Here is a 141,243-nt window from a genome sequence, read left to right as displayed (position 1 = left end):
ATTATAATTTAACAGTACAGAAATTATTTGTTTAAAAAAATGTTAAAGATCTGAAATCTCACCCTAAAGGCAGAGCGCTTTTCTCATTTTATTTTTTTTTGTTTCTTAGGATAATGTATCTTATTTTTCAAAATATCTTAGCAAAATGACATAGCAGATAATAGAATGATTTCTTCTACTAAGGAAATGTTTTCTACCAAGATTAGAAGACAATCGTCAACCTTTTGGTAGATGAGAAAATGTTGCTTATTTTGTATCTACATTTTCTTTTTGCACAAAAACAAAATACTTAAAAGTGAGCTCAATTTTTTGCCAATAAGATTTCTTGCAGTATCTGAACTTCATTGCAAATAAAGACTATCCTAGAAATGGACAAAATGTTCTCATATCTGCCTCTTTTTTTCCCCTATTTTATGGGAACTAAAATCAGCCAGAGGGGTGAGCAAAATTTGATTGGCGAGAATCCTTAAAACACATTTAAAACTCTTGTCCATTTAAAAACCATCATGACAATATAATGAGCATGTCATAATCTGCAAATGAATGCTCACTGGGACTAACATTCAATCTGAATGTTGGATGATTCCCAGTAGCCAACATCGAATACCAAAAAGGGGGAAAAATGAGGACCGTAAATGAGAATGATGAACTAAAGCATAGGGGCACAGTCCTGAGGTCATGAGATTGATCCTTCCTGTGTGGAGTTTGCATGTTCTCCCCGGGCTCTCCGGTTTCCTCCCACATTCCCAAAAACATGCATGTCAGGTTAATTGGCCGGTCCAAATTGTCCCAAGGTGTGAATGAGCGAGCGAGTTGTCGGTCTCTGTGTGCCCTGCGACTGGATGGCAACAAGTTCAGGGTGTCCTCTGCCCACTGCCTGAAGATAGCTGGGATGGGCTCCAGAACCCCTGCGACCCTACTGAGGATAAGCGGTGCAGATAATGGATGGATGGAACTAAAGCATGCAGTATCCCTGAAATTGTTCTAAAGGGGAAGAAAACTGTAGGATCTTTCAAGTATATATTTTCGAATTTTACCAGAAAAACAAGTTGAAATAACTTTAAGGGACACTGTTTAATATATGTCACTGTAATGTGTCTTGCAACCAAAAATGGCCACTAAAACACAAGGATACAAACTCAAGAGGTCGAAGTGACCAGAACACACCATTTATCTTGTTTTTTTTGCCCACCCTTTTAAAAAGTTTTTTTATGTCACTGTAGCAGCAAGATGGCAGACAAATATGACAGCTGCCTTTTTGTAAGGTTTGTGTTATGTAAAAAAAAAAAAAGGAAAAAAATGTAATTTCTTAACCTTTGAGTATTTTAAAATATGGATGTTTATGTGATCATTATTTTTTATCATTTAGATCATTGTTGCTTTTTGTTGTTTTTTAGCACTAGGGTGTGCTAAAAGTACACAAAATTAGACTTAAAATTAGCAACGTTTTCTGCCAATTGGATAAAATGTATTTTTTTCACAGTGTATAGTATTCTCACTAACTCACCGTTTTTTTCACTTAATCCCGGGTTCTGTTTTCTCCTTTCAGCTGCTGTCCCTAGTCTAAATTTCTGTGTTTTTTCCTCCCGCCTCGACTCATCATCTTTCCTTTATTAGTACTCTGTTCCCTTGGTTCATTGCTAGTTGTTGCCTTTCCCAGCACCCCTGTCACAGTGCTTTTGTCTACCCAGTGTATGAAACCCCTGCCTGAATTCTCTTGACTTCAAATACTGCCTGATGAACTTGCTGCTTGCACTCATTGAATTCCCAAGTATTTTTCCTATATATTTGATAACGCTGGTTTGCCCCTGGTGTTCTGGACCCTTGCCTCGCTGCCTGTCTTTCCTTGTGATCCCAACAGATTTCCTGACATCATGTGCAGAGAAATGTTCTAAATGCAACTGCAAAGGACAGACCTGCAGATACCCTTTGTTTGATAAGATGTATCCAATAAACAATTTAAAATAAAACCTAAAAGAATTTCTTCCGCACAATTTGTCCATGGGAGTATAAATGACCCAAATGAGTCGAAAAAGTTTCATCTCTTTTTTAGCTAAAACAGCTTCGACATTTTATAAATAGCAGTTGGCATCACAGGAGTCAGCAGAATCTTTGATGTGTGATGCAACGTGCAGTATACCGAGTGAAACACTTGCGACAATGTTCCAAGCCTAAGAATAGACAAATCGGGAGGATCCCACTGCGCGGTAAAAACAGGAAATGGGACAGTGATGACCACTTGTACAATCAACACTTTATTAAATTAATAAACATAAATCTGCATAATGGGGAAGAAAGCAAGAGCGGTGGGTTTTCACGTTTTATTCACGTAAATTCAAAAGTGCTTCAGCTCGAACATTTACAGCAGCATTTAAGTCATTCGATGGCTTTTTTGCCAGTGACTGTATGTAGGACAAAATTATTTATACCCTGGAAATGTTCCGGGTTGGCAAAATAATATACAGTATAGGTATTGTATTTATTTTTTTTCCCTCACGATAGATTTTGTTGCTTGGAAACTAGTTTTCAGGCATTGTATTTTCTAAAACCTGTAAATAAAGTGGCAACAAGTTTTGATTAGTAATTAAAATTCGGCATGTGGTTATTCTCTGCCAATATATTGGATTATTCATATGTAACATGTTCATTCGTGTATAACGTATATATTTTACCTAAAAAGAACACAAAAGTTTGGGTCGGAAATATCGCTTAACACATTTGCAAAAACTTTATTTAGTAACATCCAAATCACTTGTGTGTATGTCTTATAATCAAGGCGATAATTCGAGTTAAGCATTGCTGTTTTCTGCAGTTACCAGTATCTCGAGTTGTAAATATTTGAATCTTCATCGTGCTTATAACAATATATTGGTACCTGTTAATGGCAACTAGGGCTGCGAAGAGGAAACATCTAGCTTTAAATTGCAGATTATGCTGAAATTCGCGGTAATCGAGCTGCTAGGAGAAAATGCATTGTACAATAGATAAATGTTAGAGAGTGGAGAAAACAAAGTTGTCTCGACGGATAGAAATAAAACCAAAAAAAGCACGACGAGGATTTCAACTTGTTGGTGTGTCTGCTAATCCATAGCACTATGAAGGCCATAAATTAATATTGAATTTGTGGGTATTGTGGTCATAGTTTATTGATTCAATTAATGATCTTTATCAGGGGTGTCAAACCCATTTTAACCCGGGGGGCCACACAATAGACAAAAAATTCTCTCAGGGGCCGAACTAGTAGATTAGAGAGAAAAACTAAATAAAAGAAAAGGGACTGGGAGGGAAAGAGAAAGTGTGGGGCAAGGAAAGAGAGAAGGCGAGAAAGAGAGAGAGAGATATAGAGAGAGAATGTGAGAAACAAAAGAGATAAAAAGAGCAATATTGAGGGAGGGGGAAAGAGAGAAACAAAGAAATCCAAAGAGAAATTGAGAGGAGAAAAAAGAGCGATAAAAAAGGGAAAGCTAAAGAGAGAGAGAAATTGAGAAAAGGAAAACAGGAAGAGAGCAAAATAATGTAAAGAGAAAAAGAGAGACATAGGGCGATAAAAAGGGAGGGAGAGAGAGAAATACAAAGACAGCGTCTTTGTAAGAGCCCCTTGGCTTTGGCAACATCAACCTGCAACTCATTTTTCTCTTGCGCTTCTTTCAGCGTTGTCTCAGGCCCCCTAAGGGATTGCATCCGGCCCGCGGGCCGCATGTTCGACACCCCTGATATATATCGTTTTTGATAAAAAATTAGGCATGCGGGTTATAGACTGGTGCGCGTTATACACGAACAAATACGTTAATTGCCGAATTAAAATCTGTAAATCATGCAAAGACAGTGAATCGTTGGTTGCATTGTGACAAGTACATGGAGGGCTGCTTTTTTTCATAATGTTGGATGCTCTGATCACACCAAGACGCCTTTAGGAGTATTCCAAAGCCTCGGCGCTGCGCCTTCCAAAATCCATCCAGCCTTCGTAATCCCTGTCCTTTATCCTGTGCTCTGCTGCCGGACCGCTGGCTCGGCTAGTGATGCCTGATCTGCTTTGGTAAGGCATGCCTAGAAGAACCCGGGAAAACGGCATCAACATCACGTGGGTTACATCATGTGACTAGCATCTACTGTACGTTGATGCTGTTTTACAACCAAGTCACACAAAAATGGCATTACAAATGTCAAAAAATGTCTTCATTCGAAAATTCTGTACAATATTAGTTGTGTTTCGTTTTCGTATTAGAAAATACGTGAATCTCAAATCCTGCATCTCTGAATCATATACATAGACTCCAGAAAATGTTTTTTTTTCCAGAAAAAGAAAAAATACGAGTTTAAAGTACGTAATACTTTTTCATTTTACACCATTTTCAATGAGTTCCGCTGGTTAAGCAAGAAAATCTCCAAAATATGCAAAATTGGTTGAATGGAAGAAGAGTTGACTTATTTTCAGGTTTTAATTCGTTTTACTTTAGTATTTTCTGTATATTTAAATTGATTTGAAAACTTTAAAAGAGTGAACTTTTTTTCAGCAAAGGGCTGCAAAATGCAGTGTTCGTAACGGAGTCATTTTTTCAAAAACGGGGTTTTCTAACTAATTACTTTTTCCTAATTACTTTTCCCGCCGTAACAACACCTTTATCGTTACTGTCAAAACAATTCCTTGGCACGCCCATGGGAGGAGCCGAGACGCCAACTTGCGGGGAGACGTGGGCAAAGAAGAAAAAGCTAAAGGACTTCAGTAGAGGGCTTCCCAGAGACTCCAACCACACTAATTCGGCCGTTTTCGATGGAGTACACTTAGTTAAATTGTTAATGGAATTAAATGTCGGCTTTCTTGTTCATCTTTTCCCTAAACAGTATATTTTGATGTTTCATTCCTAACACCACTTACTTTTACTAAAGAGTAACTTAGTGACTAACTCTGTTACTTTTTGAAAGAAGTAGTGAGTAATTGTAACTTAAGTAACATGCCCAACGCTAGTGCTACGCAAATGTTGTGACCCGTGACTCAAAAAGTTTGCCCAGCCCTAGATTAAAGCCTTCTCTCAGCCTCAACTTTGTCTAATAAAAAACAAAACATTGCTTTGCTTCCATCGTATAGCATCTATACGGCAATTGTAAACCTTTTTTATGAGTGTTTGTTCCATGTGTCGTAAAGATGTCTAGGAGAAAGGCTAGCAAATCAAGCATAAATATGAAAACATAGAAATGTCACAGTACGAGGGGAAGAAAATAAAAGCTCAAGGCAGGAGGAACAAACAATCATAAAAGCGAGAATGAGGGAGCAACTACCAGATGGAGGGACTTGCGGGACAGCATGATGGGATTTCAAAGACAATCCCTAAGAATAAAGTCCGGACTGCAAGCCGTTAGTTTTTCATGCATTTTTATTCTTTTTCTTTTTTTTTTATTGTGGTGGCACCGGAGAAAAAGGCAAGCTGCTCTTTTCCACAACGCATGCGCTCTAAACATACACCGCGGTGAACCCTGAAAACATTTATAACGCCCCTCCAGAGGAATTAGTCCACGTTTTTGCCGACATTATCGTTATAATGCACAACAGGAGCAAAACGTGAGGTAAGACGGTACATTTACAGCATGATATTTCAACTTTTACGCCCTCAAATCAAGTCCTCAATTTATAAATCAGAATTAACCAACAGATGAAATGATCCATCAAACTACACCACACTTCTCTTTCCGTATCACAGGCGTCAATATCAGGTTGCAGAGGTCTCCTTAAGTCCTCGAGGCACGATAACAAGCGAATGCAATTTGGTATATTATGGCGGCAATCAACAATGACAAGAACACAAAAAGGCACATCTGTGTTGCAATCTGGCATTATTCTCCACAGTACGGTTGCCCTGATGCTTTTATCTAGAGATAGAGGGCTCGCATTTTACGCGCCGCCGCCCTCGTTTGCGGTTTTGTTTGGGGTACAAAAGTAAATGTGTGCTGATCTTTGTAATCGCCATCTTGAATCTTTACATGATCTGAAAACATGTGATGTAATTAACAAAGCAAATTCCCCACGTTGGTTGGGCATGAATAAGTTCCTTTTATGGCTAAACAAGTTTGCGGCTTTAAATCAGTTTGTACAAATCGAAATAGTTTTGTTTTTAAATTTGAGCATTTTGGTTTTTAATCAGGTGCGTCATCTAGAATTTACAGTAAGTGCAACCACCCCCTATCCGACCACCTTCCAGTCCTCGCCAAGTTTGCAGAGCTCCAGTTTCCGCACCTTTTCTGGAGATGAACTTTAGCAGCAGCTGTCTCAATGCATTGAAAGCTTCCGTGTCGTCCGTGAGTGGATTGTTGTTGGCCTGCTGTGCCGAAGGAAGAGCCTCGACCGAGCGGGCCGGGCGGGTACGGTTATAGGCCAGGCCTCCCGGTGCTACGGCCTCACCGCCCGCTTTGTCGGGCATCATCTGGAGACGGAAGAGGGACGTCTCCAAAGTATGAGTTAAATATGCATTGTCAAAGTGTTTCAAGTCCTCTGCTGTTCTCCCATACCTGTCAACTTCAGCCAATTGCATACCTGTCAACCAAGTATATTTATTTTGCATTTTTAGACGTGTACGACGTACAAGAAAATCTGTACGGAAAAACTGCAAATTTGTCAATTATGGGTACCATCCGGTAGACACCGGCTATCACGAAACGGCAAATCAAGTCAAACGAGTTCGCCGCGAAAACCTCCATCTCGGTATGTTTTTTGTTGTTGCAAACGAAGCGAGCGGTTTGATGTAGTGAAAGGAAGTCCGTCTCTTTTTAGAGAACCGTCTTTTTCGGCTCAACTCATTAAAGAGAGCCGGCTCTCAAACGGCTCACTTGCTTTGATGCATTATATTACGAATGATTATGTTGTATAAAGAAGTTAAGAAAAAAGGGAAGTATAAAGTAAGAAAATAAAAAAAGACAGGTTTGTGGTGATCCCTTTAACCAGTATATTACCAACAATAATTTAATGCAGAAAACGTATTCATAATTTGAATAAGAAAATGTATTATTCTACTTATTTATATTTGCATGTATTTTTTCCTTCTACTGTGATAATCCAAGCTACTTAATTTTTGAACTTTTTTTTATAATAAACCTCATTTATGTCGAGCAACTCAGGATCTCACAACAAAATGTTAATGAACAATATATATGATATCACGAAACACATGTACAATATAACATGTTAAACTACATAAATAAACACGTTTGAAAAAAAAACATGGTGTAAGAGTATTTTGTATTTGGTAAGGGAAAATACGACAGTTTGTAAGGGCATGGAGCCCTGGAGCTTGACAGGTATGCAATTGCTCCCCTTATTAATGATTACATTTACCCTTATTAAGCAATACACCTTCCAGACACAAGACAGCATCTATTTATGTCGGATAAAAAAAACATAATTTGTGTAAATGAGTTTATTTTAGGGGTGGTACGGTGGATGAGTGGTTGGCTCGTTCGCGCCATAGTTATGAGGCCATAGGATCGAATCTAGCCAACCAGTAGCCTTCCTGTGCAGAGTTTGCATGTTCTCCCTGTGCTTGTGTGGGTTTCCTCCGGGCACTTCGGTCCTCCCACATTCCAAAAACATGCATGTCAGGTTAATTGGCCGGGTCCAAATTGTCCCAAGGTGTGACTGAGCGAGTGAGTTGTCTGTCTCCGGGTGCCCTGTGACTGGCTGGCAACCAGTTTAGGGTATCCCCTGCCCAACGCCTGAAGATAGCTGGGATGGGCTCCAGATCCCCTGCGACCCTACTGAGGATAAGCGGTGCAGGTAATAGATGGATAGATAAACAACACAAAAGATATTTCAACCTCTTTTTTTTAGTTCTTTCCCCACGTGCAGTCAATTTAGTGTTGCTTATTATACGCAGCAGTGTAAGATTTCACGGACCTAAACTGTTCTACAGACAGTTTTACTCTAACGGAAACGGTCACAATTTAGTATAATTTGCAACAAAGATGCCAAGGATCAATTCCCATTGTCTTCCTAAACTTAATGAAGTTTCTGTCTGCTACCTGTGACGGAAATAATCCGGATTACAACAGGAATAGGCAAGAGAGATAGACAAGAATGGTCTAACAAAACATGAGATTAAGAAAAAAAAGTGTATTTTTTTTCCTGTATGAAAATTGTTATTCAACGTACACAATTCAAAATGAAGAAGCATAAAAAATACAGGAACGGCAAATAAGTTGACAGATGGATGGACAGAGTAAAGGGAACAGTATAACCTCCAGGTTTGGTGAAAAAAAAAAGTTCAGATTTACACTTGTTGTGAAAGGATAGTGGGATTGTGGACGTGTTCTTAAGGATGGGCTGGGCACCCGTATGATGCGGCAGGGGTAAACCAGTGAAAGCTGTCGGGCCCTGCTGTTGAACAAAAGAGTGTGTTGTGTCACCCTGACCCGAGTGACATGGCCGCTTTCTGGTGTCCCATTTCATCTAGACGGACGAAAGCATGACCAACGTAGGTGCCGAGGTGCTTAACTTGTTTGGGTGTTTGAGCAATTAAGTTGGCCATGGTCCAAAAATTTTTGTGTGTTTTTTTTTTGCTATTTATTTCCCTTTTTTATTCTTTGTTATTGTATGTGTTTGTCTTGCTGTCGGTCACCCCTCTTGAGGGATATGACCAAGGTAGATAGATAGATAGATAGATTTACATGGTGACAATTTCCACTCGGTTCGGCTGAACTATTTCCCATAATGGTCCATTACAACGTGACACCGTAATAGTGTGATGGTGAGAAAAAAACCTGATGCCATTTCATTTGTCGATTGCATTTCTCGCGGGTAAGTGGTTAGGATTCCGCACTCTCACTGTCACGATCCAGGTTTGATTCTCGTCGCATCCAATGCTGAGCAAATGTAGTGCGTGATATTTGTCAGTTGATCAAGCTTTGCTCAAATACTACTATACAGCCTTGTGTATTACCCCAACCCAAACGTTGAGGTTTTTGGGAACGTAAGAAAAGACACAAAAAAGGACAATATAAAAATAAGGCAACTTTTTTGTCTGTGTGTGGCAGGGTACCAAAAGAATGAACCCCAAAACTATAAACTAGAGGTGTCAAACTCATTTTAGCTCCGGGGTCACATGGTAGAAAAAAACATTCTCACGAGGGCCGGTTTTCCTAAATTCATTCTACTAATGCCCAGTGTTCATAAGCACGAAGGTGTTTTGGCAGAACACCCGGCTAGTAAATAGCAATACCAAATGTGACTTAGTTGAGGGCTGGGGGTCTTTTTGGGGGCTCACATTTAAATTACGATTTAAGATTTGATTATGAAACGATTATTTAGGGTTGGTTTTCCATCACTATTTTTCCTTTTCTAAGATTTAAGCTCTTTTAGTGTTTATTACCTCTGCATATGAGAAAAAAAAAATCATTTCCAGTACAGTTTATTTAACTTGAGGAAACTCATGCAAACTGAAAAGTGACAAAAATAGCATAAAAGCACTAATTGAAATTGATTTAATGTCTTAAATATCTTTTTATTTTTTACAAATATGTTTACCTGAATTTGGTAACTTTACTCAAAGATTTCATATCTATTATACAAAAGGAGATAAAACTTTTTGAAACTTTTGCAAAGACACCCCGGTTTGATTCTCTTCAATTTTGTATGTTTTGCATTGCCTGGTGGTTTTCATTTGTGGGTTTCCTCAATCTTCTCTGCCTAATAATTGGTGGTCAGCAAACACAGTTACAGTGGGTGCTTTGCTAGTGGTGTCTGGTTTTGGTGACATCCAGAGGACCTATTTAAAACTGCAATTCACAGTCAAGATGCAGCTCTTTTTTTTCTCTTTTGCTTCTCTCAGCATCGTGTCGCAGGCCACAAAAAAATGATGTGGTGGACCACATTTGGCCAGCGAGCCGTGAGTTTGAGAGGTGTGCGCAATAGATGGTGAAAGTGCACTCTCTAGTGGACTTTTCGGGAACTATCCTAGATGTATATGAGCGCATGTTTGCCGCAAGGTGGGGAATCTTTGGCATGGGCTGCAGTTTTTCATAGTAAGTGGTAAAAAACATGGACAAATACATCGGAAGACGTTATTAACTAAATGTGCAGTATTATACAAAATACTGTTTCCCTTGTTGATATAATAAACCAGTCAGCCACAGCAAAAGATAAAAAAAAGATGTCTGAATTCATGTTACTGTTTGTGTTAACCTTTTTGGCTGACCCATTTCTTTCTTTTGACTAGACACAATGTGACTGCCGCAGGTAGCAAAACAAAATGACATAAAATACTTCTGCTCTTTGGGGTGCGTGACACTTACAAAGGACGATGATGGCAGACTGAAGGAGACCTTGGACAGGGCAGCCAGGACAACGACCACGTAGAAAACTACAGTCATGCCTGCAGGCAAGGAGTGAGGGCAAAGTCAGTGTCGGTATACCGTGATCCCCAGAGCCAAGAAGAACTCCGCCGGTTTGAAAGCGTCATAGTATCCTGTCGTCTGTGCAGCCCTTTGAGACTCTTTGTGATTAAGGGCTATACAAATGACCATGACTTGACTACGGTTAATAGTGATGGGAATTTCGCCTTTTTTAGGAGAACCGGCTCTTTCAGCTTGGCTCACTAAAAAGGCCCCCAAACGGCTCTTTAGTGGCTTAAATTGATTACTACCAATCATAATAAACATATTAACAACAACTAAAATAATGAAACATAATGCACAAAATGAATTAACAATGTATCATACTACTTTATCAAAAGAGCCTACATTTTCTCAATCTTCATTGACCTTTCAACTTTGATCACTAACAAACACCAGCCATTACAAAATGTAAATTAAAAAAATGTCCTCCTCCTGTGAAAACTTTGAAATACAAGAGTTAACCTTTAAATTTGTTACACGTAATTTATGACACGTAACAAATTTAAAGCGAAAAACAGGATCCCTGAATAAACACAACAAATAGTTAAAATAAGTACAGATTTATAAAACTTTAGCTTGCTATACAATCAACAGATTTTAAGTCCAAGAACAAAAAATCCCTGAAAAAAATCCAAACAGCAAAATCGAAATTCTGAATATTAACAGTGCTATGAACTATACAGTACGAGCACTTTTAGCTATTTTCAACTCAATTTTTAACCAATTTAGACTAAAACAACACGAAACCACTGAAAAACACGGACATTTTTAAAATTAAAATTCGTAAAACTAAAGGAAATTATCATCAGTTTCCACCGAAGATTGGCATTAAGCATTGAGGCATTGATTTGTCTTCTACCACTGAATAGACAACACATTCTGCTTTGAAACCACCAATATCATTAAAATGAGTCCAAATTCGGCTCCTTTTTTTCTTTGACTCATTTATTTTATTGTTTTTTTCACACTTTCTATTTGCCCCCTCAATTGAACTCCAGGCTGCCGCGCGACCCCTTCGCTCAGTGACCGTCTTTAAGACAAAAACGCAAAACAGACAGAAGCCTTTTGAAAAGAGCCCGCTCCCGTTGTTCACGTTAAAGAGCATGCCTATAGAGCCGTTACATTTGCAAACCACACAATATCTCGAAGGGTGTCCTCACAGGAAGAGAGGCGAAAGACAGATATAATGGCGATTTTCATCCATTTATTCATTCACCTTCTAACACCAAACCCTGCTGAAGACACTCCCAGAGGCCTAAAGTACTGTTGTGTACATTTTCACAAAAATCGGTTCAGCCGTTTCGGGGCCTATAAGCCACAAATGAACGCACACACAAGCATGCAAATAATAATAATAATAATAATTTCCTTTGTATTGTCATTCTTTGCAACAATGTACACAGAACGAAATGTCGATACACCTGACCCGTTGTAGCGAGTCGATGCAGCCGCAGCCAACAGAGGGCGCCGCCATTATACCAATAAGGTATGTCTCGGCCGAGGCGCGAACCAGCGACCTCCCAGTCTCAAAGCGGGCACACTACCATCTAGGCTACTGAGCTGGTAGGATTTGCATAATACTCTTTACATTTATATAATAGTCTACAGAGTAGGGGTGTCAAACTCATTTTAACTCAGGGGCCACACGATAGAACAAACCTTATCTCGGGGGCTGGACTAGTAGATTGAGGAGAAAGAAAAATAGAGAGAAATAAATCAGACAATGAGAGGGAGGGAAAAAGAGAGAGTGTGGGACAAGGAAAGAGAGAAAGAGAGAAAGGGGGAAAGAGAGAGAGAGAGACAGAGGGAGAGAGAGAGAGAGACAGAGGGAGAGAGAGAGAGAGAGAAAAGACAGCGATAACATCTGAAACCAAAGAGGTAAAAAGAGAAATAGTAAAAAGGGGAAAGACAAAGATAGAAATAAATAAATCCAAAGAGAAAAAGAAAGAGAGACAGAGAAGGAGAGAAAAAGGGAAGGGCAAAGAAAGAGATAGAGAGAGAAAGAGAGAAAAGCGAGGAAAGGAAATAAGAGAGCAAAAGAAGGTAAAACGACACAGAGAGAAAGAGACAAAGAAAAAGAACAAGAAACATAGAGTGAAGAGAGAGACAGAGAGTGAGATAAAAAAAGGAGGAGAAGAGAGTGAGAAAGAAATACAAGTACAGCGTCTTTGTGAGTGGCACCTGGCTTTGGCAAAATCAAGTGAACATATTTCAACCTGCAGCTCGTTTTTCTCTTGCGCTTCTCTGAGCGTTGTCTCGCGGGCTCGATTCAATCCCTGAGCGGGCCGCCTGTTTGACACTCCTGGTCTACACTATGTATATACAGTATATTTCATAGAAAAAGGAGAAGGAAAGTCCACCATCAATCACAAGCAGTCACCCTAGATGTGAAAAAGGCCCGACTCAGCACTTTCAGACCCCCGTTTTAGGAGTTTCGTTTAGTCACCATCTGGACTCAGTATTACAGTTTGGGTTTTCCCTTATCTTGTGCCAATGACCCTGACAAAAAGGCAAATGCCAGCCGAAAATGGTTTTGCGGGTGAAGCTCAAATGGTGCACAAAATGAACAACTTCCCTGAAAAGATAAAAGGGAATAATAATAATAACAACTTTTGGACGCTTCTTCTCTCAATCATTGAAACAAGTGATCATATTTTACAATATTATAACAATCACTTGCTAGTCCGATTAGAAATGTATTCAGGATATACCTTTTCATTTTCTGTGTAAAACCTGAGACAAATAGGAATTTTCCATTTTGAAATGAGAATCGACATGAACCATTACAGCGAGGGGCCCGCGAGATTCTTTACATGTATTTTGTAATGTGGGAATAAACCAGACTACCCAGGGAAACCCCACGCAGACACTGAGAACATGCAAACTCTGCCCAGGGAGGCAGAGGCTGGAATCGCACGCCTAACCTCTGTACTGTGAGCCGGACGCTTGCCGCCGAAACGGCTCTTGGAAGTGAATGACGGGAGCCGGCTCCCCACCAATTAATAGCGGGTTCCCTTTAAGACACTTTTTATTTTTTTGTGATTGGTAAATATGTGTTTTTGTCATCGATTCAGTTTTGTTGGCTTTAGATTTGAAGAGTATATGATAGGTTTTTTTTTTTTTTTTTGAGATCTGTTAATATTTTATTTTTGTAAACTATGTTTTTCAGGGACAATGTGTTTTAAATTTGATGTAAAGATTTTTATTGTTTTTCATAATTTATTTATTGTTGCACTGAAAAGTGAATATTTGTAATTCATATTTTGTGGTGTGTTGTTCAAAAATCCTGACTTGCTTGACTTTAAAGTCCCTTAGTATAAAAAGGTTCAAAGTTTAGATGAGTTCAATAATTGATTTTATTTGAAATTATGAATGAATTCTGGGCGTAGTGTTACATTATTATTGGTAGTAGCGATTGTTTTTTCTTTTTCTATTCTGTTGATTTTCCCCTTCTTTTTCATTTTACTGCTATTTTTTCTTCTTTCTTTTTCTTTGTTTTTCCTTTTGTCTTGCTTTTTTCTTTTTCTCTTTTGTGTCTTTTTTTGTAGCGCTTTGCTCCTTTATTCTCGCTTTTTTACTTTTCTCCTTCTTGTTTCTTTTTTGTAGCGTTATACTTATTTTTCCTGCTTTTTTATTTTCCCCCTCCTTTTCTCTTTTTTATTTTTTTTCTTTGGTTTCCTTCCCTCTATTTTTTAACTTTGTTTTTATTTTGTTTGTTTTTCTTGTCCTTTTATTTTATTTGTTCTACTTTTTTTTTCCTTTTCATCTTCTTGTTTTGTTTTGTTTCCCCCCATTTTAAGACATTTCATGCAAAATTTGACATAATAATTGGTAATATATGAATAAAAGCAACAAAAAAAGAGCTGTTTGGTTGCCGCAAAAGCCGGCTCTTTTTAGTGAGCCGAGCCTGAAGAGCTGCTTCTCGAAAAACATAACTCCTAATAGTGATTTTAAATTATTCTTAATTTTTATGCAGTGCGAGAAACACAGAGGCTGTCACGTTGCACACACAGAATGTCAAGAAGTATCAGGAGTCACACAACCAATAATCTATATTTTTTTCCCATGATGCATCAATCATTATCGATTGAGTCCCCCTGACAATAGTAAATTGGCCAATACAAAAAGGATTGTCTAATACAAGATGAAACAATTATCGGTCGGCAAAGATTTATGACTCTTACATTTGAATTATTTTCTACATTAAATATCAATTTATTAGAAATAAGATATGATGCTTTTGTCATTGTTAATAGAACTGGGGGTTGAGAGGGGGGGGCACAATGTTACTGGATTAAATAGTCATTCTTTCAATGCTAATATTATTCCAGTTTGCAGCAGATCGCTGTTACCATTCAATCGGTTGTTAAGGCTGATTTACAACATGCTCAATAAGCGCGGGTGGATCGATCCAAATGTCGATATTAGCGATACTGAGCGAGCACTTGGTTCGGATTGATACTATTGTCTTAAGCTCAATACCGTCCTTTTAACTATCGCTGCAATAATGTCGTTAGCGTGCCGTAAGATTATACATGCATTATTGCGTTCAAATTTGAACTAAATGCGGTTACAATTGATTTCGCAATACTGATTTATATTCCAAATACTGTGCAATGAAATGCGCTGTATCTTCTAAACTATAAGGTGCACCGCGTTCTAAGACACACCTTCAATAGTAGATCTTTTCAGGCGCATGAGATTAAAACTGAAAATTAAAAACGGATTTCATTGACCATAAATATGAGGGAATCTCGTTTTATACCTGAAACGAATCCATTTATTCATAAATGGTTATCGCATATATAGAAGCAGCTGGTGTTATTGCATTTACCATAATTCTGGCTCTATAAAAGGATATTGGTTTATAAGGCCAATTTCTGGCAAATTTGGGGTTTTTGGGTCTACCTTCTAGTCCAGAAAATACGGTAATTTAGTAGTCTTGTTGACATTGCTATACAGTATTTGTATTGTTGTAACAGAATATTGCTGTTTTTTTGTTTGCTTTACGTGATTTATGTTCTGAAACAGTTGTTGAAGTATTTTCATTTTTATACTGTTATGTTTTTTACATCGTATAGTTTACACTTACTTTGACCTACTGTTCAAAATATTGTGCATTGGAAGGTATTTTAGTTGTCATGTTGACTATGTAAATTTGTATTTTTGTTGCTGCTTTTTTAGACTTTTATTCTAAAACAGTTGTTTTCGTTGAAGTATTTGCGTTTTTAACAAACATTTTGAAATATTGTACCATGCAAGTTGTCATGTTGACTATGTTATGTATTATGGTTACGTTGCAGCTTTTTCGGTTTGACTCTATTGACTTTTGTTCTGAATCAGTTGTAATAGGAACCTTTATATATTTTTAAGGTGGCGCAGTGGTTAATGCGTGTGCGGCACATTTCTGAGGTCATGAGATCGAACCTGTGTGGAGTTTGCGTGTTCTCCGTGCTTGCGTGGGTTTCCTCCCACATTCAAAAAACATGTTTGTCAGGTTAATTGGGCGGTCCAAATTGTCCCTAGATAGTTGGGGGAGTCGTCTGTCCCTGTGTGCCCTGCGACTGGCTGGCAACCAGTTCAGGGTGTCCCCTGCCCACTGCCCGAAGATAGCTGGGATGGGCTCCGGCACTCCCGCGACCCTACTGAGGATAAGCGGTGCAGCTCATGAGATGAGATGAGAAGTTTACATTGTAGTCATTTGATAAAAAACAGAATTTTTATCTTAACTGTAAACAAACTCAAATGGGAAGTAGGGTCCGACTATTAGATGATCAAGAGATTTCCAAGTAAAAGTCTCGGTATCGTTCGATACGACCCTGTATACACTCGGGTCGGACCAATACCAAAGCTACCAGTATCGCCCAACCCTACTCCGTATCTCCTTTGCAGCATTTTTTACAACCACTGTGCATTCCACACAAAACGACCAACACCGTGTCATCATTAAATATTTAAGGTGTGGATTTAATAGTCCTGCTGGAAAATAATGAACGTATCGCCATGATAAGAAATATCTTTGAAATCATTATTCTATTTGAAATTCTTACAGATGAGACCTTTAACTACAACGTTTCAAGCACTTTTTGAGTGTATTGTAAATAAGGTAAAAGTAGATGAAATTCAAAAGATCAACTTGAGAGACTAAATCAATCACGAAATCGATATAAAAAATAAAAATGTGATATTCACCTGCAGCCATGTGTGCTGAAAGGACGATGTGAAGATTGCTTCAAATGGTTGTGAGCGGGTGAGGGAGATGCCACGGGGTTTTATGCTGAAAGGGGAGGGGCTTATACAAGTAGGAGGGGCTAAATTGCTCTCAAATGAAGCTGGTGATAACACAGGGGTCTTACGCTCAATTGAACTGGGGGCCGCAGGAGCGAGGGTCCATGTGAGGTTGGGTCTAATTTTGATAAAAACATTCCAATATTTGCATTTTTCCCCCAAAATTCCTCCACTCAATAAGACCTAAAACTTAAAAAAACATTGAAGGGATAGTGTGCAATATTTAGTGCCTCAAAAAAACCCTTCATTCATAAAGAATATTGATTGTTAACTATCATACCAATGTTAATTTTTATAATAAATATTCATAGGTCGAGAAATATGTATTTATTTTACATAGCAGAATCCATACCACGTAGTAGGCACCCTATTTGTCTGGCATCTTGCTGTGGCACTGTTACTGGTTTTTGTTCCAAGTGCCATCCAGTGGTCAAACGTTTCACAATGTACCTTGAAAAACTAATATGAAAATAAAACGATCAGTGATGGTTAAATCCGTGATTTGCGTGTGTGTATTATTTGACCACTAGATGTCCCTGTATTGTGTACTCCAACAAAAAGGGGTACAAACTACAGGGTCTCAAAGTGTCAAAGTGACCGGAACGCAACATTTTTTTGCGAAGAAAAAAAAGAAAGGGGAAAAAGAAAATGAAACACAAAAAAGGAATTAAAAAAGAAAAAAAAAGGAAAAGAGAAAAAACATGTGAATGAACAAAAATATTGTCTATCTCACTGAGCAGCATTGGCCGCTCTCTAAGTCTATGCATGAGAGTGTGACTGATATATTTTAGCACCTCTCCCTACCTGGCCTGTTCAGGGTTCGTACACCTTTTTCATAACCATATTCAAGCACTTTTTAAGGACTTTCAAAGCCAATTTTCCAATTTATTCACTACCATTAAAATAGAAGAATCCAGTGTGGGTCATGTATTTCGCAGAGCCATAAATATATCTGCCATTTACATATGCCATTTGTAATCTTGTGTGTGCACCTATAGATGTCAGGACCATTAACAGAGACAGGACCCACTTGCGTTACGTTTCTCTCAGTTTTATCGGAAGAAAGGAAAGGGTTGCACCCACGTTCCGGTGATCGCTGGACTTCCGTGGCGAGCGATAGAGGTGTAGGGAACAGAAAAACGGGTCTTTAGGGACAGGAGAGCAAAAAACGTGGAAACGGGTCGAGGACCAGGAGAGGAGAATAGACGTGGTAAGGATTAAAAAAAACGGATTGGAGCCAGGTGAACAGACGCGAGCCAAAACAGGTGGGAGTCAGGGTCGAAAAAGCTTGCCTAGAATACTCTGAGGTTGCAGTGGGTAACTGAAGCCACCATAGAGCAGTGTCTGCATCATTTTTAGCAGACTTGTTGAAAAACATGACAACAGTTTTAGGTATTTACAAGCACTTTTCAATTAATCCAATCATTTATCCTCAGTAGGGTCGCAAGGGTGCTGGGGCCCATCCCAGCTTTCTCCGGGCAGTCGGCAGGGGACACCCTGAACTGGTTTCCAGACAGTCGCAGGGCACACAGAAACAGACAACTCACTCATTCATTCATGCCGAGGGACTATTTGAACTGGCCAATTAACCTGACATGCGTGTTTTTAGAATGTGTGAGGAAACCGGAGTGCCCGGAGGAAACCCACGCAAGTACCGGGAGAACATGCAAACTCCACTTGGGAAGACTGGTAGCTGGATTTGATCCCACGAGCTAAGAAGGTTGCTGCGTACGCGCTAACCACTCATCCTGCCCTGCCGCCTTCACTTTTCAAACCATTAAAACAAACATTTACATTCAAGAATTTTCAAGGATTTCAAGCACTCCTGCAGGATACTGCATCCTGCCTGCCAGGCAGAAGAGGGCCTAATCTTTTCACCCAACCTTACCAGAAGAGAAGAATAGGACACGACAAATGAGAGACTTTAGGGAATCAACACTTTATTTGCAATACTGATTTTATTTTCAAAATATTGTGCAATAGAAGGCTCTTTAGTAGTCTTGTTGTCTAGGTTTTGGATCAGGGGACGGTGTAAGAGTAATCTGTAGTCTGTACATCCCTTTGATGTTTCTTGGTATTAACTTTTTAAGTTTGCGATGTAGTTATTTTAAACAAGAAATATTTTTAGTGCCTGAAATTTTTGTGTTGTGTTTTTCAAAATTTCAAACCAACTGAATGGGGGAAATTGTTAATGATTTAATGATCATGAAAGTTCCAAGCAAAATCATCTGTATCGGATCTGTATCAATCAATACTAGCCTGTATTTTCTTGGATTGGATCGATACCAAAATTTCTAGTACCGTTCTTCTCGAGTCTCCATCTTTTGGAATCCTTCCTTCATCGCATGGTCGAGTCTTCCCAGGATTGAGTTGATGACATCCATATTGTCGTCATTTCTTGTAATACAATGAGTGTAACTAATGCTCAAAGATTACGATGCACTCGAAGGCAACACAACCCTTCAAATCAAAGAGTCATTTGCATACCTGTCAACCTGTACGTTTTTGCCGTACAAAGTACGTTTATTATGCATTTTTAGATGTGTACGACGTACAAGAAAATCTGTACGGAAAATTGCAAATTTGTCAATTATGGGTACCATCCGGTATACACCGGCTATCACGAAACAGCAAATCAATCAAGTCAAACGAGTTCGCCGCGGTAGCCTCTATCTCGGTATGTTTTTTTTTTTTTTGTTGCAAACTAAGCGAGCGGTTTGATGCTACTGTGCGTATTCGTCTGCCACCTGGGGATTTCCCATCATGCATCATTCCGTGGTAGTTGTGTAGTGAAAGGAAGTCCGTCTCTTTTTAGAGAACCGGCTTTTTCGGCTCAACTCATATAAGAGAGCCGGTTCTCAAACGGCTCACTTGCTTTGATGCATTATTTTACGAATGATTATGTTGTATAAAGAAGTTAAGAAAAAAGGAAGTATAAAAGGAGAAGATGAATTGATGATGATTTGTGGTTATCCCTTTAATTAGTATATTACCAACAATATTTTAATGCAGAAAATGAATTCATAATTTGAGAAGAAAATTCCATTTAATTATATTTGCATGTATTTTTTGAACGTACAAGCAACTTCATTTTTGAACTTTTTTTATAATAAACCTCATTCATGTCGAGCAACTCAGGATCTCACAACAAAATGTTAATTAACAATATATATATGACATAACGAAACACATGTATAATATAACATTAAACTACATAAATAAACACGTTTGAAAAATATGGTGTAAGATTATTTTGTAAGGGAAAATACGACAGTTTGTAAGGGCACGGAGCCCTGGAGGTTGACAGGTATGCATTTTTTGTCCTCGTTGTGGGAGAATCAGAAAAAGACCGAAGATCTTCTCCATGTGGTGGCAGAAAGCAAACTCAACACCGTAAGAGTGTTTACTGGAAACCTGCTGGTTGTCTTTCATACGTTAATGGTTCAAGCCGCACAGTGAAGGTCGCTTTGGGGTCTGCGGAATATTGCGATTTGCGGGTTTTGAGAGCTTTCGAACGACAGGTTGGGTCCAAATATCAATCAATGCCTGACATCTTTAGTCATTCAACGTCACTTTGGCTTACGTGATTGACATCGCACTGTATGACGTGTACTCTACATTCTCATTCATAGGACAAGCAAGAAAACAAATCTTTGGTATTGACCGTGAATCCGGGAATTATTCATAGCACTTCAGTTATTCCACATTTTGTTACGGTACAGCAGGGGCGATTTTAGGTCCAAGAGCTTTGGGGGTCCGGAGTACCCAGAGTGTCTTAGGTCTCTCCTTTTACACCAACAACCACATACAAACAGCTTTTATTCATTGAAACACAAATTCATTTAAATAAGTAATAGAAAAAATAATAATCTACCTTCTCAAACATTACCTGTTTTTGCCAAGAAGATAAGTATTCAGTATCGTAAAAATAAAGTATAAATTCATGAGGTTTTTAGTGGAAAATGGTTTAAATACAAGCCATCGAAATGAATGAATGAATGGAAACTTTTTTCGAACATTAAATTAAAAATAGAACGAAAAACAATAACTCAACAAAAAAATAATGTTACATAATATGTTCGGAGGCAGCACGGCGGCACAGTGGTTAGCGCGTGCGCGGCACAGTTCTGAGGTCTTGGGAACCTCCTGTGTGGGTTCAAATCCAGCTACCGGACTAACCAGCTCAGTAGCCTAGATGGTAGTGTGCCCGCTTTGAGACTGGGAGGTCGCTGGTTCGCGCCTCGACCGAGACATACCTAATTGGTATAATGGCGGCGCCCTCTGGCTGCGGCTGCATCGACTCGCTACAACGGGTCAGATGTATCGACATTTCGTTCTGTGTACATTGTTACAAAGAATGACAATACAAAGGAAGTTATTATTATTATTATTATTAACTGTGCGGAGTTTGTATGTTCTCCCCGTGCTTGCGTGGGCTTCCTCCGGGCACTCCGGTTTCCTCCCACATTCCAAAGACATGCATTTCAGGTGGATTGGCCGGTCTAAATTGTCCCTAGGTGTGAATGAGCGAGCCAGTTCAGGGTGTCCCCTGCCCACTGCCCGATGATTGCTGGGATGGGCTCCAGCACCGCCGCGACCCTACTGAGGATAAGCGGTGCAGCTAATGAGATGAGATGAGAATATGTTCGGAAAGGGGTAGTAAGGCCCAAAAAATAAAAATAATGATAATGTCTTTCAAATTCAAATCATTCAAATCAGTCCAGTCTATGTTATGCTGTGGGGATACCTGCACATAGAATATTGCAAGCCTATAGGGAGATTTCTCAGCCTAGCAACATGTAATCCTGAAATGTGATTGGTTAAATATTGTTTATGAAAGCACACGTCTTGAAGCAGTGCAAGCAGGGAAAAATAATAATAATAATAATAATAATAATTTCCTTGTATTGTCATTCTGTGTAACAATGTACACAGAACGAAATGTCGATTGCACCTGACCCGTTGTAGCGAGCCGATGCAGCAAAGCAGTGATAGGAAGTGGATAGACATGTGGAATTACTCTCTTTTATGTTAAGTATAATTTGTGGCTTTATTTAGGCAAAGCACAAAAAAGAGCATCTGTCATTAATTAACAAGTATTGATGGATAAGCTAGAATCAACATCACATGATTTTTTTGGGGGGGGGCAGCAGAGAAGGCTTTGCAGGCCCTTACAGCCCACCACTGCCAGAACAACATTCTGGTAGTAAGAGTCACTGTGTGAGTATCAGCACTCGGATATGCTTTTGATGCTATTGATGATTAGCTGAATCCTCCTGTCATGTGCAACTGCTCTTGTTGAACTCCGCTGTCAATGGCAGCTGTCTCAACAGCACCACGGACCTGTTCTGAAAATAACCCACTAAAGCTGGGTCATTGTGAATTTCTGGTAAAATTATTTTGGTTGTTGTTGACTTAGTCAAATTAACCCTACTTCCTACTTATCTCACGTTTGTCCTTCTTTCTTTCTTTGCTTCCTCTTTTCATTGCTTCCTCTCTTCCTCCCTTTCTTCCTACCTTCGTTTCTCTTTTTCTCTCACTTTTCTATCTATTTTCCTCTTCTTTTTCTCTCTTTTTTTCTCTCTTTTTTCATCGCACTTTTTCACTTTCTTTCCTTCTTTCTTTCTTTTTTCTCCAATAATTAACCGTTTAATAACACAGTAACAATATAAGATAATTTTTTACACAAATAAAACGAAAAAAAAAGGTTGGAGACCCACCTACTATTTCTTTCGTTCCTAGTGGACCTGTTGGAGTGTTCCATTGCTGACCGCAAAAATAAGAGTATTCTTGTATAAGAAGGGTCTCACAATCAATTTACTTGGGGGCTGCAGAAGCTAGGGTCTGGGTGAGGTTGGTCCAAATTGGGTTATCCACAAGAAGAGCTCTGATAAAAACATTCCACTCTTCTCAAATATTTTTTGCTACACAAAATCAGATCTATAAGTAAAATTAATACTGTAATATTCAGAATTAATATGAGAAGAAACCAATCAATCATTAATAAATAAAACCCATAAATGAATACAAAATGCACTTAATTGACCACTAGATGTCATAGTATTATGGAGTGGGACCAAAAGCAAGTACAACAAAGTACAAGAAGAAATACAAACTACAGAGACTTGAAGTGACCAAACACACTTTTTTTCTTCTCGTTTTTCGCTAGGTTTTTCTTTTTGAAGAAAGAAAACGCAAATGGCGTCTGCATCGTGTAAAATATGAGCCCTATATTTCTAGAGGACTGCTCGAGGGCAACAATACTGTGGGGTATAGTGCCAGATTGCAACTTAAATAAGTATTTTTGTTGTATTGACATTGGTGGTTGCCAAGTGAATTTGCTTGTTAACGTTCCTCGAGGATTAAAGAAAACTTCAACGATCTGACATTGTCGCCAATGACACAGAAAGTGAAGTAAAGTGTTTTTGATGGTTAACTTCCTCTGCAGTTTAACCTGTGGATGCATGACCTACCAGTACATAAACTTTTCCATCTGTGGGATCAAAAATTAGAGGAGAAAAAAAACATTAATACTAATGTCATAAACATGTTTTATGACGAATACAGGGAATATGACATTACAACGTTTTTTCTTTATAAAGATTTAGAAGAATAACAATCCATGGGTTCATTTTTGACCCCACTTGTGCATCCAAGTGTTCATTCAGATGTATTTATTGTTGGGAATTAAATATCAAAATGTACCGTTTACCAAATTGTTCGAATTAGTTATCTGACTCCATTAACCAAACACAACCTACATTCACCCAACAATTTATGCGTGCTTGTTTCTTGGGGGAAAAGATGAACAGGAAGCCGACAATTTCACATGGGGGTAGATTATTATTATTATTATTATTATTTAATTCCATCAACAATTTAACAAAGTGTACTCCATCGAAAACGGCCGAATTAGAGACGTTGGCGTCTGTGGGAAGCTTTCTTCTGAAATCCTTTAGCTTTCTCCTATTGGCCATCTTCTCCCCACATAATGGTGTGCCAGCTCCTCCCATGGGTGTGCCAAGGAGGCCCAATGTGGGCTTAACAATCTCATAGACGAGCGCCTTGATGTCTGGAACATTCTGTGTCAGCGCACTCACGCGTCCTGTTATCAACAGAACTAGACAAAATATTATGCATTTAGAACAGCCTGACCTAACCTGACCTTGTACATTGAACTAAAGCCCACTCAGTGAAAATCAGTCGTATGAAATCCTTTATAGTCAAATGTATAAATTCCTTTATAGTCAAATGTATAAAATCCTTTATAATCAAGGACTTGATTTGTCTGTGTAAAAGTTGTAAAATCGCGAGTACGTTGTAAATACTAAACATAGTACTGTCAAGCCTACTGTTTTGCTCCTGTTATGAATACTATGAATAATGTTGGCAAAACTACAGGCTAATTCTCTCGAAGGGCCTCATAAATGTTTTCAGGTGTCGCCACGGTATTTTGTATTTAGAGCGCATTCTTTGTGGGAAAGAGCAGCTCGCCATTGTTCTCGCTGCCACCACAATAAAAAAAAGAAGAACTGAAAATGTAGCAAAAAAATAAGCGGGATGTGGTCTGGAATTCAAGGTACATACTGAATGCATTTATAATCCGAATCCAAAATTTAAAAAAAAATCCATCGAAAACCTTGATAATAACCATGTCAGTGCAATAAGAGAGAGAAGAACACGTATTGTCCCTGCAGGATTTAAAATGAGAATACGTTTTGCAATCAGCCATGGTAATTGGTAATTCACCGCAGGGTGGCTGTAATTACATATTAGACTAATATTACAACTCACTGGGTTGATACAGGTTATGTTTAATTGTCTTTTATTTGCTCACAATTGAATTCAACTACAACAAAATTCAATCCGTTTATAGGGGTGAGCGGATCGATCCGAATATCAATATCATCGATAACAAGAAAGTACTTAAATCGAATGGATACTATTCTCCTAAGATCGATCCTCCACTCCTCTACCGATTTCTCAAAAGCGCAGCTTCTCTATGTAGCCAGCGCAGCCCTTCTCTTTCTCACCCAGCTACCTCTTCCAGTCTCAAAGTTTATGCTAGAGTAGTTATTGACAAGAACACTTTTAGCCCTTCTCCCTACCTGGCCTGCTGCTGCATCCTGCCTGGCAGGGAGAAGAAGCCCAAATCTATGCACCCTCCCCTTAGCAGGGGCTAAAAATGACAGCGACAAACAGGGAGCGCAGTGTGGTGTGGAGTGCTTCTGTGACAGCACCACAAATTTACATAAACACATAAAAGGCTAGCTCTACAGAGAGCAACAAGCTTCAAACAAAAATGTCTAATATTTGTGTTCCTTAACAAAAACCTGTAAATCTGTTGTCACTATGGCAACAAAGCCAGTGAGAGAAAATTGACACTATATTTGCATTACTGAATTTATTTTCAAAATATTGTCAACCTTATGTATTTTAGTTGTATTATCCACATTGTTCTACAGTATTTGTATTTTCATTACATTGCTGCCTTTTTGGTTCGAATCTCTTGGCTTTTGTTCTGAAACAGTGATACAAATATTTACATCTATTTCTTTATAATGTGTAAGTTTGGTAGGATATTTAATAAAAAATGAAATATTTATAGTGCCAAAAGTTCTGGTCCTGTTTTTATCGTAATTATAAAGAAACTGAAGGGGAATGGGTTAAATCATTCTGAAATCATGACATTTCCAAACAAAAAGTATCTGTATCGGATCGGTATTGATGGATACTACCTGGATTGGGTAGATACAAAAATTCCCAGTATGGCCCGCCCCTAACCTTTATGTATCTTTTTTGATGCAATCATAGAGATGCATTTCACAATCTTGTTTAATTTTATGATAACGAGAATAAAATGACAAATGTAAAGTTACATTATGAGACAGAGACACCCCTCAATCAATACTGTTGAGCTAGCCAATTCAAATGTATGCTATAAATAACGATCAAAATCTTAGGTGCACATCAAAGCTTTTCTTTATGAGGCTATTTGACTTTAAAGACCACTTTGTACGTATCATTAAATGTTTTATTTGGAGACTGATGTGCACTTTCCTGGCTACTCTGTTACTGGCTCTCCGTCTTAAAATGATTCTTATGGGGTAAATACCACGACTGATCTTGTCAAGTCAAGTCATGTCTATTTGTGACGTCCTTAATCACAAGGAGTCTCAAAGGGCTGCACAAACCATAGATTGTTGCAAACTACAGACTATTATTACACCATCCCCTGATCTAAAACCTAAATGAGGGCAAGGAAAAACTCAAAAACCTCAACATGAGGAAAATGAAGAAACCTTGAGAAGAGAAGGGATTTCACATGAGGTAATCCCCCTTCCAGGATGACCAGGCTGCAATAGATGTTGCATTAAAAAACAATACACAGATATTGTCAACATAAAATATCGGTTATTCATAAGCAATAGAATATAAGTGTGTTTTAGGCCTAGATTTAAACAGGTACACTGAGGTTGCAGATCGAATCTCAGGGGGCAAAGCATTCCACAATATCGGGACCCAAATGGAGAACGCTCCCAAACCTGCGGTTCTCTTCTTGGTTCTCGGGATCACTAGTAGACCAGCATTTTCAGAGCGAAGGTAGGGGGAAATTAAATCTGAAAGATATGAGTGAGCAAGTCCATGCATGATTTTGTATAATACCTACAGAACCTTAAAATCACATCTTAAGCTAACAGGGAGCCAATGGTAATAGATGTCAATCATTGCTCTTTTTCCACCACAACATTTGTCTTTGTGAGGTTCTCGCTTCCTCCAAATAGGCAACAAGACTGTCTTTACACTTCTATGGGTTGCTTCACATAGATATTTTCAAAATGTTTTTCAAACTTGAGAAAGCCCTTTGTTAAAAAGAAGGGAAATGACGAATGATGTTTTTGCCAACATTATTCATTTACGACACAACATGTGCAAAACTGGAGGTTTGACGGTACTTTATTCAATATTGACTTACTCATGATATTTCAACATTTTCAGCCATAAATCAAGTCCTCAATTTATACCACGGAATCAGAAACATACAATTCTCTCTCCATATCATCGCAGTCATTGTCTGGTTGCTCAGGAAAGTTGATAACGAATGCCATTTTGTCCATTATAGTGGCAATCACCAATGACAACAACACAAAGATGACTTTCAACATCTGTGTTGCATTCTGACACTACTCTCCACCGTATGGTTGCCCTGATACTGTTGTTTGGATTTGTAGGGCTCACATGTTATGCCACGCAACTCTCATTCATGTTTCCTTTTGGCATAGTAGTAAATATGTTCTTCATAATCCTTAACAGACTCTGGGGGTCGCTATTTTGAGTGGTGATCCGAAAACAGGTTACATAAACCAGTGGTCTGCAAAATTTTCTGTACCACAGACCAGGTTAATGTCTGACTATATTCTTGCTGCTTGGCCAAATGACATTATTAGTATGTCACGGGGCGGGAAACAGGAAAAAAGGACCCATTCGCGTAGACGTACTCACAATTCATTGGGGGAAGGATGAGGAGGGTGCGCACACTCGATCCGGGGATCGATGGTTGCGGAGTGGATTAGAAATCCAAACAAAAGACAAGTTGTCAAAAACAAACAAACGGATCAGACCAAAAACCAAAAAGGATCAAATACGGGCAGATTCACAAAACTAGGCATTTAACAGGTTTTAACAGAAGTCTCACGGAGTTTAACCAGGTTTAACAAACGTTCCAGCCCCGCACAGTACAAAGGAGCGGGCTTAAGTACTCCAAGAGCAATCAGTCCAATGCGTCTCAGCCGCTGTCAAGGGGCGGGGCCCGCTGGGCGCCATGACAACCGTGCAGCACATGACATAGTAATAATTATGAGAACAATAGAAAGAATAACCCCAAATCCACTTTGCAATTATGAGACCACTATGGGGCTTGATGATATCGGAAAGGGCATTTGATTTGATCTCATTGTTTTTACCTACAGTACCAGGTTGTACAGAGTGGTTTTGACTAACCTCTTTTCAAAAATGCTCTGTTACAACATTGTACAATGTGGCTCTGACAGTAAAAATAGAGAGAGGATCATATAAAATCAAAGGCCTTTTTCTCTGTTATCTCCAATCCTAGTGACCTAGTGGTTAGGATTGAGGGCTCTCACCGCCGTGAGCTGGGTTTGATTCCTGTTGCTGAACAAACGAGATCAGCAATAATAGTTGAATGATCAAGCATTGCTCAATCACAGGTGATACACTACCGTAAAACCTCAGTTCAACGCTCAAAAATACAGTATTTATAAAATAAGGCGGGGGCCTGGGGAATGGTGGTCAGCTGGTGGCGTGGCTCTGGGCCCTGCGACTGGCTCTCAGGCGGGGTTGGATTGGCCGGGACCTCGGGGATTTGTTTATTTTTTACTTTTTATTATTGATTTATGTATTTTTTGGTTTTCGTTTTTGGATGATCAGCTCTACCCTCGCTTAACATGTTTCGGGAAAATAATCCTGTTTAAGATTAATGTGGCTAACAATCTGCCTAAGCTAATTTCATTGTCATTCCTCCTTTTGTTTTTTTTCGTAAGAAAGGCACTGGTCTCGGTGAAACTACATCTGGTGAGGGAAATTGAGCTGGCAAATAAGGGGAAGACCATGTGCTTTTCAGACCCACCACCTCTCTCGTTCACTCCAGATAGCCGCACACACACTCTAATTTTAGAACGTGGAATTAACTGCTTTTGGGGTGAAGAAATGTAAGGCAGAGTGGGCAAACATTTTGAGTGGGGGTAAATAAAATTGGCAAAGGGGCCTGGAGCAAAATATAAAACACTTTTTGGTTGATTCAATTATTTATACCTGCCGACAGTCTCAAATCTGATTGATGTATTCTGATGCTCTTTTATGATTTATTTAAAGAAATATATCAGACTTTGAGGTAACGGATTAGCAGATTTACATTCAAAAGGCGTCTCTACTTACAAATGTTTCAGGTTACAAAGCTACTCCAAGAACGAGTTGAATCCCTAAGTAGAGGTACCACTGTGCATGATGGGAAAATTTATAATGTAGGCCTGTGTCATGATTACTCAGTGCAATCACCTGTGTACGTTCGTGGCGCCAGCTGAAGCTAGTTGCCTGATTGATTCCCCTCCTATTTATACCCGGTACTCCAGTCACTCCTTGTCAGTCCTTCAACGAACCTCTGCATACGCAAGGCAAGCACTTTGACTCTGGCTCCCGTTGGTGCTGTTTTTATCCGTATTCTACTCGTTTGTTCCTGATTTCCCGTTTGTCTCCGGCTATTGACCGTTTTTTGACCACCGGCCACGTTCTGATCTCCCGCTCCGGCTATTGACCTGTTTTGTCCACCAACCACGCTCTGATCTCCCACTCCGGGCTAACGACACGTTTTTTGCCCACTGACCGCGCTCTGATCTCCCGCTCCGGCAAATCCACTTCCGCATTCCGATCACGCTCCGATCCCAAGAGCTGCTTGCTCCCCCTGTCCAGCAAGCACCGGATCGCTGGCGTTTGTTTCCACGATATCCCAATAAACTTTTGTGTGAAACATTACGCGTTACGGTGTACCATTGGTTCTGGTTCTGACAGCCTATTCAATATTCTATTTCAAAATGGTTCCATGTTATTTTACAATTTGCGCAACAAATATGTCATGACAATCATGTGTATGCCGCATCTTCCCCCGCCTCTTGAGTGTCAGTGATTGAAAATATGATAAAAACAGTTCGTCTATGGGCCTGTTATGTATATGTAAATTTAGTTTTAAATTAAATTGTAAGCCTGTAAATCAATCAAATTACATTGTTTTTGTATTGTAACTAGTAGCGAATGGTTGGCAGGGCCTGGGGAGGTAGAGGCGTTGCTAATGCAGAAATAAAAAAAAACAACAGGAAATGTGCATACGTGAGAACAGAAATTACGTTAAAAACTGCTCACAATACTGTCGTTTTATTTGTAAAATTATTTTTGCAATATCCACTGCCAGTAGAGAAGAAGTAAAGGTCTTGGACATTGCCGAGAGATGGATAAGGAGTTCTTTGATTGGTTTGAAGCCAATAGACAAAATTGATATGGAGCGTCTCCGCTAAGTGTTCATTTCCAAGCTCTCCAGATCGCGCAAGCCAAGAAATATGAAAGGTTCACTGCTTCTAAAGGTTGGTGTACTCATATTCCTCCATTTCTTTTATCATGTGGCTATTTTAAAGCTATGCATACATGCATATATGATAATTCGTAACTGCATGGCTACTTTCAGAGTAAATTGTTACTTTTTGGTGTCAGTAGTCAGAGGGGTAACTACATTTCTTTAAAATGAAGTAACTAGTAACTGCAACTATGGTTTCTCAGTAACGCACCAAAAACTAGCTGTTGAACAAGTGTAAATTAATCTCACTTGAGCCATTATTCATTTGAAAAGCCGTGATAACATTGCCTTGCTTAAATCCTGTTTCAAGCCAAAATGTTGCTTTTTTTTGCATTCCTGCACTAAAAACATTAACTCTCTCTTCACTCATGCAGCAGGAAATCCACAAGTTTTTTATGTCATTGTTTTACTTCCATTTGTCTTTTACCACCTGACAGCTAGCATGATGAATTATGATTTGCCATTAGCAGTTGAGTATGTAATCTCCTCCAAGGAATCGTTAGGCCACGCTACCAACTCAGAAGCTATTTGTCACAATACCGTTGCGGCCCGACGGCAACGCATTCCGAGTGCGATTTGCAACTTTTCCAACATCCACCAAAGTCGAGTGATGTAAAATATCACCGAGCTCTGGTGAGGAAATGAAAACTGTGCTTACGGATTCATCAGCTGTTGGTACTTTGAGCAGAAACGCAAATTGAATTCTGTGGTTTCGGTAAAGTATTTCATCACATTTGGTAACATTAAATGATGGTGGAGTAAAACTCATTGGTTGTTTTGTCATGTTTGTGACTCTTCTAAAGGTCATCCTAAATTCTTAAACATACACTGTGGAACCTCGATTCTCGACCATAATCCATTCCAGAACCCTGTTCGAAAACCGATTTGTTCGATCACCAAAATCATTTTTCCCATTAAAAATAATGTAAATCGTTTTAATCCGTTCCGACACCCTAAATCTTTACCTTGAATGTTTAATTTAAAGCTAACCCAGGCTAATCGTACGTTCGCGTTATCGTAATCTTCCATACGAAAGATTACGCTAACATGAACGTGTAGAAATATAAAAAAAGGATAAAGATAAGAATTATGAATAGGATTTCTTACCTTTGTGGTGGTCAGCAGAAGGCGCAGGTGGAGAGGGGAGAGGAAAATCATCAAAAGTTTTTCAACCTCTTCCAAAACTTGCGGCCGTTGCTTGCTGATAGCACTCACTCCCTTAGCCACATCACTAGATTTCACAGCCTCCTTATTCTTTAGTATCGTACTGATCGTAGATTTAGCCATGCTGTATTCCCTAGCAAGATTAGACACTCGCACACCTCGTTCATATTTTGCTATTATTTCTTTCTTAAATGCAATAGTTGCACGCACTACTTTTCTTTTTTCACCGGTAGCAACTTTGCTGCTTGCACTGACTTTCTTCGGAAGCATAATAAGGGGCTAAAACACCTTTACGCCGCTCAGCATCGCACCCCAGCGTACGCACTCACGCATTACCGGCATTCGAACTCCGATTTTTTGACCAAACAGCGAAGCAAGAATTTCTCGAAATTTTTGGCCGGACTTCGATTTGTTCGAACTGAGAGGCGTTCGAAAACCGAGGTTCCACTGTAAAATGTAAGGAACTAGTACAATGTTTGTACATTAAATCTATACATATATATATATATATATATATATATATATATACATATATATATATATATATATATACTGCAACATGTCATCTGCAAACAAGGTTATCGTACGTTTAATTTCTTGCCAAGCATTTTATTGAGGAGCCTCAACTATTGTCACACATGTACAAACACAAGCCTTCTGATATTTCCACAGACTATTACAATAATAATTTCCTGTGAGGTTCATTAGCAATATGCTAATCGCTATAAATCATAATTACCATGACTGAGCTTTTCATTGATAACGCACACCAACATTCTAAAATGCAAAGCATGTTTCTTTTTCCTTGCATAGAATACATCCCCTGAAGAACACTTCTGTTTTGTCAACTGGTTGTGGACAGGTGTTACAAAACAAGATCAAACTCACATGTATTATTCAAACACAAATGGATTGGAAATAATTTGAGTGGTTCTCTTAATATGTTGCACAGATGTCTACTTTATCTCACACGACATGAAGCCAGATAAGAGTGTTTGCAATGTTGTGGGAAGGAACACAGCCAAATGGCGACTGATGAATTTAGTGTTGAGGGAGACGAATGGCATGTGGATGGATTAAGGACATTGTGAATTATAGAGAACCGCAAAGACATCACTGACATGTGGTCCCTTTTCACCTACTCTGCTTTCAAATGTTTTTATGTGGTGTTTAATCCTGAAACTACTACACCTTTAAATAACTGTGGCTGAAACAATAGTGTTACTGCTCATTCGTACAATTAAAAGCACTCCAAGACATATGTATTTACTGCAAATCAACATTTCTGTCACAATCACGCACTTAGGTTCCCATTTCTCTGTAGGTTGCCTCTCCATCTATCACTCTCTCTGCCTCATCGCTCCAATCTCTCTCGAACATACCTTATTTAGTCACTCACCTCTGGTTAATTTTCCCTCTTCTTAGCTGTGGTCACTTGTCTTGATTTCCCTCCTATCCCGACTCATTATTTAAACACTGTCTTCTTGGCTCTGTGCTAGTTTGTTGTCTTTCTTGGCACGTCCCAAGCATTCTTATCTCACCATCTTGGTATTCCAGTATACCCTTGCCTACCCTTCTGGATCTCCAGTACCTCCTGATTAACTATTGCAGAGTCACCCTGGCTGTTAGGTTTATTGGAACACCGACCCCTTGTCTTCATCTTGGACCATGATTGTTACCTTGTGTACTGAACCCTGCCTGAATAAAAGACCACAGTTTTTGTACTCATCAGTATTTCTGCACTTTGCTTCTAATTTGATTTTTCATAATCACTTTTACAACTGTTTGAAAGCAAAAGTCGACAAAGGCTATGGCTAACTAGAAAGCTATCCTCTGGTCTGACGAGACAAATATCAATTTATTTGGCTCAGATGGTGTAAAGCATGTGTGGCAGCAACCAAGTGTTGCGCCAAAAGTCAAGCATGGTGTTGGGAATGTCATGGTTTGGGGCTGCATGAGTGCAACTGGAATTGGGAAGTAGCATTTCATTAAGGGAAATGCAAACTCAAGTAGGTACTGTGAAATACTGGAGCAGAGAATGATCCCTTTCCTCCAGAAACTGGCTCGCAGGACATGTTCCAGCCTGACAATGACCCCAAATACACTTCTAAGATGACCAAGGCTTTACTAAAGGGGATACAGTTAAAGGGGATGGACTGGACAAGCATGTCTTCAAATCTAAATTCAATAGAACATCTTTTGGCCATCCTCAGGTGGAAGGTGGTGAAGCAGAAGATCTTGAATAATCCCCAGCTCAGTCATATCGTCATGGAGGAGTGGAAGGGCATTCCAGTGGCAATTTGTGAGGCTCTGGTGAAATCCATGGCTATGAGGATTAAAGTGTTTCTGCAAAATCATGGTGGCCACACAAAATATTGCACATCAGGAACTTTTACCTAAGGGTGCACTCACTTTTGTTACCAGGTGCTTTGCTATGCTACTAATGGCTATATTTTGAGTTTTTTTGAAGGGAAAAATGCATGTACACTGCTATAGAAGCTCTACACAGCCAAAGCGACGTTTCATCATTGTTGTTCAATCAAACATAATGATGAAGAATTGTGAGGAGTGTACTTCCTTTTGTCGACATACTGTGTATATGTGACATGTTACAATATTCAAACATTCACTAAAAGGTAACATGTGCAACAGTGACAGCAAGTTGAATTCAACAGTCCCAAATGTGATCGAAAGATATATGGGTGTAAAGATGGACCACAGAATTGCTGGCTTCATTGCTAAAGGGCTCGATGGATGGACAGATGGCTGGTTGGATAAATGACTCAATAGTTGGACGAATAAATAGACAGGTGGCTGGTTGGATAGATGAACATGTAATTTAGACCTGTGTCAAACCTACTGTTTCGTTGTTGCAGAGCTGATGAATGAATTTAAGTCTGAGAATAATATTTTTGAATTTAGAGCAGTCGTCAGGATTAAGGGCTTATCACTCTACTGAGACAGCCCTTGTTAAAGTGACCAAAAATCTTCTCCTTGAAATGGAAAACGTCGCTCCATCAATATTACTCCTTCTGAACCTGAGCGCTGCTTTGAATATTGTGTACCACAAAATCTTTCTCGATCGTCTGAAAAATTTGATTGATCTCTTAGGAATTGTCCTCTCGTGGTTTGGATCAGACCTGGGCACTCCGGTCTTCGAGGCCCTGCATGTCCTGCATAATTTTGCAGGTTTCTCTGCTCCAATACAGGTGATTCCAATCCCAAAGATGGATGAGAAGCTCTTGCCAGCTTGCTAACGAGCTGATAATTTGTATTTCCTAAGTCAAAGAAGAGAAAGCTCCAAAATCTTACAGGACATGCAGCCCTCGTGGACCAAAGTGCCCAGGTCTTTCGATCGTATGTCTCAGTTGTATAACATACGGTGATATGACCTCTGAGCCCTTTAGTTTTCGATACCCACATTGCTGCACAGACATTTGTATGGATATAATGAAGGACACATCGCTGAATGGTTGGAAAGAAGGATGAATTGTCTTTGAGCACAACTTTATTTTAATTTGATTAATCTCTTTAAGTATGTTTTGACTCGCATTTGAGTAAATCATCGCATCGGAACAAGATGCCCTCATCTTGACCAGTTGTGATGAAGCACAAGCTTTGTGCTACCACTAAAGTAGCAGATGTGTGAAGTGGAGTACTTTGAAGGACCCACCAGATGTCTGACAACAACAAAGTGCCAAGGGCTTAATCAAAAAGCGTGCGTGACTGAGAGTCTGCTCTTGATAGGAGCGTGCCGACGCATAGTAAAAATTGTCCACAAGTCAAGTGGCCCAAAAGAAACCATGCAACAAGCATTTGCTTGATCTGTTGACGTCATCTGTCACGTGCATGTGATAGCTTCATACTGATGCAAACCCGCTCTACCATGGGGTGAAATGCACTCACGTGGCACCAGTCTTCGGTTTAACGTTTTCAATAACATTTTGTTACCCAACTGTCGTCACAACATGGAGCGTTACTCCGCTATTTTCAAAAGCAGATTTACATTGACGTCTGTTCTTCAAACGTATCTTCCTTTGCTCACAACCATCTTTGCGCTGGCAACAGGACGCTAAATACAATGCCTAGGAAATTTGGGAATTTTAAGTTCTACCCACAAAACACAACTAAATACGGTTAAAGTGGCACTGTCTGAAACAATTCTGTATGAAAGAGCTGCATTTTCCCCTACTAATATCCTGATATCCTCCCGATGCACACACTCACATCTAAGCCATATTCATTGAACTCAACTTCACAAATATTATCAAATATGGCAAGTGCAAAACATACACCACAGTTAAAATGATGTCCTCTTCACCACGTGGAAACATGCAATAAATAAGACACAATATGAAAAACAACAACAGAAAAAGTCTGTATATAAAAGTACAAGAATATGTAAGGTTTAGTATAAAATATGCACAGAGCATAGCCGGAATCTGAATAGAGCAGTTTTGCATTGGTATGACAGAAGCCCGATAGGTGGGAGCGGGTAGGGTAGGGACAGAGTTCAGAGCAGGGTTGGGTAGGGTTATTTGAACTTGATTACTTTCAATTACTTTTTGATTACTCCAATACCAAATATACTAATAAAAGACAAAAGAAACTAAATATTAATAAAATTATGACTCACAACACGTGGTAAGCTTTCTCTCCTGGCTTTGATCTCTTTGATATCCGGCAAAACTAACATAAAATGCGACAGAAACAAAATGAAAATAAATCCAAACAGCTTGCCAACATCATTTTTGCCGATTCCATGTATTCTGTTACTCCCCAAGCCTGCACATAATTTAGTAATTTTATTCATATTTAGTTTCTTTTGTCTTTTATTAGCATATTTAGTATTGGAGTAATCCAAAAGTAATTGAAAGTAATCAAGTTAAAGTAACCCTACCCAACCCTGGTTCAGAGTCATGACAGCCTGATGGAAGAAAATATCCTTAAGCCTGCTGGTTCTAGCTCTGAGACTCTGCAGTCTTTTTACTGACGATAGGAGGTTGAAGTAGGTGTGAGATAGGTGGGTGAGGTCACCCTCAATTCTTGTGGCTATGCTGGTAGGTTAAAGGTAAATGGTCTGCATTTATATAGCGCTTTTCAAGTCAATGAAGACCTCCCAAAACCCTTTACAATGTGCTTCACACTCACTCATTCACACACACACTCAGAAACCAATAGGAGTCAGTCATGCAAGGTGCCTATCTGCTTCTTTGGGGCAGTAGGGATTCAGTGTCTTGCCCAAGGACACTTCGACATCTAACACGGAGGAGCCGGGAATCGAACCTGTGATGAGTGTTAGATGTCCAGGAGGGGCACGAGGGGGACACCAATGACCTTTTTCACTGTTCTCACGTTGCGCTGCAGAGTCTTTTGGCAGAACACAGCTGCGGTGCCATATGGTGATGCAATTGGTCAGAATGCTCTCGATGATGCCTCAGTGGAATGAGATGATGATGGGGTCGGGACATTTGCTCCCTTGAGCTTGAGAAGACAGTGCAGGCGGTGATGAGTTTTTTTGGACAGGGATGTGATGTTATGGCTTCAGGACACGTCCTCGCTGATATGCACACCCAGGAACCTGCTCACCCTTTCCACAGCACTGTTGATTGTGAGTGGGGCATGCTCAGTGTGCACCCTCCTGAAGTCGACAACAATATCCTTGTTTTTTTCCACATCTAGGTTTAGATTATTGTCATTACACCACTGGACACCAGCCTGCTCACTTCATGCCCCCGTGGTTAGTACGATGGTGTTGGAGGTGTTGCCAACCCAATCTGTGGGTTCCCTGTGAGGAAGTTGAGCAACCAATCACACAGGGAGGTGTTGAGTCCTAGCCGATCCAGTTTGGGGATTATAGTATTAATGGATGAGCTTAAGTCAATAAACAGTTTTCTGACATGGGGGTCTTTGGATTCGAGGTGGGTGAGAACTAGGTGAGGAGCAATGGAGATGGGATCGTCGCTTGAGAGGTTTGACCAATAATGGTAGGCAGTGCGTATACAGGAACAACAATGAAAATCAATGGGGCAAACCTGAGCACAGAATTTACGGTAAAGGAGTGCTGCATTTTTTATTTGTAAAAATATTTTTGCAATACAACATGCTTGGAGAAATAAAGAAAATGTCTTGAAAAACACCCAGAAATGGAGAAGTGTATCGTCAAGTGGTTTGGAACCCCAGAGACAAAATGAACATGGAGTGTCTTTGCTGATTGGCAAATTGCTTGCAAGCTTTCAAGATTGTCCAAGCCAAGAAATATGAAGATTTTGCTCCCTCCACAGGTTGGTGTGGACATTTTTTTCCATTTCTATTATGTGGCTATCAGTATTAGAGGGTCAGCTAGTATGCAAGTATCTCATCTCATCTTATTAGCTGTACCGCTTATTCTCATTAGGGTTGCGGGGGGGGGGCTGGAGCCCATCCCAGCTATCACCAAGCAGTGGGCAGGGAACACCCTGAACTGGTTGCCAGCAGGGCACACGGGGACAGACAACTCACTCGCTCATTCACACCTAGGGACAATTTGGACAATTCACCTGAAACGCATGTTTTTGGAATGTGGGAGGAAACCGAAGTGTTCCCACGCAAGCACGGGGAGAACATACAAACTCCGCACAGGAAGTCTGGAGCTGGATTTGAACCCACGCAGGAGGTTCCCATGACATGAACTGTGCCGCACATGCGCTAACCACTGCGCCGCCGTGGTGCCCTAGTATGCGAGTATATACTGTAATTTTGCAATTTTCAGTTATAGGCACTACTTTTTGGTGTCAGTAATCTGGGGTAAAATGAATTACTCTTTTAATAGAGAAACAATAATGATTACTGTTTTTCAGTAACGCACCCAAAGCTGGACTGCAGTGATTAATACTAACACAAAATTTTCATCATAATTTAGCCAAAGACTACATAGTCTATAATCCAGGGGTTGTCCGTTTATGCTCGACTACAGGGTTTTTGTTAGTGTAGCTTGAAAATGGTGAAAGTAAGAAAAGGCCTGTTTCAAATACAGTCCAAACGCCAACCCAAAGCCCCTAAAAGATGAAAAAAAAAAGATTTATTAGTACTTGAGGAATGAGCTGACTGAAGCTGCGATCATGACTTCAAGCCAGGAGGTCCCATGAGAGAAATTTCAATTTCCGGACACAACCTTCAAGTGAAATGAATAAGAGTATTTCAAAAAATGTTTGCATGTTATTTTGATACTGAATATTGTTTTCAATGACATTTTTTACTACCATGACAGTCCACTAAATTATACACATCATACTCAGTCAGCAACATGTTGCTATCGAAATGCTATTTACAAAGCTTGAGCAAATGTGGACGGATGACAATAAATCTGATAAGGCATGAGCTCTGCACACCACTTATGTTGCATCACAGGAGATTCAATCATAAAACATGCATCCAGCCTCATTTTATAGCATATTACGTCTAAATGGTAAAGGAGTCTTAATGTTCAATGAATACCTTCCTGGCTTTAACCCGGTGCACACAGAACCATGTACTCAGAGTAGAATGAATCCGATTGGCCAGACAGAATGGACATTTTCCATATATACTGTATATATACATCAAACGGAGGTTGAATCCGAATGAAATGTTAAGGTCGTATTGACCCTTTGCACGTTACGTCCTGTTGCATTCCTCGGAAGTAAGAGCGCCGAGTTAGACGACAAAAGCACCTGAGCGGACAGCAGTTGAACAAACAGTTGAGTTGAAACAAATATCAATAACCACGACAGAAGTATGTCACCACAAGTTTTCACGATGGTGATCGCTTGCTCTGAGCCTAATTTGGCATTTTATCGTATCCCTTTTGACGAAGGTATATCTGCAAAGATTTGAATTGTTTTGCACTTTAACAATTTGTCAATCACAGTTTTCACACTTTCCACCACTTTATAGTTCATGTTTGTATCAACATACACAGCTACACCTCCTCCAATATTATTCTTTCTAGTCAAGTCATGTTTATTTGTAGAGCCCTTATTTACAAGGAGTCTTAAGGGGCTGGACAGACCACAGATTATTGCAAAGTACAGACTATTATTACACCATCCCTTGATCTAAAACCTACACGAGGGCAAGGAAAAACTCAAAAACCTCAACATGAGGAAAATGAAGAAACCTTGAGAAGGGACCACACATGAGGTAATCCCCTTCCAGGATGACCAGGCTGCAATGGATGTTGCAATAACAAATAATACACAGATATTGCCGACATAAAATACAGGTTATTCATATGCTATAGCATAAAAGTGTGTTTTAAGCCTAAATTTAAACAGTTCCATTGAGGTTGCAGATCAAATCTCAGGGGTAAGAGCATTCCACAGCACCGAGGCCCGGATGGAGGACGCTGTCGAACCTGCGGATCTCTTCTTGGCTCTTGGGATCACCAATAGACCAGCATTTTCAGAGCAAAGGCTCCGGACCGGAACATAGGGGGATATTAAATCTGAAAGATATGAGGGAGCAAGTCCATGCATGATTTTGTATACTACCAACAGAACCTTAAAATCACATCTTAAGCTAACAGGGAGCCAATGCAGATTAGCTAAAATCGCGGTGATGTGATCAAACTTTCTTGTCGTAGTGAAAAGCCTTGCTACAGCATTTTGTACCAGCTGAAGGCTCTTGATTTTGGACTTTGTTAGCCTTGAGCCACATTTCTGATATGGTCAATATTGTAGATGGGTTAGTGAAGTGACTTCAATATTCATTGACATTATTAAAACTTGCATACATACTTCTGCTATTGAAATTGATGGTCTTATTGTATTGTTCATCTGTATCGTAAAAACACTCTCTGTTGATACTGGAGAAAAAATGATTACCTGGTTCTATATCGTTTTCCAAGTCCCATAAATTATGATCAGTATATTGTAATGTTCTCCATTCCAGTTGATCATGATCAGTCATTTGAATTGTGTCTGGATCAGTTGCAGATGTTTGAATACTTTCAGTCATGATTGTACCGCGAAAGTTCGGTGCAATCCTCTTCAACACTTCTGTTTAATTTGAATATTTCTTCGTACCCCATATCGGTTTACGATGATCTTTGACACTTGTACAGTTCCTCAATGTCCCTGATGACTAACACTTTGGCTTGCTCTACTGTTTTGTGTAATTTGACGAAAACTATAGTTTATGGTTCATGTATTTTGAATTTTCCCCTTCTTTTTCACGTATCATGTTTTTCTGGCGATGTCTGCTTTTTTTTAGTCAAATGTTCTTTTACGAAGACGTTCGATCCTTTCAGCTTTTTTCCCCTTATTTTAACAGTGCAATTTTTAGTTTTCTGTTGGCAACCCTCATAGTGATGACTGATATAGTATCCATCTGATTCAAGTACTAGCTTGCTGTCGATAACATAGATATTTGGATCGATTTTCCTACCCCCAGGTGACAGAGCAATTTGATATGACGTATGACCACACTCATTTTGTCATTTCTACAACAATTAAGTCAGCAGAATTTACCAAAGCATTATATATTCTTTCCTAATTTCGGTAGAGCAACTGATGTGCAATCTCAATAGTTTTAATTGGCCGTTGAAACACACAGGAGCGAGCTTGCAAGGCATCAGCCTGTTAACGAGATCTGAAAGTCACTTTATGGGCTTAGCCTACGGATCGCTAAATGACTTTTTGCAGGTGTCAGGGGAGTCGGGTAACTGCAGGTTTTGTGTTTGCTGAAAAACACGACTTTTATAATAATCAACGATGTGAGAAATGAAGTGAGAACACAATATTATGACCGGCTCTCAGATGGGGTGTTGAGGTGGGACAGTTCTGAGGTCATTGGTTCAAATCCAGCTACTAGCCTTCCTGTGTGGGGTTTGCATGTTCTCTTGCATTGGTTTCCTCCTCCCACATTCCAAAAACTAGCATGTCAGGTTCATTGGCCAGTTCAAATTGTCCTTAGGTTGAATGAGTGAGTGAGTTTTCTGTCTCTGTGTGCCCTGCGACTGCCAACCACTTCAGGGTGTCCTCTGCCCACTCTTATGCTTATCACATTAAATACAAGACAGGTGCCTATGAATACAATGTACAATGTATTATTATCACCCGCTAGCAAAACAACGGTGGTGATAAGGTTTCTGTTTGGAATCCATGTATATACTGTAAATACAGGGAGTGCAGAATTATTAGGCAAGTTGTATTTTTGAGGATTAATTTTATTATTGAACAACAACCATGTTCTTAATGAACCCAAAAGTCTCATTAATATCAAAGCTGAATATTTTGGAAGTTGGAGTGGGGCTTTTTTAGTTTTAGCTATTTTAGGAGGATATCTGTGTGTGCAGGTGACTATTACTGTGCATAATTATTAGGCAACTTAACAAAAAACAAATGTATACCCATTTCAATTATTTATTTTCATCAGGGAAACCAATGTAACAGCTCAACATTCACAAATATACATTTCTGACATTCAAAAACAAAACAAAAACAAATCAGTGACCAATATAGCCACCTTTCTTTGCAAGGACACTCAAAAGCCTGCCATCCATGGATTCTGTCAGTGATTTGATCTGTTCACGATCAACATTGCGTGCAGCAGCAACCACAGCCTCCCAGACACTGTTCAGAGAGGTGTACTGTTTTCCCTCCTTGTAAATCTCACATTTGATGAGGGACCACAGGTTCTCTATAGGGTTCAGATCAGGTGAACAAGGGGGCCATGTCATTAGTTTTTCTTCTTTTAGACACTTTCTTGCCAGCCACGCTGTGGAGTACTTGGATGCGTGTGATGGAGCGTTGTCCTGCATGAAAATCATGTTTTTCTTGAAGGATGCGGACTTCTTCCTGTACCACTGCTTGAAGAAGGTGTCTTCCAGAAACTGGCAGTAGGACTGGGAGTTGAGCTTGAGTCCATCCTAAACCCGAAAAGGCCCCACAAGCTCATCTTTGATGATACCAGCCCATACCAGTACCCCACCTCCACCTTGCTGGCGTCTGAGGCGGACTGGAGCTCTCTGCCCTTTACCGATCCAGCCACGGGCCCATCCATCTGGCCCATCAAGACTCACTCTCATTTCATCAGTCCATAAAACCTTAGAAAAATCCGTCTTGAGATTTTTCTTGGCCCAGTCTTGACGTTTCAGCTTGTGTGTCTTGTTCAGTGGAGGTCGTTTTTCAGCCTTTCTTACCTTGGCCATGTCTCTGAGTATTGCACACCTTGTGCTTTTGGGCACTCCAGTGATGTTGCAGCTCTGAAATATGGCAAAACTGGTGGCAAGTGGCATCTTTGCAGCTGTACGCTTGACTATTCTCAGTTCACGGGCAGTTATTTTGCGCCTTGGTTTTTCTACACGCTTCTTGCGACCCTGTTGACTATTTTGAACGCTTGATTGTTCGATGATCACGCTTCAGAAGCTTGGCAATTTTAAGAGTGCTGCATCCCTCTGCAAGATATCTCACTATTTTTGACTTTTCAGAGCCTGTCAAGTCCTTCTTCTGACCCATTTTGCTAAAGGAAAGGAAGTTGCCTAATAATTATGCACACCTGATATAGGGTGTTGATGTCATTAGACCACACCCCTTCTCATTACAGAGATGCACATCACCTGATATGCTTAATTGGTAGTGGGCTTTCGAGCCTATACAGCTTGGAGTAAGACAACATGCATAAAGAGGATGATGTGGTCAAAATACTCATTTGCCTAATAATTCTGCACTCCCTGTATCTGTTTTTTGTTTGCCTGTTTGGGCATCTGCACACCCAGGAAAAGGGGGAAGGAGTTTAGATACGACCACTGTCTTCCACAACCAGTCTGGTAGGTTACCCCAGATGTGAAAACTGCAAAAAAAAAGCTTAGGGGCCAGTCACACAGCAGTTTGCGGCTGAATCACGGCCAGAAATTTCTGCCTGTGAGGTCGCCATAGAGACGAGATACAGAAGTGCTTAACACGCGGCGCGGGTGCTCAATTCTTTAGAGCGCGGGTACACAGCCTTTCACGGGCGTATCGAGGCTGAACCACGGCCAGAAATTTCTGGCCGTGAAGCAGACGCTGGTGGGCGCTGTTGGACGCTTTGAGACCGCGATATAGACGAGATACAGCAGTGCTTTACTCGCGGTCGGAAATTCACACGCGGTTGGCCGCGCGAAAAAGTTTTGAGCTGCTCAAAACTTTGAGCACGTGTTAACTGCGGGCGGCACACGAGGTAACGACGCGGAAATGACGCGGAACGACGTGCTCTGGCCGCGGCCAGGGCGTGGTTACACATGGGTAGGACGGGAAATTTCAGCGGGTAATCGTGGGTGGAGCATGGTAATAGCATGTTCTGCGCCTGTATCGCGGTGTTATTACGTGAAATTAGCGTGTTACGCGTGTGACGGTCAAATGCCTTTCTCCGCGTATATACAGCGCGATTTGCCGAGCACACGTCAGTTGTGCTCGAGACGTCAAGGGGTGGACATGGATCTCCGTCACCGTAGTGACCTCGTCTTAATCCATTTTTATTTCTTGACATTTCTTTTCATTTCATAACAAGATGATAAAATAAAAATGAAAAACTATTACAATAATAACATATTGGCTTCTTCGGTGCCATAGCTTGAAATCTTGATCTTCACGGGACTGTGTCTTGAGCGGTTATGATTTCTACAGCCCGGTGTTATGCCGAGAAATGCATCCCTGCCGAGATTTGCATCCCCTCGCTACTACAACCACTTTTACCTCGTTTTATCTCACTTTTAGGGAATGTAATGGCGAACATATAACCACATCCACTTCGTCTTGCATTTGTTAGGAATGTAATGCAACATAAACCATTCCGTCTTTGTTTTTGTTGTGAACGTAATCGAACGGTAATGCACACCGTATATAAAATCCTCCCCCCCTCGCGTGAACGCGCATTCTGCTGCGCTTCCAACAAAAGCGATCGTATTCTATATAAAACGCTTATTAAAACAATAAAGCGAGCTAATTATAACAATTGGGAGATCCTAGTCTATATAACGCGTTTATTTAAACAATAAAGTGCGATCGTATTCTACAAAATGCGTTTGTTAACGCGGATGAAAAAGTCACCAACGTCAATGCACGCTTTTAACAACAGCGATCGCAGCAGAATGTGTGTTCACGCGAGGGGGTGGGGGGTAGGTGGGTGGGGGGGTGGGGTGTTGCGTAGGAGTCGGATTTGGCCACAACACCGTCTCGGGAGCTTTTATACCCGTGGTCCACACGAGAAAATGACGCAGAAATGACGCGATGATGAAGCGGAACAGTCGCCGGCATCTGTTTTGCGGGCATACCACCGATGAACAGCGGGTTGGCCAATTTTGCGCATTTTCCATCGCGGGCAACCACGGGCAAAAAAAACCCGCAAAATTTTAGCCGTGATTCAGCCGCAAACGGCTGTGTGACCGGCCCCTTACCTGTCACTTACAGTTTTATTGACCAGAAAGACATTCTACTCTCATAGGTCTGAACAAGTTTGGCCTGCATAAAAATATTTCACTAGCAATCAGGTATATCATGAAAATATCCAAAAAGGACTAGCAGAATTAGCAGTTTTTCCAGAAACACATTAGCCTTTCCTAGGCGGGAACATTTAATCTCAACCCAATGTCTTGCAGACAGTAGAAGTAAAAAGATTGACTTCGCACTTTTGGTTTTGCTGTTTTTCCCAGAAAGACTTGGCACTTTTCGAGGCCAGAACTACATTGAACATCGACACCATATTTTACAGGCAGGCAGGTTACCCTAGATTTGAAAACTCCCCCCAAAAATCTCACTAGTCGTTCCCTGGCTATGCTAACTCAGCATCAGCACCTTTCACAATGATACATTCTACTCTCTCAGGCCTGAACAAGTTTGGCCAGGATCATTATCTTTTGTAGGCACCGGTTAAGTCACTCTAGAGGTGAAGATGCAGAAAAATGTGTTTTGCCATTTCGCCCGGTCTTCGGTCACAGTAACAATATACAAACTATTGCATAGAATAAAAAAAAAAACCTGAAATGGTACCAACTCGAATGAAATAAAAAAATGAAGTCCATGCGCTGCTTCATTTGAATGAAACAATACTGTATAACAAACAATGTCCGGATGGCTGAACTTGACTTGCTGTTAGCTTGCGATTACCATCACTAATTCCTTTGTTTGGTGTCGCAGTTTAATGACACTTAAAACAGGAATATGTAAAACACGTAGTTATTGATGATAAAAAATAATAAATACTGCATTATATATAAAAAAAAACAACTAATTACGGGCAGCACAGCGGTGCAGTGGTTAGCGCGTGTGCGGCACAGTTCTTGGGTCATGAGATCAAACTTTCCTGTGTGGAGTTTGCATGTTCTCCCTGTGTTTGCGTGGGTTTTCCTACGGGCACTCCAAAAACATACGTGTCAGGTTAATTGGTCCGTATTGTCCTTAAGTGTGAATGAGCGGGTGGCAACCGGTTCAGGGTGTCCCCTGCCCACTGCCCGAAGACAGATGCGATGGGCTCCAGCCCCCGCGACCCTTCTGAGGATAAGCAGTGCAGATAATGAATGAATAAAAACTCATTACATTTCATTAAGATATAAAAATAATGCAAAAGTAAGTTTTTAAATAGTAGGGTAAAAACGCAGCACTATGCAACATAAAATCCCAACAAAAGAGATTTAACAATGAATAAATATAACCATTTAATATATTTTTAATTTTATCTTTTTTATGAAGACTGCACATTACTGTTGAAGCATGTATCTTGATATGTTTTCCATCCACTGTATCGATGATTGCGCGAACTGGCTGGCGGCACCATGACGTGAGTGATTTGTACAAATATATCAACTGCAAACAGTCCTTTGGGGAAAATCGAGCGCAACATAAATAATAAAACACACTGTACTTGTCTATTTGTGTGCCGTGGTAAAATAACCTCACTCACAAGAACGTTTCTGCATACGTTTTTCCCCGTTCGTTTTTCAATGTGACCACAATAATCTCAGCTAATGATTATGTTTACTCTCCCGTTGGCAGGTTCATTCATAATTTGATCAAAATAGCTTCTATGGGAATTTAAGGACAATGAAAATGGCGTTTTTAAGTAGATGAAATTAACAGAGATTGACAACTTTATGCTATTTATCTGTGTAGCAAATATTGATTTGATTAATCATTTAAATAAAAAATAGATTAAGTAATCCGAAGAGACAAATTCAATGTTTTGATTAAATGTGCCTTTGAGTGCTTTTAGAGGAGACAGTTTTATTAAAAAGGATGATGAAAATACCTCGTAATCAGTAATTAATCTGAGGGTGACCAGTGGTCATCAGTGTTAGGCGCGTTGCTGAAAAACAGTAATCAATACCTGCTATAAGTTACTTTATTCAAAAAGTAATTCAGTTACACACGATTACTGACACCCAAAAGTAGCTCGTTACTCTGAAAGTAACTATAGTTACAAATTATTTTGTTAAATCCGACCCTCTAAAACTCGTTTTGAATGGCCACATGATAAAATAAAGTGAACCTATTCAGCAATCTGTGTAAACACTGAAGCCTTCATATTTTTGGGGCTTTTGTAATCTTGAGAAATTGCAAACAAAAACTTAGCGGAGACACTCCATATCCATTTTGCTTCTGGGCTTCAAACCACTCTAAGAGCTACTTTTTCATTTCTTTTCATCTGGGTACCGCCCAAGACATTTTCTTTTTCTTTTACTATCCAGGTATGGTGTATTTCAAAAATAATTTTACAATTAAGACAAAAATTAAGCACAATTGTACTAGAAAGTCTACGCTCACGTTTGCCCCAATGACTTAGTGGTTCGTGTATAAGCCACGCCCCCCTCCCCACACCCTGCTTACTACACGCAACCAAACTTTTGCACACACATAAACTGACCCTGTCACTAACGGAATCGGGATCCATTTGCGTAATATTAACCACAAGTTTTATTGAAAGAAAGAAGAAGGGCTGCGCCCACGTTCCGGTGCTCGCTGGACGGGAGAAGGAAGTCGCTCTCGCAATCGTATTGTTATCCGAATATGGAAGTGGATCTTCCGTAGCGGGCGGTGGCGGTGTCAGGGATGGAAAAACAGGTCGATAGCCTGGACGGAAGAGCAAAAAACGTGGTCGTAAGCCGGGGCGGAAGAACAGACGTGGTCGGGAACAAAAACAGGTCGCACCCGGAGACAAACGGGGAGATCAGGAACAGACAAGTGCAAAAACGGGTGCAAAAACGGGACAGGTGGGAGGCAGGGTCAAAATGCTTGCCTTGTGACAACAGAGGTTCTCAGACAGACAAATGGAGAGTGACAGGACCGGGCTTAAAAAGGTACATGGAGCCAATCAGATAGCCTGCAGCGGCTGGCACTGAATGAGCGGGCACAGGTGATCCAAATTGGTAATCATGACAGACCCCCCGATTTCGGCATTTTATTTTATTGTTGTATATTCGGCTTGGATGTATGTACAGTAGGGAGAATATCTCTGTGAGGAAAAATTCTGCATTCTCATACTATGGGCTTGAGACGGCGCCACCTATAACTGTACTTAGTTGTACCTTGTAGGTAAGTATAAATACGGTATACCCACCCTACATATACTGTTGTGGGACAAATTTGGTGCAGCGAGTATTTGCTGAAAAGCGTTTTTTTCCCCCCTCGTCATTCAAAGATGAGCAAATTCATCAATAAATTTAAATTGCGACCCGTGTCGGTGAGGAGGAAAATGAGCTGTTATAACATACCCGATATGCTGTCAATCAACTGCACGATATTGTTGACGTACACCCTTTTACAAAATATGATACTCTCTCCAAAACAGCTTATTTTAGTTTGGATTAGGGGTGGGCGATACTGGAGAGTAGTATAGATAAATGCTGATCCAGTATTGATACTTTTGGCCTTAATGTCATGATCATATAAAAATTAAATACACATATTTCTATTACAACTGTTTCAGAATAAAAGACAAGCCAGTCAAACTAAAAAAGAGTCAAATAAAAAAAGTCAACATGACAACTATAATACCAACATTTGCATAATATTTTCAAAATAAAGTTAAGTTTGCAAATAGTATGAGTAATACGACGTAAAAATCTTTAACCGTATAAAAATTTAAATACATCAGTGTTTTAGAACACACACACAGGTCAAGAGAGTCAAATTAAAAAAGCAAAAATACAAATACTGTATTTTCTGGATTAGAAGTTGGACCCAAAATCCCTAAATTTACCAGATATTTAAAAGTGCGCCCTATACTCCAGTACGTGTCTATAGAGCTGGATATATGCTCGCTAAATTTGGCAGTGCTTAATTATAACAAAATGTTTCTAATTACGGTAATCATTTATAAATAAATCGATTTATTTTAGTTATTTAGTTATTCCCTAACATTTATGCTCTATAAAATATGTTCTTATCTTCTGTTATAATCTCATGTGCCTTATAGTTTGGTGCGCCTTATATTTGAAAAATAAAAGGAGATATTTTTAAAGGTGCATTCTGTAGTCCGTTTAACACAATAACTTTCATTGCATGATATTTGGAAAATAAAATAAGTAGTGCAAATAGAGAGCAACCACAATTGAATCGTGTTTAAAATTATTAATGTATGTATAATCTTACGACACACTAAAAATATATTGATCGTGAAACTGGGAAGACGACCATTTATCCTGAGACAATAGTATTGATCAGATTCAAAGCACTCACTCAGTATCGGTTATATCGATATTTGGATGCTAAATCTGGGAAAAACGTTTCCATGTGTTTGAGTAACATTGATGATTCGTGTTTCTTAATGTGGCCATTGACCGTAGTCTTTCTATACAAGCACTGCCATATCCATCAGGATTTTACTAGATTTTAGGGTTGTGAAGAAATGCTAATTAAATGACTTTATTGGAGTCAAAATGCAGCGCGGCTTGTCAGAAGGCTTTTGAATATCAAGACACAGCAGCTTGCACACCCCGACGGAGCTTTTATCGTCGCCGGCGACTTTAACCAGGCATGCTTAAGGACTGTACTTCCCAAATTCATTCAATACGTGGGCTGAGCAACCAGGGGAAAAACACTGGACCGTGTGTACAGTAATATCAAACATCTGGTTGGATCCGGCCATCTCTGTCCGTCCCTCACCCCCTCATACACCCCCCTCCGGAGGAAAACAAAGCCTGCATCAAGGACAGTACAACAATTTCTTAGTTCCTTATCTACTTTGTTTTCTTTATAATCACTGTAAAATGTGGAACTGGAGTGCCACGTCCAATTTCGTTGTCACAATATATTCAACCCATGTTGTAACAATGACAATAAAGGTATATTCTATTCTATTCGATTCTATTGAATCTACTTCTTATTGATTTCCCCTTTTTTAAGAGTTTGTCACATTTTTGGAGGTGGACCCAAATGTAGGGAAGCCGAATAGAGGCAGTTGTGCGCAACAAAGGATGCAATTTATTAACAAAAGAAACAAAAAACAAATCTGACATTGTGACAGAAGAGCATCAGCAGGCTTGGTTTGTGTTTGGACATGTTCTTTTTTGTGTGACGCTTTGTTTGTTACTTTGTTCCTAGGTTTTAGTATCAAATACCACCAGCCCTGCAAAACGTGCAAACTAAGGCAAACATATTTAAATTAGACTGTCTCCAAGTGTTATTTCTCATTTACTTTATTTCAACCTTTGCTAGTAAAAGTAAGAAACATTTCTTTCTTGTTTTTGATTTTTTAAATCTAAATAAAGTGAGCAAAACTATTTCAAATTTTACATAATCCTGCAAATGTTTCACTTTTCTTATTTTCTTAAAGTCATTTATAAAACAGGAAATTCATGTTTAAAACGAGTATAACTATCTAACACTAACACGATACACCCCTATGAAGCTTCTCCTGAGTTAACGAATACAGTTTCTTGGCCATGAAGGAACATCTATCTAGTATTACATCATTAAAGAAAAAAAATCAATGTTCATCTTGCAAACAATTTCATCATTATCACTATCTATTCTTTCTTTACTGGGGTTATCTTCCCCAGAGCCACTGGTGATCTGCAGGCTAGAGCAAAAAAAAAAAAAAAAAACAAGAAAAAAAAAAAACATTGTAAATTTAGAGATGGTCTTGATTTTTGTAAAATAGATTGCAGGAGTTAGTTTTTGCCGCAAATAGAAAAATCCTCATCTCTATTTGTACTAACTTCAGATCTTTGTCGTGTCAATCATGCTTCAGTTTTAACAACGGCTATATGAGCAGATCCATGTTTATTCCACTAGCACCCCGAGCTAAATCCAATTTTCCTTTATTGTACTTCATTCAATTGCAGTTGCCCGCAAAATCCCTGCAATCAAATAGAAATATTGTTAATAGTTGAAGCTGTCACGGGGAAGTGAAATAAGACTAGCGCTGCTTCAAGTCATCCCCAGCAGAAGACTCACAATCTCATTTTGTTGCTCCTCCAGGAGGTGCCGCTAATGAATGTTTCTGCTGCAACAAACAAAGTTGGATACATTGCAGGCCTTTAGCCACCAATTCACTGATAATCAGAAAATGACAGTGTTTTGCATCCCAGTTTCTTTAATTAAGAAAACATTGCGCTTTACTCACTAAGTAGAAAGGAACAAGTCATAGAAAACGAGAATTGAAAAAAAGAGAAAGACAGTAACTCAGAGTTACAACCCAATTGAAAGACTCTGTATGCTGATGTCCATGTTTTTAATTTTCAGTTTGCATTCAGCTTGTGAAATGGATTTGCAGTTGAGGATGCCTTGTGATTGTGTGTTCACACTATAAGTACTAGGGGTTGGCGATACTCTTAGTGTCAATCTGATCCAAGTCAATACACGGCAGTATCGTTCGATAATGATACTTTTTCCTTGGAAATGTTATGATCATTGAATAATTGACTTGAAAATTCACAATACACACAGAACAAAGATGTTAGGCACTGAGTATGTTTCATATTTTTTAAGAAAAAACAAAAAACAACTCAAACTTGTATTTTATGAAGAATACATAGAAATATAGAATATATTTTCTAGCTGTTTCAGAACAAAAGCCAAAAAAGTTAGATAAAAAGAAGCAATGTTACGAAAATACGAATTAACAACGTAAAATATATCTTCCATAGGACAATATTTACAAATTATATACAAATAAGTCATATAACATACAAGCCCTTTTGGCTCTGTTTCCACAGGGACAGCGGATTAACAGGTTTTTGTTCAGGAACAGTAACATGTTTACATTTCTTTGGTCACAGCTCAATGCTCTTTGTAGGGTGAACTTCTTCTAAAAAAAATTTTAAGAATTTATACAAATTTGCTAAAGTATCGGATAAGGCAAAAGAGTGCCTGTCAGTCACTCAAACAGAACGAAACATAGAGTGTGATCAACGGTGAGAGAGAGAAGGACTGTGCTATGAACATATAGAAACAGCCCTTTGGGGAAATAGGTGGAGAGTGGAAGTATCGATCCCACGATATGATTATTATCACATCCAAGATTTGGCTTAGTATCGATATCTGGATCTATCCTCCCACTCATAATTAGTACTGTATCTTCCTTCCGCATGACAGCATCACATTCATCAGGTCCTAATTCGAAAGTACATTGTCATTGGCGTGCAAAGTCAAGCATGGTAAAAGTCGGTCCGATGAAACGAAAGGAGGCTTCGTTGGACTCGGCTCAAGTGGGTCGGAAAGAGATTTTATTATCAGTTATAATGGTGTGGCAACCGTCCAATCAGAAGCAAGAAATAACATACAGTTATGCCGTTAGCTGTGTTCTTATCGATTAATTTATGAGAGAGAAAAAAAAGTGAGTAAAACATGTCTAGAAATTTCTCTGAGAGTGAAAACTTCTTCAAAGGTGGATAGAGGGAGGGACTGGAGGGTTGGATAAGGGAACTTGTTTGTCCGAAACAGATCAATCACTACCAGAGTAAGTCATACATTTTGGAAATCATTTTTGATATCTGTAGCCAATTATAACAAAAACAACAACAGTTGAATCCTTTGAAAATTATTTTATTAGTTTTGATGGTCAAAACAGGAAAGAATTGGTGGATCATGTATCTGTTATCCTATTCTACATTTGTATTTTTTATCATTTATATTTCTGTATATTTTGAACATTATTTTTGTTTTTATTTCAATGTTCCTACCTTTCCTTTAGTTACCTTCATTCAAGATTAATACAAGCCTATTTTTTAGGATGGATACTGCTGAACACAATTCCAGGACCTGCCCAAGCCCTCATGGGGCCCCAAGATCAATTAGATCTGCGCGTGTGCGGCACAGTTCTGAGGTCATGAGATCGAACCTCTTGAGTGGAGTTTGCATGTTCTCCCCGTGTCTGCGTGGGTTTCCTTTGGGCACTACGGTTACCTACATTTCAGGTTAATTGGTCAGTCCAAATTGTCCCTAGGAGTGAATGAGCAAGTGAGTTGTCTGTCTCTATGTGCCTTGCAACCGGCTGGCCACTAGTTCAGGGTGTCTCCTGTCCACTGCTCGAAGATAGCTGGAATGGGCTCCAGCACCCCTGCGACCCTACTGAGGATAAGCAGTGCAGATAATGGATGGATGGATGGTATTAAACAAAATCATGCGTGCACTTGCTCCCTCACATCTATCAGATTTAATTTCCCCCTATGTTTCGTTCCGGAGCCTTCGCTGTGAAAATGCTGGTCGACTAGTGATCCCAGAACCAAGAAGTGAACCGCAGGTTCGAGAGCGTTCTCAATTCAGGCCCTAGTGTTGTGGAATGCTCTGCCCACTGAGATTTGATCTGCAATCTCAGTGAAAATGTTTAAATCTAGGCTTAAAGCACACTTCTATTCTCTAACTTATGTAAGACCTATATTTCATGTTGACAATATCTGTGTATTATTTTTTATTGCAACATCCGTTGCAGCCTGGTCATCCTGAAAGGGGGATTACCTCATGTGCGGGCCCTTCTAGAGGTTTCTTCGTGTATGTTTTAGATCAGGGGATGGTGTAATAATAGCTTGTAGCTTGGAATAATCTGTGGTCTGTCCAGCCCCTTAGGATCATTGTAAATAAGGGCTATACAATTAAACTTTACTTGACTGGATTTGACCTAATTTTTGGGGTATAATGTGGTGTGCTTTGTAGTGCAGAAAGTACGGTACTTTTCTTTCTTAAAACTCCCCAAAAAACAAAAAGGATCTTGGAAGATTCCAACATCCAGATTGAGGGATAAGATGAGCTCTGCTGGCCTTGTTTCCAAGGCAAACTCAAAGCTTCACAAGCTCATTCTTGCATAAAACTCTCAGCTTTTGGGACCAGCTGTGCTGACTTCTGCTGCCTCGTTGTAGATGAATGCAATCCCCACACAAGTAAAAACTCATCTTAGTTTTGCTATATGTTTTCAGTAATTAGGTACAGTAACTAGTTACTTCATTTAAAAAGTAATTCTGTTAATCCCCCCGCACCTCCAGATTGCTGACACCAAAATGTAGTGCGTTACTTTGAAAGTAACTAGTTAAAAATGGCCGTATATACTATATATACATATAGGCCGACCCTATAGAACTGCTTTAAAACAGCCACATAAAAACTAAAACCAAGAAAACATGTACAATAACCTGTGTAAGCAGTGATCCCTTCATATTTTTTGGCCTGTCCCATTTTGATAACTTGCGAACAAACATTGATGTTGGGTTGAGAGGATCCAAGTGGGGACACACGTGCAGATTGACCGACTTTATCAGGAGTAAGGGAAGTAACAAAAGGCGCTTCGTAGAGGAAGGTAATAGAAAGACTAGTGACAAAAACCGCAGTCTATAAAAAGGCAAGGCTGGAGTAAATACAAAGTCTTATTAATAAGCATGATGGGCTTTTCTGAGGGCGGTGCGGACGTACATGAACTTTAGACACTCTGACGTTTAAAGTCAGTCAAAGCAGTTCTTGAATACTGAAGTTCTAATGATCATCAGAATCAGTCCTCTGATGGGCGTTGCAGTGGGGAAAAACACTCCATCTCCATTTTGTCTATAGCAGTTGCATCAAACAGGCGGCCCGTGGGCCGGATCAGGCCCGCTAATGGATTGAATCAGGCCTGCGCGATAACGGTCAAAGAAACACAGAGAAACAAAGAGAAAAGCGAGCCGCAGGTTGAAATATGTCCACTTGATGTTGCCAAAGCCAGGTGCCTCTCACAAAGACACTGTACTTTTATTTCTTTCTCTCTCTCACTCTGTGTCTCTCTTTTTCTCTTTCTCTCTGTCTTTTTACATTCTTTTGCTCTTTCTTCCTTTTCTCTCTTTCTCTGACTCACTTTCCCCTTCATTCTTTCTCTTTGGGTTTCTTTTATTCGCTCTCTTTCTTTTCCCCTCTCTCACTATTTTCCTTTTTGTCTCTCTTGTTTCTCACATTCTCTTTCTTTGTCTCACCCTTTTGCTTTTCCCTTCTTTCTCTTATTTCTTACTTTCTCTTTCTTTTTCTTCCTCTCTACTAGTACAGCCCCCGAGAGAATGTTTTTTCTATCATGTGGCCCCCGAGTTAAAATAAGTTTGACACCCCTTGTCTATAGGCTATAGAGGTCCATAGTTGAAAGTTCTTCCTGTGTTCCGTTGCAACGCGTTAGTCAAAACACTGTATGTTATGTATACAGAGCTGCCAAATACTGAAAATTTTATTTCAGAATGGATAAAGAAAAAATTCTCAGATAGTGAAAAAAAAATCCTAGTAGAATTCCATCCATCCATTATCTGCACCGCTTATCCTCAGTAGAGTCGCGGGGGTGCTGGAGCCCAACCCAGCCATCTCCGGGCAGTGGGCAGGGGACACCCTGAACTGGTTGCCAGCCAGTCACAGGGCACACAGAGATGGACAACCCACTCACTCAGGGAGTAACTGGAGGAAACCCACGCAAGCACCGGGAGACCATGCAAACTCCACACAGGAAGGTTTGATCTCATGACCACAGAACTGTGCCGCACACGCGCTAACCACTGCGCTGCCGTGCTGCCGCCCCTAATAGAATTTAAGAGCGCTATTTTAGGTAGAAACAGCTGATGACAATGCGTTTTGTAAAACTCCTGGCTAAATTTGTTTTCACTTGCTATTTTTCTCATGCATTAATTTTATCCATCGAATTTCACAGAAAAGAAAACTCTTTTGGGCTACTCATAATGCATTTTGTGTTTTCAAAAACTATTAAAACGTGCTTTAAAAGGGAGATAATTTATTACCTTGCTTTAATTTTGAGCTATTCAAAACCAATTGGAATTGTTTTTAAATGCCAAAATATGAAGATATGTCTTTTTGAAACACCAGCTGTGATATAAGATAAATTGGATAAACCCAACTTATATTTTTTTCCTTTGCTAGGTAGGGTACCAGATTCGAAACTGTATCGTTGGATACAAAAAAATAAAATGAATATTTTTTCATTTTATTTTATTAATTTTTTACCCTCCCGGCTCTATTGCAAATCATTTGAAATGTTTTTAAATCCAATGTTGGCCCACATCCCCAATCCCCCTGCTTTAAACACCGTAGAACTCTTGGTCTTAAATGCACCAAAAGCGTATTCGAACCAAGAGCACCATCTAGAGGAGAAAAGAAACCCTGCTCGATCCGCCCCCTCCTTCTCCCCCCATTTTCCAAGTTTTCATAGAAAATGCCCATTTCTTGGTTTGCTATAAAGTGGCGTAGTACACTACTAAACAAATCTTAGTATTTGGTAGCTCTGTGTATTCATAACATACAGTCAGTAATATTCCGGTTTAGAGTTTTAGAGTAGCGAAGTAAAATAAAACATAACGTTTCTCGAATTCACTCAGAAATTGTGTTTTCTTTGCTTCTTTGAAGAACCTTGTTCACATTTGATTTTTTATTGAAATATGAAGTTTATTTTATTGGGTGCATTCATGTACATTTTTCGAAAAAAAAAAAATAATAATAATAAAACAATATTAATAATAATTGATTTATCAACTAGATAAGATAGATGACTGGTCGTTAAAATGAAATAGAAATAAAACGCAGTTATTAAAAGATTAGTAAACTTAAAATTTAACATTTAACGCCTAATCCAAGTAAGATTGCTCTTTTACTATAATTTATGTTAAAGGTAATCGTTTGGGATGTCCTTAAAAAGGTGAAAGTAGAATATTTTCACAATTAAGTACTGTAGTTGTTGAGATTGCCCAAGTAAGTTCAAATTGACTATATACATTTTTTCCCACTGCCACTATTTGCTTTGCTGTTACGTGTAGCAAAGCTGTTCCGGCCGCGGAACATATTAGGTAGTAGGTAAAGCGGGTGTGGATAGGGGCTTTATCCTGGTCATCGTAGTTTTTTTTCCTAGTGTAGCATGTACCGTAGTTGGTGAATGTGAGACGAGGCCTGTTTCAAGTAAAGTAATCCCTTATTTTTTGCGGGGGTTGCGTTAAAAAAAGTCCCGCAGTAGTCAAAACCCACAAAAAAGAAACCTTTATTTACTTTTTATCCAAGAACAAACCCAATTTACAGGCTCAAGTATTTGTTTAACAAATAAAAGTATTCTACTTTAAAAATACTTTTTAACACATAACTTTTGTAATGTCACAATTCAAATTAATAAATCCATTTTGGAATTATTGCACAACTGAATGGAATAAGGACTCAATCCACCTTACTTTAATTGATACTTTGCCCCCATCATGAGGACATTATGGAAAAAAAAAAATCTTCCGGTTCTGTCCTACAAAAAAACATATATTTTTACATTATCAAACATTTTTCCAAAATGTAACAGGGAGCAACATGTTGCTTCGGAACTAGTTTAGCAGGTTTAGAGGTCCACATTTGTTGGCGATGGAATGCACCCGCCTCTGTTTAGGCAATAGCGCCCAAACGTAGGTTGCGCTGCGCAAGAGACGGATGCGCGGATCTTCCACAAAGATGAAACAATGACAGGTAAGTAATATTCATTTTTTTTTAGTCAGCGAGAGAGAGGAAACCTGACCCGAATTTTGAGCCGGGCCCAAGATCTAGCCTCTAATTGTTGATTATTTTGTTAATAAATACCAATATTTTTAAGCACCTTGGTTCCCGCCTCCTTGTGTTTGCGTCACCCAAAAAACTGTGCCCATTTTTTTCCAAAGGAAGTAGACATCATTCATATTTCAGTATCTTTATTAATATTTCATACAGAGTATGTTTCTGTAAAATATCCTTTCCGTGAAAATAGTTTTCTCCTCTTACGTTTAACAAATATATACGATTTACTTTATAGCAACACATGTTGTTTTTTTCAATTAATGTGGACAGATGGATACATTCAGAAAAACACTCCGACCTACATCTAGAGGTTGTTTCCATACGATGCAAGTTTAAAAATGGAAAAGCGACAAAGACTAAATTAAGCACACTTTGCAGAAATAAACTCGAAAACGCTAATGTAACAATTTGAAAACAAATGACGAGCATTTTGGAAACAGCAATAAAATGTTCAGTTACCTCTATCCATCTGATAGAAAGTTCTCAATAAAAGCAGTATATCTGTGCAATATTTTAATCCTGCACGCAGTTTGTTGCCCTTCCGCTAAGAGTAACTTCGAATTTAGATATGGGCATCCCCATTTTGACATAGAATTCTTTTACAAAAATATACCATTGATTAATCGTTTGTGAAACATTGCACACTTTCCGCAGAATACCCAAGAACACATTCCAAAACATCACACATTCATTTAAGAGGAGAAACACATCATACATGTGACCGTTAAAGGGACAATGTGTATTTCTTGACCACTAGATGTCGTTGTATAGTGTAGTTAAACAGGAAGCACAAAGAGGAATACCAACTACGGAAACTCAAAATGACCGAAACAGGTAAGTTTACAATTCTGCCATGGCCGAGCAACATCCATTCAGTCCGTTGGTTGTTTTTCTGTCTTTTGTGTACCTCAAATACTTTGTGAAAAGTAAAAATGTAAGACAGTCAAATATTAAAGAGTGTTTGTGGCATATATCAACATTCAAACAGAGCAAAGAACCCACTTTGAAAAAAAACGGTTGAATTTTTTTTAAAACCTGTGTAAAGTTTGGAAGTTCGCCCTTCCAATTTGTACAGCAATGTGACATCAATCGTGTCACGATTACCATAATCCTTAAAATGTATATATACACACCACACACACACATATATATATATATATATATATATATATATATATATATATATATGAATATAGACGCTCCTTTACATACACTCGAGTTACGAAAAACGGTAGATAGGAATCTGTTTATCGGGATGTCAAAAAATATCTGGACATTGCTGTAAGTTAGATTTTGTATTGCGCACCTTTTTCTGAGTACTGCACAGGACAGTACAGTAGTGCTTCTTTCCGCCGTTACCGGCATGTGGCGCTGTGAGGGCTCAACCAGCTTCCATGCTGATGAAGAAACTCGGCTTACTCTTCCTAGCTCGTGTGTACACATATTATACTGTGTCTCCAGCGCACCAAGAACTTTGACATTTTTATTGTTTAGTATCTTGATGCTGTTGACAAAATAGTTGGATCGCTTTTTTTTGGCCACTTTCTACCACGGAGGAGGAAGTCGCCTCACTCTTGAAGCTCAACTTCCAAAAGTAAGTTAAACTTTATTTATTTTTCTAGAGCATATTATTTTGGAAAGTGTTTTTTTTTCCAGTACAAAACAATACAGGTTACCTTGAACATACTCATATGAACCTTAAGCATACAAAATATAGCACTAAAGCAACTTGCGAACAAATTCAACTTACTAATGATCATTTTCGTAAGTAGGGCAGCGTCTGTATATATATATATATATATATATATATATATATATATATATAAAAATAAATCGTAGTCAGGTGCGGCCTATGGTCCAGAAGTTACCATATGTCAGCTCCCTCTCGGTTAGGTAGATGTTACTTATTTATTAAAAAAAAAAAAGAGGAATTTACCGACGTATGAGTATTTTAAAACATGCATGTTTAAATAAAAGTTTTGGTGTTTTCGCGTATTATAAAGTTCAACGTTTTTTCAATGGCAGATTTTTACCACAAGCAGGCGCTTACTATTAGACACTGTCCCTTTTAACTTTTAGATTTAGGCAGGGGCCTCAAACTATCATCCTGCAGGGTGCAATTGTTGCCACTGACTGCGATTTTTGAGAGCCTTTGTGTAGGGCTTCAGATGCAATAGCTTTTCACATATATAGGTATCTTGTCTGAACATGAAATATTGAAGGTGATGAAGAAGATTCATCTAGACTCTCACTCTCACTAAACAATACACACTGTCCCTTAAAACATTCAAAATAAAGTGGGGGCCTCGAATGATCATCCCGCCGGTTACAATTGGCCCCCGGGATGCAAGTAAGAGACACCATGGTGAAGGGCTTCACACACAATAGCTTTCTTATATATAAGTATCGGGTCTGCACCAATAATATTAAAGATGGTTATGAAGGAGGATCATATTGACTGTTGCTAATTGAATTTTGTAGCATTTTGCTCGAGGTTAATTGTCTCTGATCAACTTCTAGGAGAGGTTGTGATTTTTTGTGTGTTTGTTTTCTGTCGTGTGTGCATTCAGGTTGTGTTTGTGGGCATTGCATCGATTGTGGAACGATGATGTCAGTAGTATGGGGACCCCCTGGATCTTTCATAGCCATGCTGGCTCCAACCGTGGCAGGATAGCTTCTATTCCTCCTCAATCCAGTGTTCAGACCTATTGCAGTGCAGTCGAGCCAGCTAGAGCGCAACGAAGCTAACAGAGAACTCGCCGTTGTGACCGAAGCAGCGTGAGGCTGCCGGGTGTGGAAGCTTTTCAGTTTTTCCACGAGTCTCAGGTTTAAAATCTCGGTAGATTTGTCATTTTCCGACCGGCAACCTCGCTCCCTATCGGCCTCGCTGAACACTTCCTTCAGGATGACGCGTGCCGGCCTAGAAGCTAAAAAAGTGTCAAAATCTGACAGGTGGTCATCAAATGGGCTAAACTGAAAATCTAAACAGGTGGCAGAAGAAAGCGGTGAATCTGAAGGCTGGAGGACAAAGAGGTTGTCATGGGGTTTCCCTATCAACATGTCAACATTCTCCTCCTCGGTGGGTCCTCTGTCCCGGTTGCTCGGATCACACGCCGATGCGGAGATCCCATGCTCTTCGAGGAGGCGTCCGATGCCTAGCGAGGCACTGGAGGTCTTGGTGGCGTCTCGAAGGTTAGTGGAGGATTCAGTCAGGGAGAGGGACAAAGAGAGGCGGCGTGGTGTACAGCAGGGTGTGTAGTTTGGGGTATGCGAAGCAGAAAAGACTGCTGGGGTGGACGATGTACTGCTCTGACAAGAAGATAGAGGCGAGCTGTAAACGGACATATGAAGAATGGTGGTGGAGTATGGACGGATGTATGGGTGCAGGGAAAGAAACAGACATTCATTAGATCAGTATTTACAACTATAATCTACCAAATAGAACTCAATATTGAGTTAGTGAGAATATTAGTCACATGCAACTACTCCAGCCTTGTAACCATAGCACCTCAATGTAGTTGATTTGAGCGAGCTTAGTATATAAATCAAGGGTGTCCCAAAAATGAATACAAATTCTAACAGCTAATAACTCAATTATTCTTTTTTTTATAGCTTGAACCTATTGAACCGAGTAATGGCATCCGAACCTGACTTTGGAGAAATTTATTCTAAAATACTCCTGGAAGTACGCAAAAGCAGTATAGGTGCAAAGACAATGTAGTAAAGTTTAACAAAGAACATCCAATGTGAGTTACTGTTACTTGAATCAGAGATACATTTGAAGCTGATGGAACTGTTCAGGACGCCTATAAGAAAAATTCCGAAAGACCAAACATCGACAAGCCACACAAATGAAGTTGTCAGTCCGTCAACGAACCTCTTGCCCGCAAGACTTGGGTTTTGACTCGGTCCTGTTTCCTGTTGGTATTTCCTGTCTGGTGTTGTTCACGTTTATTTTGTCCTGTTTAATATCGGTTTCCAGTTTCGTTCCCGTCTAGTTTGTCCTGTTTAATTTTGATATCCTGTTTTGATATCAATCCTGTCTGTCCCATTGTTTAATATCGGTTTACAGTTTTGTTCCCGTCTAGTTTGTCCTGTTTAATTTTGATATCCTGTTTTGATATCAATCCTGTCTGTCCCATTGTTTAATATCGGTTTACAGTTTCGTTCCCGTCTAGTTTGTCCTGTCTATTTTCGATATTCTGTTTTGATATCAATCCTGTCTGTCCCGTCCTGTCTCGACCCCATCCGTCCGATATCTTCTCGGACAATTGGTATCAACCTCATTATTAATCAAAATGACAACAATCCATCACTTAAAACTCGAGGCATTTTTAGACCTTTGGCTATAAGAATGAAGTTTTCCTTAATTTGAAGACAATGAATTGTTGTCAGCCTTTAGTCTAAATTGGCCTCGAAAGGTCTTATTGCACAGCAATACACGCCTGCCATGCCTTTCCTCACCCACTCATTGGGCCTGCTCTACGCCAGCCATTACAACCACATGAAATAATTCCACTTCCTCCTCCTCAACACATGATCTGCCAACCAATGGAATCAAGGAGACAATGTCAACTAAGTGGTATGGCTCCAGTATTTTGATGCATTCCATAAAAGTGGGAAGTTGGAGTTTTTCAACCTCCGACCAGGGAAATCTAATTGGAATGACAGTCGAGGCTAGAAGTCCTAGCCGCAGTCGGGGAACAGATACAGTATGTACCCTGACTTTATCGAGTTGCTTCAATTAGACGTCACTTGACAAAATGGCGATTCGCATGGAAACACATGGTTAATGGTAAATAAAACATGATTAACTTGGTTAAAGAAGGCAGTTTACAGTGAGCGCTTTTGACACCAGCTGCCATTTTTCCTCCACAATTTGAGCTCTTGCGAGAGGGCAGGTTTGCTGGAGGTTCAAATGTCTTTTAATGAGCGAAAAAAACAACTATTGGTGATCAGTCGTCTTTGCAGTTTACATTTGCTTGGAACACTTTGAGGTCGTGTCTGGTACCATCAGAGTGGGATCAATCCAACTCCCCAACTTTCTGGAATGCAGCATTACGAGAGAGGCACCATATAATAAATGATTTATTAAAGGGTAGACTCACACTAGGAACGATTCTACCGTACGTGCTGAAGCCTGACTTTTTCCTTACCCCTGTCCCCCTTTGGCCCATACTCACAATACTCTACCAAATCATGCCTGATCCCATTTGCCTTAAATATGTTCGTTATTATGATGATTCTCCACAAAAATAAAGGGTCATTTTAAGCGGGTGGTTGTTTTGTCAGTTTAGCAGCGCTATGGAGAGCAAACTTTACAACATGGTACAATTCTTTTTACTTTAAAGGTTTGAGGTGTCCTTAAAAAGCTGAAAGTTAAATATTTTATCTATTAAGTATGCGTTAACAGTTCCAGATTAATTTAAACGAGCCCTTTTGCGTTATTGCCTCCTTAGCTATCCGCTCATATCTTACTTTTAGCAAAGCTGTTCGGTGAACACATTATGTAGGAGGAATGGGGAGACAGGGGAGAGGAGTCACATCATGTGTTTCCAGGAGTTTACGCACTAGAAAATAACAAAACGTACAACACTAACGACACCAAGCGGAAAAATAAAATAAAAATAAAGTGATTTAATGACAACAGAAAGTTCCCTCTTTTTTTCGTGAGGAAATATCCGTCAAATGCCCATATTCATTATGAATCCTGCGAGTTGCCCGAACATTTCCACCATGATACAATATTCGCCAATTTATGAGATAAATGCAAAATTGGTTTGGCAATCAGTCTCCCTGTTACATTTATTACAATACAAATCCCTTTAAACCAGGGGTATCAAACTCCTTTTAACTCAGGGGCCACACGATAGAACAAACATTTATTCGGGGGCCAGATTAGTAGATTAGAGAGAAAGAAAAAGAGAGAGAACGAAATATGACAAAGATAGGGAGAGAAAAAGAGAGAGGGTGGGACAGTGAAAGAGAGAAAGGCAGAAAGAGAGAGAGAGAGAGAGAGAAAAGATAGGGATGGAGAGAGAATGTGAGAAACAAAAGAGATTAAAAGAGAAATAGTGAGAGAGGGGGAACAAAAGAGAGAGAAAGAAAGAAATCGAAAGAGAAAAAGGAATAGAGAAAGAGAGGAGAGAAAGAGAGAAGGGGAAAACAGGAGAGAAAGGGAGAAAAGAGGGAAAAGAAAAAAAGGAAGGGAGAGCAAAAAAGGCAAAAGGTCACAGAGAGAGAAATAAAACAAAGAGGAAGAAAGAAAGATAAAAAAGAGAAACAAAGAGTGAAAGAGAGAGATAGTGAGAGAAAAAGGGAAGAAGAGAGAGACACTGACACAAAGACACAGACACACAGAGAGAAAGAGAGAAAGAAAGAAATACTAGTACAGCGTTTGTGAGATGCCCCTGGCTTTGGCAACATCAAGTGGCTATATTTCAACATTTTCTTTTGCGCTTCCCTCAGCATTGTCTCACGGTCCGGATTAAATCCCTTAGCGGGCCTGATGCGGCCCGTGGTCCACCCGTTGACACCCCTGCTCTGAGGCGTCATTCTTATGTGCTTTTTCATCTTTGTATGATGTTCCAGTCTACCATCGTGCAAGTACGAGCACCTACATGATTGACACGTTTGACAGAGGCTGCGATGATGGGGTGGCGGCAAGTAAAAAAGGTTAAAAATTCCGCACAGCTCCTTTAAGATTCTCGTTGCCTGCTTTATACACCTGAAATCTAAATTAGAGAATAACTTATAAGAAATGTAATACATTTAAAGAAATACCATCTTCACTGCTCAACAGTTTAAGGACATTGTGTTGTGTCAATATCATGCTTCTTTTTCACACATGGATAAGGCATTTCAACAGAAAAACCCGTGTGTTGCCAAAAATACACTGATCAAACTTAGAGGACACTTTCAGGTGCCTCCCACTTAATGGTGGTAATCTACAGCATGGCGCTAATTTCATGGATTATCTGTCAACCCCTATTTAACTCGCATTCTAACTACCAGTTTCCCTGTCTTTGCAAGATGGTAGGCCATTCTAAAGAGACAGAAAGCCTCAGGTTGTCCAGATTAAAACAAAAAGGATGACCCTATCAGCCATAGCAAGAAATGTTGATCTTTCCAAATATGTGATTTCAAAAATATTGAATCTTTACAAAACTGTAAACTCATGTGAATCGTCTATGAAGGCTGGTCGTCCACGGAAGACAAACGTAAGAGAGGACAGGTCACTGTGGACGATGTTAATGGGTAATCGTTTACACACTGCAGCAGGATTTGCTGAACATGGTGAGGCTCTGTCTTGCCATACCGCCCGTGTCTGGGAATTTAATAGCACTTGGACTGAAGGCCCACACTGCAGTGACCAAACCTCTAATTAGCAAAACAACTCAAACATCTACATTGAGCTTTGCTGAGGAGCATGTTGTGTGGACAGAGAACTGGTCCAGAGTTCATTTCAGGGTTGAAAGCAAATTAAATTTATTTGGGTCTGATGGGAATCATGTTGGGCAACACGTTGAAAGAAGACTAAACCCTATGTGTGTAAAAAAAGTCAGTGAAAGGTGAAGGGGGAAGTGTCATGGTTAGGAGCATGTTTTCTGCAGCAGGAGTTGGGTCTCTTGTAGAGTTAAATGGCTGAATGAATGTAAATGTATATTAGAACCTTCTTCAACAACACGCCTGATTAGCCAGCAGGATACTGCTCCATGTCACACAGCATAACTGGTAACGAATTTCCTTGAAGGTAAAAAACATTGACTTAATTGCATGGCCTGATGAGAGGTCTGATCTTAAACCAATAGGAAACTTCTGGAAAACCCTTGGTGACAAAGTTATGGTCAAGGAGCCTACTACAATAACCAAAGTGTGATGGAGGCTGGAAGAAGAACGGACCAAAATAACACCAGAGCAGTGTGAGAGACTAATGCTATCCTTTGGATTCAGATTTTTGGAAGTAATTAACAGCAGAGGCTTGTACACTTTTTACTAAGTGCTGACTGAGGTACCCCTCAGGATGTTTTCCCCGTGCCAAGGTCATAGGTGTTCTCTAATTTTGATCAGTGCGTTTTCTGAAAAATAAATTTTTGTGTTAAATGCCTTTAGTCATTTTGTCAAAGAAAAGTGGTATAAACACAGCAAAATGTCTAAACTGTTGAGCAGTGAGGATCACATGATTTCAAAAGTATTCAAATTTTTACAAGTTGTCCTCAAATTTTGATATTTGTTGTCATGGTTACTTGTGGCGCAGCGACTACTCCTGTGGCTCTGCAGCCAATTCTACTGCCAACCTCTCTCATGTGGGGCAAACTGGGGATCCATGCCGTGATCAGGCACAGATTGCGCTCACACTAGTCACACTATCACGAAAATCCGAAAATTTAGCATAAATCGTGCTTGGCCATGGGACAATGGCCCTAGTGTGAGTGTGCCCTAAAACAAACTTTTAAGTAATTTAGCTTACCTTGAGGATATCTGATCAGAGGGGTGGAGTATCCTGCAAGTAGTGAACGTATAGGTGGAGCTAGTGTGGGACAAACACTTCACTGGGAAGTTGACTAAGTGAGAGAAAAGAGGAAAGTTGGGGTTGATTAAATTGACACATTCACAGCATTCAGATTAATAATATGAATCATGAATTCACCAATATGGATCACAAACATGCAGAAAAAAGACCCAACATTTGCAGCAGAAACCCAAAGCACCAGCTTTTTTTATTTAACAAGGTTACAGAGGTACGATCTTAAGCTTAAATCCGAGTTCGAGCCCAACGCTTATTTTAGCCCGGGCCTAAGATGTCAATCTATAAATTCAGGCTACGCTAATATCGCCTCGCTGATGCGCTTCGAGGCTGTAAGTAGTTTTGACCACAAAAGAACGTGGTCCACAAAAAAAAATGACGTATTGCTGCTGTGGCATGATTTCAAATGTTCCGTTCGACTCTTTAAAAAAAAAAACCCGTGACCCTACTGAGGACAAGCGGTGCAAATAATGGATGGATAAATCACATCTCCTTTTCCTGAGTTCTCAAAGATAAAGTCTGAAATTTTGGGTTTCCTTTGGGCTCGGTCCTGCAAATAAGGGCAATTGATATGACTCGGGCTGAGTTGAGCTTTAATACCTGCTGGATTATTTTAAGCCTGATCTTACCTCTGTAAAGTTAGTACTTGCAACATGAAGCTTTTCAGATTGTAATAAATCATTGCTTAGGTCAGGGGGCTCATTACGTAGATCGTAATCTACTGGTAGATCACAGGACTATTACTGGAAGGTCACAGGAAACTTTGTATTTAGGGACACACTGTCATCTGGCGGTCAAGTGCAGCATGTTAGCATTACAGTGTTAGTTATTATGACTTGACACTTTTTACTATGAGACTGTTGTTTTATTTTGAGTCTACACATTTGATTTCTATGCATTGAGAAATATTGTCAGCATTCAATTACACAAATTAGGAATTCTACAATGCAGTTAGTTTTTCGTTTAATCAGAGAATGTAAATAGAATCCTCAAACCATTCCCAAATATTTATGTTCTGCAATTTCCGTGATCGGTAGATCATTTTGACTCACTCGCTTGCTTGTTTAAAGTAGCTTGTATGCTGTAGAAAACTTGAGCACCCCTGGCTTAAGTAATGGTTTTGTAACACAACGAAAATGAATTAAAAGTGAATGAGAGGAGTAGTCTTAATTCAAAACTGCTATTGCATTGGATTAAGAAGCATGACTTTGCTTGTGTTGACAGAGAAAAGTCACAGGGTCAACTCATATATAACCCAGTAAGGAGAGCATTCAGGTGACATGGACAACTGTTCTATAATAGTTCCTGATATACGAGCTCACATGATCATGAGTAGTGTCAAGGTGCTGAGACTCTTCAACTAAGCAATTCAAAAGCCACTTGACAATAGCACACACAAAGGACACCATGGCGATGTTTGTTGTCTCACAACAAATTGATAACGTCTTTTTTACTGGTCACATGGCAAAACAAACTCGTGACATTTGATACATATAGAATAAAAGGACAGCAATTAAATAACATGGCAATTGCACGATTCAAGTCCAGTGACAAAGTGCACCAAGAACTATTCCCTCACAAAATCAGGGTAACTTTTTTTAAATCACACTTGCGATACAATTCTTGTGCTAAGCATTATTATGTTGCAACCATGGAGCATGGACAGAGGAGTGAATGAAGGAAAACATACCGTATTTATTCGTGTATAACACACTTTTTTTTCCTAAAAAGAACTCAAAGTTTGGGTGAGCGTTATTTACAATTTTTTACGAAAGTATCTTATCCTATTTGTGCAGTGATTGATCAGTCGAAAAATTTCGCTGACCACAATTACAAATGCAATAGGAATCAACCTGAGGCAAAGCGGCGAGTGCCAAAGCCTAAGCACCAGTGATTTAGATGACATTGGAGGACATTTTCACCCTATCTTTTATTCAAGGTACCAGAGAAGAATGTTATGGAGAAAGGATAAAATTGTCCTGAAAGATATAGATAAATGCAAAAAAAGAACAAAGAGGGAAACAATCTTTGGTGTATCTGATTAATTTAACTTAAGGACATTCAGTAAGTACATTGTAGGTTTTATGATGGAATTGTGTTCATAGTTTACGTTGTCCATTAAGCATGGTTCGTGGAGCTTTTTCATTGCCAAATTCAAGCACTTTCAAAGCCAAATTCTCAATTTTTCCAGTAGCATTATAAGAAAAAGAAAAATCTCATACGAATCTTATATTTTGCAGAACCCAAAATATATTTGTGTTTTACATAAGAGATTTTTAATCATGCATGTGCATTTATCAAGACATACAATTTTTAGGTCTTGAGTAAATCGCGAATATATTTGTTTTAGAGACACAAATCTGCCCATAGAGGTGTTGGATAAAAATGTAACTTTTCAGTCGCAGTAAGTCCTTCCCATTTCAATTTACCACCAGGCAATGCTACCTTTTTTGCATTGACATTACTAAAACTCTATAATCCTTACATTGTCGTTGCACTAATACGCATTTCAAAGTGCCCTCTTTAGGTGTAGCATGCGTCTGTCCTCTTGGGCGTGATCCAGAGGGGACGATGACGCCTTATAGGACAATGCCATACAAACTTAATGCTAGCTCACAAGGTAAGAAGAAAAACCTTGAGTTTTGAGAAAAATGGCAACAATTGCTAACATTTAGAGCACTTTTCAATCCTTAAAGACACAACGTTGAAATTGAAGCATCTTCAAGAAACCACCCGTAGGAATTATACGAAAATTTAGTTTGAGCTGAGAAAAAGTGAAACCAAATTTTATACTGATGTTTAATAATAAATTAGGGGTGCGCGTTATGCACAAGTGTGCAATACACACAAATAAATACGGTAGGTGAAAATATATTTTAGGTTCATCAAAAGACAAATTAAAAAAATAAATAAAAGTACTCTGTTTGGATTGTGTTCAATGACTGCACATACTGGAACTGCAGGTGGAGTAGACATATGTGCTAACATGTGTAGATGTATGACCATGCAACATGGGGTGTCCAGTCTTAAAGGTATTCCCAAACTTTTTTTCAATTAGACACCCAACACATGGTGTCCTGCCACAATTATTCAAATATGTTGCAAAATATTCCATGCGCCAGGTGACTGGAGAAATTTAGTCTCAAAGTAGACTCATCCGGCTTGTTTCTTGAGTAGAGCTGTGACAACGTTGAATAAAGACAACACTTTTGAAATGGCGAGAATCCTATTAACACAATGTAAGGCAGGTCCGAAACAGATGCCAATTGTAGTAACAGAAACTGCACATCGATCATTTGTGCTTGTGCTCCCGACCACGTCTACTCTTCTTTCCTGGCTTACGACTCGCTTCCGATCCCGACCTCGTTTTTGCTCGCCTGTCCTCCTACTAACCCATTTTTCCGTTCCCGACACCGCCATCGTTCGCCACAGAAGATCCACTTCCGCATTCAGAGCGACCTGCTTCCCGTGCCTAGCGGACACTGGATAGTGGGCGAAGCCCTTCCGTTTTTCTTTAATAAAACGCAATTGGGTCCTGACAGAGGGTGTGTCTTTGCCTTTGTGTCCTTTTATGTAGGCGATAGTGGATTTTCCATTGTTTTTGTCGAGTGTGTCGCGATGGGTAATATTTTTCCGGCTAGCTCCCAGTTAGCGTCAGATCATGGCGGCGCGCACGGACACAGCGGCTCACAGCTCTTCAGCTAATTTCTGCCCTTTGAGACTCTTTGTGATTAAGGGCTATAAGAAATAAACATGACTTGACTTGACTTTCCTGTTGTGTTTGCTACCGGTTAGCTCCCGATGTGTGCTGTTTGGCTAGCTAGGCTGACGTTAGCGCCAGTTTTGCCGTGTTCCTTGGTTTATACCCGGGCCAGCTTTGCTTTTAGTTTTTGGTTCTCGGTTAGCCTTGCTACTCACTGTGTATTTTTTGGTCGGCCAACCTCTTATTTTTCGGCCAAAGCGTCTCTTTGTGTGTTAGTTTTTGCCAGTTCGCACCTTTTTGTACTATTACTAAATCCATCTGGGACACAACACTTAAGCATTCTCCACAAAAACTAACAAAACTTTATTTATAACATTGTTAACCTCTTTAAATAATTAACGTGTTAACATTATGGCGACTGGTTGCTAAGGTGCCGGTGTTCCTGCAATGACGTCACATCTAAGGATGACAAAGACAAGACGCGATGTCTTTAAAATGCATGATCCCAAAAAATAATAGGAATATACCAATATATATAAATTATTTGCAAATACTATTTAGTATTTCTTTACAATTTGCATGTTTAGGAACTTGGGAATACCTTTAAACCCCTACCCATGGAACAGTCATGCTACAGAGTAGAAATGGATGGATGGAAATATGCTATGACACCAACTAAGAAACTAGCTCACCAGGCAATGTGCTGAGTTCCTTGAAGTCCACATGCCCATTCATCTCAGAGGAAGATGGCGTTGAGGAAGACAGAGGTGGGCTTGGAATAGGCTCTTTGGGTTTAATTATTTCTATTGATCGTGTTTTTTCACAATGCAGTGTGTCTGACTGGCTACTGGTATCAGGGCTGCCATTTTTGCTGCAGCAGATTGTAAGTAAAGTATTGGAGTTCGAAGGGTCCAAAAAGCCCTCCCTTTGCAGGCCTGCACAAGAATCGTTTGAGACATCATCCTCCTCTGGCTGGTCCATTTGCCAGCTGTCCACTTCATTTTGCTCGTGTGGTAACATGCGGTAGCCCTTTGTGAGTACTCCGGGCCGATCGTCCAACAGAGCGCCCATGTGTGGTTGAGCCAACTGCTGCCATGCATAGAGTGTAGCAGAACCTGAGGATTGGATAAGACAAGAAAAAGTGATTTTCAGCACTGAGTTGTCCAAATTTTTCTCAACCTTATTTACACCACATAATTTAGATAACAGGGCAGCACGGCGGCGCAGTGGTTAGCGCGTGCGCAGCACAGTTCTGAGGTCGTGGGAACCTCCTGCGTGGGTTCAAATCCAGCTCCCGGCCTTACTGTGCGGAGTTTGTATGTTCTCTCCGTGCTTGCGTGGGTTTCCTCCGGGCACTCCGGTTTCCTCCCACATTCCAAAAACATGCATTTCAGGTGAATTGGCCAGTCCAAATTGTCCCTAGGTGTGAATGAGCGAGTGAGTTGTCTGTCCCCGTGTGCCCTTTGATTGGCTGGCAACCAGTTCAGGGTGTCCCCTGCCCACTGCCCGATGATTGCTGGGATGGGCTCAAGCACCCCCGCGACCCTACTGAGGATAAGCGGTGCAGCTGATGAGATGAGAATTTAGATAACTAGCGGCAGAGGCACACAGATATTTGGAGATGTGAGTATTAAAAAAAATAGCGCTAAAAAAAAGATGAAAGAAGGTAGAAAAATGTTGTTTATCAAGTTTTATTTAAAGGTAATCCAAAATTCTTAAAACCCGAGAAATGTGCGAAAATAGTGCATGGTTTTTCCATAAAATATTTTTAAATTTCACTAGTTTATACCAATCATTTTTCGAAGTATTGCATTTTGTAAACAGTCTTTCTGGTATTTGTCATCCTGAGCTGTGACATCATGTGAGAAACACTAGCACCCTTGTAAGCCAGTTACCATATTGGTTTACACGTTACGAGTGTTTTAAGCTAAGTCTTAAAAGGTGTTTGTAGAGAATACCTCGGCGTTGTGTCGCAGTTGGATGCAGTATTGGTACAACAAAAAAGCGAGCAGCCAGAAAGGGGCTAAATGGCACAAAACCACACGGACCTTTTAACGAAAGGCAGCCAACCAAAAACACACACAGTGAGCAGCCATACTAACCAGGAAACAACAACAAAAATTGGCAACGATTAGGGCGATAAAAGCAAAGGCAGCTGGAAAAAAACCAATTGTCCCGGTGCCTCCACTACAGTCGCTGCCTCCTTTTTCCTCTTCTGTGGCCAGGCAGGCCAACTTTCGCTCGCTCTTTTTCAAAAAAAATGTTTTTCAGAGAGGTAGTTGTCACGACGTAGAGACAGACGCTATGCTTGCTGGTCAAACAACACAGAGTAGGCAGCCAACGGGTGCCAACCAGGAGCAAGCAAAACAGGAAAGCCTTCGGCAGCCCTGACGCTGCCAAGGAGCTGGCCAGAAAAATTATACCAGCAGTGACACGCAGCGAAAAACACAAAGAAAAACCAACGATTGCCTACCTAAGAGGATGCGAAGGCAGACAAGGAATGCCCGCTGTAGTGGCAGCAGGTAAACTTACCCCTCACAACTTTTTGAGGTCTAAGCACACAACTCCAATGAACCAGTCACAAGGCTTCAGGGTAAGCAACATTTCAATTTTTTCAACCAGAAATGAGTTGTACGTAACCGCTGTTAACTACAATCACTGATCTTGCATGTTGTGTTAATGGTTTCGTCATTTTGAAAGTGCTGTGTTCCTTCAATGTCTCAACTCTACAGCAAACAAGTCAAATGGGTGAACTTTGAGACTAAATTTCTTTGTCCCCTGCGCATGGAATATTTTCAACATGTTTGCATAATTGTGGTAAGGAACACCACAAGATCTGTGCCTAATTGAAAAATATACATGTTTGGGAATACCTTTAAGGCTTTAACAAATATAATAGAAAAAAAAACTGAAAAAGGAAAGCAAAGACAAAAACTTCAATAAATGGAAAGTTTGCCAAGATTTTGTTTTCATGCACTTGTGGTGTGCCTAACGCTAAATCACACTCACTTGACCATTAATCCACCCAAACGAGGTAGTTAGTGGTCAATTATGCTAGTCCTCTCTGGAACGTGTGCGATAAAACTGCCTTTCAATGGTTGCTGAAGTACATGCATCCAACACTTAATAGCGCCACAGACCAAAATAATGTATAGAAGACAGCCATTCCCCCCATAAATGTTTAAAATAGATTATGATCACGTCCCTTGTCAATATTTTCAGAGAAATTATGTACACAGTCCAGTTAAACGCATTGTCCAATATTTTCTTTGTTTATTTATAAATCTACAAACTGTCCCGAAAGAAATAGTAGAAATTAAACAAATTTATTACATTTTTAAGGCTCAATCCCATTACTTGTCTTGTTTATCTTTCTCCTCCCCAATTATTTGGTGAAGGCAAGGGAACGATACCACGTCATCAATTCAAGCTGTGTTCCCTTTTGTCTTTAGCTTTTAAAAAAAAATCACTCACTTCAAAGCAGGAACATTGAAAAGGGTTACAACAATAACCTCTAGGGTTAACTTCCAAAAGAAATACGTATGCCGTCAAATGAGAACTGGGTTTCCTTATTGTTTATAATTCCTTTTCTAACCACAACCACCTCACCTGTGCATCTGTGCTGTTCTATGTCTCACAGTTTTTCATTCCAGAACACAACATAAGCACATTTATTTAGTTAATTCCCTCCCATGATTGCTTCAAGATGGTCAGTAATGCTGACGGGGCATGGCTAGGGAGAAGCTAGGCTGCTTCCAATCTGACTTGGTGAAAAGGGGCTTGTGTTCTTCACTTAGATACCTCACTTTAAGATTTGCTGATGGTTGGGACTTTCTTACCCTCATTGTGAACGCTCCTCGCTAGTTTCTAAGGGGTATATTCAGGGATCAGAATGGAGATTTTCATTTTCAGCTGAAAGGGTCCAGGAATAAAGCAGGGCGGAGCTTGAGCAACAATGCGGCCAATTTTTCTAACGGCCGCCAGGATGCGCCAGAGCAATAAAGGAAAGAGTGAGACAGTCGGATTTCTAATTTGTTTGCTACGCAAGAGAAAAAGTGAAAAAGTCGGAATGCCTTTGGGGTTCAAAAACAGCGGAAATCCGCGGAAAATTCTGATCCCTGTATATTTGAAGGGAAAAGGGGAATAATGGGATTGAGCCTTAAGCTCAGCCGGGTGACACGTACGTGGCTGCTTATAATATTCCCACTGGTTACCCACACGTAGAATTGCAAGAGTGCATTAAAAAAATAGGGAACGACGATAGCTATGTAAACTCAGCAGGCAGCCATTTAACTGATTCGGATTTTGGCTTCTATTTCGTATTGGAGTCTCAATGATACTCTTGTTATATCCAGTAGGGATTTTTCAGCATTTTCATTGTACAAAAGTTGCCTTGAAGAGTATTTAGAGTAGTCAGAGAAAAATAAGCACCTTCCAAAGGCTTTACAATCTGCAGCTTCTCCGGCAGGTAAGATCTGGCGGTGAATGAGTATCCCGACCAAACACTTCCCAATGACGGGTGCGAGCAAAGCGAGAACAGGCTCTCAGTTGGTGTCCCGGTGCCTCCACTACATTCGCTGCCTCCTTTTTCCTCTTCTGTGGCCAGGTAGGCCAACTTTCGCTCCCTCTCTTCTTCAAAAAAACGTTTTTCAGAGAGGTAGTTGTCACGACGTAGAGACAGACGCCGTAATGCTGCCTCTAGGTCCCGACCACCAGGGATGCCCGGGGTTCCAGGGGGCTGCTTGTTTGAGTCCTCAGACCTGGACCAACAGAGAATTTTGTTACAATCTTTCAAGTTTGTTATTTCAAATACACTGAATTGTAAACTTTCCACCTATTAATTTAAAGATCAATGAATCAATTTCAAGAATATAGAGGATGATTCAAAACGAATGACCTATTTCATGATTGACGTCCCAAGCACTCTTGTCTGAGCCTCAGGTTATTGGAGTGAAATGAACCCATGCCTACCCGTCCAGATCATGAGTAGCGTCTGACAAGCTCTTTGCTGTTTGGGTTTACTGGAACACCGACGCCCCACATGTATTTTATACCATGACTGCTGCCTTTCTACTTGACCTCCCGTTAACCGAACCCTGGCCTAGATATAAGACCAACTTTTGCTGTACTAATATGTGTTTCTGCACGTGGGTTCCACACAGCCCTTCTTTTTTCTCTGGGCACTTGTCCTTGAAAATTCACACCACTGATATTGACCTCACACTGAAGGGTTCTTAAAAAAAATATCACACAATACATGCCATAATATTGATCGCTGAAAATTGTGAGGGTAACTGACACATTTGAAAAAATACCAGTTATCTGGGATGTCCAGGATGCAACTACTTTTGTTGTCCATCATGACTCCACTTCCCGTTTCGCTGCCATATAGTGAGTTGGAGTGAGGTGTGCCCGCCCTGCTGGACAGGCCTGAAGTGATGCACGACGATTGATTGGAGCCCGGGATGTTGAGGGGTGAGGGGGCAAGAGACGAGCGCTGCTGACGCATGAGGTTGAGGTTTTTCACTGTCTGGAAAACACGTTTTGGCTGCAATCTGATGTGAAAATCATATGGAAAACATCAAATAACTTTTTCCATTTGCGGCAAAACAAGTTTCTAATTGCACCTTAGCTCTTCAACATCTGGGTCCTCCATTTGAAGTTCTTTCCTCATGGTGCCCTCTATTTCTGCTGCCAGAGAGTCCTAGAAGGGAACAAAGCAAATTGTCAATGTATTATCAAAACACATGAGCTAATTTCTATGTATTGTGTTTTAACTTGAAATACTTGGAATTAATATAGACAAAGATAGCTGAATTTGAATCACTTTATTTTCTGGACTATTCGTCGCACCGAAAATCCCCAGGTATAAGGCCCACTTTATAACCTGCGTCTATATCGCAGAATACGGTGGATAAGATTGAAAATGCATGCAAAAATTGTAGGTACGCATTACCATACAGGGTTTTATGGTATTTGAGAATAGATTGATCAATTCCCATTTTGCAAAATGTATGCAACCGGAATCATGACACTTTACCACTAGACAACCAGTGAGATAGGTTACCTTTAAAAAGGCATTAGAGCTTATCTCATTATCACACTATTTATACTATATTTATACTATAAGCGAGCTCTGTTGTGGCCAAAGAGCTGGACAGCCTAACAACAGTAGCTGAGAGACGGGCACTGGAAAAGCTGCGGTCAATCATGGACAATCCATCTCATCCACTACACAGCATTATCTCCAGACAGAAGAGCAGTTTCAGCGACAGACTGCTGTCACTGTCTTGTACTACGGACAGACTGAAGAGATCTTTTCTTCCTCATGCCATGAGGCTCTTTAACTCTACCCGGCAGAGTAAAAGCCCACATTAAACCACACCACCTACATTGCATATTACCGAATCTTATTGCAATATGTAATCTGTGTAGCACTATTTAGATATTCTATATAACACGCTACAGTGGGCATTTGCACGTCACACTGGGTATTTGTATATTGTATTCTTTTTGCTTTATTATTGTATTGTTCTCAGCTCAGGGATGCTGCTGGAAATGTGAATTTCCCTTTGGGGATGAATAAAGTATCTATCTATCTATCTATCTATCTATCTATCTATCTATCTATCTATCTATCTATCTATTTCTACTCATGGTGCCATAACACTGATTTGCATAGTGCATTCAGATTATTCTGACTCTCCACATCTTTAACAACAACTGGTAGAAAATGGAGAAAACAAGGTATTTTAACATAATAGTATATAAACCATTTTACGTATGTATACATATTAAATCGCAACACTATGATGCACCGGCGGCACAGTGCGGATGTTCGAGTTTCAAGTCCAGCTACCGCAGCCTCCCCATGTGGGTTTTTGTATGTTCTCCCCGTGCCAGTGTGGGTTTCCTCCCACATGCCCTAACCCTATCCCTAACATGCATGTCAGGCCGGTTCAAATTGTCCCAAGGTGTGAATGCAGGCGTCCCCTGCCCAATGCCCAAAGATAGCTGGGATGGGCTCCAGCAACCCCCGCAACCCTACTTTTTTTTTTGGGGGGGGCGCACAACGGCGGCACAGTTCTGAGGTCATGAGATCGCACCTCCTGTGTGGAGTTTGCATGTTCTCCCCTTGCTTGTGTGGGTTTCCCCCTGGGCACTCCGGTTTCCTCCCACATTCCAAAAACATGCATGTTGGGTTAATTGGATGGTCCAAATTGTCCCTAGCTGTGAATGAGCGAGCAAATTGTCTGTCCCTCTGTGCCCTGCGACTGGCTGGCAAACAGTTCAGGGTGTCCCGTGCCCACTGCCCGAAGATAGCTGGGATGGGCTCCAGCACCCCTGCGACCCTACTGAGGATAAGCGGTGCAGATAATGGATGGATACTTTTTTGGGGGTGCACCTTATAGTGCAGAAATATAGTACACCAATCTTAGTGATTTCATACTGCTCACCATAGGGAATAGGCCCAAGGAATGGAAACGCCTCTGTGTGTTCGATGGTACAGCTTTGTTCCTCAGATTTTTTAGCTCCTCTTGAGCCTCTTGTAGCATCTCCATACACTCTGCATACTTGTCATGCAGCTCACATAACTAACAAAAAAAGTGAAAAGTAAAGCTATGAAAGTAAAAGACTTACCATACACAAAATACATTTTTATGTGTGTTGATTTTTATTCTATACTGGTAGTAAAACATGCAACGTCTGACATTAGTATAAACACATTTTCATAATTTCCCTGGACTGTTAGTGTATCTCATGACATTGTCAAACTGTGCTGAATTCAACCATGAATTACAAAAAAGTCCAGTAAACTATATCTTATATAAGTGTGCTCAAGGTTGTACAACTTACTTCAGCAGTGAGTTGTCGCTGAGCATTTTTGGCAGCTCCTAAGTGCTGTGTGAGTTCTTCATTCTCCACGGCATACTGGTCAAAACAAACAAAAAACGTAAATAAATAACCATTAGTTTGTGGGCTAGAATACAATTTTAAAGTAGCTGGACAGAATTTGAAATGTTTTTACTCGCAGCTGCCACCACCTCTGGTTTGAGTCATCATTTCCCTGTGCGCTAGTCAGTAACAAAAAAAAAAAAATTGCTCTCGGGTTAAAAAAGGTTGGCAGCCCCTGCTCAAGTGTTACCCTGGCCAATGTCTGATTTTTACAATTGTTTGTTGTTTCTATGTTAATGGTTGAATTAATGTGCAATTTTTCTGAAAAGGCAAATTTTGTGGGGTGCTAGGTTTTGACTCATTACCGCCAAAGATGAACAAATACATATACAGAAGTGCACTTTGACAAAAAACAGTGTGTGAATGCACACCATCTTGGCCTTTTTCTGGAGGTCTACTATCTGGGAAAGAAGATGAGTGATTTCTTCCTGGTGTCGAGAAGCATCCTCTGACTTCTTTGCTAGCTCTTCAGCAAGAGAAGATATTTGCAGGTTGGTATCACCTGGGAACACAAAAACATTTTTAGCTAAACAACTTTACCGCAATCACACTGCTTTCATAAAACGAACAAATGTGTGCTTGAATACTCACGAAGTTCTTTGACACAGTCATTAACCAACTGTTGCTCTTTTTCCTCATAGCACAGTGTTTCCGTCTCCAAGTGAATGGCCTAGAGCAGAGAGCAGAAGAGAAAACTGATAAACACATTTTTTTATACCAGAGGAAGTTGTCTCGAGGGATACTGTGAAACATTTGACCGCTACATGACACTGTATTATGTGGTACAACGGAAATTGTATACAACAAAGCAAAGATTAATCTGAACTACAGAGACTGAAAGTCACCAAACCACACAATTTTCTTCTCATTTATTTGCCCAGTCTTCCACAAAGTTTTAGTTTTTGGGAGTACAGTATACCCTCTCTGTATCGCGGTTTTGATACTTTATAGATTTTCATCGTGCAATGCATTGTGTTCTACACACACAATGCACGGCAAGGCTTCGTGTGTTTGTATGTCAAAAATTGATGAATTAAATCTGTGGCTAAGCCATGTAATAACTTTGACAAGCCACTTCTACCGAGCCTGTATCTCTCCAACCCTAGATTAATTACCCATGAAACAGATGACCCGGAGCCATAACTTGTGGGAAAACCACTACATTCGTGACTCTTGTATTTTAATCATTGCAGAGACCTGGCTCAACTCAGTATCCTCAATGCCACCGTGCAGCTAGCCAGCCACTCTACATTTCTTTCTTACAATGAAGGGAAAAGTCCTCCAATTTCTTTGCAATATTCTATAATTACAATCAAGTCTACTGAAATCTCGTGTTCCATTTTTATTCGTAGATCGTTAGTAGTTATTTTGTTGCAGTCGCATACATTATATGTTACTGATATCTAGTCAAGTCTTGTGCATTTGTATAGCTTATGAATACATAATTGTTTCTACTTTGCGGGTTTTGCACTATCGCGGGACGTTTCTTGAACACAACCCCTGCGAAAAACAAGGGATTACTGTTCTGGTAACAGAAATATGGCTGGAAATTATGTCAGCTTCCTGAGCCTTATATCATTTCAAACTAAATACAAACTTCTAGACCTCAGAGTATTTTAAAAAATGCAAGTGTATATAACAGTTCATTTATTCTTAGTATTCAAATCAATAATTTTTTTTTTCAACGAATGAAGTTCTTTTTACCACTGGGTGGTGCTTAATAAAATACTAAGTCCCTAAAATCAACCTCATGGGAGGTAAACGTAATTCTTCTGCAAGATTATCTTTACAGTTAAGTTATTCACATACAGTCAGTCAATGATGACGTCACAAACTCATGATTTGAATGTGTGTGCGTTTGTAAGTGCGTGTGTGCAAAAACCTCAGAGCGTAGTGATTTATTTTCTTCTTCTAAATCTTTCAGTTTCTTTTGCAAGGAGTCCAGTGGGAAACATGTTGGTGTTGACACGTTGTTTTCAACAGGTCGCACGCTATTCAAAGACATGGATTCACAGAATTAGTAAAATTGAAGATAATCCAGATTTTGTTATGTACACATACGCTGCATCCGCTCGCTACAGTTTAACTGTACGGGTCAGGTGTATCGACATTTCGTTCTGTGTGCATGGTTACAAAGAATTAAAATAAAAGTGAATTCTATTCTATTTCTATTCTAAATGTGACAAAGGTTGATTGACTCATCAGTCCACAAAATGTTTGTCCTAAAGTCTTGAGGATAATCAAGATGCTTTTTGACAAATGCAAGATGACTTTTTGTGTTTTTTTGTGACAGCATTGGTTTTCGCCTGGAAACTCTCCCGTGGATGCCATTTTTGGCTGCGTCTTTCTTATAGTCGCGTCATGAACCCTGACCTTAACCAAGGCCAGCGAGGCATGCAGTTCCTTGGATGTTTTTTGAGGTTCTTTTGTAACCTCCTGGATTAGACGTCCTTGCACTCTTGTAGTAAACTTAGTTAGTTGACTACTCCTGGGAAGAATTGCCACTGTTCAGAGTTTTTTCATTTGCGAATAATGGGTCTGGCAGTGGTTCACTGGAGCCCCACAGGCTTGGAAATGGCTTTGTGACCTTTACTGAACTGATAGATTTTAATAACTTTTTTTTTTCTAATTTCTTCTGGAATTTCTTCGGATCATGGCATGTCAATTTTGTTCTTGAGATTTTGTAGCCGACTTCACTTTGTCTAACAGATACAATTTAGGTGATTTCTTGATTCAACACAGGTGGTGGCAATCAATTTTTGGGTGTGGCCTGTGGAACTGAACTCGGCTTTCTCAAAACTGTGGTTAGTCCCAGTTACTTTGGGATTTCATGGGAGAGGGAGGGGTGGCAATTACCTTTTCAGTCTAGGGCCAGATAGACCTAATTTTTTTGTACCTTAAGAAATGAAATTAACATTTCAAAACTGCATTTTGAGTTTACTTGGGTTGTCTCTTTGTGATATTATCTTTTTTTCGATGATCCGAACATTTGTGAATGACTAAAATGCGAATTCACAGATTTTAGGAAAGGTGCAAATACTTTTTAACAGCACTGTATGTCCAGTGGATGTCGCCAAATTCAGGGGGAACTTCCGAGGCAAATCTCCCAGAGTAGCCGTATTTGCTGATAACCATTTATTAACCAAAGAACGTTTTAGGAAACCCCATTCCAATGTTGTTTAATTTAAGGTAGAAGTCATGGACAGCTGTTTAAACAATACGATTGTGCACACGTGTGGTCAGTGGATGTCTCTCTACCACATCATTGCCTCTAAACTACTCATGTTATCCCCATAAACAGAAATTATTGGTTAACACCGGGAAAAATACAAACTTAAATGATAGCACCTAGCTAGGTGTCTTTGCAGAAGTTTAAAGAAAGTTTAAAATAGAATTTAAAAAATTTACTTTTAAATTATTAAACCAATCATCTGCACTTAAATTAGCATTTTTGTGCTATTTTTGTCAGCATCCAGTTTTCCTTAATTAAAGTGTAGTAAAAATTATTAACAATATTGTTTTGCTTTTTTTATGAATGCACAGTTGACTAACACTACAACAGATTAAATATTCGTGAAGTACAGAAATATTGGGGTAAAAAACCCTAATAATCCTTTTACAATTTAATTTACATTTTTCCAAGTACATTTTGAATAAAATTAAAGTATTTTTGTGACGTCTTGGAACAATATTAACCTTACATTATGAGGAAGAAAAGAAGAGGTATTGCAAGATGGACGCAAAATAACAGAATGAAAATATAAGAGCCTTACGGTGTTGAGGAGCTCGAGTCAACCTCACTCTCCTCGGCAGCGTTTGTATAGAATTGCAACAATTCATCTTTCATGGACACATCATGCCGCAACTGGGATACCTAAATTTAATAGGAACAAATATAGACAGAATGCTACAGTGTTATGATGCTGGTCCTATCTGATGCTGAAGAACATCCTTGAATCCGTAAATATTTAGAACATGTTCTTGAGGGAATTAAAAGTTGCCTTTTAGAATGACAAATATGCTGAGAGTGATAAGGAGGTTTGATACAATGTTAATATCACATTCCTACCTCTTCTCGAATGTGTTCAACTTGCTCCTCCAAAAGTTCATTTCTTTCACTAAGGGCCTTGTTTTTCTTTAGTAAGGATTGACCTATCCGAGCTGCTAATTCCAGGTCACGCTCTTTCTGCAAAGAAAACCAAAACGAAACCACAGACAGTAAAAAAGTTACAAGACGTAATTGTTGGTCAACGCAATAATTAATTCCAAACAATTCGGAATGAAAGTATTTTGATAATACTGGTGAGTCACCAGTTATGGGGTAGTTAAAATTTGAAAACGTACACCATGGTAAGGTTTACTAGAAATTGCCTTATATTGGTGTTGCATGTCATCTAATTGGCATAAAAATCATTAGCATTATCACTGTGTAAAGATTCAAGACCGATAGCTAGTAAGTGCTAAAAATGTCTCTTTTAAGTAGGGCTGCAACTATTGGTTGCTGTTTTAGACAAAAATCACAAATAGAAATAGTTTACAATAAATTCTGTTATTGCTAGACACATTTTTCCAGCAGAGTGAGGCATCTTGCATGATTATAATCTCTGCTGAGAGTCGCTCATGCGCAATAGAGTCTGTCCCTGGCGACAACATACCAAAATAACGGCAACAACATCTAGTACGCGTATCGAAACTTCCCATGTTTGGATGTGTTTTACTGCAAATAAAAAGATTACTTACAACGTTGAGGATCATGGCAGTAACTTGGTGAAGCAGGAACATTTAAAGAGAAAAGACGTCAGGCAGTTGAACGAAACAAAGTCTGACTCGGCTTGTGAAGATTAAGCTAACATTTAGGCATGTACGATTTTGATGACATGCATTGTACAGTTTATATGTATATAATTTGCTGTACAGGAAAGCTTGAGCATTAAGCCAGACTATGCCTGACAATAGTATTTGAAATTAAATGCATGCAGTCCAAAGAAATGTTGAATGTATATTATGACATATTTCACGGATTGATGGGACTGTATTGTCTAATGCGAACGAAAACCAGTGCTAGATGAGCACAGCATAGCAGCAAAATGCCAGACCAACAGGCCGGAGATTACTAGGTATATATTCCGTTATGTCAAGGAAGTAAACATTTCTCGACCTATGAATATTTATAAAAAATAACATTGGTATGATTGGCATGTGTTTTTGCCCATTGTTCAAATCAATGTTGTTTTTGTTATTGAATGAAGGGTTTTTTTGTACCACTAGGAGGCACTAAATAATACAGTGTCCCTTTAAAAACATCAAACTTCCGTTGTTAAAACCATCTGTTGCAAATTATTAAGTTCTTTAGTTACAGACTTTGCATCTGACTACTGAATGTACTTTGCAAAATGCACCCATTTGTTTTTTAACTGATCTATTGGTGGTAAGGAGTCTGTTTTTGGTTTACAGGGAAAATATATATTTTTTACTTTAATTATTTATTCGCATGTCCCTTAAAAGACATACGTTTATTCATGGATTTAGGTCTCTACTGACGGAGCACTTTTAGATACGGCATTTTTTTGTATTTTTTATTGCACCCGTTTTCTTGTGTTTATTATCATTTGGCACATAAACTTCACGCTTAAGAAATCGTTTCAATAGTCAGTGACTAGAGCACTATTAAAATAATTGTTAGTTGAAGCCCTACTAGTTGAAATTAACTTATTGATATTTCGAGTCCCCGCGACCCCAATGAGGATAAGCGGTACGGCTAATGAGATGAGATGAGATATTTCGAGTAAGACCTTGGCCTAATTTGCCCCACTAATAATAATAACAACACCCTAACAATAATGAAATTATACCATAATAACAACATAGTAGGACCATACCAGAGTTAGTTCAAAAATGCATATAAACTGGTAACCTTTCGCACTAATTGTTGACAAAGTAATAGCTCGCAGCTTAAAAAATGTCTGGGAACATTTAAATTATTATTTTTTTAAATAAATGACGCTAATTGACTTTTCATTATTTTTGACTTTCTAGTTTCAAAGTTGCTCGAACGGATTCAGTGATCCAAATATGAAGAAATGAAAAGTGCCTCACCTCTTCCAGGAGTCGTGTGACAGCGTCAATGTCGCTGTAGGTCTTTGTCATCTGTCCAACTCTATCAGCACACAGCACTGCACAAACAAGGAAATGTTTTATTGTACTTTAAATCAATCTACTCGCAACATTCAAAGGTATCACTGCGATAAATAAATGGATAATAAATGTCAGTTGCATATTTACAACAATAATCATGTCTAACTCCACCCTGATTGTCAGTGACATTCACGGCAACAATTGCAAAAGACTGGCATTATAATTATTTTCTTATATGACCAGAATCAATCATTAAATGTGGATCTTATTATAAAACTTTGGTTTTAATGAAAAACATGTTCAAAGTTCAGTCAACACTCAGAATGAGGTCAAAGACAATTAATAGAATTCAAACTTGCAAGGACAGGCAGAGAAGCCTTCAGATAAGAAAGTCGGCTCTCCCCCTGAGCCCTATATTCTTATGATGTCTCCTCAGTTACAAAAGCTAATCCACCCTTAAAGGGTGAGAAAAGAAAAACATGGTTGGCCGATGGCAACAATGGTCTAATTTGCAAAAGACAACAAACAACAGTGCGCAATAGGTCAAAATAATGAACCGTGCAATATTTCCTTTGCAGGTGTCCAATATTAAAACAGAAGAGTGAGTAAGGGTGTTTTCAATTTTGATTGTAGGGTTTTAGGGGAAAACAATATTCCTATGCTGTAGGCCAAATATTGATATTTTTTAAATTAATAGAATATCAAAATAATTTTTCCCAATTAATTCAGAGTATCGCCCTGCGACTGGCTGGCAACCAGTTCAGGGTGTCCCCTGCCCACTGCCCGAAGATAGCTGGGATGGGCTTCAGCACCCCCCCCCCCCGAACGCTACTGAGGATAAGCGGTGTAGATAACTGACGGATGGATAATTCAGAATATCTGCTTGGAGTGTGTAATTGATTAGTTCCTTTCTTACACACATACGACACAACAAAATAAAAAAAACATTGCAGCACTGCTAGACTGGGTATTTGAAACAAGTATATATATACAAATGTATTTAAGTGTGTGATGCCCGCATCAATGCTGTTTCAGCACATGAGTATTTAATTCAATATACTGTGCAAAAAGTATTGATCCACTGGCGGTCTTTTGTTCATGCTAAACTTTACTAAATATATTTATTACAATAATTATCAAAATAAGAAAAACATGAAAATACTAACAATAATAAGAAAGTAAAACAAGACAACTTTGCTTGTGAATATGGTAATATTACTTGTTTTAATATATGTTTTAATATAAAAAGAGGACCTTTTGTATTGTGACAATATTTTTGTTTACGAAACTGTCTTTAAGAGTGGACTCTTTAGTACTAAGGCCTTCCGCACAGCCATCCTATACCACATTTAATTAGCTTTTTTTAAGAATACATATTAAATCCACTTGTATCTTGGACTGGTAAATTACAAGCCATTTCAATATCAATCTTGGTATGCAGCTCTTCAAAAACTTTATCATGTTATTCTTTATATTTAAACTGCATTTATTGTGTGTTAAATCAGCTGCAAGACTCTCAGTTTAAGACCTTACCAAAGATTAGGCAGAAATCAATGAATGAAATTGAATTAATGAAAATACATGGACAGATGGAGAGACAGATGGATGCATGGACTGATAGTAAGGGTAAGGACGGATGTTGGGGACCTTCCGAAATGCAAATCAGAGGTGGACAATGCAAATCAAATATTTTACTTTGCTCGGATGTCACAGGTGCACCACAAGCGAACAATGATCTTACATGACTTCTCAGATATCACTGTTTGTTTGCTATATATATTTAACTGAAAATGCCGATCTGATCCATGAACGCCTGCAAAGCCTTCTCTGCTTGCCCAAAATATCTAAATTATGTTCTGCTAATTGTATTTTTCCCATCAATACTTGTTGATTAATGACTGATGTTGTTTTTTCTGCTTTGCCTAAATAAGAGCCACAAAAGATAGTAAATGTAGTAGACAGTATTTCAGATTGTCTGTCGGCTTCCTTTCATTGCTTCTCCACTGATTGCGCTGCTACCAGACGTGTGCTTCCATATACAAACATTAAACCAATCACATTTCAAGATTAATTTTTGTTAGGCTCAGAAATTTGCCCATAGGCCAGCAAAGTTTTATTAGCAGGATCGACGCAGCACAACATCGCTGTGATATCGCTGTGGGTTTAGCCAATTAATTTTAAATTGGTTAAATTGGGGATCACGGAAGGCCGAGAGAAACGCTACCGCTTCCATAAACGTAATTTAACAAAAGGTTTCACCGTTAACCCACAGCACAAGCAAATACAGTATATTCAGTGTGAACTTTTTGATGGAACAAAAACGCACTGATAATCTGTATGACAGACTAATCGAACATTTTCTCGAGAAGAGACAGGAGAATGGATTTTGTGTTAAGATAATAAATCTTTTTGGGTGATAAGTCAGGCTATATTCCTGAAGAGCTACTATTCTACTTCGGTATAGTAGCATGTATTTTATTCACTCTACTACAAGATGTTGCTGTGTTGAGTAACTCTTTTAAACCTTGAACTTTTTTATACTAAGCAATTTTAAACTCTTCATTTGTTATGTAGACCAATGAATGTAAAACAAATGAAACATAAATTAAAATATTGACAGATGTACAAAAAATAAATGAAAAACTAACCTTTAACAAAATTATAAATTTACACAGAATCCCTAGAAACAAAAGTTGTTTGCGAAAGAACCAGTTCATTGAGCACAAATATTAAGCATGAATACATAAAAAATGTGGTGTGCTTATTATGGCTGCAAATAAATCTCCTTTTATTTCTCACTACTAGTTAAGCCAATTTATTAATAGTTGCTCGTTATACTAAAAGCTCCGGGGACCAAAAACTAATTGCTTGACTGTAATTTAACAGAAAGGGTGGTATTTCCTTGCTAATATACACACCGGATACGGCATTGTATATTGTAGTTCTCTAAGTCATATGTCGTACATGCTATTATAGGCACTATTACCTATGGAGATAGTAACATGGGTGTATTATTATACTTAATATTATTATTTAGTTGAGTACCCTCGTTTTTACCATAAAATCAAAAACTGACATAAACAATTAAATTTGACTGATACCTTTACAAAAGCCGACAGAGTAATTTGGTAACCAAGCAACAGACATAAGCACATGGAAGATTAGACCGCAGGAAAACAAACACCAAGGTAACACAGACAATGGTTAAGGAATTTATGAGGTATGAAATCAAAAGAAATGCTACCGCCCCTTTAGTATATCCAGTTCATGGCCTTTGAATGGTAATAATCATTACAATACTGTATGTTTACAGAACTACACTCGTCACTTAACAACATTCCCAATTACCATTGTTGGTTAGGTCATACTGTTTGAGGAAGAAGAAAAAAACCCAATCTTAATTTACTGTATTATACGAACTATTAGTTGCAGTTTTTTCAGTTTGGAAGTGTGTCTTATAATCTGAATGCAACTTATCTGTGAAATTATTAAAACACTATTACTGGGTATATAACTTCACCAGTTATTTTCACACAAAACCGCAAGAGGGAGCTCTGGGCCTGTGTTGATCATTTCAACCTTGCCGTGTTGTCCCCCTTTTTCTCACCAATCTGGACGCAAACGATCAGAATACAGTATATGGCGTCATTCAGCTAAAGTGAATATTTTCAACTTGCTCTCAATGGATTTCTATACAACGAACGAATGATCAGTGCTTTACTGTTCAATTACATTTCCCGCAAAAATGAGATATAAAGTAATTTTAGTGATGTTTGCACGAGTGACATATGCTAGGGGGGTATTTCAAATGGGGGGGACAGTTTTCGGAGCACATCGGTAATTTATAAAACAACTGATGAGACAGAATGAAATGGCACCGAAAAGACAACTATATTTTGCAGATTACGAGCTGCAAACAGTGAAATGTGCAGCCAAAAAGCAGAAAGAATGATTGTAAAGATTGTAAGCTACTGGCGAGGAAGCGGAAACGACATAGAGGCGGAAAGAGGAAGCGGTGTAACCGTGACACAGGGGATGAAAGATCGTTTGGATTTAATCATATGGAGTTCAATTGATGAATTGGTAAGCATGTTCTTTATGCTAGAATTATCTAAATAATTTGTTACGTCGTTACTGAGATTAACAGCCGTGTCAATCATGTAACGTTAATGTTCATATAACGCACGAACATATGCAGCCTGTTTTTCTCTATTTTATTTTTAATTGCTTTTCAAAATGACAAGTATGTTTTTGGTGTTGGATGTTATCAAATAAATCCGCCCCAAAATGCAACTTATATGTTTTATTTCCTTCTTAATTATGCATTTTTTGGCTGGTACAACTTATATTCCAATGAGACTTATAGTCCGAAAAATACAGTACTGCTGATAACAGCCTTGTAACACAATGTATGAACAAAAACTTTCTTAGTGTACACTGAATGTTTTTATAAACCACTTTGATTAACAATTTGTTGCCTGAATAGTGTGATACAAACACATCTTGATTAGTAATTATATTTTCAACACACGCACAATATTATTTGGAGTAATACAAGTTATAGCATGATGAAATTCAGATGTATTCTGACACAACATCGGTGAGGTCTTCCTGAGCCAGGTTTTTACAGACCATCATCACGCTCACCAGAGGTTACAATATTAACATGTGTGAGGGAGAACTGTAAACTGTTTTCACAAGAATCCAGCAATCAAAGGCCTGCAAGCCAATCCCTGTATAGGAGGGTTACCATGGGGTGGCAGTTGGGAGACATATCTAGGAGGAGACACACTGGTGATGTTCAGAGTTCAATTTCTCTCTCTCCCCCTATATATATATATATATATATATATATATATATATATATATATATATGTGACACAGGTGTTTCGCGGGAACACAACTCCCACAAAATACTTGAGATTACAATTATAAACCTCCCGAGAAAGATTTGATTCTGTTAAAACATCCATTATATTTGTTAACATACATGACTATATGTTCTTGTTATTTTAAAATGGTTGCTCGGATTTTCAAATGCCACATGTTGTTGACCACATTCATATTTCTAAGTACCGTATTTTCCGCACTATAAGGCGCACCGGGTTATAGGGCGCACCCCGAAAAAATAGTTTTTGGTCCTATTTTTGACATACATAAGACGCACCGGATTATAAGGCGCTACAATGGGAACGTCGACAAAACAGTCAGATAGTTCAGTCCAACTTATTACCCCCTTAACATTCCGAAAGCTTGCAAAGACGCAAATACGTGCCGAGAACACGTGCGGATGCGGTGTCCGTAAGATGTCACTCAAATGCATCGTTCCATCATTCGGAAGGTTAAAGTCTTGGGATTCAAGAAATGCCAACCATTCCTTAGTATCTATTTTCTTTTTCGCTAGCAACTTTACTGTGCATATGACAATAAACACTTGGAATTGAGTTTAATTTAAAAATAGACACTCCATTTGATCCATTATCTGCACCGCTTATCACAGAAACATCGAGTTCAGTCTGAAACAAGATACAGGGACAATATAAAACCCGGAGTAGCTCACCGAAGTCGTGTTCATAATAATGTGCAGCCAATGTCCTCTTATATCCGTGAGGGTAGTAAATCCAGGAGAATACAATATTTACAAATACAGAATAGAAAAAAATGCTTTCTCTATGCCGTCAGCCACATGCTATGCACATTCATCTTTTTCGGCCAATTGCAGGCTTTGTTTCGCCGTTCAAGCCAATGCCAGCCTGTAAATGATAAAAAGGATCCGCCCCTTGACCTCCGAATAACTTTAGCCAATAGTGATCGATTCAAATGATGATTGACACATTGGTTAGCCAATGAAACGCCGGTAAATAAATCCCAGCATACACCGCGTACTACTTGGCGTTCGGGGTAAAAATCTAGTCGGCGGCTGCAAGTTAGTTGGAAAACTTTGCAATTTTCAAAGTGATCCATAAATAAGGCGCACTGTATTATAAGGCGCATGGTCAGCTTTTGAAAAAAATAAAGGTTTTTAAGTGCGCCTTATAGTGCGGAAAATACGGTAAATCTTCAAGCACTTAGTGACGGATAAAGCAATTGTGAAAACAAATAGAATACCTTCAAAAATAATTTGTTGCTCATCCTCTCTGTCATCCTGTTCTAGATGAATAGAATCCATTTCCATCTTGTGTCCTGCTCTTCCTTGTCCACACAGATAAATAAATTCTCTATGGTCATCTTGCCACCATTACGCTCCATCATTAGAACAAATAAACAAAGAAAGTAATTGGAAAGACTCAGGACTGAATCACAATGGCTGGTTCTGCAATTCCATGGCACCCACTGTCGAGTAGGAATTTTACCTCATTCTACTCAATAGTTCAAAAAATATGTTTTAATTCCTGGAAGTATCGTGGCAAGAGTCGATTCTCTGTGGCAAGTTTTCTGTAAAGTTGGCCCAGCAAGTACACACACAAAAAAAAGAAATACGTCAGCTCCGTGTGGTCTTTAGCCTATCTCTTTCCATTTGTGCCCTATAATGGGTGCGTTTGTGTGTGTGAGTGCGTTTGTGTTTGGGAATGTGTACACTTGTTTGAGAGCGGGTGACAGACAACCAGACTCCTCCTTTCTTCTGTGATTGGTAAGTCAATGATCCATGCTATTATCAGACAGGAGTTGGCAGGCAAGCAAAAGCCTATTTTCTTCCCAACCACAGATGTTAAATGTTGTGAAATTTAAACGTGAAAATTCGCGAAGCACATAACTTTATTTATGTATTTCATTATTGAACTATTTATTTATTACTCAAGAACAAACAAAATTTACAGGCTCAAGTACAAATAAAAGTACTGCACTTATATATATACAAACACACAAATAACTTCTATACTGTCAAATTATAATTTAAAAAAAATATTTTGCTGTTTTATCGAAGAACTTCATGAATTTAGGACCCGATCCACTTCAATTTACATTATACTTTGCTGCATCATGTGGACATTGCAATGATTTGTCCCTTGATAATCTAGCACAGATGGTCAGTAGGGCCAAACAAACTACATGCCTGCTCGATCCGTTTCCAGCTTCACTGGTGAAGGATCTGTTTGGGATTTTAGGAGCATCAGTTTTAAATGTTATTAATATATCGCTATCCTCGGGTATTGTTCCTGTAGCCTTCAAGTCTGCCGTCATTAAACCCACGCTTAAGCGACCTAACCTTGACCCAGAAAGCCTAGGTAATTATAGGCCAGTGTCAAATCTGCCATTTTTTGCAAAATTACTTGAAAAGATCGTTGCACAGCAGCTAAATGACTTCATGTCAGAAAATAACCTCTTTGAAACTGTCCAGTCAGCATTTAGGGCAAATCACTCTACTGAGACAGCCCTGGCTAAAGTAACCAATGATCTCCTTTTAGCAATAGATTTCGGTGCCTCATCAATGTTACTGCTGCTGGATCTCAGCGCTGCTTTTGATACTGTCGACCGCAACATATTATTGGTTCGTCTAGAACGCATTGGTATCTCAGGAACTGTACTCTCGTGGTTTAGGTCCTACCTGTTAGACAGGATGCAATGTGTTAACTATGGCAATCTGACCTCTAAACAATCTAATGTCCCCTGTGGTGTTCTTTTTAGTATTTATATGATCCCGTTTGTGACATTATCCGCAAGTATAATATTAGTTTCCGTTGGTATGCAGATGACACTCAACTGTATGTGCCACTGGAAAAAACTGGACATTCAAGTTGTAGAAATCTGGAGGCTTGCCTTACTGAGATTCAAAGATGGATGTCACTTAATTTTTTACGCCTTAACCCAGAAAAAACTGAAATGTTGATTATTGGTCCAGCTCACTGTCGTCAGTTGTTTTCAAACACTACCCTGAACCTAGACAAATGTAATATCACCCGTAATGACTCAGTCAAAAATCTAGGTGTTATATTTTATCATAATCTGTCGTTTCAGTTACACATGAAAAATATTACTAGAATAGCTTTCTACCACCTCCGTAATATTGCGAAGATTCCTTCGATGCTGTCCCAATCAGATGCAGAGGTTTTAATTCATGTGTTTATTACTTCTCGGCTTGATTACTGTAATGTATTGCTTTCTGGTCTCCCAATGTCTAGCATTAAAAGTTTGCAGCTGGTTCAGAATGCGGCAGCTAGACTTTTGACTAAGAACAAAAAGTTTGGGCATATTACTCCTGTATTGGTCAACTTGCACTGGCTCCCAGTCCACTTAAGATGTGACTTTAAGGTTCTCTTATTAACATATAAATATTTGCATGGGCTTGCACCCTCTTCTCTCTCTGATTTGATTTCCCCCTATGTTCCTGCACGGAGTCTGCGCTCGGAAAATGCCGGTCTACTTGTGACTCCAAGAGCCAAGAAGTCTGCAGGCTCGAGAGCGTTCTCCATCCTGGAACGCCCTGCCTCCGGAGATAAGATCTGCAACCTCAATGGAAGTTTTTAAACCGAGGCTTAAGGCACACTTCTATTCCAAAGCTTATGATTGATGCCCACCTCATATTCTGTATTGTCCTGTCTTTTTCTGACTGCCTGCCTGGCTGATACGAAGGAGAAGGACGATTTGAGATGAGTCAGCGGACCAGCGTCTGACCTGAAGCATGTCAACCCCTGCATTTACCAGCTGGCAGAGATGGGAAGCTGCATCGTGGCCGTCATACTTTCTGGACTAGTTTACAGGCTGGGGGCGTCGTTGGTGTCATGCTCTTTCCGGAAATCTTCAACATCTTACCTAATGTTTACTATTCTGTGTACAGTAATGCTAATTGTAATTCCCCCTGGTCAATTCTGGAAGGGGGATTGCCACATGTGGGGTCCTTTCTCAGGGTTTCTCTTTTTTCCTCACACTGGGGTTTTTGAGTTGTTCCTTGCCCGCATGCTGATTTGGGATCAGGTAATTGTGCAATTTTGTAATTGTAGCCCTGTGCAGTCCTTCAAGACATTTTTGTGATTAAGGGCTATATAAATAAATGTGACTTGACTTGACATTATGGAAAACTGCATTTACCTTCCGGTTATGTGCTAAAAAATCAAATAGGTTTCCACTGTCAGACATCTTTGGAAAAAGTGCCAGGGAGCAACTAGGGGATGCCAAAGACCAGCATGTGGCCCTGAGCAGGTTTAGCAGGTGGAGAGTTCCAGTTTTTTTGGCGATAGAAAGCGTCTTCCTCTGTTTAGCTAATCAGAATGCACGATGAAAATCTGCGAAGCAATGAACCAGGGATTACCGAAGCATTAAGTAGTGAGGTGTCTCTGCAATCAACATCAAAAGCTAAAATGTTGAATCAACAGCTGAACCAGTCTCTAGACCACCTGTGTCAAACTTATGGCCTGCTGGCCAAATAGTGGCCAGCCACTTTATTTACTCGTCTCTCGAGCGAATTTTTCAGATACAAAAAAAATGAAAACCAGGCAATGCGTTCGCGGACCTCCCAAAACCTTTCAAGTCAACTCAAAATACCTATGAAACGCATCCTCCTAGTCACTAAAAACACATTTAAAGAGTAATTTAACACAAAAATACTGTTACGATACATAAAACAATGCTGAATTGGCTTTCAGGCCCCGATCTCCATTAATAAGGTTTGTAAATATATGTAACACTGGATTCTATCTCGTATGACGGGCAAAATCTTTGCACGTAAGACATCTTGTACAATCCAACATGGCGGCGCATAGATACATGCTTGCGGCTCGTTGTCCAGCTAATCTTCTATTTATTGCTGTTCTCTTGTCTTTTTTGCTTTCACTTTTGGACACATGTGTGGCCAAAAATACTTACAGTAAGGACGAACTTATTCGGTTGGGTGGGCGTCTAAATTTCGACTTTTCGGGCACTTTTTATACCGCCTATGATATACCGAGCGAACTTCAAAGAGACCCGGCATCCTTGTAGACGGCTATTCCGCTTAAACGACGACAACGGCGCCGTAAGGACAGAAAACAGAAGCGTGGTTGCCGTGCAGGCAGATGTGTGAAGCGTGCGAAGTCTAAGCAGCAAGATGGACGCGAGGAAGGACGCGAGGATGTAACTAATTCCACCATTCATCCCTCGCCGGACAACCCACACGAAAAGCCACAAGAGCGGCAGCTTTTGAAGATTTCGACAAAGACTACAAAGAGTTCAGCTAAGTCAAATGATTCAGCAAAGCTGAAATTTGGTCTGTTAAATATTAGATCGCTTGCTCCAAAAGCTTTACTTGTTGATAACATTATTCGTGATTATAAACTTAACTGTATGGGTCTGTGTGAAACTTGGTTACGCCCGGATGAGTACTTAGCGCTAAATTATGCTTCTCCCCCAGACTACGAGAGTAGCCATATAGCACGCACGTTGAAAAGGGGTGGTTGGTGTTGCGCTAATTTCTGAAAAATCGCTCAAATTTAATCCACGTACCTCAAATAATTACAAGGCGTTTGAGGCTCTTGTGATGCGGTCCTCTCTATTGTCAATTTATGTAATAACTATCTATCGTGCACCTGGGCCATACACAACTTTCTTAGACAAATTTGCTGAACTTTTGTCTGAACTAGTAACCTATGCAGACAAAATTATAATTATGGGAGACTTTAACATTCATATGAACTCCCCACTCAATTCACTTACTATTGCGTTTAGGTCTCTAATTGATGCATTTGGCTTTAATCAACTGGTTGATTTGCCAACCCATAAAAATGGGAACACGCTAGACTTGATTCTGACTCGAGGAGTTTTAACCTCAAACATTATGGTGTTACCGTGTACTACCGTTATCTCGGATCATTATTTAGTTACATTTGAGGTGCTAGCTAAGTGTAGTGTTAAAAAAGCTGAAGTATTTAGCGGACGCAATATAAGCACTGGCACAGTTTCTGAGCTCTTTGAACTCCTTCCTGGAGCAGTTGCGTCCTTTCCTACATACAATGGCTCGATTGACTCACTCATGAATGAGTTCAATACCACCCTGACTAGTGTGCTGGATTCAATAGCGCCCATAAAACTAAAATCATGTCCTAAAAGACGCACGCCTTGGTTTACTGATGAAACTAGAACCCTTAAACAAGAATGCAGGAAATTGGAAAGAAAATGGCGCGCTACCAAGCTTGAGGTTTTCCATCAAACCTGGTGTGACAGCTTGTTAAAGTATAAAGCGGCCCTTGCCTCTGCAAAATCGGCCTACCTTTCGAAGGTGATTGCGTCTCAAAAGAACAACCCCAAAGCCCTTTTTGACACTGTAGCATCGCTTACAAGGCAACAGACTATCGCAGATAGTTCGACACACTCTGCTCAGGACTTAATGGTCTTCTTTACTAAGAAGATTCAATGCATACAGGAAGAAATTGCTAAAGAAATTATTAATACCACACATATTAAAGGACTGAAATTTACAGATGCACGACAGGGTGGCTGCCTTGGGAAAATGGCCGGTTTTAGTGAACTGTCACTTGATGATCTCAAACAGGTGGTAAATGCGGCCAAACCGACAACTTGCCAGTTCGACCCGCTCCCAGGTTCACTTATTAAAAGTCTTTTTGGCGTCCTTGGACCTTCAGTTCTAAATATTATAAACATATCACTCTCCTCAGGTGTAGTTCCAGCAGCTTTTAAGTCCGCCGTTATTAAACCCACACTGAAACGACCCAACCTTGATCCAGAAATATTAAGTAATTACAGACCTGTGTCAAACCTACCTTTCCTCTCTAAAGTACTCGAAAAAGTAGTGGCACAGCAGCTGAATGCTTTCATATCCGAGAATAACCTTTTTGAATCCATGCAATCAGGATTCAGGGCTAACCACTCTACTGAGACAGTTCTAATCAAGGTAACAAATGATCTCCTAATTTCAATGGATTCTGGCGCTTCATCACTTTTGCTGCTGCTGGATCTTAGTGCTGCTTTTGACACAGTGCACCACAATATCCTACTAGAACGGTTGGAAAAATGGATTGGTCTCTCAGGAACCGTCCTCTCGTGGTTCAGATCCTACCTCTCAGATAGGACGCACTGTGTTAAATATGGTGAAATGACATCTGAGCCCTTTAATGTTACCTGCGGTGTTCCGCAGGGTTCAGTGCTTGGCCCCCTTCTTTTCAACATTTACATGCTTTCATTAGGTGACATTATTCGCAAGTACAATATCAGCTTCCACTGCTACGCAGACGACACTCAACTCTATCTTCCGTTGGAGGAATCTTCCACACTAAACTGTGGAAATTTGGAGGCCTGCCTCACTGAGATAAAAGAGTGGATGTCACTCAATTTCTTGCGTCTTAACTCTGAAAATACCGAAATGTTAGTCATTGGTCCATCTAAATGCCGTGACTTATTCTCAAAAACTGCTGTGAACATTGACAAATGTCACATCACACAGAGTGACTCAGTTAAAAATTTAGGTGTCATATTTGACCCTGATCTAACCTTTGAGATGCATGTAAAGAAAATTACTAGAACCGCTTTCTTCCATCTTCGTAACATTGCCAAAATCCGTTCAATACTGTCTCAGTCTGATGCGGAAACTATAATTCATGCATTTGTTACCTCCCGTCTCGATTACTGTAATGCACTACTCTCCGGTCTCCCGAAGTCCAGAATCAAGTCTCTTCAGCTAGTACAAAATGCCGCAGCGCGGCTTTTAACTAGAACAAAAAAGTACGATCACATAACACCGATTTTGGCTAACTTGCACTGGCTCCCAGTGAGCCAAAGATGTGACTTCAAGGTTCTCTTAGTATTGTACAAAATCATACATGGACTTGCTCCCTCTTATCTTTCAGATCTGATCTGCCCCTATGTCCCGGTCCGAAGCCTACGATCTGAGAGTGCCGGTCTTCTGGTGATCCCGAGAGCAAAGAAGTGTTCTGCTGGATCGAGAGCGTTCTCCATCCGGGCACCGGTGCTGTGGAATGCTCTTCCCCCTGAGATCCGATCTGCAACCTCAGTGGAAATGTTTAAATCTAAACTTAAAACTCACTTCTACTCCATTGCATATGAATAATAACCTACTCTTCTTGTCGGCTGAAAAATAGTCTGTGTAACATAGTGTACTAATCTGTGAAGCCCTTAGAGACTTATTGTGATTAAGGGCTATACAAATAAAAATGACTTGACCTGAATTGACTTGACATCTTGTACGATTTTCTCGTAGCTCGTATGTAGAGGTATCACTGTAGTTCATTTTTTACACTATAAGTGTGTAGTGACTTTTTAAAAATTCAATTGTAATATTTCTGACTTAATAAATTCAGTTACTTTACATGAAGGAGTAGTTTTATTTATTTTATATAACAATCACATTAATTTGTAGGTTACATTAGGCACTTTTAGGACAGCCTTTGCGCAAAGTGGCCCTCAGTGAAAATTAGTCACCCCTGCTCTAGAGAATAGAAGTTAGCTTAATAATAAATAGTATTGGAGGAGTATGTTATAAGAAAGGTCATTCCTCAAGACACCGGGTGAGCATTTGCTCATACACACCACAACTGTACTCAAAAAATGAATGTGGGTCAGGTCCAAAGAGCCAAACGTACTCACCATTAGTCCCACTCATTTACTGAAATGGTTCCACATACTGATGCCAACTAGGTGAGTTTCGCCTTGCTTGAGTAACTCAACTCAACGGCAGCCCTAGTATACAGTTATGAATAGATAGCAAAAGAGGGCTACACAATTTGCATGGTTAGCCACATGGCAATTTATCTTCCGGGCCATGTTTACTTTCATTCCTAATTGTAATGTGTGTTTGGTCTGTGAATGCGCCACAAGTCAAGCCCAGTATAGGAATGGTGGCTAGGCTATGCTTTGGAGAAATGCGTAAAATAGCATTTAGGTTTTTTTAAGTGAGTACTTGTTGGCCTGGAGAGGAATGGGCACCAGCAACAAGGCATTGAAAATAATTCTTCTAGAATCCATGGATCTTTTAGTATTCAAGGTTGGAGTTCAAATTTTGTTTAAAATTGTGAAAATCTTTACTGCAAAAACTAAATGGCCAAATAAAGGTAAATAAAGGATGATTTTATGTCTCAGAAAACTTAACACAAAGCTGTCTACACAACGCTGGCTGTTTTCTAGTTGAGTGTCTGCATTTCACAAAATAAAAAAAACCTTAAAATTGTTTATGAATTAAACCGTATTGGCATTAAAGTTTTACGCAAAAACACCTCATAACACCCAGATCAATATTGCTGCATAGGCAAACTGATTGATCTATTCAAAAGGATTGATAGAATCATACTAAGCATATCACAGTTTGGGAGGGATGGTAAAGGAGGTGTCTGTAAAACCTCCAGCTGTTAAGTAACATTACATTCAACGTGATGCCCCCTCAATCTGTGTTTGAAAAAAACCTAAAGAAGCTAAAATATTGGCATTAATGCTTTGATCAAGAAATTGATTAATATACAGATCCATACAGTTAATTAAAAGGAAGGGATTATATAACAGAAGCAAATGAAGCAACGTTTCTCATGGGAGAATATGTACAAACAATAGTTCAGGAATATGAAGACACAAGGAGAATAATAAAGACTAACTGCTACGCTAACTAATGCACAACATTTGACCAATGACACAAATCACATGGCTAAGGATCATCAAGCACGTTATTCTTCTGTGTGAGAATTAGTCAAACTATAAACTTAGCAGTAGTTTGTCTATAAACGGCATGTTTCAACCCTCAATTCAAATGCAGTTGCTGGAAGAAATGTATATGTTTTAATGCTAAAAATCTCAGTGTGCCCATGGTGTGTCAAAGGTTTCCAACATTAGCCCACAATGACTCAGCCCAGTCAACAACTGGTCTCGATCTGTTTACAATGGTTATCATTAAGAAATCCAGTGTTTGGAATTTAAAAAAATATAACAGTTTAACTTAAAACAAACTGCTCTTTGCCTTTTGTCTCTCAACAATGCACAAATAAAATCAGAGGACAAGCTTGATCGAAAAACTACATCTATTTTTAATTAATTTCAACACGTAACTTTTGCATTGAGAAAAATGTGATGGAATGCTTTAAACATGATCAAGTTTAAGACACTATCAATGTTGGTATCAAACAGCATTACACATTTCAAACGGGTGAAATGGGGTCACCTTCCTGAGTTAGTTTTAATCCTCACCACTCAAAAATAAAAATCCAAAATAAAGGAAAGATTCAGCTGGTAATAATTCAAAATTTACCTGTAAACTCAAGTTAATCTGAATATAATTGTCTAATTAAGTGTTGCTTGTTATTTTACAGTAACCTTCAATCTGTTTACATCTTGACAGGATTACATAATACAAAAGATTGTCTTACCATCAGTACACTCTTCATAGTACCAGTCCAATTCATAGTATTCTGCCTTAACAAACCTCTGGCTTCGTCTCTTCATCCTCACTGATCAGCAACATTTGCATTATGTTGTCTACAATAGTTGTGATCAATCCGCATCAGCATGCTCCAAGCTCCGAGATGACCAGCAGTCACCAGGGTCTCATATGCTCAATTGGTACATAGCTGTCAATAAAGGTCCAGTTCTTCTATCTCAGAATAGTGTGTCCTAATTAACTGGCACTGTCCATTGCCAAACAAAAGAACTGGACCATTTTTGTGCAGGTCCATTTTCTCCCACACTCATTAGCAATTTGCTGTCAGGATAGCAGTGTGCTCCATATTGTTTCTGGCAGCATGCTGCCAAACAGATTCCAGATCCAGTAACTGTGTCACCAGTTGTCCCACATTAAACACTTTTAACCTGTCTGTGATTTTCTCTCGGGTGAGTCTTTTTCTTCATCATTACTCAGTTTTCCAAGTCACTCCAGATATGTCCACTTCCTGTTATATCAGACTCATATCTTGTGGAAAAAATCAACACCCCACTAACGTTTGTTTAGCATCAGTTCTTGCTTATTCCTTGTACTTGCTCCGCACGTGGACAGCACTGCATCCTTTACAGGGGTTCAATAAATCCAAAGATGCAGAGGGAGACAGAGAAGGCAGGAACAGTCACGGGTTTTGCAGTAGAAACGATGACACAGTAGAGTTGGTGGTTGGTGGGGTGGGCCAATTCTAACAGCCAATAAGAGGGCTAGAGCCATCTCACTGCCACCCACTAAAGTTACGTCAGCAGTCTAAACTACCCACTCCCCCTCCCCTAACTTGCCCTTGTGAGTGGTTGCTATAGCAGCAGGCTCTGACTACAAGACCATTGCAGAGTAGCATGTAAAATGAGCGTGAAGCAGGGATAGATGACGCAAAGATCACATATTGAATGAAGTAAATATAGAGTTATTGTATCGAAAAATATGACAAATAATTCAGAGAAATAACTGCAAAATCTCTAGATGCTGTTTATTTAAGCAATATTACCATGATTTAGGCTTGATCGCTGGTTGATTTAGTGCTGTTGATCAATGTTAAAAAGTTGGATTAATTAAACATTGCCAAGAGAAGAAAAGAACTGTATTTCAAGCTAGTAGAGTTTGAAGCGACTCGGATGAAGATCAGCTCCTCCAAATCCAAGGCCATAGTTCTCAGCCAGAAAATCGTGACAATGTGTCTGCGGGTTGGGGATGAGATTCTGCCCAAGCCTGAGGAGTTCAAGTATTTGTTCACAAATGAGGGGAGGGTGGAAAAGGAAATACACAGGTGTCTGCTGTCATGTGGATCCTGTTCCGGTTTGTTGTGGTGAAGAACAAGATCCTGGATGCAAGCAAATAAAATGGATTTCCACCTTAGGGTTTCCAGGTTCTCCCTTTGTCATAGGGTGAGAAACTCGGGCATTAAGTAACTCTGTGTAGAGCCACTGCTCCTTCGCTTTAAGAGTAGCCAATAGAGATGGCTCTGACATCTGGTAATGATGCCTCTCTTGGGATGTGTTCCAGGTATGCCCCACTGGTAGAAGACCCAGAGATGACCCAGGACATGCTTGATAGACTACATTTAGTGTTGGCGCCACTTCTGTGGTTTGTCTTAAGTAAGTCTGGTGGCACCCATACCTCTCCAGGTTGTTTTTTTTAGGTTAGGGGTTTGTATGATAGTATTTAATGTGAAAATTTATTAAAACTTAAGACTGAGTTGCTATGTGCACTACAAAGGTGACCCAAATGTTATATGGCACACAAACAGGTCATAGACGGGTAAATACGGACATGTCCTAAACAAGGATTAAGACATTATTTCAGAGAGGGCACAAGATTGAAATAGGCAGTGGGAACGAGGGAGATACAAAGATTGAAATAGCAACCAGAAGAGGAAAAGAGACAAACAGGCAGATGAACAGACAGAACAAAAGGACAGACTGACAGAAAACATACAGAAGAGGACAGTGACTAAAAGGTTGAAAATGAGTGAGGGGGAGAGATTAAGAAAAGGAGAGAGAGAGAGAGAGAGAGAGAGAGAGAGAGAGAGAGAGAGAGAGAGAGAGAGAGAGTAAGAGAAGGAGATAGAGAGAGCAGATGGCAAACAGACAACAACTGAAGGGGAAGATGACAGCGTAAAAGCAATAGAAAGTACGCTGGAGAGAGACTGTTTTGGCAACAGTGGCCAAGCAGTTGATTTTACAAGATCCTATTGTAAGGGAAGGTCAAATTGGATTACAAAGACATTTATGGAATAAACCTTTAGATCTGTACCTTTCAGGATTAAAAAAAAACAAAAAAGAAGTGCAGGGTAAATGTCAGTATTAGCATATTTCATTTATCACCATGGCATGAGTCTAGAAAAAATTCATGACACATGAAAAAAATGCACTTACAAAAGTACTTGAGTGTCTCCTCTATTTGTTCAGTAGTCAGGTCGAGTGGAGTGTCCGGGTCCACCAGAGGCGTGTGCAGCCAGTCATCCTGCTCGTAGCCGAAGATTGTGTCGGCCCTCAGCTTGTAGACTGGCAGCTGTTCTTCCAAAAGGCTAATAATCTCAAGTTCCGGCAAGTCAGTATTGTTACACACATCTAAAAAGTGCAGAAAAAAGGCAAACACAAAACAAGTGTTTTCTCTTTTGTATGTTTTTAAATACTGAAAATTGATTGTACACACACTAATAAAATTCATATATTTTAAAAGGACGTTTGGTGCACAAAATTCTGTTGATTTGAAATTACAGTACTGTAGTTGACTTTGTAAGCTTACAAAACCAAGCATAGTCTGCCACCTAATGGTAAAAGGAGAACTTCTGCCAATAACCCAAGCATTTAATGCAATGGGAAAAAATAGTCATCCAAAATCAGGCCACTGTGCTCTTAAAAAAAGAATTGCATTTGTTCGATTCGATGGATGGGCACGGCTCTGTCAAAGTTCTCATTTCACAAGGTGAAGAAGACCTGATAAAAGCTGCAATGACAACATATTGTTACACACATCCAGGGTTGTAAGGATTACTTTAAATATTTAATTGGAAAAGGTTACTTACTAGTTAACTGTTAAGAAATGTAATCAATAATGTAATTGGAATACTATAATATTAAAGTAATGCTGCAGAGTGAGACCACAGAAAGAGAGAGAGAAAGAGAGAGAGAGGAGCAAAATGACAATGCGAATGTAAACTTAGCTAATGCAACCGAGGAAAGAATACAGTTAAAACTAACGCACATGGGACTTCAATATTGTTTCTGTAGCTTTTGACATTTTTAAAAAAGTACTTAAGTAAGTAAGTAATCCAGTGTACCTGTAATTTGAATATGTATTTTCTTATGTAACTGTAACGAAGTACAATAACTTTTTTGTGTCCTGATTACGTACACCGTTACATGTATTGCGTCACTCCCCAGAACTACACAAATAAGAAAGGATGCAGAGATAAATACACAAAAAAAGAAAGTGTTTCTCTTTTCTATGTCTCCAAAGACCAAAAATAGGACATGTGGCACAGCTCTGATGTCATGGGCTCAAATCCAGCTACCAGCCTTCCTGTGCAGTTTGCATGTTCTCCCCCGGGCAATCCTGTTTCCTCCCAAATTCCAAAATCATGCATGCAAGGTTAATTGGTCAGATCAAATTGTCCTTAGGTATGAGCGAGTGAGTTGTCTGTCTCTGTATGCCCTGTGACAGACTGGCGACCAGCCCCATCAAATCGGTTATGACAATATATAGCAAGGGTCTCCACCCTTTTTAAAGCTGGGAGCTACTTTTTGTTACGTACTACTGCAAGGGGCACCAGGTTTTTTTGTGCATTTCGAAAATAACATTACTGTTTTATTACTATGTCATTACCAGGCCAATTATGGTAGGTATGGTTAAACAGACTCAGAAAACCACAAAAAAAATCATTTTACTAGAAAATCACAATGACCCAGCACTTGTGAGGTATCTTTAGAACAGGTCTGCGGGCATCACGTTGGAGCGCCTTGGGATAGAGAGGGCACCAATCAGCATCAATAGCTATTGTCATCCAACACATTTTTATTGTCTTATTTCTGCTCTTTACATACTGTGTTCATTTTTTTCCTGCACAATCATGTTGTAATCACTAACAATGCTATGTCACGGTTAGCTCATTCAGACCGAAAACCTTTCTGTGTTCAGGAAACAACAAACGTACACAACAATGCACCTGCTTGAAGCCTTAAGCAAATCCAACCAGTAAGATATTTCGTTTTATTCATAGAAGTTAACAAACACTGTCTTTCTCACTCAACAATCATCCATCCATCCTCTGCACCACTTATCCTCACTAGGGTCGCGGAGCGTGCTGGAGCCCACACCAGCTATGTTCAGGCAGTGGGGGTAGGGGACACCCTGAACTGGTTACCAGCCAGTTGCAGGGCACTCAAAGACAGACAATTCACTTGCTCATTCACAAATCAACCTGACATGCATGTTTTTGGAAAGTGGGAGGAAACTGGAGTGCCCAAAAGAAACACACCCACAGGAAGACCATGCACACTCCGCACGGGGAGGCTGAGCTGGCTGGAAAACCCTGGGGCTGCGCGTTAAACACGCACCGCTCTCCCAGATCCCTTAATCACCTGGGTCCTAGGGGCACCACTTCCTGCGGTGTGTCCTGGGCAAGTACAGCCTGGCAACGCTTCCTGATCTGACCTAGATACAGCACCTTCATAATCTGTTCGCTGTTGTTTTTGTTTCAAAGCGTCATCCCGCTCTTGAGAGTTGGCTTGGATCGTCAGAATGTCCAAATAATAATGACAAATTATAATTAATATAACCCCCACGAAAATCGAGTCATTTTTGTGCACTTACAACTTAATAAAATCAGTTTCATACACGGTGAGAGGCTTTTTTCAAACATGTAAAGACACACACTATTAACGAGTACGGTATACAGTTGTGTCGTCATACTCTTCGAAAAATGAGATGCTGCATCTCAAGGGACAATGCTTAACACATTAAACCAGGGGTGACCAACATTTTTTAACCAGAGGCGTACTTTTGTTACTGATTAGCGCAAAGGGCTATCAGTTTGAAATGCATTTCTAAAATGCATTATGACATTACTTTGTTGTTAATATGTAATTATTGTTAATACCAGATTTTAATTATTAGAAGTAGGGTTAAAATAAGCACTGTCAACTGCTAAAACATTGATTTCAAAGAGACTGATGTTGATGATTCCTAATGCCAGTTATAAATAAAATTTCCCCAAAAATCACTATGACCTATCACTGGTGAGCTATATTCAGAACCAGTCCATAGGCTACTCTGGTGCTCTTAGGGGGTTATCTGGTGCCTGTGGGAACCACACAGGAGACCCCTTCATTAAAAATTGAATTAGCAACTAAGCTGTTTAGTCCATTAATCCTAAAAAAAATTGAATAGTCTTTATTGTCATTGATAACAATGTAGTGAACATTGTTCACAATGCGATTAGACATGGCCCTACAGGATAAACAAGATAAACGTAATAAAGACTGAAAAGAAGAAAAATGAAAATATTTAAAAGATAGATAAAAGGTCTGATACTGGCCTAAGTTGTAAGTAATATTTTTTTTCGTATTAATGGTGAAATAAAAAAAGTGCATCGTCACACTAATGCAAAGAAAATGAAATTTAGTAGCTGATTTTGGTGTGTTTTATAGAACTACGGTATAACAAATAAACCAGCCCTTGTATTTTTCAGTACAATAATACCTGGCTTTAACATGAGTCACCTTTCACGGTTTCGCAGCTTCATGGATTTTTATGATGCATTGTGTTCTGCATTCTGACTGGCTAAACAGTCTTTGGAGTAGGTATCGGTAAAAAAATTGTAATTGTTTACAGGTACTTTTATTTTTAAACAAATCATTGAGCCCGTAAAAAGGTTTTCTCTTTGATACCGGTGTATAATTAAGCGTTTATTGAATAATAATTGTAAAACAGTAGAGGTTTCTACTTCAAGGATTTTGCGTATCATGGGTTCTTTTTGTAACATAACCCCGGCGCTAAACGACGGTTTACTGTATAACTGGATTACACCACTCCAGGGATAAAGTTTGGACCAAGGACGTAGTTTTGGCATGGACAGAGGGAACGTCTCCCCACCAATATCAAGCAATCATTGTTTTACCTCCACCAATATTATGTGATCACTTGAATAAATACACTATGTCCCCACCAATTACAAGACCAAATCTAGGTCATTGGTTTGGACATCCCTGTTTTACATTATACATTGTCTTTGAATTAATGCTATTGTAAAATATTCAATGAGTTACAACAGCAAGATGTTATCCGAAGATTTTTCCTTATTATTCAATTATTTGATTTAACGAGTGTTTAGAATACCTGCACACATTATCCACTTTGAAATTGTCCAGTTGATCAAACGCAAATTTGACGGATGGTAATTGATTTCTGATCTATATATGATCAAGTTTGGGGGCATTTTAGCCAAAATCAAAGGTATAGTGGATGGAAAAGTTTACCACTGCAAGATTCAAGTTTAAAGAGAAGAATAGACCACTGACATTGACAGATATGAAAAACAAAAACATTTGAGTGTTGGACACTTATTGTGGTGCATCTGATAATTATGCAAACAATAATAGACTTATTTATTATTTGTTCTGGGGAAAAAAAAAACTTTTATGTGTTAAACCCAAATGTATACCTAAAAATACATGATGGCGTACACAAATAGTTCTGCTTGGTTTCTTATTTCTGGGGCGTTTGTTACTTTTTGAATGACAAAAAAAAGTCTTTGGTTGATGTTTGTTCAATCTCTTTGTAATCTTTTGACAACCCGCTCCCCCCTCCCAGTGTATATTTCTAGACACATGCTGCAGACGCAACAAATGTGTTGTGCATACTCGTCTATACAGACAGCCGACCACATTCATTCTGGATGCAGAGTATGTAAGACTTTGTTCATAGTTCTATCTTTGTGAAATACATTTTATTCAGCATTATCATAATTCATTAAACATGATTGACAAAGTTTAAAGCCCCAAAGTCGTATAGTTTTTGTCCAACCTGGCTGCACTCCATGAAACAATACAGCACTGTAGAAATCTAAGAGACAACTTTTGACGTTCAGTTGATTTGTTACTGTTTATGATATATTAAATACCTTTAAAAACATACTTGACAACAGCTCAGTGATTGTGAGTAACTTTCCACTGACCCTATGTCAAAAGCAACTCATCAGACTGCATCTTAAACAGAACAAAAACCAACAATGTACTCACTCATGTTGAATTAAGCCTGATAAAGAACCCTCAGCCCTTGACCTATCACATTTTCCACAAGTCCTGGTCAAGGCAAGGACAAATAAGACTCCAGAGCAGTAGAGAAAGAACATTGGGAGGGTGAGACAGGAAGTGCAAACCAGAGGGTGGAAAAAAAGTCTGAACACAGCCCTGGTTGGAAGAGCCAGAGGAAGTTAAAAAAGGAGTGGGAGGAGTGAAGTTGAGACGAGAGTAGAGCCAAACTGCTTCACCATGCCTCACATGCCAATGACGATATCCACATGAACCGCCCCACACAAACTCTACCCCTCCATGTCCCTTGCTTAATTTCAGAATATTTCTGAATAGAAGGCAACATTGATAGGATAATATTTTTTTTTTTCATAACAAATAGAGGGAATCAATAAAATAAAAGCTACCATGTTAAGTGAAAACACCAACACTTTCATTTAGATTTAATTAGATGGATACAAAGAGCAATAGAGGGATGGAAATGGAGAGACAGAGACGGATAGACAGAGAGTGACAGAGACTGAAAGACTGAAAGTCATATTTTTGTAAGTATCGCAAACAATTTATTACAAATTCCTCTCCACCAGAAATCCTGTAATTTCTCACATAAAATACATGAGCATTTATATCTGGATGTTTTTTTTAACTATAGACAATCTTCCCACAGTCAAGCGTGACGAACAGCAAGACAATGTGACGCCCTTTACAGAAGGCCCCTTGTATTCACAGGGCACTGTGAAGAATTAATTACTCTCAACCCAAGCATATTCATAAAACAGTAAAGCCCAAAAGAGAATAATGAACATATTAACAAAAACCCAGAACTTTAACAGTAGAGTGTACTAAAAATAGAAAAATGAATACAGTATGGTTTACTTTTCCATAAAAGTTAAACTCGGCAAGATGCCAGTAGGTGGCAGTACTGTACTATGTTTTGCAGAAATCAAGTGACGTGGAAGACACTCTGAAACAATAATGCTAGATGACACTCGTGGTTGAACTACAAACCAAAAAACACATGGGTATAATAAGTGATTCATTTCCACAATTATGCAACACTAGAAGTGTTAATATCACGAGTAGAAGCAATATTATCTCATTTATTCAACGCATATCTTTGTAAATGCTAATTCATATCATACCTCTCAAGACTAAAATTTAAAAAAGTGATGGAAAAACAGCAAGCTATCGAACTTTGAATAACAATGTAAGAACAGGACTGTTTCAAAACTTTTTATATTTTTTCTGTCATGCAATTCAAAAAACGAAAATGTCATGCATTCTATTCATTACAAATCAGTTAAAATATGTGTTTGATTGTTTTAATTTTTGCTGATGATGACAATTCAAAATATCAAATTCAAAATATTCAATATATTACATAATAATGAAAACATAAACAAGTGGGGTCTTGTGTGCTCATTTGCATTATTAATGGTAAGGCATTAATTTTAAATCAATTTTCTATAACCACATAGAGAAAATGTTGCAGTCAGAAATCAATGGTGGGACCTTTGGTTGAAGGAAAAGATATGGTCTAACTAACTCAACTTATTTTCCATGCTATGATTCCGATTACAATGGGGAATCCATTGTGTTTACAGGGTGGATAAAAAAACTTGTCATTTAAAAAAGCAAGAGGAACTGACTTGGGAGGGCCTTTTCCTGTAGGTGCTGTGCATAAGAAAACATTTCTAAAGACTTCCTCATATTTTGTATATGTACTTGTATTTTCCGGTGCATGCTGATCCATAGGGATCCTGACAGCAAACGCAGAACTGGTTTATTGCCATTTTTATGTATTCAGCAGAGGGTTTCAAATCAATACCCATTACCATGCCATTCGACAAATACTGTGTGATGTGCCTATTTAGACAGTTAAAACAGGAGTTCTGATGTTAGAATTTGGCAGGCACAGGTCCCCTGGAGCGCCTTTACTAACAGGATGTGACATTATCACAGGGTCCCACTGAGGGACACTTTCTCACAGCAAAAGCTTTTCAGATTTCAAACACCCGTGATTACAAGCAGTTTGCTGATAAACACCCAAAAACAATATAGGCGTTTAGCTTTAAAAAAACTAATGAGGAAAAATCATCTGTTGGAAAATATATGAACATAAAAATCTAATAATTTATCAGTTGCTAAATTGTTGATACAAAATTGTGGGCAAAGTGTACTAACTAGGGCTACAACAACCAATTACTAAATTGATTAAATTAATTATGAATAGTGTTGGCAACCATTTCGTTATCGTTTGGTCAGGTTATATATGCACCAATTAACACGACAATTCAGTGCAAATAAGAATGCACCTGAAGACTGTTTTAATTTTTTTTAAGTATCTTAAAACTTTTTAGGTATATCACATGCATTTGTACGAGTAAGACAGTTCGTGAAAGCTCCACTAGGGTATGCATAATCACTGTTCTATTGTTTTGGAGCTAATTTTCAGGTGAAACAGGTGTCTAAATTTTTGTCCTTGTGGTGAGGAAGTGTGCATGTGTTCTCTATGTTAAATATCATTTTGACATGCTATGTATTGGATCTTTGTTAATCTGTTATGAACCTGGGGCTGTACCTTTGTTGCTAGGCTTTTATTTTTCACTTGTATGCAGTGTTTTGGGGGATTTGTAAAAGATTTAGGGTCAACGTCTAAGCCACATTCGACCTCTCTGATTTTCCCTCCACACCACCATCGTCAAATGAAAACACAACACACTTCTCAAGTGTGCAGGCGGTTGGTGCAGAGCAACGGGGTTACTTATGTATTTTTGTTTATTGTTAAGCTATTTGACACACATTTTTTTCATTGTTTTATAAAATAGAATATTATGTTGTTGTGTGCACTATTAATTGATTAGTCCAAAACCTTATTATTTGATTAAATAGGAGGAACCTAGAAATGTGTTTCTTTTAAATCAGATTTATTAATTAACCACAAAAAAATAATCGACCGATTCATTGGTTGATAAAATGATCGTTAGTTGCAGCTCTAGTAATAACATAAGAATAAAATATTACCAGTAATGGTTTCTGCATCTTTGAAGGTGACCATGAATCCATCAAGCGAAGCCTGCAGCTCTATGTCACAGGCATACTCCTCTTCTTTTTCTCCTTCCTCGTTGAACAAAATAATTCCTGGGCCCGGGAGGCAAGCTACAATTTCTGGCAGTATTTCCGAGGATGGGGTAGAGGTAGGGGAACAGGTGGGAAGAGAAACAGTCTTCGGGTCCAGCTTGCCACCAAACAGCTACCACAATAAGAAAGGACCAGCCATGGACAAGCTCATGCAGGACAATGTCTATCCTAATGTAGATTTATCCTGGCTTTACATCAAACCTGGTGCAGGAGAAGACATGACTACATAGACAGTCCAAAAATTGCTTCCTGTAAACCTGAAAGACAATAAAAGACAAGAGAGAAGGGAGTAGTTAGTAGTTAACTTCCATCTAGGTGCTTGATAACTATTGCCTGGGAAGCGGCATCTGCTTCCTCTTTGATAGTAAGTCCCAAGTAGAGAATGTTAGCTTCAAAAATCGACCAATGTTAATAAGGTTCAAAGTTAGCTTTGATCATTATTTGTTCACAGGGTGATTGGCAAAAATAGGCAAATAGGCCAAAATCTTTGTAGCGAACATTTCTTGTCAAATCTGTCGGCATTGGTGTGCTATTGGTGGAGTGGATCTACCGATGTAGCCAGACAGTGCTGTCTTTTAAAACTGTTATGAGCATTATAGTAAATTCAATGAAATGAAATGATCTGCATTTATATAGCGCTTTTCAAGTCAATGACTTCCCAAAGCGCTTTACATTGTGCTTCATATTTCCCAAAAGCGGCCGTGATCTGTGCAGCCATGTAAGGCGCTAACCTGCTTATTGGGGGTATTGGGGGTTCAGTGTCTTACCCAAGGACACTTCGGCATGTAACACGGACAAGCCGGGATTCGAACTGGGATCCCTTAATCCTAAAACGATCGCTCTACCTCCTGAGCTACTGCCGCCCCAATGATGCGAATGCGCTCTTCTTATTGGTAGGTTGTTGTTTTCACTCTTCTCTTGTTGGCTGCTTTCTGTTTCTACAGCGTTAGGATGTAGTTATTATTTTCACTAAGAATACTTTAACTTTAAGAAAACTTTTAATTTTCTCTTTAGTTTACTAGTGATTAAAAGGCATACCCAGTCAAAAAACAACAGCACGGATAAGTATTCTGTACAGGTAAAATATATTTACAAAGCTTTTTATGGTTAAAATGTAAACAACAGGTGAATCTTGAACAAGAAAATGCAATGACGTGTCACCAAAATGTTCACACATATCTTCACATTTCAAATCCAAACTCTGGATATATAAAAACAAATACCCATTTTTTAATGACTTCTCAACAAACTTATGGGTAAGCTGTTTGAGGAATGTGAACTTCCTATTTTTCAAATATTAAAGGCTATACAAATAAACAAACAAATGAAACAAAAGAAAGGCTACTTATTTCCACTGCTTACACAAAAGACTTTCCAAAAGCTGTATGTTAATAATTTACTCTAGATGAATGTCAATACTTAACATCGAACTCTGTAGCCTGAGAGATACTGCCATAAAGATCGGACATAAAACACTACAGATAGTGACACTAACAAGATGACATGCATTCACTAACATTTAAAAACAACCGATACTGTGCAATGGAGAATCTTAAATACTTTTTTGTTTTAAAAACAACCAACTGATAACTTCATAGCTGGAATCTTAGATATGCGTAGAAATTAGAATTGGCTTGTACTCAAAGGCAGCTGCACAATTGTGTTTAACCAGAGTTCTGAAATTCAAGTATAATACAGACCATATTTTCACAACAAAGAGGCAGTCTCAATTACGTGTATGATTGTTATATTTGACATACAAAACATACACACCTGATGACAGGTTGCAAGCTTTATATACAATCAGCATGCTAATTCTTCATGCTTTAGAGCCAGGCCTTCACCCTTTAATGTTGCCATGGTGCCCTTTATTACACCCACCTCACACCAACAACGCAATGATGAAAAATTACAAACATTTTTAATAAATAAACATGAGCCTGGTAAAAAACACGAAACGAATATGCACAAATATGAACAAAACATTTTACACGGGTAATCGTCATTCAATCGAACCAATCAAGTCCTCCTTTAGTTTCTAATGGAATAGCTGGGCTAAATCTACTTCAAATATCCCAGGTTCACTTTCTTCACTGTCAGAGTCACTTTGTATAACTTTGATAATGACGACTGTTTTTGCTAAAGCTTGTACAACAGTCTGGCATGCAAATGGGTCAGAGGATAAAAAGGTAAGAAGGGTGTAGAGGAAATATGTTCCAGTACATTGTACGACACACTATTGACGTCTGTAAACCCACATTGTGTTTCAGTAATCTGCAAGAGGCACCACACTAGAGGTAGGTTCACGACTCATGGATCCCTTACCCGTATGGTCTTCAGGGCACCAATTAGGATGCAAGTCTGGACAGCTTTCTCCACTGTTGACGGTTCCTGGCCTGTTTTGGGGTAATGGCAAAGTTGGCACCAGTCCATTCCTTAATATTGTCGGCCCAGTTCTTTTTCAGTCTTTCTCTCCTACTGCCCCCTTGGCAACATAGGCAACTTAGCGCCAACACACTGCAGCACACTCAGGTCGCTATTGTAATATTGTCACGTCAATCCACATCCAAGTCATTATAAATACAAAGTCACCAAATACATTGATAAAGGCTGTTTTTGTTACTAATTAGCACAAAGGGCACCAAGTTTGATATGCATTTCTGAAATAGAAACTTAATATGTTAGTAATATGTTAAGTAGGGTTAAATATACTCAGTCAACCACAAAAAAAAAAAAAAAAAATTACCTGAAAATCACAAAGGCCCAACACTGGTCAGCTATTTTTGAAGCAGGTCCGCGGGCACCTCTGCTATCCTTAGGGGGGCACCCTGGTGCCTGCGGGCACAACATTAGAGACCCCTGATGTAGGGATTCCACTAACTGCAATGATAGATCTTTCCACCTCAGACCTCCAGTAATGATAGCAAGCTCGGAGTTCATTTGCTTCACTTGTTTTTTTCACATCGGCTAAGAAGCGCCGCACAGTTTAGGCGCAATTACACATATGTCCTTGGCGATCAGCACAATTGTCCGACGGCGCTCTCCCCTGCACCCCACATGCCATTTTTAAGGATTAACTCCTGTGGGATGTGGACGACCTGAAACAAGGTTTACTCAGCTTCAAGTTGCGTTGATCACGTGTTTGGCTTCACGTGAACAGTCAAGATGGTGACATCTGCTATGTAACTTATTTTCGCGGATAAGTATGTGAGAAGTAACAGAAGACAACATGAAGACCACCGATGCAAAAGGTACGTGATAAAAGTTCTTCCACGATTGCAACACCAGCGCTTAAGGAAAGCGACACCAGCAAAATGCTCATCAATAGTGGAAAAGTGGGTGGAATGTGCTAGATAGGCACGAGGCTTGCAATTGGCATGCAAAGAGGCCCAAAGCAAGAAAAAAACGGTGAATATGGTATGAATTAAACTACAGTGCATCCGGAAAGTATTCACAGCGCTTCACTTTTTCCACATTTTGTTATGTTACAGCCTCATTCCAAATTGTATTAATTTAATCTCTTATCTCAAAATTCTACACAAAATACTCCATTATGACAATGTGCAAAAGTTTTTTTTTTTTTACTTTTTTGAATTTATTAAAAATAGAAAACTAAGAAATCACAGTTACATAAGTATTCACAGCCTTTGCTTAATACTTTGTTGATCCACCTTTGGCAGCAAATACAGCCTCAAGTCTTTTTGAATATGATCCCACAAGTTTAGCACACCTATATTTAGGCAGTTTTGCCCATTCTTCTTTGCAATAAGTCTCAAGCTCAATCAGGTTGGATGGGAGACGTTTGTGCACAGCCATTTTCCGATCTCTCCAGAGATGTTCGATCGAATTCAAGTCTGGACTCTGGCTGGGCCACTCCAGGACATTCACGGAGTGGTTCTGAAGCCAATCTTTTGAGATCTTTGCTGTGTGCTTTGGGTCGTTGTCCTGCTGAAAAATGAACCTTCGCCCCAGCCTGAGGTCAAGAGCGCTCTGGAGCAGGTTTTCATCCAGGATATCTCTATATATTGCTTCATTCATTTTTCCTTCTATCCTGAGTAGTCTGCCAGTTCTTGCTGCTGAAAAACATCCCCACAGCATGATGGTGCCACCACCATGCTTCAATGTAGGGATGGTATTGGCCTGGTGATGAGCGGTGCCTGGTTTCCTCCAAACATGGCGCCTGGCATTCACACCAAAGAGTTCAATCTTTGTCTAATCAGACCAGAGAATTTTGTTTCTCATGGTCTGAGAGTCATTCAGGTGCTTTTTGGCAAATTCCAGACGGGCTTCCATGTTCCTTTTACTAAGGAGTGGCTTTCGTCTGGCCACTCTACCATACAGGCCTGATTAGAGGTAAGATCGGGCCAAAAAAAAGCACCCGAGCCCGACGCAGGCCCGAGGGGTATTAAACCCGACCCGGACCGAGCCCGACTAATTAACTGGATTTGCTGGCCCGGCCCGAGGGGGCCCGAAATTACATATTTTATTTATAAGGAGGGGTGATTTATGATAACAAATTAAACTCTGCCTTTTGTTACAACATCTAGGCCTAAGTTAAATAAAACTGTATAAACATTTACATCTTTTATATTTCTGTGTCTGCACTGCAGATGTTACATTAAGCGACAATCTGTCATTGACGTTTTTTTTTTTTTGAGGTAGCGAAAACATTTAAGGGCGTCCGTCATTTTGACGACTTGATCATTGGGCCATAATCCACAGCAGCAGTAGTAGTACGTCCTTAAGATTTTAGCGCAGCACTTTCATTCAGGGGGTGTTGACGTGTTGTGCCCTTTTCCGACTCCTATGCAAATTCCCCCCCCCTGATCGTATTCTATATAAAACGCTTATTAAAACAATAAAGCGAGCTAATTATAATAATTGGGAGATCCTAGTCTATATAACGCGTTTATTTAAACAATAAAGCGCGATCGTATTCTACAAATTGCGTTTTTTAACGCGGATGAAAATGTCACCAACGTCAATGTACGCTTCCGACAAAAGCGATCGTATTCTATATAATACGCTTTAAAACAAAATAAAGCGAGCTAATTATAATAATTGGGAGATTCTAGTCTATATAACGCGTTTATTTAAACAATAAAGCGCGATCGTATTTTACAAAATGCGTTTGTTAATGCGGATGGAAAAGTCACCAACGTCACTGTACGCTATGATTTCCGCAATCACAACTAATTGTACACAAATAATATTTATTTGATTTACTATATTCCTTGGTCTAGTATCCATACATAGTTTAAGTATATATTTTTAATGAACATATATTTATAATCATTAATTAATAAAAAAAAAAAAAAAAAAAAAAAAAGCAGGACCGAACTCGACCCGACCCGACCGTATGACTGACATTTCAGGCCCGACCCGGCCCGAAATTGCCTCGGGTTCGGGTTCGGGCTCGGGCCATAAATCTTAGGTCTAGGCCTGATTGGTGGATTGCTGCAGAGATGGTTATCCTTCTGGAAGGCTCTCCTCTCTCCACAGACGAACGCTGGAGCTCTGACAGAGTGACCATCGGGTTCTTGGTCACCTCCCTGACTAAGGCCCTTCTTCCCCGATCGCTCAGTTTAGAAGGCCGGACAGCTCTAGGAAGAGTCCTGGTGGTTCCAAATGTCTTCCATTTACGAATAATGGAGGCCACTGGGCTCATTGGGACCTTCAAAGCAGCAGACATTTTTCTGTATCCTTTCCCGGATTTGTGCCTCAAGACAATCCTGTCTCGCAGGTCTACAGACAGTTCTTTTGACTTTAGTCTTGGTGTTTGTGCTCTGACATGCACACTCAACTGTGGGACCTTATATAGACAGGTGTGTGCCTTTCCAAATCATGTCCAATCAACTGAATTTACTGCAGGTGGACTCCAATTAAGCTGTAGAAAGATCTCAAGGATGATCAGTGGAAAAAAAGATGCACCTGAGCTCAATTTTGAGCTTCATGGCAAAGGCTGTGAATACTTATGTAAATGTGATTTCTTAGTTTTCTATTTTTAATAAATTCAAAAAAAGTTAAAAAAAAAAAACCTTTTCACATTGTCATAATGGAGTATTTTGTGTATAATTTTGAGATAAGAGATTAAATTAATACAATTTGGAATGAGGCTGTAACATAACAAAATGTGGAAAAAGTGAAGCGCTGTGAATACTTTCCGGATGCACTGTATACTCAATGAAGATACACACTCTGGTTCACATATTGATAGCACAAACTAATGACACATATTGATACTCAATTTTTCATTTGTCGAAACATTCTATCCAATGCTCACAATTTTTGTCAAAGTTTCATGGTGTGTTCTGCTTCACAGTCCACAACACACACACTGCACGATAGGGACTGCCACTCGCTTGGAGGACATTTTCATCCTTTATTTTGTGCGCCTTATAGTCGTGAAAACAAAGTAATTGAGAATTTACTGATAAAAATATGTTTTTTTTTTTTGTTCAAATCAATTGAAATTTTAATCTGTACAAAGTTTTGACCCAGACTTAGTTTGGATCACGGAAATGGCAACCACTTTCATGATCAATAAATGTAATCAATGTCCCAACGCTCTCTGAGTGCGGATCAATCATTAACAACCACAACTTCTACTCCAGAAAATAGATCAATGTAATTGGTTCATGTGTTATGCATTGAGTGTGACGTGTGGAAGCTTGCCAGACATTGTACGCTCAAATTTCTGTTACCATGATTTTATTCTTGTAACATGTGTCATCTCTCGGAGTTTGTGAGTCCGTTAACAATTTTTAAATCTTGCTGTGTGGACCAACAACTTACATGCGTCACAAAAGTAGTCCCATCATACAATTAATCATTTTCATTATGTGACCAATTCGTCTGGTAGTCTCCTAAATTTATTCTGTTTTTAATATAGGACACCAGCAAGGGAGATTGCATAGGATGCCAGTTGGTTATTTTGACAATCATAAAGTGTTTACCTCATTGTCACTGTTGGACAATCATGTTGTGATTCTTCGATTTCCACTTACTTTACTTTTGTAACCTAAGATATTCAATAAAAAGAAAGTGCTCAGGCGACAGCTTTAAGAACAAGTTGGAATTTCTTATCAGAGGTTTAGACTTACACTGTAAGTTCCAAATCTGTTCATTAGTTCTCTCTTTATTTAAGGTGTCTTCTAAACGTTAAACCTTTTATAGTTATTTATAGTAATCGTAAAAGGTGATGAAGGTTTATCAAGTTAATTTTTCTTCAGGGATTGGCGCACCACCCAATATTCAGCTATTATGTTGTATAAAAGATTTTCACTAAATGCATCTTTAAAATGAAACTTGTGTGCATAGCCTCTGTTTCATAAAATATCGATCATTTGTTTAAATTAATACAAGTGCATTTTTTTGCTAAGTTTATGATATTTTAATTTCTTTTTTGTTTATTTTACTAGTAAAAAAGATTACATTTGTACTTAAAATAGGCAAAATTGTTTTAGCTAGTGGTTGGTAAATCAGTTTAAGCTCCCCGCTCGGTTTATAAGAATTTTATTGTAAGGATGTCTTGATTTAATTTAAAAACAAGGTGAAAATGCTTAAAATTAAGCGATTTTCTTCCTATTTGGGTGGCTGTCGTGTACAATATCTGTTGGTATGATCCTAAATGCAATATCATGTTGGTACAAGAACTATCTATCTATCTACCTTGGTCATACCCCTTGAGGGGGATGACCGACAGCAAGACAAAAACATACAATAACAAAGAAAATAAAAAGGGAAAAAAAAAGAAAAAAAAAAAAAAAACACACACAAACATTTTTGGACCATGGCCAACCCAAATGCCTAAACACCCAAACAAGATGGGCACCTCAGCACCTGAGTTGTTCATGCTTTCGTCCCTCCAGATGAAACAGGACACAAGAAAGCCACCATGTCACTCGGGTCAGGGTGACACAACACACTCTTTTGTTCAACAGCAGGGCCCGACAGCTTTCACTGGTTTACCCCTGCTGCATCATACAGGTGCCCGGCCCACCCCTTAGAATGCGTCCAAACTTCCCACTATCCTTTTACAACAACTCTCCACTCATTCCTATCACCAACAAGAGCTCTCGCTTCCACTAGATTTAAACCTCTTTCCTTCACTGCACTCATAACACCATCCATCCACGTCAATCACGGCCTTCTTCTTGGTCTCCTTCCATTTACTTCTGCTCTACAAGAACTGATTTCATTAAAACTATGTCTTACATGGTCATATATTACTTAGTTTGGATTACATGCTTTATTATCTCCCAAAATATTAAAAATTAAGTGGTGTTAAAAAAACATAACAATTTTAACTGCCTTGAAGACATATATTTGACACTCTTGTTTCAAGACAATGGGCAGTATTCTGAAACACAAGGAACTTCCTTAAAATAAACACAGGGAGTTGATTTTAAAAAGATGATACAAACCAGACACACTTGTACTGTGATCAGCCTGAGAATGCTCCAAAAATACCTGAAATTACTTTATACACATCATGATTCACCTTTATAATACAATAAAAGTTAGTAATGTTATTATACAACTAACAATATTTTGCTGTATGTAAATAACTTGAGACATGATCTATGTTATAATTCAGCTCTAGTAACAGAAAAGAACCTATAGTCCCTTTTTTGTAGCCTTCTTAACACAAACCATTACACACAGTATGTTACAATATATATTCTGCTGTACTGTTTTTTTGGTTGCAGAATTGAGCAAAATAATGCAAAAGTAATTAAATTTGTTTTTATTGCTGTGTTAGCATAACCCTAAAAAGGCCACAGTGTGCTCCAATAAATTTCCCTTGCTTCTCGTATTTGCACCCAAAGCTGAGACTATAGTGACAGATGTTCAACGGGTCATATGATATTGACAGCAAACAAAATGAATCATCCCTTAACTTCATGTGGGGCGGGTACTGTTACTTTCTCATTTGTTTGTGCATTTGTTGCTTAAAACCTTTCAATGAGCAAATCATTTGAATACAATTGTGTTTGTTGTATATTTTAGTGTATATTTATATTTTGCACTACTGCTGGGAGTTAGAAATGGTTAAACCACATTACATAGTATACTATAGATATACAGTATAAAGTGTTGGGAGTAAATCGTTTCAAAGGAACAAGTTCCTGGAACGCAATTACTTTTTTCAGAAAAGAGTACTGTGTTTTGTATTTATTACAATTTTCTAAACCAACTGTCGTTAGAACGTGGTGTGTTACTGTGCTACTTTTTAAAAGCTTATCATGAATAACAATGTCTTCAGTTCTTTGGCAGTTACGTCTCAAAGTAATACGTATCCTTCATTCCACCAGCACCATGACGCTAAAGTCAACATCTGAGAAGGTTGGGTGTGTTTATATCTACCAACTAAATACAGTTACGGTGGCGTAGTCTCAAGCACAGAGTACCTCAGGGCTAAATTTCTCCCAACTGCCATCTTTACAACTATAGAATAAAATACTGAAGTCGGGGGATCAATATGCGCATATTTGGTTGTGTGTCACCAGTAGTGAATGGTAGTGAGCGTGTGGGGAGGGGGCACTGCTTATACAGAAACAACAAAATCAATGGGCTACAGAATTTGTGGTAAATATTGCTGAATTGTGGTGTTTTATTTGTGAAATTATTTTTGCAATGCATCATTGTTGGCCTGGAGAGGGATAGGCGCCACCAGGCTGGACTTGCCCAAGACACACCACAGGAAATGGTGCCCCTACGACCCTAGTGGTTAAAGGACACACACACACACACACACACACACACCATGAGAAAAAAAAGAAAACATCTTGGATATTACCCAGAAACGGAAAAGGAAATCTTTGAATGGTTGAATATGGCGTACTGTGTTAGTCTGCAAGTTTCTAAGATTGCACAAGCTGAGCAATATGACAGCTTACTGCTTCCACAAAATGGTGTCCATTTTCTCTTCTATTTCTTTTATTATTTGGCTATTTCAAGCAGTTTTAGGGGATCGGCTTCAATGCGAGTATATGTGGTAATTTAGAACTAGAGTTACTTTCGGAGTAACACACAACTTTTGTTTAATAATAATCTGGATGGTAATGCAGTTACTTTTTCAATGAAGTAACTAGTAACTGCAGCTAATTTGTTAGTTTATTTCCTCTAAAGCGCCCAACACTGTGTATATAGAGACAGAGAGAGAGAGAGAGAGAGAGAGAGAGAGAGAGAGAGAGAGAGAGAGAGAGAGAGAGAGAGAGAGAGAGAGAGAGAGAGAGAGAGAGAGAGAGAGAGAGAGAGAGAGAGAGAGAGAGAGAGAGAGACAGTACGGCGGCGCAGTGGTTAGCGCATGTGTGCGGCACAGTTCATGTCTAGGGAACCTCCTGCGTGGGTTCAAATCCAGCTCCAGACCTCCTGTGTGGAGTTTGTATGTTCTCCCCGTGCTTGCGTGGGTTTCCTCCGGGCACTCCGGTTTCCTCCCACATTCCAAAAACATGCATTTCAGGTGAATTGGCCAGTCCAAATTGTCCCTAGGTGTGAATGAGCGAGTGAGTTGTCAGTCCCTGTGTGCCCTGCAATTGGCTGGCAACCGGTTCAGGGTGTCCCCTGCCCACGGCACGATGATTGCTGGGATGGGCTCCAGCACCCCCGCGACCCTACTGAGGATAAAGCGGTGTAGCTAATGAGATTATATATATATATATATATATATATATATATATATATATATATATATATATATATATATATATATATATATATATATAAATATATGGGGATAATTGTAAATTAAAATATTAGATTAAGTTCCCCAGCTGTTGTAACCAACGACATAGAAATACGTGATTAATAAATAGACCGGTAATATACCTATCCGTTACCACGATGTAACAACCGTAAAGAGAAGATGGGAATATTTTTCACTTTCTCTAATTTGAATGAAGTACATAGAAGGTTCCAAAGAAAGTATTATTTGACACGCATCGTCTTACCTTTTTCTAGAGAAACAACACGCTGTGTTGAAACCTTTTCCTCTTGTGGGGGGGTAACCGAAGTTTGGCAGCATTAAACTTAATGAGGAAACAGCCCGGGAAAACACAGAGTTTACACGCTCACTTCAGAAAAAAGTTACAGAAATGACTATAAACGAAATAAAATTCAATTATATACATTGAAGATTTGAGAAAACTAATGTATGCACCTTATCACCACTCTCAATAAGGACGAACTAAAGTGCAACTGAGGCGGTGCGAGTACCCAGCGATCAAACTCGCGCGAGAATCGAGGCTTAACGCGAGATTTCGCATATCTTCTACTTATACGCTCTAAGTTTAAATATACACAAGTTGGGAAAACAAAAATGGTTCTGGTCTATTTTTTTTAAATTACATTTGATCTTTCTTTGCAGATACATGCAAAGTATAAAGGCGACAAAAATATTATTGTGCTCTGCTTGATTGAATAAGAGAGAAACTGGATTAATTCACAATGGCCAGTTGCTACCATAGATGTTTCATAACATTTGTGCGATGTCACGATTCGAACAACTCTAAATGATAGTTAGGTCGACTCTTATCTATATGCATTATGATGTCAGATCAAAGTTTTTAGTTAGTTCTGTTGGAATTAGTCCATACTACACAAAGAGGAGTTACTGTGCAAGAAGACTGCTGTATCTCAAAGGTAGAAGGCTTTTCTTCCATAATGTATTGTAAACTGTAAAAAGCAGGGCGTCCTTTCTTTAGGAGAGACGTTTAAAAAGTTACTACAACGGTACTGCGGTTACCATTCCGTTGGTTCAGCAGCCAACACAAATAGTTGATTATGTTAAAGATTTGTCTAGGGGTATTTTTTTTCTTTTTTTACAGAGCCAAAGTCATTTTCAATAAAACATCTTCATCCAATATAGTTTATTATTGTACATTTCGTTCCAAATGTTCTGGTGAAAGGATTATCATTCTTATTCTTCAAAAAAAATGTTGGCCTACTGAGTTGATTTAATCACAATATCACTCACATGAATCAATATTTTAGAGTGAAAGGGTATTTTAAACAACGTCTATTCTCCAAAACCAAAATGTGTGTGTTATGTAAATTTGTAAAAACACCCAATTTGGAGGAATGTGGTCTTTAAATTTCCAAACAGAGTGAACTAAAGATGCTGGGGCTTAAATATAAGGATGTGAGAGTTTCTACTTTTCAATAGAAATGCATCCCATAACATTTGTATTTGACATCAAATACCATTAATTAACTATGACTTTCAGAAACATAAAGAGAAGTAAAAATAAAAAATACTTGACAAATTAAAGACATCTCGCAAAAATATGTCAGCAAAAGTTGTGTTGCTGTTTTATACTAGCCCTTAGCATTCAGATTAAGGTAACAAATATGATGTACATCAGTACCTGCAATAGCTTAAGTATCTAAAAACCTATGCTTATGTTGTGTACTGCGTACTCGGCAAGTGTTTTCCTATCAAAGTTTTAATTACATCCACTGATTTCATCATAATGGCAAGACTTTTCCCTACAGGAAAAAACAGGAATGTCAAACAAAATATATGTGATGACTTCATAAGATTTTGCTCCTATGGGTTATAATAAGACCTATTTTGACACATCATCTGGCAAAGTGACATTAATTAAACTACACATTATCCAGGTGTATTGATAATCATGCAATGCTTTTTTTGTTTTGACAATGCTGATCGTTTCTTAGCAATTTACAGTACATTAGCGCCATGTGCTGATCCCATGCAGTAACAGCATATTTGGTGCGTGGTTTATTTTTGTTTAAGGAACACTTTCACTTAAAAATTGCACTCTTAAACACTACTATAAACGCCATTTTAAACATTATACATTTTACAATATGATTTTCTTGGTTTGGAAGATGCCCAATTGTGTTGTAAAATCAATTCTACTGTGGGAGTACAATACAGTAGTCAAGTCAAGTCATGTTTATTTGTATAGCCCTTAATCACAAAGAGTCTCAAAGGGCTGCACAGACCACAGATTATTGCAAACCACAGACTATTATGACACCATCCTCTGATCTAAAGCCTACATGAGGGCAAATAATACACAGGTATTGTCAACATAAAATATAGATTATTCATATGCTATAGCATTAAAGTGTGTTTTAGGCTTGGATTTAAACATTTCCACTGTGGTAGTAGATCAAATCTAAGGGGGAAGAGCATTCCACAGCACCGGGGCCTGAATGGAGAACGCTCTCGACCCTGCGGATCTCTTCTTGGCTCTTGGGATCACTAGTAGACCAGCATTTCCAGAGCGAAGGCTCCGGAGCGGAACATAGGGGGAAATTAAATCTGAGAGATATGAGGGAGCAAGTCCTTGCATGAATTTGTATACTACCAACAGAACCTTCAAATCACATCTTAAGCTAACAGGGAGCCAATGCAGGTTAGCTAAAATCGGGGTAATGTGATCAAACTTTCTTGTCTTGATTAAAAGCCTCGCTGCAGCATTTTGTACCAGCTGAAGGCTCTTGATTTTGGACTTCGGGAGACCGGAGAGTAGTGCATTACAATAATCGAGACGGGAGGTAACAAACGCATGATCTATAATCTCCGCATCCGACTCAGACAGCAGAGGGCGAATTTCAGAAATGTTGCAAAGATGGAAAAAAGCTGTTTTAGTAATATTCTTAATGTGTTTGAAAGGACAGATCGGGGTCAAATATGACACCTAAATTTTTGACTGAGTCACTCTGGGTGATATTACATTTGTCAATGTTCAGAGCAGTTTTTGAGAACAAGTCACGGCATTTAGATAGACCAATAACTAATCGGCAATCATCAGTTATTAACTGTATGATTAATACCTTGTGTTTGTCTCTAAATATATGTAAATATAAATATATTTATGTTTACCTAAATTCATTTTATTTAATTGCAGATGGAGAACATCAACGTCTATGAGGAGCTTGGAAGAGACGCTATGTCTGTTGTTTATAAAGGAAGGAGAACGGGCTGTCTGAACTACGTGGCCCTGAAATGCAGTGATAAAGCCAAAAGGCTCGAAATCACCAATCACGTTGGTCAATTTTATTGTCTTACTACGTATTTGATTTATACTCTCAACAGCTAGTCAGATGATTTGAAATAGCTTTTAATGGTCCTGTTCAAATGACAAGTTCTCGTGTATTGAAAAAGACAATGGATTGATTAATTTTCAAACAAATCCTGGAAGGAGGGTTATCACATGAGCAGTCTTTTCTCAAGGTTTCTCATTTCACCTTAGGTTATCCATCCATCCATTATCTGTACCGCTTATCCTCAGTAGGGTCGCGGGGGTGCTGGAGACCATCCCAGCTATATCCGGGCAGTGGGCAGGGGACACCCTGAACTGGTTGCCAGCCAGTTAGACTTTACAAAAAAATATGATTTAACTCAATTCTGTATCACTTATTTTGATCCAGATCATGGGAACAGGGGCATTAGCCTTGTTGAAAAAGTTTTGGGCAGTGTCAGCTTCTTGCCCCTCGGTAGGGATTTCCAGTACTAGTTAAAATACACTCTTCAGCTTTCACTCTTCTACTCGGTCATCTCTCGGATGTATTTATGAGGCACCCTAATGTAATGCACCTCATTTCTAAGGCCACTAAACCAGTACCCTGCAAAGATAAGGCTGCTGTGAATATGTTTCTTGGTTCGGAGGTTATGAGTTTCCAGTTACATGCCTACCTGTGTGTAGTTTGCTTGTTCTCCGTATAACTCGGGTTTTTTCTCCAGGCACTCCTGTGTTTCCCACATTGCAAGAACATACACGATGGATTGATTTGTCAATCCAAATTGTGCATCGGTATGATTCCTGTAAATTCTGGACAAGCAGCTTTTTTTCGCTATTTATTAAACACTGCAGCTTTAAAGGTGGGGTGCGTCGTTTGAGGTAGTAGAAAGTAAAATATTTTGTCTATTAATTATGTGTTAACAATGGCCAACTGAGTTCAAAGAGCCTTTAAAACAAAAATCTATCTGCCTTTATCCTACTTTTAGCCGAGCTTTTCATGACTGGCAACACATTAAAAAGCATGAAACAGGGAGGAGAAGAGAGTGATTTCATGTCCCCGCAGTTTTCTTCTTGTGTGGTTATGAACCAGGTGAAAGTAAGGACATGCCTGTTTCAAATACGGTCCAAACACCAACCCACACCCCAAAAAAGATGAAAATTCGAGTGCGTCTAAGAAGTGCACATAAGTAAAGACACGTGTCACACAAGCAGCTTGACAGAGGTTGCAAAAATGACTTAAGCAAAAAGAAGGTGTGAGCAAATTTAAAATTTTAATACCTTTAAATACGGTGTGGCTTATTCTTTTCTTTTGTGGCGGCACTGAGGAAAGCAGCCAGCTTGTCCTTCGCAAAATGCATGCACTCTAAATACAAAACACCGCGGTGACGTCTGGAAACATTTTTGACGCCCTTTGAGAGAAATAAGGGCATGTTTTTGCTAACATAAATTATATATGACAATAACAACGTACTCACGATATTTAAACTTTTTCACCCACACATGAAGTCATGAATTTATACATTCCAATTGAACAGCAGTGAAAGTTATCCATCTAAAACACCACACCTCAGTTTTCTTTAATCCTCAAGAAACGGTGACAAGCGAATGCAATTTGGTCCGTCACTATGTCAAGCAATGACAACAGCACAAAAAAAACAGGTCTGCCATGCAATCTGGCACTATTCTCAACAGTATGGTTGCTCATTTGCTCTTGTCTGGAAATTTAAGGCTTACATATTTCGCAACGCAGCCCTCATTCGCATTTTTTCATTTTGGCGCAGTAGTAAATATGTGCTCGTCTTTGTAATCGCCATCTTAAATAGTCACCTGATTGGAAAACACGTGTCGTTAACAAGTAGGAAGAAAAGTGACATCAAAGCAGTTGAAAACGACGTCAGTAGTGCGCTGTTTGCGTTCTCCAGCCCAAAGGTGTTGACGCCAAATTCTGGATGTGGTGGCGCCAAGTGTGCTGTGTGTGTTGTAAGAAATTGACGCAAATTAGTTCTGTTTTATGGCTGTTTAGCCTGCAGCTTAAAATCCTGTGCGGCCTGAAAAAAGATAATGTTGAGTTTTGTTCTTGAGTTTGAGCACGTAGCTTTTATTCAGGTGCGCTCTATAGTTTGGAATTTACGGTACTTAAGGAAATTGTTCCCTGTCCGTGTGTCCTGTCAAAAGCTGGCAACCTGTCCAGGGTGTTCCTTGTTCACTTCTTGAATTCGACTGGAATGGGCTCCAGCACCTCTGTTACTCTTGTGAGGAAAGGTAGATGAACAATCAATGAAAGAGTGAATGCAAATCAGGGTAGTCAGTCCTACAACATCCAAAGAGCATGCAGGTGTCACCCACAAGTGGAGGAGCCTTGCCACAGAGGATCTTTCTACCTACAGCAGTGACTTAGACCCTGTAAATTGGAGAGCTTACGCCAGCCAATTCAACAAGACTGCTGATGTACTAAAAAATACGAAAATTAATGTCATTATCCTCTCAGATTTATAAACAGCCAAGGGAAAAAGAACACTGGTGCCAACATGATTTCAATGTTGCTTTAATTTTTCTCCACAGCTCACTACCTCCATTCTAAACATGCCCCAAACCATATCCCTTATCTGTTTATTCTGCTTGTCCTACATCGCTCACAAAGGAAAAACTTTAACCCAATTATCTAGCATTAGATGTCTGTGGGCGGTCAACACAGTAATTTGTACTCTTCGTTCACACTGGGGTTTCGATAAGTACGGTTTGCTATAAAGGATGAGTGGAACAGAGACTGGATCAATCAAAATATAAGTTTTCGTTCGTTATATCAATAGTTAACATTTTTGAACAATTTATGCTTCCCATGAAGGAAATCTTGCATTTTATATTTATATTTCAGTTTGCTCATAATTGTTTTATGAGAACAAATACACTGTGCAAAAGGTCTTGGATTATTGTAATGGAATGGCATTGTCTTTTATTGCTTTTTAGGTCCGTGTATGCCGAGATCTAGATCATCCTAATATTGTACGCTTTTATGAATGGTACGAAACCAGAAAACACTTATGGCTTGTTCTGGAGCTCTGCACAGGTCAGTTGCGGTCTTCAGGGAAAATAGTTCTCACATATTGTTTTTAATGATTGTTGAACATTGTTTAACTGCAATTATTTTCATATCTAGGCTCAATCCCATTCTTTCCTTTTTCATCAACCTACATAGTCTTGTGTATATTTCTTTTACCACTTTCTTTTCATTGTTGAGGGCACAGGAACTATTGCTCTACGGGTTAGAAACATACTCCCTTCTTAGCACGGTATCACTTTGAGCTGTGTTTGTTGTGGCTTAAGATATGGGACAATTGTTCATTAATATATTTTCTATTTCTTTCCTATTCTATTGCACTGACTTCAAAACAGTAAAATCGTGGCAGGTTACAGTGAATAAACTGTAGTGCAAATGAAACAGACAAGGACTGTCCCCCACAATTGCTTCAAGTCCGTCAGTAACGCCTGGGAGAAGCTAAGGTGTTTCCTCATGAGTCAGTGAAAAGGGGCTGATGTCCCTCACTTCTCTACCTTCAACATTTTCAAGAGGGTCGAATTTCGTACCCTCCTCGTGGATGCGCTTTGTTAGAATAAACAATATAATTGAGACGAAAGGGGAGTGATGGGATTGAGCCTTCTGCCACGGACACACCAAATGCGATCGGGGCACTTAGGGCTTCACGTTAAAGGGAAGTCAACGTGGTTTAAAAAAGGAGACGATACCACCCACAAAGACTGTATTGAGTTTCGTTGTTAAGTTTGAGCATGTAGCTTTTATCCCGGTGTCGTCTGTAGTCTGGAGTTTACGCTTATGTGAATTGTTGGCTGTCTGTGTGCCCTGTGAATAACTGGCAACCAGTGTTCCCTGCTCACTTCCTTAATTCTACTGGATGGGCTCAGTCATTTCTGTTACCCTTGTGAAGAATATGATATCACCCACCACCATGTTTGTTCTATTTGAAGTAGAAAACAAGTTAGTACTGTAAAAAAAAGCACCGCCAACACGAAGCACTAAAGCCCTTCCCAAGAGTTACCTGAGGCGTGTTCAGGAGAGTGATCAGACATGTAGTCTCTTGTTAATCGCTTGCCGCGCACTGCTGAACGGTTGTAATCGCTCACTGTGATTGCCTTACTGATCCAAAATGGCCGACGACAGTACAATGGATTTCGTTCTACAGCTTGCTTTGAGCGAGTTGGCTGATATGAGCGACAGTTCGCATATTGACACAGTTAAGGTTATCCTAAACGCAGTGGAAGGGTCATACCTGTCTTGCATTGTTCACAAAAATTACCAGGCAATGTAAGACGATATATTACATCGCCAACAGCACTCGTCAGGGTGAGATCCTCCATCTTCTGCACTGTCGACGCCATGTTGGAAATCAAAGTAAGCGGTCTTTCTCCCGTGATTACTCGGGCACGCGAGCGCTCAATAATCACTGGCCGTTCAGAAGCTAGCGATAGCTCGCGATAGCAATCACTCACTCTCCTGAACACGCCTCTGGCTAGTTTGTATCTTTGTTGTATTGACAGGAAGCGGGTGCCCCACCTCTTCTCTTTGTCATTCAAGAACAAAAGCCATTCAAGCACCCAACAATTACACTCGTACGACACAATATTTCGCTTATCGTGTGTCCATGGCATTATTGTCTCTTTCTGGTAAAACCTTGCTGTCTTCCTTTAACATCTACTGTCCACTTTGTCTTGAATGTTTAAGGTGGTACATTGGAGTCCGTGATCATTCGAGATGGGTTTCTGCCAGAAGATGTTGTGAGAAAGTTTGGGTGGGACTTGGTCAAAGGACTGGAACACATACATAAACTGGGAATCATTTTCTCAGACTTGACACCGACTAAGGTCTGGCCATGAGTATATACTTCCCAATATCATCATATTTACATTATGATCTATGTTTTATGATTACTATAGCATATGTATCTTTCACCCAACAGATCCTTCTGGATACTAGTGGCATTTTAAAATTGTGTAATTTCTGTTACTCCAAGTTTGAGACGGACACATTTGAAAATATCATTTTATTGTGTTCTACTTTCGAAGAAACGGGAAAAAGAAAAAATTACATGAAAAACCAAGAGATCAAGAAAAGGTTTCAAGGTTAGTTGCCTTTACGTCCTTGCCCGTTTGTTTCACTTGAATTGCAGAATACGAATTGATCAAGTGACATGTGTTCAGTCTCAGTAAAAGTGCGTGCTTTAGCACGTTGGGAAGGGCTGACTGGCCAATAATTCTTCTGACTGACAGAGATACAAAGCACAAATACACATCATGGTGTTTGCGATCTTTGATATGATCAGAAATCTTAAACTAATTTGATCAACTTCACATCTATATTTATTTTGAAAATATAATTTTATTTCTTAATAATACGATGTTATGAGACTCTGGTGGGACGAATTAAACGCTGGCGGCCCAACAGATTTCTATATATGGGAAACACTGTGACTGATCAGTAATGATGACCATGATACCCATGATGGGTAGTTATTTTTTTAATTGAGGGCTTCGTTTAATCTTTTTTTCTGATTATTTGGAGATTAATAGGTACATTTAATGTTGTTTCCTCTCTTTCTGGCACTAACTATTGTTGTTTACAGGCTCACCAATTTACATGGCTCCAGAGACAATCCAGGAGTTCGAAAACACTGTAAGCTCTGATCTCTGGGCTCTTGGTTGTATTCTGCACTACATGTACACCGGTGAGTACCCAATGATTAGGAGCCTATCTTGAATTGCACTCTGAAAATACAGTGCATTTTGGAAAATAATTATTTATATTTTGCCATTTTTTATGTGTCAAAAAATGAAAATGTATATTCTTATAGGACTTCTTCATTTAATTTTACTTGAAGATATTTCTTTACAGATTTTCGGTTTTTAATTAGGCACAGAACCTGTAGTGTTTCCTGCCACAATTATACAAGTGTGTTGCAAAATATTTGACACGCTGAGGGCATGGAGAAATTTAGTCTCAAAGTTGACCCATCTGTGTTGGTTTTTTTAGAGCAATGAGGTCATTGAATGAACACAACACTTTCAAAATGGACAATCCCATTTACGCTACATGTAAGGCGAGCTCTGAAACAGCGGTTGTAGTGAACAGCGATCCCATACCGCTCATTTCTGGTTGGAAGTGGGCGATTGTGGCTTTTTGTTTGTGTTTTTCATTGCGTGAATATTTTGTCCGGCTAGCTCCCTGTCGCGCCGGGGCTGCTGAGGGCCTTCCTGTTTTGTTGGCTTCCCGTTGGTGGTCGTCGGCTGCCCACCGAGTGTTGCTTTAGCCCTGTTTATGCTGTGTCCTTCGGTTCACTTTCATCCGGCTTCGTGTTTTTTTCTGTAGCTGTTGCCGCTTTTCAATGTTGGTTCCTGGTTAGTTTGGCCGCTCACCGCATGTTTTATGTCTGCCAGCCTCGCGTTTTTTCCCCCAGTGCTGCAGCCGCCTTTTGTTGATGGTCCCTGTTAGCCCCCGTTAACTCTGTGTGTCTTTTTGCCAGTTCGCCCCATTCTGGCTGCTTACCATTTGTTGTACAATTGCTGCACTCACCTGCGACACAACGCCTAGGCATTCACCACAAAAACTACTAAAACCTTGCCTAAAACACGCATAACCCCTTTGACTAATTAACAGATAAAACAATATGGTGACTGGTTTGTAAGGGTGCTTGGTATTCTCCGATGACGACACAGCTCAGGATAACAAAGACGAGACAGGCATTATCTCGGAAAATGATTGGAAAATAAAGATGAAATATATTGATTTATGAAAAAAACCCATGTACTATTTTCCTGACATTTTGCATGTTTGAAAATTTACGACTAATGACGACTAATTTTAATTGCCTTCTAAATTATTAAATTGTAAAATTGTAATTTTTTAATTTTTTATGCTGGAATCTTTATATGGTATTAGGATTATTATATCTAAACTGTTTTTGGCACATCAGTATTTCCAATGAAGTATTGCTCACAAATGTCTAATTGTATCATATTCAGATTACAGTTCTATGTTTTAGATTCTGGGAAATTAATCTCACGATGTTAGGGTTTATGTTTTTAGTCATCTCCACATTGACCGTTTTGACCTGCTTTATTTTGGTCAATTAATTGTTTCTTTCCAACATGGGTAGCCTTCATCCAGTGAGAGTCACATCTGGTTATGTCGAGTTATGTTTATTTATATAGCCCTTAATCACAAGTGTCAATAGTATATTCTTATATTATTATTGTTCTTAGGTAAACCACCATTCTACTCTAGTTCCTACAATGAACTCAAAGAAATGATTTTGTATAAGGAACCATCGTCTCTGACGCAGAAAGGTAAATCCACTCACTTTAAAAACATGTTAATCACGTGAAAAATCACGTTTTTTATTATACATTTTGTGTGTGTTTTTTTTTTGTCCTATTCTGTTTTTTTACTTCTCACTGTTTTCTCTTGGATACAGAGTGTCTAACTTCTACTCCGAGTCAAGATTTCCAAAATCTTCTGAAACGTTTACTCAACAAAAAGCCTGATAAGAGGTTAAAATTCATATGCATTGAATCCTGTGATTTAAGTTTCACTTCGACAAATTGTACATGTATTTGTATTGATTTATGTTTCTTTTCCCCTTTCCCAAGAATCGGCTTACCAGAATTACTGACCCATGACTTCTGGAATCATAAGAATTAGCGAAAGAAGCTCAAAAGAAGGGGCAGCAGAGCGCTCGTCATTGGACAGAAAGATTGCAAGTTCAATTCCTGGCTCCTTTGAATTAGACATCGATGTGTCCTTGGGCAGGACAATGAACCCCTAATTCCCCCGATGAGCAGGCAGGCGCCTTCCTTGCATGGCTGTCGTTGCGATTGGTACATGAGTATCGTATGGGTAAGTGTGAAGCACATTGTAAGGTGCTTTGGGAGGTCTTCAGTGACTTGAAAAGCGCTATATAAATGCAGACTATTTACCATGAGGGCAAGCGGACCCACATCTTCTCATTGTTAACTAAGAAACTAAGAGTTTGAAAAAACAATTAGAATTGTCATTGTTTACATTTAGATTATATATGACCATCCAGGATAAACACGTAGTCAAATATTTTTAAGAAAAAATAAAATAAAAGAAAATTAGGATAGTGAGAATATTTAGAATAAATGTGTTGGAGAGTGATGCTGTGAAAGTGGGAGGTAAAGTTAAACACTGCCCATATTTACGTATCCCGTTTGTATTTGATGCATTAATGGCTAAATGGCTAAACTAAAACAACGCGAGCAACTAACGTTTCATGAAGTCGGATGAGGTCAAAATGTCTGTGGCACCGTACCCAAACTGTCGATCTGTGTTGCTGTGTAAACAGCACCCTCTTCTGGAATTAAAATATGATTGCGTGCAATTTCAACAATTAACTGGATCGATCTTAATAATAATAATAATAATTTCCTTTGTATTGTCATTCTTTGTAACAATGTACACAGAACGAAATGTCGATACACCTGACCCGTTGTAGCGAGTCGATGCAGCCGCAGCCAGAGGGCGCCGCCATTATACCAATTAGGTATGTCTCGGTCGAGGCGCGTAACACCGTTAATTTATGTGTTTTCATTTATAAACATTAGCTGCGGCAGTATTTTGGAGCTGAAAAGACAGCCCTGTTTTCAAACTATTTCTGAATTTGTTGGTGGAATTTGATCTTCATATTAATGTGTTGCAATTTAAGGAACAACAGTGTTCTTTTATTTAATTCTTTATAAGTCAAGTCATGTTTATTTGTATAGCCCTTAATCACAAAGAGTCTCAAAGGGCTGCACAGATCAAAGACTATTGTAAACTACAGACTATTATGACACCATCCCCTCATCTAAAACCTGCATGAGGGCAAAAAATACACATATGCAACATAAAGTCAAAGCGCCTTATTGTTACATACGGTATTCTATTCGTATATTTCATCTCTTATTTTATAGTTTGTTTTTTCATCATTTGTCACACAGATAACCACTCAATAATGTCCATGCCAAGTTCTTTCCCCCAAAAAATGCGAGTCTGTACAAATAAAAGTTGGGTAAATTAGAGTTGGAATATAGGAGTGGGTAGGACAAGGAGCTGGATCAGCTCTCGCAACACTCTGTTTTGCACAATACTGTTAGTTTCTAATAATCGAATTCATTATAGCTTCATTCGCTTGCATGATTAATTGCCGTTTTTTTTTCCTGAAAGCACCAAGCACCGAATCAAATCATTTTTCTCTATAGTAAAATGGAACTCAAACAGTTGATCATTCCTTACCATCGTTGAAGTGCTCATGTTGCATTAAAGGTACACTGTGTAATATTTGACCACTAGATGTCGCTGTATAGTGTAGTGCAGACCTGGGCACTCCGGCCCTGGAGGGCCATACGTCCTGCCAGATTTTGAAGTTTGCTCTTCTTTAACTCAGGTGATACAAATTATAACCTCGTTAGCAAGCTAGCAAGTGCTCGTTAACGATACTGGTGATGGAATCACCTGTATTGGATCAGAGAAACCTCAAAAATCATGCAGAACATACGGCCCTCCAGGACCGGAGTGCCCAGGTCTGGTGTAGTGCAAGGGAAACGTTTGCTAAAAATCACAAAAAAGAATACAAACTAGAGATACTCAAAGTGACCAATATGCACCATCTTTCTTCTCATTTTTTTGGCCCGGCCTTTCACAAAGTTTTGCGTTTTTGGGGCTACTCTTTGGGAGCAAGATGGTGGAATACCATGTCAGCTCACTCTGGGTGAGGCTCATGTTATGTAAAACACATGCAAATTTTAAAAATGCACGTCTATATAATTGATCACGTATTTTTGCTTATTATTCAATTCAATTTCAAAAATCCTATGCAGCAAAATTGTCTTGTCTGATGCATTGGCCTAATTAACTACCCTCAAAAATCATGATTTGACGGCAAGGCACAAACATTTGGTTCTTACGTTTCTGACTTAAATTCTCATAAAAGCATACAAATAAATGTAATGCCTTGACTTCACCGTGTCCTTGTTGCATGGGATAGCCTATAGTGTATCCGGGCCCCCGTGCTGTGGAATGCTCTTCCCCCTGAGATTCGATCTGCAACCTCAGTGGAAATGTTTAAATCTAAGCTTAAAACACACTTCTATTCTATAGCATATAAATAACCTATAGTTTATGTTGATAATATGTGTATCATTTGCCCTCATGTAGGTTAATAGTCTATAATAATAGTTTGCAATAGTCTTCTATCTGTGCAGACTCTTTTTAATTAAGGGCTATACAAATAAACATGACTTGACTTGATGGCAATTATTTTAGATGTATTGTGCAACCCTATTTGCTTAACCATGCGTAATGTCCATCCTGTAGTATTGGCAGAAACGATGCCATAACAAAAGATGAAGGGGCTCAGTGTGGCATGGTGGATCACAGATTAGCACATATGTCTTCAAGTACAGAAGTCTCAGGTTCAATTTAAGCTGCCAGCCTCCCTGTGTGGAGTTTGAAAAGGGTCATTGTGTCTGGGTGATCTTCTCCACGCATCCCATGTCCCAGGAACATGCATAGCAATCCAAATTGTCCCTAAGTATGAGAGAGCATGTGAATGTTTGTCCATTTCAGTGTGCCCTGTGACTGGCTGGTAACCACTGGTGCTCCTTGTCCACTGCCCAAAGACAGCTGGGATGGGCTACAGGACCCCTGCAACCCAAATGAGAACAAGCGGATGGAAAATTAATGGAAGGGCCCACAGCAGTCAGAATGGAGGATGAAATCCAAGAAAATATTTCAACCGTTCCCTCAAAATATGTATGTATAAACTGGTGAAAGAGTGTTAAAAATAGAAACCCTAAAGCAGAACTCTGTATAATGGAGGTTAAACTCTGAGAAGACATATAAATACATTTGTGCCCAAAAAAATCAACACGAAGACACACTTAGGGGCCCAGGCCCTCGCAATCACTTTACTACATTTTTGTAAATGAAAAGTAACGTTTACATTCATGTCCAAGAGGTGGCGACATTTACCATTTGAAATGCACGCCGTGATGCTAACCCTTAATCAGGGCAATGTTAAAATTAACATGATCAATTCGCCAATAGACATCATTTTTACATGTTCTATCTAAATGAATTGTAGGTTGTGATCGATTTTTTATTCTCCCTCTCCTTTTCAATCTTTTTCTTTTTCTCCTATTCTCCTTTTGTATTTCTCTCTTTCACTCTTTCACTTTTCTCTGTTCTTCTTTCACTCTTTTACTCTTTCGCACTTTACCTTTCTCCGACTCTATTTTTCTCTATTTTTTTGGGGGGGTCTCTGTTGTTTTTTCCATTTTTCTCTCATTTTCTCTTTCTCTGTCTCTGTTTCTTTCTCTCTTTCTCTCTCAATGGTCAATATGAGTGGCGTCATCTCTGTGTTGTTTGCTTGGTAGAAACAAATTGAAAGTTTAAATTTGGTAAAAGTTTAATGTATGTCGAAGCAATATTATTTTATAATATTATAATATAAGAGCATAATACATTTTTTAAAGTAATTAACTTGGTGCATAATGTTACATAATTATGATTAATATGTCATCTCATTAGCCGTACCGCTTATCCTAATTAGGGTCGCGGGGGGTCTGGAGCCCATCTCAGCCATCACCAGGCTGTAGGCAGGGGACACCCTGAACTGGTTGCCAGCCAATCGCAGGGCACACGGGGACTCGCTCATTCTCACCTAGGGACAATTTGGACCGGGCAATTCACCTGAAATGCATGTTTTGGGAATGTGGGAGGAAACCGGAGTGCCCGGAGGAACCCCACGCAAGCACGGGGAGAACATACAAACTCCGCACAGAAAGTCTGGAGCTGGATTTGAACCCACGCAGGAGATTCCCAAGACATGAACTGTGCCGCACATGCGCTAACCACTGCGCCGCCGTGCTGCCTAATATGTCATTAAAAAACATAAAATCTGTAGAAGTGTTTGGAAGCCATACTAGCTGGATCATCCATCACTCTTCAGTAATAATAAAGCTGAAATTGTATTAAAGTTGTTTTTCTTAGAAGTTGGGGTGCACCTCGAGATCCAATAGCATCCTTAGCAATTGTCGATATTATCTAAGGGTTCTTATCCAGTCAATTGCCAATGGAGTACATTAAAACATATCAGCTGATCATTCATACCATCAACAAGGCAGCCATTTAAATTCCAATTGAGTTTGAGATTTAGGTGACCAATCAAGCGTAAAGCTTTGGGTAACTACTAACGCGCAAACATCGGCGCTAAGAGTGTTAGTCGCTCTTTAAAGTTAAACCATGCTGGCCCAGTACAAAACCTTCGGGTGTCATGTGATACCAAGTTGCCCTACACCATCCATACACCGCTTATCCTCAGTAAGGTCGCGGGGGTGCTGGAGCCCATCCCAGCTATCTCCAGCCAGTGGAGAGGGGACACCCTGAACTGGTTGCCAGCCAGTTGCAGGGTATGCAGAGACAGACAGCTCACTTGCTCATTTACACCTAGGGACAATTTAGACGGGTCAATTAACCTGACATGAATGTTTTTGGAATGTGGGAGGAAATCCATGCAAGCACGGGGAGAACCTGCAAACTCCACACAGGCTGGTAGTTGGATTTGATCCCATGACTTCAGCTGCCACGCCAGTGCTTCTCAATTATTCACGAAAAAAATACTCTCGCGCCCTTCCAACACTTATGCCCAACACAGCTTTACACTGCTCCCTAGCGTAGTGAAGATGCAATTCTGGGAAAGTTAAAAAAGAAAAAGTTCACCGATGTCAAACGTACCTGCCCCTTAATTCTTAATGTTGTTTATTTTTGGGATCTTGTTTTGTGTAGCTCACTCAAAATATATTTGAGAACAGTGGAGTGGTTTTGTCAGAGCTTTTCTTGTGGGAACCTCAATTAGACCCTAGCTGCAGCAGCCCCCAAGTCAATTGAATTTGAGACCCGTGGTTTAGAATGAACTGCATTTGTACATTTTGACAGTCAGCACCTTTTAAAAAACTCAAACACTTAAGGTCCCTCAGTCACCCATTCTGCATCTTCTCTCCTTTTATGTAAATTCATCAAAATTTAAAATAAAATAAAAACAATCATATTCCCCAAGTGATATTTTTGCTATTTTGTAAAACACTTGTGTCAGTCATTATTGAGCTCAATATACAATGTAATAATATATTTTTTAAATGTATACAGGGAAACTTTTTGAGAAAGCATATAGGCAGGAACTGTACCAGAACCTGCCCTATGTTTATGCACACCAAAGATTTTATTCATACAAGTTTAGAATTCAATGAGTTTCTAAAAAGCTTTCTCATGGGCATGCACCCACACCAACGTTCATACACGAATACGCTCATTCCTTTATTCATCCAATCAACCATTCATTTGTTTTCCAAACTGCTCATTCTCACAAGGGTCGCAGGGGTGCAGGACCCTATACCACCTGACTTCTTGTGGGAAAGGGGACACCATGGCCTATTTGCCATCCTATTGCAGACCCATTAATTCCCCGTCAAAGTCGTTGGATGCAAAACACCAACACCGCAGCACACCTAAGGCAGTTTTCAGCTGCGCCATTTTCAACCCTTCTCCAAGTTGCCTTGGTCACATGTTTTCAGCTCGTGTGACCATTCAAGATGGCCACTACCGAAGAGTCAGATAGCAATTACTATAACGAGCACGTATTTTTAACTGCGCTGAAAGAAAACACTGATGAGCACAGCGTCGCAAAATATGTGGTGTAAGGCCTATCTTTTGAGACGACAGCGCCAGGTCAACCATAATGTTAAGAATAGTGCCAGATTGCAACACAAACATGTTAAGTCAACTTTTTATTTGTTGTCACTGGTAGTTGCCACGGGGCAGCACGGCGGCGCAGTGGTTAGCGCATGTGCGGTACAGTTTTGAGGTCATGATATCGAACCTTCCTGTGCGGAGTTTGCATGTTCTCCCCATGCTTGCGTAGGTTTCCTCCGGACACTCCGGTTTCCTCCCACATTCCAAAAACATGCATGTCAGGTTAATTGGCCGGTCCAAATTGTCCCTAGGTGCGAGTGAGTTGTCCGTCTCTGTGTGCCCTGCGACTGACTGGCAACCAGTTCATGGTGTCCCCTGCCCACTGCCCGAAGATAGCTGGGATGGGCTCCAGCACCCTGCGACCCTACTGAGGATAAGCGGAGCATATAATGGATGGAATGGATGCGTGGTTGCCACGGTAATGGACCAAAACTGCATTTGCTCGTTCATTGAGGATTAACGGAAACTCCAATGACCTGACAATGACTCAGATGATATGGAGAGGGAACTGTAGTGTGTTTGATAGATAATATCCCCTGTTGTTCAATTCAGTTGTATAAAATTAAAATGAGGATTTTGCTTGATTTGTAGGTGAAGACGTTGAATCTAGATTAATATTATTGATAGTAAGCAAGTATTTGGATCAAATCAATGTTGTCCTGGGATTGATACTTCGCTCGCGCAATTACCTACAAGTGTCGCTACTCTATGTAGACAGCACAGTAGTTTTCTCCCTCACCTGGCATCCTCAGCTTTATGCCTGAGTCGAGACTGACTGGCACATTTTTAGCTCTCTCCCTACCTTGCCTGCTGCTACATCCTGCCTGCTGGGCAGAAATGAGGGCCAAATCTATGCGCCCACCACAACCAGAAGCTTAAAGGGACAGAGGCTTACAGGAAGTGAGGCGACGTGTTCATTTTTGTTCTTAACTGCAGAAAACGACAATGCCAAGTGTGGTTTGTCTGGAAAAGCAGCCTGCTACTGTGGCAATGCCACATATTTATATAAACACATGACAAAAGCTAACACTGCAGAGGGCAACTAGGTGCAACCAAAAATGTGAACACGTAACTGCTCCTGAGCAAAAACCTTTAAATCTGTTGTCACTATAGAAACCGAGCCAATAAGAGATAATTGACAAATGTTTTTGCTATATATTGCCTTATTTGTGCAAAATATTGTGCAATGGAAAGTATTTTCATTCTGTAGTTGACATCATTATACAATACTTGTATTTTTGTTCCATTAATGCTCATGCGGTTTGACTGGCTTGGCTTTTTTTCTAAAACAGTCATAATATAAATGTTTATATTCATTTTTTTATACTGTTAAAGTTTTAATTAGAATTATTTGATAAAACTGAAACCCTTTTAGTGAATAAAATCTTTGTTCTGTGTTTATCGTAACTCAAGGCGGTGATGATTCAATTATTCAATGATAATACTTTTTCCAAGTAAAAAGTATTAGTGTCGATCGATACTCACATGTATTTAGTTAAATCGGAATCAATCCTGAAATTCCCTGCCAAATTATTTTTACATTTTTTGCATGGTTCACTCTAATAATAAAAAGTTCATGAATGTAACTCTTACTCCCTAAAGTACCACATAATTTGTAATTTTGTATTTTTTCCTACACTCCTGTTCCTCTCTAAGATAATCTGTAAAATTTTTATTGTGAATTACAGAATTAAATTACGTCCTACTGAATTACGCCCGCCCCACTCCTCTTTCTCAGCGAGTGCTGTTTATGAAAATTATTTCAACAACAACTTTCTACTCCCCCTTTACCTCAGGTGGACAATTGGAGAGAAAAACAAAGCGCTAAGCTACATTTCGGCTTACGGTTGGTGTTGCTTATTTCAGCCTGTCCTTCCTTGAATGTTTGAGTTGGTCCACGGACTCAGCAGGGGGTTTTCTTTACGGTCGTATGTGTTTTGCTATCGCGATGTAAACAGATGAGCTCAAAAAAAAGCACAAACTGTGTGTGCGTGTATGTGTCTCAGCAGGGGTTCTCCTGCTGCAGTCTTGATGATTGGAGTTTCATGGATGGCTTTAGTTACTATGGTAACTGTTAGACATCCATCCATTTTCTGCACTGCTTATCCTCACTAGGGTCGCGGGAAACTATTATTCAGTATGTTTTAATTCCCCTAAACTGAACACGTGCACACATAGGTTGGCTCTTTTTTTCTGTCTATTTATTTTGATTCCATATTTCCCTAAACGAGTGTTGGGCAAAAATCTTGACCGAGGGGCCGGTTCTGGAGAACGATGTGTTTTTTCTCATTTATGAATAAATATACATGCAGACATCTACATGTTATATTTATCATCCACAACCAAAGCGGTGGTGGTGATTATGTTTTCGTCTGGGATCTACACTGATTTCTCCCACTTAGAAAATCATGTAGGGGTCTGAAATTTTCATCGTAGTTGCATGTGCACTGTGAGAGAGATAAGCTATAAAGAAAAATCCAGAAATCACAATGCATGATATTTTAACGATTTATTTGTGTGATACAGCTGCAAAAAGGTATTTGAACACCTGGGAAAATGAATGTTAATATTTGGTACATTAGCCTGTTTGCTATTACAGAGGCCAAACTGAAGGAGGGATCTTGGCACACTCCTCCACACAGATCTTCTCTAGATCAGTCAGGTTTCTGGACTGTCGCTAAGAAACACAGATATTGAGCTCCTTGCAAAGATTTTCAATTGGGTTCAGGTCTGGATACTGCCTGGGCCATCCTAGAATGATATGCTTGATATGCTTCTTGCGGAGCCACTCCTTGGTTTTCCTGGCTGTGTGATTCCGGTCGTTGTCCTGTTGGAAGACCCAGCCATGACCCATCTTCAATGCTCTGACTAAGGGTTGTTCCCCAAAATCTCACAATAGATGACCCCAGTCATCCTCTCTTTAATGCAGTGCACTTGCCCTGTCCCATGTGCAGGAAAACACCCCCTAAGCATGATGCTACCAATCCCACCTATTTTCTTCACTGTAAGTATGCTTTTCTGTTTGTTTGTCTATGTGTTAGTGTATCTCTCCACCCAAAAAAAACTTTCTACGTAGATATGACCACAAACTTTCACAGGCAGTCAGGTAAGTTACGAAACATGAGAACATTTCCCCCAAATAGCTAAGCCGCACGTTTTGTATTTTTGACACTACGTTTTTGCCAGAAAGACATTCCACTCCCTTAGACCTGAAGGACATTGAATATTAACACCTGTCAGGTAAGTTACCCCAGATGTGAAAATTGCCCCCCAAAATAGCTGACTCTGTATTCTTGTTTTTGCGTTTCAACCCGGGTGATGCCATTCTTGTTGTTTTTATAGTTGTTTTTAATAATCTCATTAACATGGTTTTGAAATTGGAGCAAAGTAATATACTAGGTCCCTGTTTTATTCATATTTGATATTTTATTCATTTTAGTTGTAATTTTAGAGTATTTTTGTAGTATATTTGTTGTATTTCTATAGTATTTTTTTAGGGTTACTGTAGTAGTATTTTTGCGGTATTTCTGTGGTATTATTTTTGTAGTATACTGTAGGTTCCTGTTTTAAGCACTAGACTGGATATTTAGTTAAATATTAAGTATAAGTTTTTTTTTTCTTGTATTTTCGTAGTATTTCTGAACAAGTAATCCTGATGTACTTTTTTTTCAGAATGAAAGCAATATAATATACCAAGTCTGTGTTCTAATTCTGAAATTAGATTTTTTTTTAGTTCTGTAGTAATTTTGTAGAATTTTGTCGTAGACACAAAAAAGTACAATATGGACAAAATTGGCACAAAAAATACATTTTTAGTCGTACTTTATTCACTATTATATATCCTCATTATAATTTGAAGTACTACTATAGTAGTATTTGGGTAGAATTTTTGTCGTGTTACTGTCGTAGTATTTCTGTGTTGTATTTCCTTTCTTTCAAGAATGATAGCAAAATATATATTAGGTCCCTGTTTTAAGCACAAAATGAGATATTTAGTTTTGTATTCTTCTGTAGTGTTTCTGTAGTATAACTGTATATTTGTAATATGTCTGTAGTATTTTTGTAGTATTCCAGTAATATTTTGTTTTCAGAAGGAAAGAAAAATAATAAGTCCCTGTTTTAATCATGCAATTTGATGTTTACTTTTTAATACTTTTGTAGTATTGTAGTTTTTCTGTAGTAGTATTTTGTAGTACACACTCAAAAGGAGAAAATGGGGACAGGGCTGACACCCAAAAACTGGCATTTTTGAATTGATAGTACTTTATCTACTATTATTTACTATTATAAAGTGTCTTAGACCATCTTAGTTCAGCTTGCCCACGGGCCGTAGTTTCCCCACCCCTGACCTGAACTAACCAACAGTTATGCACACATACACCTGGGTGTATACACACATTGCCAATAACACCCACGGCAT

At 39.3% G+C, this 141,243-nt stretch overlaps 3 protein-coding genes across 7 annotated transcripts; 1 reads left to right on the top strand and 2 right to left on the bottom strand.

The window, feature by feature from the left end:
• Window positions 1–2,232: 2,232 nt before the first annotated feature.
• On the bottom strand, window positions 2,233–16,619 carry LOC148371937 (cholecystokinin-like). The gene is made up of 4 exons (XM_088326569.1): window positions 16,570–16,619; window positions 10,276–10,355; window positions 6,230–6,416; window positions 2,233–4,047 (listed from the first exon to the last, which is right to left on the bottom strand). The coding sequence occupies exons 1-4, from the start codon at window positions 16,577–16,579 to the stop codon at window positions 3,911–3,913; spliced, it is 414 nt and encodes a 137-aa protein (XP_088182695.1). The 5' UTR covers window positions 16,580–16,619; the 3' UTR covers window positions 2,233–3,910.
• A 30,311-nt stretch (window positions 16,620–46,930) lies between these two features.
• Window positions 46,931–120,171, bottom strand: trak1a (trafficking protein, kinesin binding 1a). Of its 5 annotated transcripts, XM_088326561.1 has the most exons (18): window positions 119,960–120,171; window positions 108,888–109,261; window positions 100,986–101,180; window positions 83,214–83,290; window positions 81,187–81,303; window positions 80,891–80,991; window positions 79,000–79,108; window positions 77,709–77,787; window positions 77,489–77,619; window positions 77,019–77,093; window positions 76,619–76,756; window positions 74,789–74,865; window positions 74,477–74,716; window positions 73,593–73,921; window positions 69,854–70,276; window positions 65,402–65,495; window positions 59,987–60,262; window positions 58,741–59,950 (listed from the first exon to the last, which is right to left on the bottom strand). In XM_088326561.1, the coding sequence occupies exons 2-18, from the start codon at window positions 108,919–108,921 to the stop codon at window positions 59,368–59,370; spliced, it is 3,078 nt and encodes a 1,025-aa protein (XP_088182687.1). In that variant the 5' UTR covers window positions 108,922–109,261; window positions 119,960–120,171; the 3' UTR covers window positions 58,741–59,367. The 5 variants fall into 5 exon arrangements, with proteins under 5 accessions (XP_088182689.1, XP_088182687.1, XP_088182685.1 ...); XM_088326563.1 differs by lacking the exons at window positions 58,741–59,950; window positions 59,987–60,262 and adding an exon at window positions 46,931–47,031; XM_088326559.1 differs by having other exon boundaries at window positions 58,741–60,262.
• A 275-nt stretch (window positions 120,172–120,446) lies between these two features.
• On the top strand, window positions 120,447–134,322 carry LOC148371935 (inactive serine/threonine-protein kinase ULK4-like). Its single transcript, XM_088326564.1, has 10 exons — window positions 120,447–120,650; window positions 122,891–123,028; window positions 125,972–126,071; window positions 127,743–127,882; window positions 127,978–128,140; window positions 128,641–128,742; window positions 130,277–130,360; window positions 130,489–130,564; window positions 130,664–130,910; window positions 133,641–134,322. Exons 2-9 carry the CDS (start codon window positions 122,891–122,893, stop codon window positions 130,713–130,715), a joined length of 855 nt encoding a protein of 284 aa, XP_088182690.1. The 5' UTR covers window positions 120,447–120,650; the 3' UTR covers window positions 130,716–130,910; window positions 133,641–134,322.
• The last annotated feature ends 6,921 nt before the right edge of the window (window positions 134,323–141,243 follow it).

The sequence above is a fragment of the Urocampus carinirostris genome, chromosome 2, assembly GCF_059441175.1.
Source record: "Urocampus carinirostris isolate Australia breed hairy pipefish chromosome 2, RoL_Ucar_1.0, whole genome shotgun sequence".
In the NCBI taxonomy this organism is placed as follows: domain Eukaryota; kingdom Metazoa; phylum Chordata; class Actinopteri; order Syngnathiformes; family Syngnathidae; genus Urocampus; species Urocampus carinirostris.
This window is presented reverse-complemented; position numbering and strand designations above follow the sequence as displayed.

Bases quoted from the DNA above. Each gene is read 5' to 3' on its own strand.
- LOC148371935 (XM_088326564.1), top strand. From the start codon at position 122,891: ATGGAGAACATCAACGTCTATGAGGAGCTTGGAAGAGACGCTATGTCT. The intron at 128,141-128,640 runs GTTAGTTGCCTT...TGTTGTTTACAG, and splicing joins GATCAAGAAAAGGTTTCAAG to GCTCACCAATTTACATGGCT. The intron at 130,361-130,488 runs GTAAATCCACTC...TCTTGGATACAG, and splicing joins ATCGTCTCTGACGCAGAAAG to AGTGTCTAACTTCTACTCCG.
- LOC148371937 (XM_088326569.1), bottom strand. The intron at 6,417-10,275 runs GTAAGTGTCACG...TTCCGTCTCCAG, and splicing joins GTCTGCCATCATCGTCCTTT to ATGATGCCCGACAAAGCGGG. The intron at 4,048-6,229 runs GTGCGGAAACTG...GGGTTCTTCTAG, and splicing joins AAAGTTCATCTCCAGAAAAG to GCATGCCTTACCAAAGCAGA.
- trak1a (XM_088326559.1), bottom strand. From the start codon at position 108,921: ATGGTCACCTTCAAAGATGCAGAAACCATTACTG. The intron at 77,094-77,488 runs GTGTGCATTCAC...TGTTTTGACCAG, and splicing joins TCCAGAAAAAGGCCAAGATG to TATGCCGTGGAGAATGAAGA. The intron at 76,757-77,018 runs GTAAGTTGTACA...TTTTTTTGTTAG, and splicing joins AGCGACAACTCACTGCTGAA to TTATGTGAGCTGCATGACAA.